Source organism: Xenopus laevis, chromosome 9_10S (assembly GCF_017654675.1).
Source record: "Xenopus laevis strain J_2021 chromosome 9_10S, Xenopus_laevis_v10.1, whole genome shotgun sequence".
NCBI classification, from domain to species: Eukaryota; Metazoa; Chordata; class Amphibia; order Anura; family Pipidae; genus Xenopus; species Xenopus laevis.
In genome coordinates, this window is record NC_054388.1 from 10,398,016 (window position 1) to 10,542,194 (window position 144,179).

General features: G+C 40.4%; 2 protein-coding genes and 1 long non-coding RNA gene across 3 annotated transcripts; 1 reads left to right on the top strand and 2 right to left on the bottom strand.

Annotated features, from left to right (window-relative positions):
- Positions 1 to 1,548: 1,548 nt before the first annotated feature.
- Positions 1,549 to 48,032, bottom strand: LOC108702601 (probable phospholipid-transporting ATPase IIA). The gene is made up of 28 exons (XM_018238180.2): positions 47,830 to 48,032; positions 36,078 to 36,222; positions 33,706 to 33,819; positions 32,345 to 32,453; positions 31,584 to 31,642; positions 31,215 to 31,266; positions 30,675 to 30,769; positions 29,277 to 29,357; positions 28,712 to 28,787; positions 27,742 to 27,818; positions 27,035 to 27,195; positions 26,762 to 26,904; positions 26,409 to 26,521; positions 24,546 to 24,752; positions 19,127 to 19,288; positions 17,450 to 17,542; positions 16,321 to 16,404; positions 15,508 to 15,678; positions 13,735 to 13,833; positions 13,402 to 13,491; positions 12,905 to 13,049; positions 12,652 to 12,716; positions 12,388 to 12,543; positions 7,861 to 7,925; positions 5,644 to 5,752; positions 5,432 to 5,489; positions 4,723 to 4,926; positions 1,549 to 2,943 (listed from the first exon to the last, which is right to left on the bottom strand). Exons 1-28 carry the CDS (start codon positions 47,895 to 47,897, stop codon positions 2,807 to 2,809), a joined length of 3,138 nt encoding a protein of 1,045 aa, XP_018093669.1. The 5' UTR covers positions 47,898 to 48,032; the 3' UTR covers positions 1,549 to 2,806.
- Positions 48,033 to 55,088: 7,056 nt separating this feature from the next.
- Positions 55,089 to 65,673, bottom strand: sall4.S (spalt-like transcription factor 4 S homeolog). The gene is given in 4 exon segments (NM_001172066.1): positions 55,089 to 55,508; positions 55,652 to 55,944; positions 57,510 to 59,924; positions 65,616 to 65,673. Coding segments are annotated over 4 exon segments (3,186 nt in total).
- A 7,282-nt stretch (positions 65,674 to 72,955) lies between these two features.
- On the top strand, positions 72,956 to 102,890 carry LOC121399045. The gene is made up of 3 exons (XR_005964704.1): positions 72,956 to 73,204; positions 99,389 to 99,500; positions 102,310 to 102,890. It is a non-coding gene; the product is annotated as an uncharacterized LOC121399045 (long non-coding RNA).
- The last annotated feature ends 41,289 nt before the right edge of the window (positions 102,891 to 144,179 follow it).

Genomic DNA, 144,179 nt, shown 5'->3' on the forward strand with positions numbered 1-144,179 from the left:
ACCCATTGCAACCAATCAACAAGTAGCATTTCTAGGTAAGCTGTTTGAAGGCAAACTTCTGATTGGTTGCTACAGATTGATTTAATTTTATAAGCCAATATAAATAGTATATTCAAATATCAATATCAAATGCCAGCCTTGATTAATATAAAATTACTTTAAAATATATTAGGGATGCACCGAATCCAAGATTCGGTTTGGGCCTTTCTCAGCAGGATTCGGCCAAATCCTTTTGCCCGGCCGAACCTAATTTGCATATGCAGATTAGGGGTGGGGAGAAAAATTGTGTGACTTTTTGTCTCAAAACAAGGACGTACATTTTTTCCCCTTCCCATCGCTAATATGCATATGCAAATTAGGATTGAGTTCGGTATTCGGCCAAATCTTTAATGAAGGATTCTCGGGTTTGGGCAAATCCAAAATAGTGGATTCGGTGCATCCCTAGAATATATTATTAATATGTTGAAGGCAGTTGCATTCTATGACAACATGAATTTGGTCTTTGCTTTTAAAGGAGAAGGAAAGGCATTTTCTACTTGGGGGTGCCAAAAGTTAGGCACCCCCAAGTAAAAATACCTTTCCTTTCCTTCAAGGCCAAATAGCTTTGTCAGTCTACTGACAAACTCACCGGAATATGGACAGTAAAAACTGGCCAGGACAATGTACACCAACTTACCAGTAGACATGTTGGGTTCGGGTGCCATATCCCAAACTTTAAGCCAAAAGGAGTATCCCAACATAAAGTACTAACATGGACTTGTACTCCAGCTTGTGATTAAGGTGCCCCAGGGCATGAAACACAAATGCCTTATAATGTTAACCGAGTAAAAATGTTTGTACTCCTATCCTACGGCCTGTTCATTGGAGTTCTTGGAGCTTCAGTTGATTTTAGTGCTTTACAGTGCTTCACTCTCCTTGGCTGAAGGCTTAGGGCTTGACACCCAAACCCACAGTTTCTACTGGAGAGTCGTTGTACTTTCATAAGGAGTTTGTTGACAAACTTACATCTGATGAGTTTCCTTTTATAACTGCTGCTATAGGGAGTCAATAATCCCCTGCAGCGCTTGGCTGAAAGGCAAAGTACATCGAGCTGGGAAGCTTGTGGTTCTGGAGAAACAGGTGCTTTACCAGACATTCAGTAACCAGGGCTGGATTTCCAGTTCATGCGTCCTAGGCTGGCTACCCAGCACCATAAGAAGCATAAGAACATCCACTGGTTGTAGAAAACTCACCAAAGTAGATTGGCGGCCCAGGTGTTCCTGCCCCAGGCCCTCAGCTCAAGGAAGCGGACAATACGTACAAGAAGAATAAAAAGGTTTAGCGCACACAAGAAAGCCACATGTAGATCAGACAAAAAGTTGTTAGTTAAAAAGTAGAAAAATCTTTATTCAAACAATCATCTCAAGCCTTACGTATTTCGTGTCCCTCAGACACTTAATCATAGGCCTATGAATAAGTGCGTGAGGGACACGAAACGCGTAAGGCTGGAGATGATTGTTTAAAGATTTTTCTACTGTTTAACTAACAACTTTTTGTCTGATCTACATGTGGCTTTCTAGTGTGTCCTAAACCTTTTATTCTTCTTGTACTAATTACCCACTACCACTCATGACTGACAGTCCACCTGCTCCTGCCATTGCAGATGCGCCTGGGAAGCATGCCACCCCTAATATAATGCTGTTTTAGGTCCAGACATATCTTTAGCTTCCTTCTAACCAACCATGTCAATGCTAAATTATCTAAAGAAGCTCCATATTTATAAAGACTAAAAAAAATCTAGACCCAACACATAAAAAATGACTTTCAGTGTATCATGCAAATCTCCACAGCTTGGGGTGCCTGGGGCAGATTCAAGTATGGATCTACTCAAGTCCCATCAAAATTCCATGGTTGCTAAGTTAAATCAAGCCCTCGATATCCACAAACCTCTACTTATTCTAGCTGCTCATTGGTTGCTATGGGTAACTAGCCCCAGCTAAACAGTTGCCATTATTCTATACAACTACAAACTCTTTAAAGCCAACATGAATGTGTGGATCATTCACATTTCTATAATGATCAATTATTTCTCCAGCCCCTGGCCTGTTATTGCTGAATAACAAGACGACTGCATGGCTGTGCTATCTGCTGCACAGATTTTTAAGTAAAAGCTACTATCCCTTTTACACTTGTGAGATCTATATTGGTTAATCGAGTGGCATATTGTGTTACAATAGATTGCCAAAGTAATAAATTACTGCACATTAATATAATTGATAAAAAAAAGTTATTAGTTGTTGAATAGCATAATGTTCCCTTCCTCGCATTTAAGCTCCGGCAGCCAATGGAAACCCAAGGGAAATGTATCTCTATAAGGCCACCATGTATTTCAATGGATGATGGTCTTTAACTAGTGACATTTCCAAGGGTGTGGGGGGCTGTGAAATGTCAAAAAATTGGTTTAGTGTTCATCTTGTTCTATTTTTCACAAATATTTCCCTTCTCAGACATAAAGGATCACTGGAAGAATCGACACCAGAAACAATATAATGCTTAACAAGTCATGCCTCCAATTGATCAGCCAGAGTCTGAAGGCTTCGTTGAATGAGCTCCAGAAACAAATCCCTGGATCCTCTTCTTTCTTCTGAGAAGGAATGATTGTTTATCACTGACTGACCTTCTGTTCCAATGCCCAATATCCCTTTTGTTCATAAAAGCAGCATTGAATATCGGCTAACAGCACAATCCACACGATGATCCAACTAAGTTGGCAAATTATTCTTGACATATTCACTGTCCAACCGTTACAGTTTCGGCAGGAAAGAGTCTAGGATGTCAGCTTGGAGTAATTTGGAGGAGAGAATTTCCTTCTCAGATACTTGAGGACGTAGAGGGGCAGACAACTTACCAATGTGATGGAGGTCACTTTCCAGAGGAATGACAATGTAGCAATGAAGTAGACATCTATGAGCAACAAAATGAAATGTTCATTTTAGTTTAAGATCTTTTATGTACATTTTGGTCTTTTATGTACATTTTGGTCAATGGAAATCTTAATCTTACAACAAAAAGCTATAACTATATGGAAAGATTGGGGTAACAGTTACCCTGCTATAGTTCCAGGGGTACCCAGGGCACAAATAATCACTCACCCCAAATCTCCCCCTAACTGGCCTTCAGGCTGGGCCCCCTTAGCTCATAACAAGGTTACAGATATATAGAAACATTGGGGTAACAGTCACCCTGCTATAGTTCCAGGGGTACCCAGAGCACAAATAATCACTCACCCCAAATCTCCCCCTAACTGGCCTTCAGGCTGGACCCCCTTAGCTCATAACAAGGTTACAGATATATAGAAACATTGGGGTAAAAATCACCCTACTATAGTTTCAGGGGTACCCAGGTCACAAATAAGCACTCACCCCAAATCTTCCCTTAACTGGCCTTCAGACTGGGCCCCTTTAGCTCATAACAAGGTTACAGATATACAGAAACATTGGGATAACAGTCACCCTACTATAGTTTGAGGGGTACCCAGGGCACAAATAAGCACTCACCTCAAATCTCCACTTAACTGGCCTTCAGACTGGGCCCCTTTAGCTCATAACAAGGTTACAGATATATAGAAACATTGGGGTAACAGTCACCCTACTATAGTTTGAGGGGTACCCAGGGCACAAATAAGCACTCACCCCAAATCTCCGCCTAACTGACCTTCAGTCTGGGCCCCCTTAGCTCATAACAAGGTTACAGATATATAGAAACATTGGGGTAACAGTCACCCTGCTATAGTTCCAGGGGTACCCAGGGCACAAATAAGCACTCACCCCAAATCTCCCCCTAACTGGCCTTCAGACTGGGCCCCCTTAGCTCATAACAAGGTTACAGATATATAGAAACAATGGGGTAACAGTCACCCTGCTATGTAAACACGTAAATATAATGAACTTGTAAATGTCTTAATATAGAATTTACCCCGTTTTTGTCATTGTAGGCAGCACAATAATGAATATATCTGGAAGGTGGAAAGGCCACAAGCTATGAGAAGTACTGGTCAGTATATGTAGGGAGCATGTTCTTTTCCCATTGCCTTTGATGTCAGGAAGAGAAGGAACACCCCCTTTTCCCTAGCAGGATACACAGAATGTATTGTGTTGGGTCCCCCCCCCCTCAGGGCTGAAAACCTATCTATCCTGACAGCCTCTCATACAGTATCAAAGCTCTAGAATGATGTAGGGGTGACAGTTGAATGAACATGAAAAGAAGTTTTTGTACAAAAAATAAATACGGGAGATTTCCTCAATGAAGTGTAGGCATATTTAAAAAATAGTTTAACAAAGAATTATTGAAGAAGTTTAAAGGGGGGTCTATTGTATATTGAATTTATTTAAATCCTTTTTTTTAGATCCTTTGTATTTGTATTAAAGAATGTATTTTCATACAGATAAATTCTCAATTTAGGATGTGTGCCTCCCTGTGCAAGCAGACCATCCATAATATTTGATCCCTATCATGGCAGCACTTCTATATATTAAATATGCATCATTAGCTGGAAGAACGACAGAATGCATATTAAATATACTTATCGACACCCCTTAAGATTTCCGTTGAACCAGAAACCATGAAATTTTAACGTGTTGGAACATTAAATGCACTTACATTTCAATTAAAATTAATTTTTCACCATCCTAAAACAGGTCCCTGGCTGACATCTTGGTTCTGGTGGCCACAACGCCCACTTACCTATGAATTCATGCAAGAAGACCAAAGAGGCCACGTAGCAGGACAGACTGAGGAGCTCGGCTACCATCATTAACCAGTGCCACGTCTGGATGGTCAGGGCCACCATGAGAAGCTCTGTGAGGATTAGAGACGTGAAGGAAATCGCCACAATGTGGACAAACTCTGACTCGAACAGAAGTAACGCCCCATACATGATGATACTTCCTGCGAAGAACATAGTTGCGTTATTGTAAACAGAGAATGGTAAATTATTTTATCAGTCATCATACTTAACACACTATTGTAGAGACACTTCTCCATCTCTACAATAGTGTAGACACTTCTCCATCTCTACACTATTGTAGAGATGGAGAAGTGTCTTAGTATCTATAGCAGGACTGCCCAACTGTGAACCAAACAAAACCCTCCAAGCGATTTATATGGTCCCATGCCTGAAGGCACCATAAGTTTCCCTGTACCATATCAAAATTGTATTATAATATATTCCACTACATGTGGTTTATTTTGGTCCATCACAGTAGATGTTTCTAACAGACGGGAAACATCTGATGCAGTAATGGACTAGGAGCCACCTAGAATATGTGCTACTCAACCATGATGGCTTCACATTCCCTTGAAAAGAAAGTGCTGCTGGTCTACTGGCACCATTGATTAGCATTTGGATCACCAATCCAAGTGCCATAGCGCTTAGACCTAAACGGGTGCTTACCTTGATAGATACTGATCAAAACCCAAATGAGAAACGTTTTATATGACAAAGGTCGGCCCTGGAAAAAAGTTTGGAGAAAGAAATGTCAACTATAGGAATATGAAGGACCTTGAAGGACTATGCATATTAATGAACATAATTTAATATTCACTGTTTATTTACAGCCCTTTAACAAGTTCAGGGGTTGAGAATACTTTGAGGAACGCACTTACTTTGAGCAGGTCCTTATAGAGTTCTGGATACAACATCGCGACTTCTGATTTCACATCTTTATCCAAGACCAGAGAAAAAACTGGGAACATTGTATAGATTGTTGAATATCTGCAGGAATGCAAACAATATAGTCATAAATGTCACACAGTGTAGTGATTTTTTTTTTAAAACCATTTTGGTAATGAAAGACCAGAACGATACTACAAGTCTAAAAGTCAACTGAGCTCAACAGAACCATCTACATGAATAATATCCAATGGTCAAAGAAGTGTCTGCTCTAGGTCCTCACCCCAAAAACTGGGGATACTCACTACTGAGCTTGTTGTAACTTACTATAGAAATGACCTACCATGGTTTACAGATCATGTGTAATCCATTTTGACCGGCACCATGAACTCATTAGGAATAAAGGGCTGCAGTCAGATTATAGACTTGTGTTGACCGTGCAACTGAATACCTTAAAAAATTGTTTTGGGTTTTTACTTTGCCTAATGGGGATAGTCATGGCTATAAACTGTAGACACAGAATGTTGACTCAGTGATAAATCATAACATTGTTGATAAGTCATGCTGGATTTCAGCCCCATCTTTTTTTGTAAAAAAAAAAAAAAAGCAAAATGTATCAGCCTTAATTGTCCCTTTTGTTTGAGTCAACAGCAATGTACTTTACTTTTTTAACCCAAATCTGTCAAGAACCAACACAGTTAAAAGAAAGTTGGGCAAGTCAAGTACAAGATTTAGTAGCTACTCTCTGCTTGATATCCGTTATCCGGAAACCCGTTATCCAGAAAGATCCGAATTATGGAAAGCCTGTCACCCATAGACTCCATTTTACCCAAATAATCACATTTTTTAAAAATGATTTCCGTCTTCTCTGTAAGAACAGAACAGTACAGTAGCTTGTACTTGATCCCAACTAAGATGTAATTAATCCTTATTAGAAGCAAAACCAGCCTGTAACAGAATCTTGGTAGGTAGATCTGAACTCACAGGACACTAATCCCGGTTACCATGTATAGCACATTGAAAATAAAAAATAGTCCCAATTTCAGTCAATAGACTACTTCTTCCTGATTCAGTTCCCACAGTGCAGGAATCGTGCCTCAGACGGAGGAGTTGTTGGCCTCGCACCAATTCTCCACCCGTTTTACATCACACAGAGCCCCAGGAGGCCACCGATTTACAAAACTGTGCTGTAACCGTATTAAGTTGGGTGGCCTTGTTCTGAACTAACTTGTATAAAGGGTCGGCGAGGAAGGGTGGAATAAAGGCATTTGAAAATAGTAAGCAATTAATCTTCTAACTGCTTCCTTATTCCTTCCCTGTATGAAAATAGCAGAATTGGGATATGGGAATCCTTTGCACTTTCCGCAAACTTCTCGCAGGGCCTTCTAAGCAGGAAAAAAGGCCAATGTAATCTTTGCCCTTAAGGATCTTACAAACAGGCCCTGAATCCAGGCTGATTGTGAGAATAAAGATCAAATGTCTGGCCATATTCACCCCATAGGCTGCACCTGCCCCATTTGCCCCATTTCTGAGTACTGAGGAGACACTGACTTATAGGCTTATGGTACATGGTAGCGTCCTGCACGGGTCCATTTTTTGAAACACATACCCGACCCATACCGACAACCCGAACCCACAACCCGAAATTTGACCAGCATATTCCCACTACCCGACCCGCAATAGGCCAACTAACGTTCTGATCCAAGGGAAACGCAGAACCGGAAGGGACGTCACATTTGCTCGGAAGTGACATCACTCCAGTGCCGAATCTTCCCCAAAGAACCACAAGGTTGGGTGGGAGTAATCAAGCCCACACCTTTATTGGGTACCTAGCAGGGTTACCCATGGACTGACTGAACGGCCAAGGAATCAGGCACTTGTTGTCCGAAACCCGACCTCTTTGCAGGTATTCTGAGGGTACCCATCCCAAAGCAGGACTAGTAGATAGGACGACTACTGGTATTTCCCAAAGCCTAATTAACATTGTTATCCCCCCCCCCAAACTACACCCTGCCTAACTGCATCCCTTCCTATTGTGTAAATTAATTAAGACATAAAAGTGATAATACTGGTGTAGAAAAATTGTCACCTGCAAGTTAGGAGTGGCAAGTTAATTTTATATTTTCTTCTATGAGGAACTGGAGGCAGAATCAATCCCACTGGAACTCACAGTGCGTACAAGAGAAACAGTAGAGAATGAAAGTACTCACCCAATAATAAGGAATCCTTGGTACAACGGGACGGAGGCAAAGTAAAATACCGATGAGAAGACGGCCTGAGAAAAAAAAACATATAAGTCGTTATTTCATAAGAGATGTGTGTAGAAATGTCCCAGTCACAGTCCCTTAATACAAGTTGTTTGGCTCTTGGTGTGACACAGTATAATGTTATTCCCTACACTAATGATCTACAGAAGGAGGACAGTTAACATAGGACTGCACAGGCAACGGACTGAGGCACCTCTGGACATTTACAAACCAAGAACAGTTGGATTTAATCTCACAGATTCAATAAACTGGCTACTGAATACATTTAAAATTGTGTGGACTCCTTGATTATCAATCATGAATTATAAGGGATCATGTACCCCCTACTGTAAATGATAAGGATATTAGAAGTCACTGAGGGGTTCTGTGACCATATAAAGGCACAAGGCTGCAGGCTGAGTTATACAGGGAACTCTGAGTATCACTCATGTATTATAAGAGATAATGTACCCCCTACTGTAAGTGATAAGGAGATTAGAAGTCACTGAGGGGTTCTGTGACCATATAAAGGCACAAGGCTGAGTTATACAGGGAACTCTGAGTATCACTCATGTATTATAAGAGATAATGTACCCCCTACTGTAAATGATAAGGAGATTAGAAGTCACTGAAGGGTTCTGTGACCATATAAAGGCACAAGGCTGAGTTATACAGGGAACTCTGAGTATCACTCATGTATTATAAGGGATAATGTACCCCCTACTGTAAATGATAAGGATATTAGAAGTCACTGAGGGGTTCTGTGACCATATAAAGGCACAAGGCTGCAGGCTGAGTTATACAGGGAACTCTGAGTATCACTCATGTATTATAAGGGATAATGTACCCCCTACTGTAAATGATAAGGATATTAGAAGTCACTGAGGGGTCGTTCTGTGACTATATAAAGACACAAGGCTGCAGGCTGAGTTATACAGGGAACTCTGAGTATCACTCGTGTATTATAAGGGATAATGTACCCCCTACTGTAAATGATAAGGATATTAGAAGTCACTGAGGGGTTGTTCTGTGACCATATAAAGGCACAAGGCTGCAGGCTGAGTTATACAGGGAACTCTGAGTATCACTCATGTATTATAAGGGATAATGTACCCCCTACTGTAAATGATAAGGATATTAGAAGTCACTGAGGGGTTGTGCTGTGACTATATAAAGACACAAGGCTGCAGGCTGAGTTATATAGGTGGATCTCTGAGATACAGTACCTTATAATATCCTTAATATTAATCTACTGTAGATAATTTCATATTTTGTGAACACTATTCCTATGGTGTAACCAGTGACTCGTGCCCTTGCAGCCAAATTAAGTTTCTAAATCCATTAACCGTCTATCCTCTTCTTCCAGTCCCAAAAATCCTGACAGAGCAAAAGCTTTTAGGCAGGAAAAGAAGCAGACGGTTGCCTGTGCAATATATGGGACAACGGTGAGTTTATATGAGGTGACGGGGCTCGTTGTAGTAGAACAATGACCCGGGGTTAATGTTGACCCTCCAGAGAGGAAATATAAGATGGAAGTGTAAAGTATTGTATAGTACCAGTAATTCTGGATATCCTGTGTTGAATAATATGCCATAATTCATGGGCTGGAAAACTTCACATTCGGCATTTCAAACAAAACATTAAAAGCTGAGCAGAACAATTGCACAAAATATGAAATGTGTAAGTGTAAAGATGACGGATGGAGCAGCAGTTGTATAATGGAGAAGAGGCCATTAGAAGTATTGGCTACATGTTGCAAGTGACCCATCATTTAAATCTGTAGATCTAATCTGTCTCTCTATCTAGCACAGAAAAATGTAATTCTTTACCACCCGCTTAAAATGGTTGCCCATTCCTATTAAAATTGATTGATGGTGGATGGTGGCCATGAGCCAAATTTGAATGTAAAAAAAATTTGGAGCATGCAAAAAGTTCCTGGGTTGCTAAATAAGTGCTGTGATTGGCTATTTGGTAGCACCTATGTCGACTGGCAGGAGGAGACTCTATTTGACAGTACACCTGGTTTTTATACAACCAAGACCTGCTTCTAAGGCTGGAATTCAAAAATAAGCTCCTGCTTTAAGGCCACTGGGAGCAACATCCAATAGGTTGGTGACCTGTTGCTTGTGAGTCACTGGTTGGGGATCACTGGCCTAGGGGGTCCCCCTGCTTACCAGTGGGAATGGGTCTGAGACAGTTATATCCCTGACCAGGCCCGGACTGGCAATCTGTGGGTTCTGGCAAATGCCAGAAGGGCTGCTATAAGGTCCCATAGAAAGTCAGTATTTAGTGGGCTGATGGGGGCTGTTTGGGCCTCTATGTGGGCTGGTTGGGCCTCTGTGTACCTGAAATGCCAGGGCCTATTTAAATTCTCAGTCCGGACCTGCCCCTCACAGGTAAATTAATGGAAGCAAATCTAATATGATCCAGATAACCAAATGGAAGGAAAGCTGCCCATGATTAGTAAAATGTGATTCACTGATTCTAGATTGTAAACAGGAGACCTTAACAGCATTTAATTTGGAAATTTTTCATTTTTTAAAATAATTAGGATTTAAAGGAGAACTAAAGAAGAACTAAAGGAGAACTAAACCCTAAATATGAATATGGCTAAAAATGCCATATTTTATATAGTGAACTTATTGCACGAGGCTAAAGTTTCAGCTTGTCAATAGCAGCAATGATCCAGGACTTCAAACTTGTCACAGGGGGTCACCAACTTGGAAAGTGTCTGTGACACTCACATGCTCAGTGGGCTCTGATTGGCTGTTGAGAAGCTAAGCTTAGGGCTCGTCACTAATTATCCAGCAGAAAATGAGCTTCCCCTGTAATATAAGCTGATGCTACAGGTTTGCTGATTATTAAATTCTGATGCTAATTGCACTGGTTTCTGTGCTGCCATGTAGTAATTATGTGTATTAATTACTAATCAGCCTTATATTGTGACATTTCTATTCTATGTGTACTGTATATTGTGAGTGGGTCCCTAAGCTCAGTAAGTGACAGTAGCACAGAGCATGTGCAGTGAATCAGCAGAAAAGAAAATGGGGAGCTACTGGGGCATCTTCGGAGACTCAGGTCTTCCCTGCTAAAGGGCTGTGGTTGCCTTGGGCTGGTACAAATATACAACATTTCTTTAGTCAGGCTTCAACTTCTTTAGTCAGGCTTCATTTCTCCTTTAAGAAAACCTACATTTTTAAATATTTTTTATTTTTAGTTAACATAACTTTATGTCAATCAACAATGCTTTGATTCCTAACATCCTAACAATATGAATCCTACTATTTAGCCCTAGGAAGGAAAAAGATATAACGCCATAAGGGATAGAACCGATGAAACTAGATCGCCCTCTACTGGCACTGAATAATCCCTACATGGGTCAAACAGCAGCAAATATAGTTCTGCAGCCTAATTTAGAAACCAGTTACAGCCACTGTTGTGGCCAGGACGTAGCATTTGTTTTTACTTTACTGGTAAATAGTCACAATACCAAAGAAAGGTTTATTTTTAAGGCCCACATATAAGGAATACCCAATTCTAGTTTCGAAAAGGCCACCTTTAAAGTAAACTTTAAACACACTTTAATGTGTTAAATGTGCCGAGCCGGTGGGCTTGTTTAGCTTGTTTGCCATTGTTTGAAGAAGAAAGTTATTTCCTTCTATTAAACTCTCTGAGTCACTGCACAAAGCTTCTGTCACCACTTCAATTGTGCCGTTTCCTTCTGTTTACAAACTTGGCCTTTTGAGAATATTTGCAAATTGCTTACCCCCACAAAATTCACTCATTTCTATTCTTTTTCTTGATCTTGAAATGCCCCACAAGAGAAAAAAAGGCCGATAATGACATAGCTTGGCCCTTAAATCACTAGACTGTGACTCATGGAATGACTGGGTTTCATTACGCATAACACTAAGAGGAGACAGATTGTTGTGTCCCCAGAACATTCCTTCTCTGTATATTTGTATTTATACATATGGGAAGGAGGTGCCATATTGTTTCCCTTAGACAGTACAGTATGAGGGTATAGCTTATTGTGTGCCCAGAACATTCCTTCTCTGTATATTTGTATTTATACATATGGGAAGGAGGTGCCATATTGTTTCCCTTAGACAGTACAGTATGAGGGTATAGCTTATTGTGTGCCCAGAACATTCCTTCTCTGTATATTTGTATTTATACATATGGGAAGGAGGTGCCATATTGTTTCCCTTAGACAGTACAGTATGAGGGTATAGCTTATTGTGTGCCCAGAACATTCCTTCTCTGTATATTTGTATTTATACATATGGGAAGGAGGTGCCATATTGTTTCCCTTAGACAGTACAGTATGAGGGTATAGCTTATTGTGTGCCCAGAACATTCCTTCTCTGTATATTTGTATTTATACATATGGGAAGGAGGTGCCATATTGTTTCCCTTAGACAGTACAATATGAGGGTATAGTTTATTGTGTATTTATATGAATGGGAAAGAGCTGCCATACTGACAAACCTGCATTGTACTGATGCACAGGCTCCTGTGAATGACAAACTGGCTCAGTCCTGCTGATCTCTTGTAGCTGTTGCGTCCGTGCACCATGAGCAGCCTGCCCAAATGCTTAAACTGCGTGACGGAGAAATCGGCAGCTAGAGATGCCTGCTTCCCTTCCTGAAACCCAAAGTAAACGTATTCTGTTGAGATCACTGTTCCCATCGCTTCCTTCATACATAGTCTAATCCAAAAATATGTCGTTTGCGGAGAATAGAAAATTCTCACCTTGCCTTCAACTCCAACTCCACAGTCGGCCTCTTGGATCATGCTCACGTCATTACCTCCATCTCCTGCAATCCAGACAGGATACACCTTTAGTAACTACTTTCCTTTTTCACCTTGTGCTGCTGGGGGTCATTACATTATAGGAGAGGCCTAATTTGGAGCACTCTCTAAAACCAGTTTACCTCTTTTCAGTCTGCCAAGAATAATATACAGTAGGTCTTTCCTATTCATGATTGACAGTTGCCTTTCTTACCAACAGCGCAGGTGAGTTTTCCTGTCCTTTCCTGTAACAGCCGGACAATCTGAGCCTTTTGGGTGGGGGCGCAGCGACAGCACACAACAGCGGGACACTGACACGCAAGCTCCATAAACTCGTACTCGTAATATTTCAGGCATACCTAGCGTAACAGGTAATAAAGATCATGTTACATGTAGAAAGTATTATATAGTATAATATTTTTAACGGTATAGTTAGTATTACTGGGCCTCAAATCAGGATATATTTAGAGTCCCCCAAACACTGCTAAACATAATATGTTGAACAACTGTTAAGGGTCTCTAGGCCTAGAGTGCACAAGAGACATATTAGTAAAAGAGCTATAGATTTCACGAGTCCTCGCAGGTGGAGCCATTTAAAAGATCAGCAGTGACATCATGGAGACTGAAGTGCTAGCCCCACCCCTGCAGAGCTCTGTTGTTGAACTTGTGTATCTTTTTATATTTCATTAATATCCCCGGCCTTTTAAATACCTCTAAGGAGTCACCGGATATAACTAATGCACAGTCGTGCTTTCTCCGAAATGCATTTAGTTCCAGGTGGGCTTCTCCTCGGTTTGTTACCTGTTAAAAAGAACAAAAAATTTGGCACTAGAAAACATTATTAATACACAACCCAGTAATATATTTTATCTTGTATTGTGGAATTTTGGTATTTTTAGCAGCCGTACACATTTGTACTTATATAAATTGGTAAGAGCTGCAGTCTTGATTGCCTTGTCCAAACTGCTTGGATAGTTTGTGCAGTATGGATTTCATATGGCCAAGTGAGCTTTGCTATAGGATATATTATATGCAATTACTCACAGTTCGGAAAACATGAATATCCTGGTTCCTTGTCACCAGATGTGCATTTTTTGCTGTACAAGTAGCAGTCTCTAGTTTGTCTCCCGTTAACATCCAGACCTGATTAGAGACAAAACACAACCACCTTGGTGAAACAAATAAACATGGCAACACAGTTCTAAGAAATACGGTCATTGACAATGGGTCTGTATGGAGAAAGCTTTGCCGCAAAGCAACACTGAACTGTTGAAGTTGAGCTGGTGCAGGGATTTGCAGTCCTGCAACATTTTAAAATATTTAGAGTTGGCGATTAGGTTAGCCGATAGCAATAATCTGTACTCTGATAGGTGGCAAATCTTGGTACTGCCTGCCAAAAATCTATTTGTCATTTTGAAAGGTAAATGTAGAGGAGATGAGGAGGGAATTTACATCAAGGAAGGACCAGGAACAAGGGGAAGAGGACATGGAGATCAGTGAAGAAGTAGGATATAGAAGAAGAAAGCACAGAAAATGGAGAAGGAGCAAGAAAAAAACGGCATGGAGATCAGCAGAACAGTGGGTATGTGAAATGGGCATATAGACCAGGGATGGAAGAGGAGGAAGACAACATGGAGATCAGTGACGAAGCATGGGGAAGGAGAAGTAGGCATGGAGCTCAGGGGAGGATCTGGAAAAATGGGGTGGGGACATGGATATGAAAGAAAGATTGAGAAGAAGTGGAAGAGGGCAGGAAGAAATGGAGGTGAAGAGACAGCGATTTGATATGGAGCAGGAAGGGAGGCTACAAAGATCAGTGAAGGAGCAGAGAGTAGACAAAAAGTCCATGTAGATCAAGGTAGGAGCAGGTGGGACATCAAGATCAGTGGAGGAGAAGAGGAAGGGGAAATGGGCAATCAGGTAAGTAGTAGGAATGAGGGGGACTGGGCATGAAGATCCGTGAAGAAGTGGGGTGGAGGAGAAGAACACTTACAAATTAAGTAAGGAGCAGGCAAGAAAGGGCGTTCCAAAAATTCAGAAGGAGCAGGTATGAGGGGGGAGAGTGAATACAAATAAGAAAAGGCTTATTTTGTGTTAAGGCTAGGTCACATCACAAACTAAAGTATACATGTTTACACATCAACTCAATCCTTTTGGCATGTGATAAAGTCCTGCGCGGGTCCATTTTTTGGGACCCGAACCTGACCCATACCCGCAACCTGCAATCCGCAACCCGGACCTACAACACGCATTCTTACCCGCTTGGACCCACTACCCGACCCTACCCGCAAGTACCTTATCCGCAACCCGGACCATCAAGTATCAGGAAGCGCTGTCATTGGAAACCGGAAGTGACATCATCGGAAGTAGACGTGATCAGAAAAATAGGAGTAAAACAGGAAGGGCTGTCATTGTAAACCGGAAGTGACGTCATCGGAAGTAGACGTGACCAGGAAAAAAGGAGTGAATATCGATATTGAGAAGACCCGCGGCCTGACCCGCAACCCCCAAACCCGCAGAACCGCGGGTATACCCGCACCTGGAACTTCTAAACGCAACCTGCAGGGTACCGCAGGTTTTTGCAGGTAACCCGCGGGTATCCGACCCACTGCAGGACTCTAGCATGTGACACAACTTTCCTGTAACTTGGATTTGTCTTAGCAATACAAGGGTCAATACAAGGAGTACAGGGTCATCACCTCAGCCTGTGGCTAATGGCTGGCTTAGTTATGTCAATGTTCTAACTCAGAAACAGCTGTGGCATCACACGTTGACAATTACAGCTGAAGAGTAGGAGAGGATAGAGGTTTATCATACCTTCATGCCGGCATTCCTTAGTATCTCAAGGGTAGGCCGTACGTCCGCTTGCAATTGGTCTTCCACTCCGGTTAGACACAGTAGCTCCATCTCCATCTCCAAGCTCTCTATCACTGTTGCAACTTTGAGGGAACGGTCATGGACACTCAGCTTTGCCTGAACATACCTAGCCTGGGAAAAGCAAGATGGGACAAAGATATTAACTGGCCATTCTCCAACTTTTATTAATACTATTCTAACAAAAGGTTCAGAACTCAATAATCTAAACATCTTCCGCCACCACTCTTGGATGCCTGTGGTCTTAGTTTATCTCCAAGTGATTATACTGCCCAAACTAGAACTGACTGGCATTTTTAGGATGCCCCCAAACTAGAGGATCCTTATTTTTATCCTTTTCTTTAAAAAAAATCCCTAAAAAAGGCAATACATGGCTCAAGGGACTTGAATTTGTAAGTGCGATTTGCCTATGGGCTCCTTTCAGAATATACAGTAAAATACAGAAATATTATGAATATTAGCTCTTTAACCAACAGTGCTATTTATACCTTAAAATAAATATTGATAACTGGATGCCGGCACAGCACGTATAAAGGTGTACGATGCCTGGGTGCATGAAGCCCAAAAGGGCTGCAGGACAGAAGGAGGCTCGCACGTCTTTGATAAAAAAAAGTTCTTTGATAAAGACTAGAGTGCTAGCCGAAATATTAGCTATTTTTTGATCAATAAACACCTATATATTCCTCGTAAGACCTGCGAGTAAAAGCCTCCTTCCGTCCTGTCCTTAAAATAAATAATATTTGGTGGAAAACTCACCTCAAAATCTTGATATTGCTCCTCGGTCAATGACTTTTTGGCTACAACGAGAACCCTTAACCCTTCTCGAGCCATATTCCCACACTGGAACCCAAAAAAAGGGGGAGAGGGGGTAGTTAATTTGAAGGCCTCAAAGGATCCCTTTAATTGGGTATAAAAGAACTTAAAAGGTCTTAAAACCTCTGCAAACGTTAATATATTTTACTGTATTAAGAATCCAATTTCAAATATTTATTATAATGAAATGGAAAGATGTAGATGTGACCACTGTCTTCCTGTTTAGAAGAAGTGATGTTTTAAGATGGCAGTGGGTGTTAGATTAAACCCACAGCTCCTTCCTTTCAGGCTAATGCAACTGAAAGGTTACAGTGGGTGCGGACATGTTTCTTGTCCCATCAGACTTGCCACTTTAATTCCTCATGCTCTAGTTCCCAAGACGCTAACCTCCAAGGCCTAATTTCACTAATTCACCAGCACTAGTCACTGCCTTAAAGGTGAAAATACAGTGATCCCTTGATGATTGGTCAATATTGGTTGGTCTGCTGGTGGCCAGATCTTCGTCCCTCTTCCCTTGAGGAAAGGAGGGAAGGTTAAAACTAAGTAAGCTTTATCAGAAGGGTCTATAAAAATACACCAGTAAACCCTCAAAGTAATGTTGCTAATCTGAGTCCTCTGTCAAAAGAAACACCACATTTCTTTCCTTCTATTGTGTACTCATGGGCTTCTGTATCAGACTTCCTGTTTTCAGCTTAATCCTCCAGGGCTTGGGCTTGAGCATGCTCAGTTTGCTCCTCTCTCCCCTCCCTTCTCTGCTGTAATCTGAGCTCAGAGCTATGAGTGAGCAGGGAGAGACTCGGACAGAACGTGATGTCACACCAAGCTAATATGGCAGCTGCTATCCTAGACAAACAGAGACAGAGTCAAGAGCTCTTTACTCGGGTATGTAAAAGCCTTCTAAAAAATAAAAATTGCATTCTAGCTTGCACTGTTGTGACTAATCTATTGGCAATATACTGCCTTTGTAGCTTTCCTTCTCCCATCACACTGGTCCTTTAATAAGGGTCCTATAAAAAGGATCCTCTAGTATTTCAGATGTCAGAACTGGGTCAGTACAAAACGCGATACTTACCTCTTCTTCCAGCCAATCATTATACTGTACAATGCCCGCCATCACCACGTCGGCTCCTTTCATGTAGAAGGTAATCTCCCCAGTAGAATCCTCCTGAAGAAATGAGAGAGTGCATGGAAAAAATTCATTTATAGTGTAATGCAATAACGAAAACCTATTACTTTCCCCATCCCAGCTGAGCATAAGATCATAAGATATGAGGAGACTCCATATATACAGTAGAAACAGCTGCTTTGCACCCAAATCTTCTGCATTGTTCCTTAAAGGGGTTGTTCACCTTTAAATTAACTTTTAGTATGCTGTAGAGAGTGGTATTCTGAGCCAATTTGCAATTGGTTGTCATTTTTTTTTTACTTTTGAGTTATTTAGCTTTATATTTAGCAGCTGTCCAGTTTGCAATTTCAGCTGTCTGGTTGCCGTGGTCCAAATTACCCTAGCAACCATGCATTGATTTGAATAAGTGACTGGAATATAAATAGGAGAGGCCTGGATAGAAAGATGAGTAATAAAAAGTAGCAATACTATACAGGTGTAGCCTGCAAATAATTCAAACACTATAAAAAATAAAGAATGAAGACCATTTGAAAAGTTGCTTAGAATTGGCTGTTCTATAACATACTAAAAGTTAACTTAAAGGTGAACCACCCCTTTAATCTAATCACTGGTCAGATGATCAGAGACCGCAGTAAAGCCGATATCCGTGGTCTACAAGAGATTAAACATAGCAGCCATAAAAACATGGGGCTATTGTGCCCTTTAATAAATGAATTGATATAAATGCAATCGACCAAATCCTTTGTTGTGGATATAAAAGGTGTCTGACAGGGCCCAGCGCAGGAAACGGTGAGCAATTTGAGCTTCCCGTGTTATAATATTGGCCTTCGCAACCGCAAGCTCCCGCGTCCAACATAAATACTTCTATTAACGGTCTCTTTGCCTGACTCACTTCCTCCCCTGCGGGTTCAGTGCGAGGTTAAAACTTTCTCATGTTCTGTTGCAGATGGTCCTTATTCACACAAGCTCACTGAAGATGGTTAACCACAGGTGTGCAGAAAAATGCAATACGGGGACTCTCTTTTTTTCTTATAGCTCCCCGGAAGAAAGGAAATGCGTTTAAAGGGAAACTCCACCCGGTTAGTGAAAGAGAATGTTATTCTGAACAACTATCCAATATAAACTCATATAAACAGTATCTGTCTGGCTGATAATATTCTCTGCACTGCTGGTTCTGACTTATGACACAATAAAGCAGAAGCCAGCTTTTTAACAGACCAGGAGCTGAACTACAACTTCTGTTTTTAAAAATCAGAGAACAGAAAAGGACAGACATAATTTTAAACCACTTAAATGAGTAATTAATACATAACTGCAAAGCTGATTATAATGGTATTATTTGGGTGGCGCTCTCCCCCGACATTAGCTAATCTTACTATACACATTATCCCACCCCTACCCAATACCATCTAGCCTTACTATACATATTATCCTACCATTAGAGCACTGACATTGCACTAGCTTGCCTTTCTATACTTGGAATCTTGCATTTAAAATCGCTTCCTATGATGATTATTCTGCCGTACAGTTACAGAGACTTGTGAACACAGGTTCTATTTACTACATGTGCCTGGTAAATAAATTGGTAAATAAAGGGGTAAATAAAGGGTCAGAAAGACTTACTCTCACGATAATGCCCATGCGTTTGCTTTCGTAGGTGAATGGAAAGATCTGCAGGATTGTGAAGTTCAGTATCTGCCCACTAGGTGTCCTCAGCTGCATAGAAGATTGATCTCGACCAACCAATGACAATCCAACACTTTCGGTCCACTGTACCAGGGCCACCTACCATGCAAAAAGGGGGTTAAGGTCACTTCAGCAGTTTCCAGGGTCAAGACATAAGAAATAAATAAGTTATATGCTATCTTAACAAATAGCATTTGTTCCATCTTTCATCAAGAATTATTGGGGTCCGCAGGTTAGCTGTACAAAATCTGCGCCTTGGAACAGGTCTATAGAGTGAAGCACAAGGGAAAAACTATGTTGGCATAGTTTTATGGTTTATTATCTCTTTGTACAGGCTAGGAGCAAACTTACTAGGCTATTCCTGCTGAATTGTGCTTAGCACAGGGGAATACCTATGTTGCCATAGTTTTATGGAATCTCTCTGTACAGACTATGAGCAAACTGAGGGCATGTTCCTGCTGAATTGTGCTTAGTACAAGGGAATACCTATGCTGCCAAAGTTTTATGGGATCTCTCTGTACAGACTATGAGCAAATTTAGGGACTGTTCCTGCTGAATTGTGCTTAGTACAGGGGAATACCTATGCTGCCATAGTTTTATAGGATCTCTCTGTACAGACTACGAGCAAACTTAGGGGCTGTTCCTGCTGAATTGTGCTTAGTACAGGGGAATACCTGAGCTGCCATAGTTTTAGTATATCTCCTTGTACAGACTATGAGCATAATTAGGGACTGTTCCTGCTGAATTGTGCTTAGTACAGGGGAATACCTATGCTGCCATAGTTTTATGGGATCTCTCTGTACAGACTATGAGCAAACTTAGGGGGCTGTTCCTGCTGAATTGTGCTTAGTACAGGGGAATACCTATGCTGACATAGTTTTATGGGATCTCTCTGTACAGACTATGAGCAAACTTAGGGGGCTATTCCAGCAGAATTGAGCCCAGTAAACTGGAAGACAGCAGATTGATACTATGAAACAAATTCACCTAAGGAAGCATGAACAACTTTGAATTTTATGTTAATCCCTATTCTAATTTCCTCCCTAATGTATGGTTTCTAAGCATGAATGGACCAAATGAATGCCACATGGCTTTAGCGAATACATAAAAATGCAGGAAACATTTCCAAAAGCCACAATAAATGTCTCACCTAATTTTTAATACACTCCTCTCCTACATAGCCTATTGGAGGAGAATTCCCATTAAAATATTTGCCTTTCTTTGTATTGAAACTAATGATTAGCCAGTGATTAAAAACACATTTTTGTGGAGTGTGCCCCATTTCCCAAAGATCTATTTTTTTCATTAAAGTAATGATGAGAATTAAAGTTAATGATTCCTGACTTTTGACCTTTCTGAAGAATAGACCCTTATGCCATTAGGGATGTAACTGAACACAAAGGCCACTAGAGAGCATTATTACTTAACCTGTTACCTGTAACTTCAATAAAAAGGTACATTCCTCCTGTGCCATGAAAAATCTGGGAAGGGAGTGTGACTGTGGGATAGCAGGTATAGTAGGGAGAGATGGTGTCTTTAGTAACAGTTGGATAATAGTCTCTGGGAAGGGAGTGTAACTGTGGGATAGCAGGTAAAGTAGGAAGAGATGATGCCTATAGTAACAGTGGATAATAGTCTCTGGGAAGGGAGTGTGACTGTGAGATAGCAGGTATAGTAGGGAGAGATGGTGCCTATAGTAACAGTGGGATAATAGTCTCTGGGAAGGGAGTGTGACTGTGGGATAGCAGGTATAGTAGGGAGAGATGGTGTCTATAGTAACAGTGGATAATAGTCTCTGGGAAGGGAGTGTGACTGTGGGATAGCAGGTATAGTAGGGAGAGATGGTGTCTATAGTAACATTGGATAATAGTCTCTGGGAAGGGAGTGTGACTGTGGGATAGCAGGTATAGTAGGGAGAGATGGTGCCTATAGTAACAGTGGATAATAGTCTCTGGGAAGGGAGTGTGACTGTGGGATAGCAGGTATAGTAGGGAGAGATGGTGCCTATAGTAACAGTGGGATAATAGTCTCTGGGAAGGGAGTGTGACTATGGGATAGCAGGTATAGTAGGAGAGATGGTGTCTATAGTAAACAGTGGATAATAGTCTCTGGGAAGGGAGTGTGACTGTGGGATAGCAGGTATAGTAGGGAGAGATGGTGCCTATAGTAACAGTGGATAATAGTCCTCTGGGAAGGGAGTGTGACTGTGGATAGCAGGTATAGTAGGGAGAGATGGTGCCTATAGTAAACAGTGGATAATAGTCTCTGGGAAGGGAGTGTGACTATGGGATAGCAGGTATAGTAGGGAGAGATGGTGCCTATAGTAACAGTGGATAATAGTCTCTGGGAAGGGAGTGTGACTGTGGGATAGCAGGTATAGTAGGGAGAGATGGTGTCTATAGTAACAGTGGGATAATAGTCTCTGGGAAGGGAGTGTGACTGTGGGATAGCAGGTATAGTAGGGAGAGATGGTGCCTATAGTAACAGTGGATAATAGTCTCTGGGAAGGGAGTGTGACTGTGGGATAGCAGGTATAGTAGGGAGAGATGGTGCCTATAGTAACAGTGGATAATAGTCTCTGGGAAGGGAGTGTGACTGTGGGATAGCAGGTATAGTAGGGAGAGATGGTGCCTATAGTAACAGTGGATAATAGTCTCTGGGAAGGGAGTGTGACTGTGGGATAGCAGGTATAGTAGGGAGAGATGGTGCCTATAGTAACAGTGGATAATAGTCTCTGGAAGGGAGTGTGACTGTGGGATAGCAGGTATAGTAGGGAGAGATGGTGCCTATAGTAACAGTGGATAATAGTCTCTGGGAAGGGAGTGTGACTGTGGGATAGCAGGTATAGTAGGGAGAGATGGTGTCTATAGTAACAGCGGATAATAGTCTCTGGGAAGGGAGTGTGACTGTGGATAACAGGTATAGTAGGGACAGATGGTGCCTATAGTAACAGTGGATAATAGTCTCTGGAAGGGAGTGAGACTGTGGGATAGCAGGTATAGTAGGGAGAGATGGTGTCTATAGTAACAGTGGATAATAGTCTCTGGGAAGGGAGTGTGACTGTAGGATAGCAGGTATAGTAGGGAGAGATGGTGCCTATAGTAAACAGTGGATAATAGTCTCTGGGAAGGCAGTGTGACTGTGGGATAGCAGGTATAGTAGGGAGAGATGGTGCCTATAGTAACAGTGGATAATAGTCTCTGGGAAGGGAGTGTGACTGTGGGATAGCAGGTATAGTAGGGAGAGATGGTGTCTATAGTAACAGTGGGATAATAGTCTCTGGGAAGGGAGTGTGACTGTGGGATAGCAGGTATAGTAGGGAGAGATGGTGTCTATAGTAACAGTGGATAATAGTCTCTGGGAAGGGAGTGTGACTGTGGGATAGCAGGTATAGTAGGGAGAGATGGTGCCTATAGTAACAGTGGATAATAGTCTCTGGGAAGGGAGTGTGACTGTGGGATAGCAGGTATAGTAGGGAGAGATGGTGTCTATAGTAACAGTGGATAATAGTCTCTGGGAAGGGAGTGTGGATGTGGGATAGCAGGTATAGTAGGGAGAGATGGTGCCTATAGTAACAGTGGATAATAGTCTCTGGGAAGGGAGTGTGACTGTGGGATAGCAGGTATAGAAGGGAGAGATGGTGTCTATAGTAACAGTGGATAATAGTCTCTGGGAAGGGAGTGTGACTGTGGGATAGCAGGTATAGTAGGGAGAGATGGTGCCTATAGTAACAGTGGATAATAGTCTCTGGGAAGGGAGTGTGACTGTGGGATAGCAGGTATAGTAGGGAGAGATGGTGTCTATAGTAACAGTGGATAATAGTCTCTGGGAAGGGAGTGTGACTGTGGGATAGCAGGTATAGTAGGGAGAGATGGTGTCTATAGTAACAGTGGGATAATAGTCTCTGGGAAGGGAGTGTGACTGTGGGATAGCAGGTATAGTAGGGAGAGATGGTGCCTATAGTAACAGTGGGATAATAGTCTCTGGGAAGGGAGTGTGGATGTGGGATAGCAGGTATAGTAGGGAGGGATGGTGCCTATACTAATAGTAGTAGCAGCTGAGGTATTTGATAGCTGGAATTCCAGTTATATTTAATAGTTTTTGAAGTATGAATCCTACCCCATTTATCTCCAATCTTTTTGTATCCATTTAATCCACAACCCCTGCTATTTACTGTAGGGCCGGACAGTTCTGGCCTGGGGCTGTAATGGATATCTCAATAAGGAGGCTTCTGAGACGGGACAAATTATTCTCAGGAAACACGTTTAGGAAATCCTGCTTTTTGGATTCAGGAAACAAATACTACACCAACAGGTCAAAATTTGAAAGTAAGAAGAGACAAAATAAATAAAATCTTCCACTTAATTTGTAGTCTTGCCTTCTGGGTTATGGTAATATAGAATTTCTGAACCCCTTTATCGCTACTTACATCTTCAAGGAACTTTGAATAAACTGAGGAAATTGCCTTATTAAGGTAAAAAAGATGCTTTGGTCCTTTTTTTTTTTTTTAAATTCATGTCTGGTTTTAGTATTCTTTCCATAAAGATTAAATTTCTGGATCGGGCACAGATTTGTGATGGTAGTTGTTAGTGTAAAGGTCTGTAACGTGTTGGGGCTGGATGTGTTCAAAAAGCTCCTTAATTACTCTTTGCCTGAATATTCATTTGTGTGAATATCACCCATTATACTCAGGGAATGCCCTTCGTGATTACAAATGCACATCTAAAGCAATATTGGGTCTGTACTAGGGATGCACCGAATCCACTATTTTGGAATAGGAATCCTTTGCCAAAGATTTGACCGAATACCACACCAAATCCTAATTTGCATATTCAAATTAGGGGTGGGAAGGGGAAAACATTTTTTTACTTCCTTGTTTTGTGACAAAAAGTCACGCTATTTCCCTGCCTGCCCCTAATTTGCATATGCAAATGAGGGTCCGGTTCAGCTGGGCAGAAGGATTCGGCCAAATTAGAACCCTGCTGAAAAAGACAGAATCCTGGATTCGGTGCATCCCTGGTCTGTACACAGGTGACATAATGCTGATATTTGACTAATTTTGTCAATAGCCTACACCCTGGATAATAAGTGGGAAACCCTAATAAATAAAAACATTAGCTCCTCTGTTCTCCTTGAGGGCTATGAGGGTGTATGGCAGTTAATCACAAGCACCCAGTGGTTCTTCAAAAAGACAGAGAACCTAGTTATTATGGCAGCAGTTGACCTTGTATGGCACCTCTTCTTCAAAAGAGTCACTGCCCAAGCCCTCTCCTTTGTAAATAAGGGATCCCACCGATTTACCACTGTTTAGTCTGCCCTAAATCCTTCCCTTAAAATCTGGATTTTACCATATTACCTCATCGGGGCTGGAGGCCTGATACACCCTACAGGAATCTTCAAATTGCCTTTCTGCCTCTGCTTGGTCGGTCACTCCATTGGACTCATAAGAAGGCGTCACGTTGTGGCAAAGAGCAATGGCTTTCACTGCCTCGTACACACGACTGCTCATGGTTTTCCGTACTTTGGTGGACATGCCTTTTTGGGAAGGAGGGTCCTGTGCTGGCTGGAGGAGTACAAACAAACATTTCCATTGACAAAAAATACTTTTCCTCCATGAAAAAGATCATATATATTTAATATACTTCTGTTTCATGCTTTGTTAACAGCATATAGTCCAGACTTAGGATGCCGCAATAGTTTGGACACAATACCCTTTGAGTGCGTGACAGAAAGAGAACAAAGAAATGCAAGAGCATGCAAGACAGTACAAGACTAAGGAAGGCCTAGAAACCTTATGAGGATGACACCAAAACAGACTGATAAGTTTAGGTCACATAAAAAATCAAGCACAAGCAGTGTGAAATTGGGTCGCCTAGGAACCATGAGAGAACCAGATACCCCAGGGCCACTCTCACAGCAATAAAATATATATATCTATATCTATATCTATATATATATAAAAAATGGTAAAATAGGTTTTATACAGGGTTGTGATATAAATAAGGATGGGTTGATTGGAATTGTCCTAGGTTGGGGTCCACCAGGAGATCTTCTGGTCCTCTGCTAGGCCTGTCCACCTCTTAGCATGAGAGCAAGAATGTGCAGGTGTTTAAGGAAGCCAAAGAGCAAAATGGTGCCATGGAGTTAAGGACACACCAAAAAAGAAAGGAGGCAATAGGGTGCACCATTAAAGAGTACTAGGAAGAATGAGAATGCAAAACCATGGGAACAAAAGTAAATAAACATACAAACACAAAGGCAGAGTACTAGACAAACGGTACAAACGATGTGAAAGCAAGAAAGATGGAGAAAGAGTGCAACACCATGGGTATAAGAGAAGACGAATCCATAAAATCAAGAAAACAACAGAATGAAAGAGAGAAAGGAACAGCAAGAAAATACAAGCCTACAAAGGAACAAGGATGGTTATTAGCAAGACAATGTAACATAAGTGTGAATGAGTACAAGGGTCTGTAGTTCAATTGGTTGGATACTGTCCTAAATTGGCCAGTGTATGGCTATATAAAGAGAGCGAGAGTAATAGTATGCACACCATAAGTAGAAGACAGAGAGCAACAGACCATTCAATAGAACTAGTGACCCCCAGGGGCCACAGAAAAAGCAATTAAGTTCAGGAGCACAAATACACAACATCAAGCAAGAGAGCAAATCAGAGGTAGAGCAAGGGGAGTCTGTAGAGAGCGTATGGATGAGAGAGACTTTACTTTGCAGTGAGTAACAGAAGCTCAGTTCCATATTCATAAAAAAGAAAATAAGTCAGGTTATGGGTTCCATTAAAAACACATTTTGCTGAACAAAGGCCCAGTGCCCTTCTACTTGGAAATGACTTGCCCTTTATGGATATGATTAATGGAAACTCAAAACAGATGCCGTTTGGGAAACTACACTACAGCTCCCCATGAAATATGATGGGACTATTTTTGGGACCAGCTTCAAACCCCCTTCGGCATAATGAGACAATTAGTTAATTAGGCTGGTCACACAGCGGACACAGGGGTTGTGCTTCCTGCACCGTTAACCTCTGGTGTCAGGGAGAGAAACCCTTTCACTTCCAGGTCAAAAGGGCTCAGAATGGAAATAATAATTGAGGCAATGTCTCAGAACTACAGTTGCCACAAATGCTTCTCATTATACAATAAACAGATCAGGCTCTTGATAGGATTGTCATCACCCAGGTTGTTGGAAAGCGATATTGTACCTGTGTGTATACACTGAAGATGTGACTCTGTACTTCATCCATAGAGTCTGTGCCATAAGCGACTGTACCCAGGTGGAGACGCTTGAACACCATCTCATTCTGAGTAAGGGTCCCTGAAGGACAGAAATAATAAAGAAATACAATCCTTTAGCCTTATCATCTTTTACAATGGAGACCTCTTCTATTTCCAGTAAAAGAACTCTGCATTTGCAGTGCCATTGATACCAGGGAGATGGTTGACCAAAATATATTGAGCTAAAGAGCATTGATGCAAGACATTGATGCACCTCGCCATATTGGCATTGAGTGCTTCTAATGTTTTTAACGAAGAATAAATCATTTTCAAAGCCTACCAGTTTTATCTGTAAGTAAGTAGGAGATGCGCCCCAGCTGCTCTGGAATGGTGCTGGCTCTGACCACGGTGCCTGGAATCTTGGAATCTCTACGGATCAGCCAACTGTAAACGATCTTCCCCATGTCCAGGTTTACTCTCAAACTGCAAGGCATCAGTGTTTTTTAATGTATCTTTTAAAGGAGCAATATATCTATGTTTACCCCACAACATTGCAAAATCATCATCTTTTACTTTAAGTTTGGCTTACCATGAGTTTGAAGCAGCCACTTACCTGATTGGAATAATGCTTGAAAAAAGCAGGAGGAACCGGATGATCTGCAGGTACCAGCGGCCTGCAAAATGCTGGAGTGCCACCATGACAAGCGATACCACAATCAGAGCGCTGAACAGAATTTTGGTGAGACAATTCAACTCCAAATCAAAGAGCCCAATCTGAAAGAAGAAAGTAGAAATGCAGAAACGTACACATATTGCTCCTTTTGCAGTCCTCCCCAGGCATAGGGAAAAGTGATCATTAAAGGGATACTGTCATGGGAAAAAACATTTTTTTCAAAATGAATCAGTTAATACTGCTGCTCCAGCAGAATTCTGCACTGAAATCCATTTCTCAAAAGAGCAAACAGATTTTTTTTATATTCAATTTTGAAATCTGACATGGGGCTAGACATATTGTCAATTTCCCAGCTGCCCCAAGTCATGTGACTTGTGCCTGCACTTTAGGAGAGAAATGCTTTCTGGCAGGCTGCTGTTTTAATTCTAATTTAATTCTAAATTAAAATCTTGATTTAGGATGGATTCCACAGTGATCAATGTTTACATGGATAGAACAGATAAAGAACTCTGGAATGATGATTAATAATAGACTTGAAAATGAAAGGTGAAGTAAACCCTATAAATAAAATTTTGCATAATGAAAGAAACAGGCAGTGTTCCTATGTAGGTGATATCCAAACTGAACATGAGCTCTTGGGTCCATACCTTGCTCCTTGGGTTTGAGGTATTCATGACACTGCGTTGCTCCCGGCCCGTATAAACAACCACGCCTACGACTGTACCTGCAATTTAATCGACCGATTAAGTTAAATATCTTGCGCTTAGTTACGTTTGGTGGTGATTCAATACTCTTCTTTCCAGGATGTGATGCCAAAGGTCACACAACAGAGATTACAATCTAAATTGTATACAAATATACAGAGATGGGAGGTCCACTATACTGGGCTATATTATCTATATAGGAAATCAAGGGCACATTACTAGGGTGTCAGATTATGGGGCCACCCTCAAGAATCAATATAGAAATAGGTGATCACCATACAGTGTCGGACTGGCCCACTGGGATACCAGGAAAACTCCCAGTGGGCCCAGGTGTCAGTGGCCCCTCATGCTGCTAAACATTTGGCCTATTTCATAGCCATTCCCTACTTATATGAGAACAAAGAGGCCAAATAGATGGAATAATAGATTATAGTATGTAAAGAAAAGAGACTAGGAGAATAGAGGTTGAGTGAGGAGAGGAAGAGTTCTTGGTCTAAGGTTTTTTGTTGGGCCCCTAATCTAAGGCTTTTGGATGGGCCCCTGGTGTCCCAGTCCGACACTGTCTATTTTGCCTTTAATTGGTGCTCTTTTAATGTGCATTATGCCAGCACTCAGATGTAACATGATCTTTTGTATTTTTTGCGACAAGGAGAAAGGTAATTAATGAATCACAGGGGACGGCCCGCAGTCATGTTATTTTCTCTAAAACTTCTCATTGTGTATAAATGCCCTAGGAGATGACCGAGTGTCAGATCTGCTCCCTCGCAGTGTCAGCACAATTTGAAAAATGGAAATTTGTTACTAATTTTCTCAATGACAGACTCAATTATTATCAATTACTGATAAATGAAGGATCAAATTGTTAACATACACTTATAAAAGCAGGGGGAAAAAAAAAAAAGGCTGTGGTTACCTGAAGCAATGACAGTGCTCGCCCATAAGGTGTTTTCAATGCTTAAACTTTCATTCGCTGGAGGGTCGCTATCCTCCTAAAGAAAGGGAAAGAAGAATTGTTTTCCCTGAAGTGCTCAGTTCTCTAAAGGCTTCTATATTTTCAAATGTACTTTAAAATATCCTTTGTATTGTGTCTTGTGAATTTGTTGATAACTTGAGTTTCTGTTTCAGTCTTGGCTAAACCTCCATTGTCCTCTACTGGCTGACCAAAGCCTTTACAATCTCATTTCTTTACAGGGATCCAGACTTTGAACATTATCTAGTGGGCCAGAGAGTGTGGTTTGGCATTGCCAGCCAGGAGTAATGGACAAACCGTCAAAATAAATATTGGCGTGTTCCAGGCTTATGTACTCTGGATTGAGCCCATACTCTGCAATTGTAATCACGGTCACCATAGAAAGGGTCATACAATATCTACTAATAAGAGACATAATAGCAGGGGGATATCAGCCATGGAAAACCACAGTAGAGGTTAATTACTAATAAGTAATAATATAAATAAAAATAAATAAAAAGCTACTTACCCGTGTGAAAGTTCCAGCAAAATTATGAATGTCAATATTTGGTTCTTCCGCATAAACGTAAGACCGGATTTGTAAAAGGTCCTGCAAAATAATAAAATTGTCATTCTAATTCAAATTTGAATATCATATTTATTAATCCAATAAGTACATAAGTATGGGGGGGTCACCTTTATTTTTTTTTTCATTCTTTTTAACCCAATTCTTCATATATTAAACTTTGGCTGTGTTTACATGGGTAGAACATTCAGAACTAACAGTGTATTTTCATTAGAGTAAACTTAAAAATTTAAGTTTTAATTAGATTAAACTGTGTGTTTCAGACAGGAAAAAATATGTTAAGAGCGGCACAAAATATCTGAGGGTTATTGTATTTGGTTGACATTATTATCAAGGCCACTTACCCTAAGACAACAGTCACAGATATAAAATGTAAAATCAGTTCTAGTTCTTCTTACATTAATATGACAAACATCTACCCATTGAAAGGAGTCCTGTTCTGTGGTCACCTGTGCTATTTAGACTGTGAAGGCCAATCAATATTTGGACTGTCTTAAACAGTAGATAATGTGAGTCAAGATAGAAACAGTAGAGTAAGATGACAGTGGACTATAGAGCAAAATGGAGAGAGTAAAGGTGGCCATACACGGGCCGATAAAAGCTGCCGACAGACCGTGTCGGCAGCTTATTGGCCCGTGTATGGGGGCCCCCGACGCGGCCGCATCTGTTCGTTGATGCGGTCCCGCGATCCGACCGCCCGTTTGGTGAACGCTAGGATCCGATCGTTGGGCCCTAGGGCCCACGATCGGATCAGCCCGATATTGCCCACCTCAAGGTGGGCATATCGGAGGGAGATCCGCTCGTTTGGCGACATCGCCAAACGAGCGGATCTATCCGTGTATGGCCACCTTAAGGTAAGATGGAAGCAGAAAGACATAAGGTGCCACAAGAAGATGCTGATGATTTAACAAGATAGCAACATGGAAAGAGTTGTGTAAGGTGGTAACTGTATCCCAGGAGTAACTCCAACCACAACCAAGGGAACAGCTCCAGCTCTGTATCCCATAAAACTGCTCCTTAACTCCCCTCCAGGTGCTCAGTCCACAGCGTCCCCACTGTACATATATCACCAAACCAAAAATAATAGACTCTTTAATTAAAAGTGACAGGGGCAGAGAGAGCTGGGAGGATATGAGAAATCTAACGGGCGGACAATGATGAGATGATTGCTGACAGATGTGGTTAAGTTGACTTCAGACAACACTCATTGGTAAACCAAGCATTGAATTAATGGATTAGTACTTAAGAAAACAAATGAAGGAATTCTGAATGATGTACAGCTTTTGGCAACTTCTCTCTATTGACGGATGGAGACAGAGGGAAATCTCAAGCTGAACTTACAGCAGCTGTGGGCAACCTTTGTGTGCAGGCTACAGGTAAACGCAGCTTCCAGTCCGTCTCTCCATCCAGTTGGTCTGTGCGAAGAAAGCAGGACCCTGGAAAGCATCACATCTCATCGTTATCAATGTTGCTAACGTGATACTTTGATGTTTTAAGTCTTTATGGGAATATGACAATATCATGCCAAACACCTCCCTAACTTTTTAAGCCTGAGTACCCTAATCAAAAAATAATTGGCAAGAAAAAAGTTAAAAACAATCTATTGACTTGTAATGCTACAACAACAGTTAGAACTAGTTTGGAGGATCCCAAACCTCTTGCTTCAGACAATAAATCCATGCTAATGATCCTTCTTACTTATTGCATGATCCCCCTTGAGTTTTGCATCATATCCTCTTTTTATTATGTATTCTGCAACTTAATATGGCTTTGTGCAAATTCTCAGCAATTTTTTTTTATCATGAATTATGTAAACTTAATCACCTATAATCCACCCCCTCCAAAACAATTGCTAAGAGGAATTGGAAACAGATGTTTTACCGTTCTTTTCTGATGTCCTCAGGAAGATCATGTCAGCAGGAATTCTCTGATTCTGGATGATAAAGAGATCATTATTAGATACATCCCCTCCAGTCAGACCTACCTACACAGCTCATTCACATCTGTCTGAATGGATTAGCTGCTCATTTAAAAAAAATACTTTCCAATAATTAATAATCATGTGAATATTCTTTAAAGAGGGAATACAAAGAGTAAGTCACCACCAACTCATGTTGCATTGTTTAGAAGTTTATATTGTGATATAAACTTCTTTGTATTTGTATTGTCCCAAAATGGTAAAAATAAATCAGTTTGGCATGAAAAAAAATCTAAATTTATATAAAATGTCCAATAATAAAACAAACTAACCTTTTCCACAATAACGAGATCTCCAACTTGAATATTCGAACTTCTGACTTTTACCGTACCTGTGAACAAATAAAATAAAAAGTATAAAAAAATTGTTTTTAAAAAAAGACAAAAATATATGTATCTGTATAGATACACTGAAAAATGCTTGACAATTTACACATTTTTTTTCTTAAATATGATGATGAAACATGTATGATGATGCAGAGGACTGAAATGAAAAACATTTTAAGGGAAATAGCTTCAACAAACTGCATAGCCTTCATGCAATAAACATTTAAAACATTTTGAAACAATTCCGATAAGACTGGATTTCAGTTTCATTGAATTAAAAGTTTTAATTGGAAAATAATCATTGTGGAGGCTGTAAGTATAGCCAGAGGCAAGTTCTCACCTTGCCTTATGCAATAAAAAAAAAAAAACATGCTTTTAAAAATATCTTCTTTGGTCTTACTTTAAAACCAAATATAAAACATTAGGAGTAAACAATTAGATTGATCTTAAAAAATATGGTCTGGTGACAGAAATCAGTTAACATCATTTCTAGAATAGCATCTATGTAACTTGGTGATATAGAAGGTGACCAGATGTACCTATACAAACAAGATCCCCAATAAGTCCACCTGCTTTAACCAGCATAAAAAAATTCTGCTCCTCTTTCTGTTCTTTTCGGAGCTGTCGGCAGCCCTCACTAATACACCAATCTCCATAGGAAAGCCAGAAGCCTTTTCTTAAAATATATAAAGGGAAAACAGCCTGACCTCTGTTTGTGAGCTTGCTGTAGATTTGTGAGTTTACTTCCTTGTCACGTACAAAACATCGGATCTCCTCCACTGCTTCCCGAATGATAGTGACCAATAAGACAAATCCCTTGGGACGACAGGAGAATGAATTGAGAATAGAATCATAAAGACCATCCAAGCATTATCAAACTTCAGTCAGCATTGGATGTGTTCTACTTCCTAATGTTACCGGCAGCGTTTTTTTATGCCAACCATGTTCCACACATTCGTTTTTGAAGTTGATAAACATATCTATGCTAAAAATTGGAGAATCAGCTATGTGGGGCATTAGCACGAGCACCCATAAAGTATTAGCTTGGCTCTATTGAAACAATAGTCGTAGTGCAGAATGCCTTTCTAATGCCTTTTTTTAAAGGGTACATCAGCATGTAGTATGATGGTGTTTCAACAGTTCCATGAACTATGCCAGTTTGGGAAGTAGGGCAGTCATACTGATTTAACAATGTGATGCAGCCAAGACCAATTATCCCTTAGTTATGTGCCAGAAGATTCTTCTACTTGCTATAACTCTTCAACCTCTATTCTGGAGTGCATTCCTTAAATTGGACCTGTCACCCAGAAACAAAAATCTGTATAATAAAAGTCAGTTTCAAATTAAACATGAAATCCAATTTTTATTTTATATTAAAACATTCTTAGCGGTTGTAAGCTCATTTAAAAAATCTCAGCAGTCAATCAAATATTGTCTGCCATAGGCATAGAGGAGGGGCAAGTAATTACTTTCACTTTCCATTCAGCACTTACTAGATGTCACTGCTCTCCCCACATTCCCCCAATTCTCTTAACCATTTAATTGTGTAGCCAGTGCATAGGGATGGACATCAGATCCCCCATACTGGTGCACAAACAAGATTTTGAGATGAGATGATGCAAGGCTTGTCTTAGTAAAATGGCTCCTGCCTGCTTGCTATAATTATGAGTTCCCAGACTGGAGACTGAAGACTGGAGAGAGATCTGATTGTATAGTGAGGTCTCCAAATGTGCAGAACTGAGCCAGATTGGACCCCTATGTGCAGGGCCAAAATGGTTGATCGAAATGAATTGGGGCCTAGAGAAGTCCATTGGATGAGGACTGCACAAACACGCTGATGAGACACATGAGGAGCACCCGACAAATACCTTTTTATTGCCAAAAATGGGAATCACTTGTAAAATGCTTTAATTGTCCCATTTTGCAAAAATACCTTCTCATGCAATTTTGTGCAATTAAAAGGTTTCCCATTTGTGTCTTAGAAAGATTATTTTTGGGGGTTGTTTACTGCTCGTGCGAGATTTTCGTTTCAAAATGATACACCTATATAAAATTTTCTTTTACTTACCAGTGGGACCCAAAAAGTATAAAGAGGGCCAAGGCGCATTTCTGGTACAAACTGGGTACAGGCCAGAATAAGGAAATATAGGTTGAAAAAGTATTTGAACTGGTTGTAAAGGATCTAAAAAAGAAAAGAAATGTACAAAGTGGAAACATTAGAAGCCAAGTGTGTTCCCTTAATTGATGGGTATGAAGTATCAATAACAAAATAATACCCTGCTGCCAAGATATGTACAATTTTCTTAAGGATCAGTGAAAGCTAAATAGTGCCCGGGATAGGGTTGCCACTTGTTTGGTTTTGAACTGAACAATGCGGTTTTTCCAAGGTCTGTTCGGGGCTCATCTTGCAGTTCCGTTATCAGCCTTGTGAAACCCGAACAATAATCTGGCCAATACACGAAAAACAATTTAAATACAGGTATGGGATACGTTATTCCGGAAACCTGTTATCCAGAAAGCTCTGAATTAAGGAAAGACTCCTTTATAATGAAATAATCCAAATATTTAAAAACTATTTCCATTTTCTCTGTAATAACAAAACAGAACCTTGTACTTGGTCCAAACTAAGGTATAATTAATCATTTTTTTTAGCAGAACCTGCTTTTTGGGTTTATTTAATGTTTACATTGTTTTTACATGTTTTTTTTTTTTTTTTAGCAGACTCACGCCCGGGTTTCCTTATTTGGTGCCCCTATACCACCAGGTCCTAGAACCCATAAGCTTTGGCGCAGGATCACTGGGGAGCCCGTGCTCCCTAAAATGTGGCTGCACGGCTTGCCCCCCCCCCGAACTTTTGCCTCCCTAGGTCTAGGCCTGAGTAGACTTAAGGTATGAAGATCCAAATTACGGAAAGATTGGTTATCCAGAAAACCCCAGGTCCTAAGCATTCTGGATAACAGGTCCCATACCTGTACTAAGGTATTCCCTTCAACATGGCAGTTAATTTCTTATTATTACACAAAAGAAAAGAAAATAAAGAAATCGTTTTTCTTAATCAGGATAGATGTATTTTAGAGTTTTCTGGTAACCGATTTCTCAATAATAGATCCCATACCTATAATTAGAGGATTGGGCTTATTTATCGGGCAGAATATAGAATGCATTTGGACAAAAATCCAGCCAGTTGCGTCTAAGTGATGCAATAACCCATCATAACTCTACCAGCGTTATTGTGCCCTCCCACCCAAATATCACTGCCCTACCCCCCATGCTATCTGCCCCATCCCCATTGTTTAGGTTTTACATACCTCCCAACATTTTGGAAATAATAATAATAAATTTTGGACAAAAAAGTTTTTTTGACCACGTCCCTGTTTGTGGCCACATCCGCCAATTACCATGTTCATTTTACAAAATTTGGCAGGTTATAAAAGTTTGAACATATGTCTGTGGTTTTTACAGTTTTGCTAATGAAGGTGAGTTGCCCTTTTGAGCTGTGAGTCTAACTTTTCCCAAGGGACCTGGTATCTTATATTGTTACAATTACTTATTTCCTTATCTTGAAATTGTTACAAAAGTATCTAATAAGCAGCTGTGGCTGTTCTGGGCTCTCTGTCAAAAGCCAATAAACATTGTTTCTTTTTCTGGCTGTTCAGTGCAGAGAAAAACTGGACTTTCCAGTACATATGAGGGACTGTCCCTCTAAAAACGGGACAGTTAGGAGGTATGGTTAGCTGCAGGCAAAGGTGGCAGCCCTAGCCTGGGATAAAATATCCTCCATGTTCATAATCTTACTAGCAATGCTCGGCTGAACTACCAATTGGAGCATCAACAAAAGCATAGATGTAACTCAATTCTATTCTAATTAAAATGCTTTTAAATAAAAAAAAAAATCAATATGTAAACTGAACCTGTTTTGAAAATACAAAGACATTAAAGGAGAAATGTAATTTATATCTTAAAAAAAGGGCAAGAGGTCAATATTAATTCTAGTTGTGCTTCGTTGGCACACTCCATGCTACAGGCAAAAAGTACTGGCCCAACAAATACACAAGAAATCTATAAGGCCAAATTGTATATAACAGCTGTGTAAATGTGGAATAGCCAGCATGTAACCACAGATGGCTATTTAGCTGCAGGGGATTCATTATTTGACATCGGGAACCTGCTGTGGGGTCAGAGGCAACAGGATAACAGAGGGATAAAGAGTGACCTCCTGTTGTAAGGCAAGTGGAAAGTGGAGAGGTAGAAGCCGCTAGCTACTATTTATGTCCTTTTAATGAGGAGTATTTTGTTATATATTTCAGTGGGAACTGCCAGTTGTTTCCCATATACAGTAGAAGGTAAAGGAAGTGTGGCTGCTTCCTGGTAACAGGAAGTGACATCACATTACCCAGAAGTGAGCCAGTCATTTAGCAGATTGTGAGGAAAGTCCCTTACCCCTGGTAGGAACGTGAAGAAGTTGTATTTTTGGTTGTTGATAACGTTTTTGGGGTATCTCTGTTCCCTTTTCTCTGGGTGCCCAAGCCAGACGGTCCTTGGCCTTGGCTCCCGACGACCGCAGCATCCCACACATGGGCAACATCTGTGGAGAGAAGCCATAAAGATTATACACCGGTTTTCATTGTTTGTTTGATGGCTCTTAAAGGGCACTAATTTTGCCTGGTGTAGGCACTTAACAAGATCACCTATCTAGTGCTACCAATCCCTATTTCTGTAGGGAAATGAGAGCAGAGCAGGCAGTAACCCTTCCAACACATTCCTCTTGTCTCTGTCCTTATATATTAGGCACCTATCTAGTGTTACCAATCCCTATTTCTGTAGGGAAATGAGAGCAGAGCAGGTAATAACCCTTCCAACACTTTCCTCTTGTCTCTGTCCTTATATATTAGATACCTATCTAGTGTTACCAATCCCTATTTCTGTAGGGAAATGAGAGCAGAGCAGACAGTAACCCTTCCAACACTTTCCTCTTGTCTCTGTCCTTATATATTAGGCACCTATCTAGTGTTACCAATCCCTATTTCTGTAGGGAAATGAAAGCAGAGCAGGCAGTAACCCTTCCAACCATTTCCCCTTGTTTCTGTCCTATATTATATTTATTGGTAGCACTTTCTAACCTTTTTCTGTAGGGGAAATGAGACTAGAGCAAATGCCAAATCGTTCCAACACTTGTCTCTGTCCCCATATACACTATGTATCTCTCTCTCCTATGTTTTTTCTGCAGGGGAAATGATAGTAAAAGATCTTTTTAATAGGTTGGGGATTGTTGTTTAAACAGAAAGGTGCCGCAGAGTGGACACACTTGTGTTAATATTTCGATCATGTAACTCAAGCCATGAGCAACTGGAACATAATGGGTTGGGCTTCACAGAATCTTTGTCTTATGTGGCCTTGATTATTTACACTGGGAGTTGGCAGACGACGCGTCCGAATACTAAAATCAACAATGCGTCCGTCCCCAATTCTTTTTGTTTTAAAAAGCTGCTAATTTTGTTCAGAAAGCATAACTTCAGGATAATAAGCAAACAACATCCTTGTTCTTAAAATTACTCTTAGCAGGAATAAAGTCATTTCACAGACGTATATGATAGTTGATATATTGTAGTTGACAATACAGTATGAGGGAATAGCCTGTGTGCTCAGAACATTCCTTCTCTGTAAATTTTCTTTTATACATATGGGAAGGAGGTGCCATATTGTTTCCCTTAAGACAGTACAGTATGAGGGTATAGCTTATTGTGTGCCCAGAACATCCCATCTCTGTATATTTGTATTTATACATATGGGAAGGAGGTGCCATATTGTTTCCCTTAGACAGTACAGTATGAGGGTATAGCTTATTGTGTGCCCAGAACATTCCTTCTCTGTTTATTTGTATTTATACATATGGGAAGGAGGTGCCATATTGTTTCCCTTAGACAGTACAGTATGAAGGTATAGCTTATTGTGTGCCCAGAACATTCCTTCTCTGTATATTTGTATTTATACATATGGGAGGAGGTGCCATTTGTTTCCATTAGACAGTACAGTATGAGGGTATAGCTTATTGTGTGCCCAGAACATTCCTTCTCTGTATATTTGAATTTATACATATGGGAAGGAGCTGCCATATTGTTTACTTTAGACAGTACAGTATGAGGGTATATCTTATTGTGTGCCCAGAACATTCTTTAATTGTCACGGTCTATAGGGGGGTATTGCTCAAAAAGCCAGTGTCCTATATCAACTGCCACTATAGAACGGTCTGTTACAGCCTGAGCATGAAACTTGTGACACGTGTGCTGGTTGTCAGGCCTTTCTGGAACCAGTATGGGGGTTTCAGCAAACACTGTTACCTGAAGGCACAGAGGGCAACAAGAAAATCCAGTTTTCTGTAAACACAGTGTGAGAGTTAACTATACAGTGAAATAGGAAACAATTCAATATCAATATCTCTGTTTTACAGTGGGAACATGATTCAGGCAGGGAGGTTCCATATTCCATAATTGCCTAGGTTACCCATTACAGGTGGTAGTTGTTTTATAGGGTGCCATATTACCACATTTCTGTATTTGAGTTGTTTTATCAAAAAAATAATCATTCACCATTTTTAAAATCTGAATCAAATTTTATAATAAAAGCAGCTTTCCACCCAGGGGTGTAACTTCAGAATAGCCAGACCCTGTGGCTGCAGGGGTTCCAGGAGGTACAGGGGCCCCATGATGCCATAATTAAAGGAGAACTAAAAATGAATTTGGCTAAAAATGCCATATTTTATATAATGACCTTATTGCACGAGGCTAAAGCTTCAGCTTGTCAATAGCAGCAATGATCCAGGACTTCAAACTTGTCACAGGGGGTCACCATCTTGGAAAGTGTCTGTGACTCTCACATGCTCAGTGGGCTCTGATTGGCTGTTGAGAAGCTAAGCTTAGGGCTCGTCACTAATCATCCAGCAGAAAATGAGCTTCCCTTATAATATAAGCTGATGCTACAGGTTTGCTGATTATTAAATTCTGATGCTAATTGCACTGGTTTCTGTGCTGCCATGTAGTAATTATCTGTATTAATTACTAATCAGCCTTATATTGTGACATTTCTATTCTATGTGTACTGTATATTGTGAGTGGGTCCCTAAGCTCAGTAAGTGACAGCAGCACAGAGCATGTGCAGTGAATCAGCAGAAAAGAAGATGGGAAGCTACTGGGGCATCTTTGGAGACACAGATCATTACTGCTAAAGGGTTGTGGTTGCCTTGGGCTCGTACAGAAGCCCAAAACATAATGTACAACTTTAGTTAGGTTTCAGTTCTCCTTTAATGAGTAGTTTAAACAAATATCTGTAAAACAGGTCAACCTCTGGATATGTTGGGGGCCCTAAAATTAATTTGCTGTGGGGCCCAGTAACATGTAGTTACGTCACTGTAATTCCACAATATTTCAGCACCTGCATCGACCTTCAAGACAAGAACGATAAGATAAAGAGTGAGCAGTAGTGAATTGATTCCGTCGCAGCAGTGAGTGAGTCTGTAGAGTTCAGTACTGAGGCTCTATGGAAACATTCTAATGAGGGGGTACATTATTCCTATTGTAGGGCAAACAAATACCCATATAGGTACACCCATTTTTAAAGTTGTGCTAATTAACTTACTGTGCTACTCCTGGGCCTAGTACAAAATTCCTTGTGTGCACACATATGCAATTCACACCGTCAATTCACAACTTCTAGCATTCCTTAACTGCCTGACATATCATACTATTGCCAGAATGCTATTCCCTTAGGGCAGAGACACACGTGAAGATTCGCCTGGCGACTAATCGCCTCTTCTTCGTGGCAACTAATCTCCCTGAAAAGTCTTCCCGCCAGCTAGAATCTAAATAGGAGCGCTTCGTTTTCCGAATCCGCCTGAAGTTTCCTGGTGATGGTCAAAACTGTCAAATTCGACTAGGGAATGATCCAAAGTTTTGTAAAAAATTAGAATTTTGAGATTGATCATACTCTTGCCCTTTTAAAAATTCAAATTCAACTATTTGCCACCTCAAACCTGCCTAATTACTGTTTAAGTCAGTGGGAGAGGTCCAGGGATCAATTTGGAGATGTTTGCAGCCTTCCCGACATTCGAGTTTGAACAATTCGAATCGGGTTGTTTAAATTCATTCGATTTTAAAAATTCAATTTTAATAATACATTTCGGGCAGTTGAATTTCGAATTAATTGGAATTTAAGGGAGTTTAAAAAAAACTCACACGAATTCGAAATTCGACCCTCGATAATATGTGCCTCTTATCGTCTCATAAATACAGGTAATGTAAACAACTCTGCAGTTGGTCTACATATTTTGTTTTAGGGTTTTGGAACTATTTGATTTTCTATACTGCATATTCATTCCAAGACTAGAATATCTGATATAGGTACTAGGGATCTACCTTTTCAAAGTTAGTTCCACTACACCCTAGTGATGTACTACACCCTAGTGATGTAGTCATAAAACTCCACGAGACACATGTATTTACCTACAGGTCGGCTGGGTTCGGCTATAAAATATAGGCCATGCACAGGTTCAGGCTTGTTGTGGACAGAATTTAGTGACCCTTCTCCTTTAGCAGTTTAATTATGGTTGTATCATTGGGTTGGGCGAACCTCTGTCCTTCATCAACAGCATTTAGTCTTATGAAAAATATTGGCTCCTGGCCTAAAGTGGTGATAAATGGTATTGCAGCTCTTCATCTGTTAACCATAATTTTTAGATATTTTTAAATTATTTTAATGACCTGTTCCATCTAGACAGAGTCGGGAGCTGGCTTATGAATGGTGCCAGCCAACAGACTTATATAATGATTTATATCTGGCTGAAAATCAGGCAGGTAATATTTCTATTAGATCGAGGACTACATCTCTGCATTAATACTGCCCTCCATCCGATGACTTGCCCATGACGGCAATGATGACCCGATCGTTAGTCCTAGGGCCAAACAAGTGGCTCTTATAATGTATGGCTTGCCTAAAAGCTATATACATTATATTATAAATTGTTTGAAAAGAGATGATATTTACAGGGGACATAAATCCATATAAAATATATACTGAAAGCAAACTTGTCAATATATTTGGAATATTTTGATTTTAAAATGATTTGTAAATGCAGTTGCTATTGAAAAGCAGTATTTGTCGCTCTGTCTCTTTCGATTCCCCCACACTGCTGATCTTGACTACATACAAGGTCACAGTAGTCAGCTCTATAAGCTTCTGTGACATTACTTCTTTAGAGATCGATTAAAATGCAGACCCTGCAGCAAGGCATTGTGGGAAATGAAGTCTTGGTTGGAGAGAAGGCTGGTCATGTCAGGGCCGGATTTACATAACAGGCGCCCCTAGGCGCATGCGCAAATTTTCAGCATTGGGTTCAGAGTACTGGGGATTGGTGGTGCAATGGAAATTTTAAAAACTATTGTATCTCCTGCGAATCCCCAGTGCTTCCGAACCATTGCAGATGTGGTTGGGCAGCATGCCACCCCCCTAAAATTCTTCTACACTCTTCCAAAGGTACGTGTAGTCAGGATCAGCACTGAAGAGAATACTACTATCATATACAACTTACAACAATACCATTATTAATATATAAATATATTATAATTATGTTTTCTAGATTTCTTTTTCAATGGCATTGTCTGATCACCTTCCACACAAGTGCCATATTCCCAACAGCCAGCCTCGAGGAAATGTAACCAGGCCGGAAAATCAGGCTGTCCCAGTGCTGAGCTCAGATTAGCCAGAGGCAGGCGGAGTCTTTCTGACTCTTTCAGTTAAAACATTCCTAAGGTATGTGGCATCCCATATATATATATATATATATATATATATATATATATATATATATATATATATATATATATATATATATATATATATATATATATATATATATATATATATATATATATATATATATATATATATATATATATATATATATATATATATATATATAGTTATAGTAGCTGAGAATGACAAAGGACTCATGTCCAACAAAAACAGTTATTTATATATTTACTTTAAAAAAAAAAAAAAGGTAGTGGTTGAAAAGACAAAGGGTGGAATTAAAAGACAAATAGTAAAATAAAATAATAATATTGTGAAACTTAAATTTTTTTTACATACCCCGATTTTAAGTTCCCACTTATTTTGCATCATTTGTTTGTGGTCACACTAATAATATATATTATCTCTCTCTATCTCTATATATATATATATATATATATATATTATAATATTGTATTATATATTATAATATCTATATATCTATATATAATAATGCATTTCCCTGATTTACATTTGCACTGATTTTACACCATTATATTGTGGTCTCCTGAAAAAACATAAAATGGGGGTCTTACTAGAATGAAAATCTAATGTTTGAATGCTTCTAAGATCTTTCTGACAGGTATTGATGACCCCAACAGCACAAAATATAGAACAACCAACTGCAAACTGTTAAAATTATCCTTGCTTTCCCCAGCTGATTGTAGTGTGTAGAGTTCCTGTATTCAGGACCGCCATCAGAAATCGCAGGGTCCCATACGACAAAATTTCCTGGGCCCCCTGGGCTGCACACACCGCAACCCCCACCTACAGATCCGCCCTCCCCACCCCCACAGGTCCACCCCCCACCACACAGTAAAAAAACAAAAAAAACAAAAAAAAATATTGGTGGCTAGGGTTCCCACATGTTAATAAAAAATAAAAAGATATTGGTGGTCAGGGTCCCCCATAAAAAAAACTTTTGTGGCCAGGGCCCCCCCGTTAAAAAATATTGGTGGCTAGGACCCCACATGAGAAAAGAAAAATTGGTGGCCAGGCCCCCCCCCACACATTATGAGAAAATTGGTGGCCAGGGCCCCTTAAACGTCCATGATTCCCGAAGTCAGCAGCTCTCAGAAAGATGGGGGGCCCAGCTAATCAAGTAAGTGTGGCGTGGCAGGGCCCCCTTACCCTCGGGCCCCCTACAACTCTCCCCCCTGTCCCCCCCTGATGGCTGCCCTGCCTGTATTTATAGTATATTGTCACACCTTATCCAGCCCAGGGCACCCCCCAACCCACGACAAACACAATGTCTCTAACTCTCCCCACATTAGATACGGGATATCTGACCAACTGAATGAGCTGGTGTAGCCACACCTCAGCTGCAATAAGTCACCTGTGCCTGCAGTAAACACCTTCTGCAAATACCATCAACAGCCAAGTGCAACCAAACCCCACCAATCACATAGTGCCAGTGGCTTAAAGGAGAACTAAACCTTCAAAATTAATATGGCTAAAAATGCCATATTTTATTTACTGAACTTATTGCACGAGGCTAAAGTTTCAGCTTGTCAATAGCAGCAATGATCCAGGACTTCAAACTTGTCACAGGGGGTCACCATCTTGGAAAGGGTCTGTGACACTCACATGCTCAGTGGGCTCTCAGCAGCTGTTGAGAAGCTAAGTTTAGGGGTCGTCACTAATTATCCAGCAGAAAATAAGGTTCCCCTGTAATATAAGCTGATGCTACAGGTTTGCCGATTATTAAATTCTGACACAAATTGCACTGGTTTCTGTGCTGCCATGTAGTAATTATCTGTATTAATTACTAATCAGCCTTATATTGTGACATTTCTATTCTATGTGTACTGTATATTGTGAGTCCCTAAGCTCAGTGAGTGACAGCAGCACAGAGCATGTGCAGTGAATCAGCAGAAAAGAAGATTTGGAGCTACTGGGGCATCTTTGGAGACACAGATCTTTACTGCTAAAGGGCTGTGGTTGCCTTGGGCTGGTACAGAAGCACAAAACATAATGTACAACATTTCTGTCCTACTTTTTTAGTTATGTTTTAGTTTTTCTAAACTTTTCAAAATACCAGGGGCATCACTACACCGTATTATTAGTGATATTCCTAATACTCCAGTAAAATTACATGTTTTGCAAATATATCATGAATATGCACTTATATACACTAGGGCCCCACTTGGTCTCCTACAGTCAGATATTGTTTCCCTTATTATGTCCCTATACAATTCAGTGTATGCTGAATTAAAGAGAAGAGGGGTGCGGACACGTGTGTCATGTGAAGAACCAAATTCTAGCAACCTAAAGCAGCCGATCCTCAGGTGGTATGTACTGGACTGCTATTTGAAAGCAACCATTTGATTGGTTGATATGGGTTACTAGCAGTGACATAACTACATATTACTGGGTACCAAAGCAAATAATTTTTCAGGCTCACAAAATGTCTAGAGGTTGATGTGTTTTACCAATATTTATTAAAATTGTATGTGAATTAGGGCCTTATGGGCCCTTTTCCACCTGCCCCCCCCCTGCAGTCACAGGGTCTGCTACTAGCCCCTGGTTACTAGACTTGGGGCATATTCTGTAACTGGTTGCCACCAGCCTAATTTTGAACTAAACACCCCAATTTAAGTCCAATTCCAGAATAAATGTGTAGGCTTCAAAATCAGACAGATATACAGTATAAAGGCAATCATACTTGCCTGCCTCACAGTTAGACAATACGGCTTCTTTGCCAAATATAGGTATGGGACCCATTATCCAGAATGCTCGGGACATGGAGTTTTCCTTATAAGGGATCTTTCTGTAATTTAGATCTCTGGGACCTGGAGTTTTCCTTACAAGGGATATTTCCATAATTTAGATCTCTGTGCCTTAAATCTACAAAAAAAATCATATAAACATTAAGTAAACGCAATAGGCTGGTTTTGCTTCCAATAAGAATTAATTATATCTTAGTTGGAATCAAGTACAAGTTACTGTTTTATTATTAAAAAATCAATTTTAAAAATTTGAATTAATTGATTATAATGGGGTCGATGGGAGACAGCCTTCCCGTAAGTCTGGATAACAGGTTTCCGGATAACGGATCCCATACCTGTAACGGCAAAACAGAAAAAAACCCTCACAAAATAACCATGTTTTTCACGTGCCATTGTTTCCGAGAATCCCAGAACCCATATCTTGTGTTTTGAAATATATCTTTGATAATTACTATGGGGTAACGGTAATAAAAGTGATACTATTCACATCTAGTTTAATAACACTAAGGGGCAGATTTATCAAGGGTCGAATTTCGAAGTATAAAATACTTCGAAATTCGACCATCGAATAGAATCCTCCGACATCCGAATTTGAAGTTGGAGGATTTTATTTATCGTACTATCGTATTCCGATCGTAGTACGATTGAATAGAATCCTCCGACATCCGAATTTGAAGTTGGAGGATTTTATTTATCGTACTATCGTATTCCGATCGTAGTACGATTGTATGATTTTCCTTCGAAAATCAAAAACTTAGAAATATGCTCTGGCAGGTCCCCATAAGCTAACATAGCACTTCGGCAGGTTTAAGTTGGCGAAGTACTGAAGTCAAATTTTTTTTTAAAGATTATTGAATGGTCGAATAGTCAAACGATCTTTACTTCGAAATCGAAGTAAATTCGAAGTCATAGTATCCTATTCGAATTCACTTCGACCCTTGATAAATCTGCCCCTCAGCAACCAATCAGATATTTGTATTTAAACAGGTCACCATCTTCTTTGCTGCTAATCTTTACTAGACCTGGTCCAAGTTTTGCAACTTTTATTACATTATTTAACCCCAGATATGTTTGGTCATAGTCTATCAACTACCTGTTGGGGACTGAGTTGTTCCCTATTTGATTGTCTGTAACAGAGACCCTTTATTAATTGCAGTTGATCTCCACTAGTGATGAACGTATATGTCGCGTTTCGCTTTGCTGAAAAATTCCCGAAATTTTGTAAAACGCACTGAAGTCATTGGGCGTTTTTACAGGCTACAATTTTTACGCCGGCGTTATAGTCAATGAACGTCCGGAATAGTGTTGACGCGCGGCGATTTTGATGTGAGCGACTTTTCAGATGCGTGTCCAAATTCATTATGAATTCATGCAATGCGAATTTATTCGCTTACCACTATTCTATTTGTGTCACATGCTATAAATGAATCAGTGCATAACAGACCTAGTTATATACACGATACCTCATATAAAAGGATCGTTACAAGCCTCACCCCTCTGTGTATAATGTTCTATTCTGTCCTTAGAAAAGAGAGTGGAGAGAGTGGAGAGAAAATAAACATTTTTATAAAAGTTCCTTTTGTCTCCCACGCTAGTTTCAGGGGGTGGCAGTACATGGGTACTTTTTCAGTAAGCAGTTCACATTGTTCACCCAGTATATACATTCCACACTATAGTAACAACTCCTCTGACATGTTTTATTAACATTTTCAGATTACATTTTATATGGCATCCAATTATCAGCTCACATAGAAGTTCTGTTATACAGGTATGGAATCTGTTATTCGGAAACCTGTTATCCAGAAAGCTCCAAATACTGGAAAGGCCTTCTCCCATAGACTCCATTTTATCCAAATCAAAATTTTTAAAAATGATTTACTTTTTCTCTGTAATGATAAAACAGTACTTTGCACTTGATACAAACTGAGATATAGTTAATCCTTATTGGAAGCAAAATCAGCCTATTGGGTTAAATTGATGATTTTCTAGTTGACTTAAGGTATGAAGATTCAAATTCCGAAAATATCCGGAAGACCCCAGTCCCGAACAGGTCCAACTCTGAGTACCACTCATGTATTATAAGTGATAATGTACCCCCTACTGCAAATGATAAGGATATTAGAAGTCACTGAGGGGTTCTGTGACCATATAAAGGCACACGGCTGCAGGCTGAGTTATACATGGAACTCAGAGTATCACTCATGTATTATAAGGGATAATGTACCCCCTACTGTAAATGATAAGAATATTAGAAGTCACTGAGGGGTTGTTCTGTGACAATATAAAGGCACAAGGCTGCAGTCTGAGTTATATAGGGAACTCCGAGTATCACTCATGTATTATAAGGGATAATGTACCCCCTACTGTAAAAGATAAGGATATTAGAAGTCTCTGAGGGGTTCTGTGACCATATAAAGGCACAAGGCTGCAGGCTGAGTTATACAGGGAACTCTAAGTATCACTCATGTATTATAAGGGATAATGTACCCCCTACTGCAAATGATAAGGATATTAGAAGCCACTAAGGGGTTCTGTGACCATATAAAGGCACAAGGCTGCAGACTGAGTTATACAGGGAACTCTGAGTATCACTCATGTATTATAAGGGATCAGGCCTGGACTGGGAGTCAAAATAGGCCTTGCCATTCCAAGTACACGGAGGCCCAAACAGCCCCCTACCAGCCCACTTTCTATGGAACCATACAGCAGCCCCTCTGGCATTTGCCAGAACCCACAGATTGCCAGTCCGGGGCCTGTTAAAGGGATAATGTAGCCCCTACTCTAAATGATAAGGATATTACAAGTCACTGAGGGGTTCTGTGACCATATAAAGGCACAAGGCTGCAGGCTGAGTTATACAGGGAACTCTGAGTATCACTCATGTATTATAAGGGATAATGTACCCCCTACTGTAAATGATAAGGATATTAGAAGTCACTGAGGGGTTGTTCTGTGACCATATAAAGGCACAAGGCTGCAGGCTGAGTTATACAGGGAACTCCGAGTATCACTCATGTATTATAAGGGGTAACGTACTCCCTACTGTAACCATATAAAGGTGCAATTCTATACAAATATAAAAATATACAGTAAGACCACCCAAGCTATTACCACTCCTCTCGTGCTGTGGGTGATGGGAGTTGCATGTCGACTGAGGGGCTGCTGGTTGGGCAAGCCTGGTATAAAGGTTGCTGCTGCCATCTTGCCCTGCTATATCTGCTCTCCCCCACTCTTCATACTGTTCTCTGTGGTGCCCTGCGTGCGGACTCCAATTTTGGCCCCTAAAGGCAGCACGGCCTATGATAAGTATTATGCTTTAGCCACATTTATCAGCCAGTGAAACAGCTTATGCGTCCATGCACCCCAACCACCCCCATAATTCCTTCTCTCTATAATAGCAATAAGGTTTATGTCATTTGTAAGCGATCAAAGACCCCAAAGATCAGGGTTGGGGATACACAGCATTTTCCTTTATATTCCACCTGCACATTACACACAGCCACTGCCTATGGAGTGAAGATAGAGACAGTTCCTCTGTATTGAATGTACACTGCATTATAATCAGCAGCCCACTCCCATCCAGGGCCCCGCACACATCCCAGGGCCACAACAAACCCGCTTACCCTTTCTTGTGTTTGCTGTCTGCTCGTTTCTTCCGCCTGACAGGCTGTAAAGGGATATTGTCGGTCATCTTGGGAGCTGTAGGGCTGTGGGTGTTGTTGGGAATGTGTGTGTTGCAGGAGGGAGGTGGAGCTTCCCTTTATTTCCCAGGGTAGGCTGTGAGCTCATATAGGATCAGCCAGTCCCACATTCACTTACACACACAGCACAATGGCTGCACCTACATTAACTCTTTCTGCTCTAGCTCTGAGCAGCAGCAAAAAGAACCAGCGCCAGAACCCTAAAATAAACAGCTTGGCAAGCACAAATGCCTGCAAAAAGGTTGTCAGTTATATTATAAATTATATTTGATACATTTTATGTGTTCTTGAAACAATAGGTCGAAATAATGTTTCCTCCATTCACCTCACTTCCTGCTCCGACGTCTGGACTGTACCTCCCAGCTGTCTCGTTTGTAGAGGGACAGTCCCTCTTTTGACAGCTCAAACTGCAGTCCCTTGTTTGTATTGGAAATTCTCGATTTTCTCTGCATTGAACAGGCAGAAAAAGAAACAATGTTTCTAACTTAATTGGCTTTTGGCAGAGAGCCCAGGACAACCACAGCTGCAGATAAGATACTTTTGTAACAATTTTGAGATAAGCAAATAAGTATTGGTAACAATATAAGATAACAGGTCTCTTGGGAGTTAGACTCACAGCTTAAAGGGCAATTCGCCTTCATTAACAAAACTGTAATAACTGGAAAAAAAAACCAGAAATATGTTCAAACTTTCATAACCTGCCAAATTTTCTAAAATGAACGTGGTAATTAGGGGGTGTGATCACAAAAATGGGCGTGATCCAAAAATTTGCCACAACAAGTGGTACCTAGGAAAAATGCCTTCCCCCAAGTGTTTTTTAATCAAATAATAGGACAATATCAGGAGTGATTTAGAAATTGATTCATATGATAAATATGCGCAATGGCACTTGTGTGCTTCGATTTCCGAAGTTGCCTCTCGAGGAAACTTCGGGCAACTTTGGAAATCGAAGCGCCCTAATAGTTTGGACTTTTAAAGGCAATTTGCGGAGTAACGACTGTTCGCCAGAGGGAAAAGTCACCTGATGATAGAGCACGAACGAAACCCATGCGTATTGTCCTCTAAATCTGTTAGTGAACTGGTGATGTCTCTGCGGATTGGATTTCTGGTGAATTGACGCTATTGTTGGCCACTTACCCCTTTAGTGAATCTGCCCCCTTGTGTCACTACACCCCCATTAGGCCTCAGGCCATACCCAAAGTTCTGCCCTATGCTGTCTGTATCTGGGGTAATACTGAGGTAATATTGGAAGCAGGGAGGATTTTTCCTCTAACCCCTCGCACGCAAACTTGCCGGTCACCCAAAATCCTCAGTCTGTCTTTTCAGGGAAACCTGTTCCCACTTCTCTGCTCCCCCAATAATTACAACTCTATTCAGGCCCCTTACAGCCCCTTTCATTTCAGGGTTACCATTAATCCGAGTGCAAATTCTGTGGAGCTGTAAAGTGGACTGTTACTGTGCAACCAAGTGAAAGAATGAGTAAAGTTAAAATGTTAAAGGGGTTGTTCACCTTTAAATTTACTTTATAGTATGATGTAGAGTGATATTCTGAGACAATTTGCAATTGGTTTTCATTTTTTATTATTTGTGGTTTTTGAGTTAGCTTATTATTTAGCAGCTCTCTGGCTTGAAATGCAAGCAATCTGGTTGCTAGGGTCCAAATTGCTCTAGCAACCATGCATTGATTTGAATATGAGACTGGAATATAAATAGGAATGACCTGTATTGAAAGACAAGTAATACAAAGTAGCAATAACAATAAATGTGTAGCCTTATAGAGCATTTGAATTTAGATGGGGTCAGTGACCCCCATTTGAAAGTTGGAGAGCATCAGAAGAAGAAGGCAAATAATTTAAAAAACTATAAAATATAAATAATGAAGACCAATTGAAAAGTTGCTTCGAATTGGCTATTCTAAAACATACACGTTAACTTAAAGGTGAACCACCTCTTTAAGGTCATAATTAGCTAATTGGAGATGTACAGTAATATTTTTGTTCTTTAATAGCTGTGATCAATGAAATGTGTCATATAATCTATCCAGTTCTTAAAGGCTGCTATGTTGTTTCTGAACAATGATTCCCTGACCCATGATAATTTGGAGGGGTTTACCATCACGTGGGCAACAAATGCTCTTAGTTGCCCCGTACACCTGTCACAGCTCCATATTTATCAACCAGGGGGCTTGCTATTTAATATTATAAGGAATAGTGAGACGTGGGCACACATTTTATCTGCCATTAACTACGTTTGCCACTGGATGGTATAGGCAGACCTGTGTGCCACTAAGAAAGAAATAAGGGATCACAGCAGCCTGCATGAGGTCCTGCATGATGCTTAAAGGGGTGGTTCACCTTTATGTTAACTTTTAGTTTGTTATAGAATTGCTAATTCTAAGCAACATTTCAATTGGTCTTCATTTTTTCTTTTTTATAGTTTTTGAATTAGTTGCCTTTTTCTTCTGACTCTTCCTAGTTTTCAAATAGGGAGTCACTGACCCCTTAGGGGAAAAAAATGCTTTGTAAGGCTACAAATGTATTGTATTGTATTTTGTTACTCCTCTTTCTATTCCAGTCCTCTCCTATTTATATTCTGGTAGCTCTAAATCAATGCATGGTTGCTAAGGCAATTTGGGCCATAGCATCCAGACTGCTGAAACTGCAAACTGGAGAGCTGCTGAATAAAAAGCTAAATAACAAAAAACACAAATAATAAAGCATGGAAACCAATTGCAAATTGTCTTAGAATCAGACGCTAATTCACTAAAATGTGAAGTGGTGTCCAGGGTGCTGAACGATGGCAAAGTTTCGCTAGCGTTAATTTGGCAAGCAAAGCGAAGTTGCGCTAGCGTTGGCTAATTTGCATACGGCAGGAAGTTAAATTTCAATGGACGTTTCAATGGATGTATATGTTGCAGCAAATACATTACACTACAAAAGCCCAGGAAACCTTAAAATAAAATAAAGTTGTTATATTGCCCTACACATGTGCCTAGTTTATGTGCCATATGTTAGGAAATGTAGGGGGGAAGCCGGGTAACCTAAAAAAATTTACGATCTTTTTCAGCCTATCACCCTGAAAAACCGAAAAGTCGCTAGTGTTTTTTGGGACTTAGAAAAATATAAAAAAATGTTTTGAGGAAGTCCTATCTACTCTATTGCACTTCGCCTGGTCTGAGGTGGCGAAGGCAAATCCGGCACAAGAGGTAACGTTAATACGCATCTTAGTGAATTTGCGTAGTTACGTCCATTCGCCAGAGCGAGAATTCGCCTGGCGCTAGAGTGTGAAGTAGCGCTACAGTCTGCTTCGCTAGCAAAGTCCCGAAATGATGTCACACTGTCGGCTTTTCACCAGTGTTAATCACTTCACCCTTTAGTAAATTTGCCCCATTGAGTCTGAGTCTTTGGTGCTTGGGATCCTATATCTAGAATGTCAGCCATAAATCAAAGCTGTTGTATTTCTACAAGGAAAAAGAGACGTAACTAAAATACACAGGAGATTTTGTTCAGATTTTATGGGTCCGATTTTATCTAACCTTGCAAATTAACGCCACAAGATGGATCCTAATTTTTGCATCAATCTCAGATACCACAAAATCCAATTTCTCATTCAGAACACCAATAAGCCAATTTTCACCTTAGAATAACTTTTTCATGCACTTTCCTGGGTTTCTCGGATGTAAAGAAAATTGCATATGGGGAAAATGAAAGGTTTCCCTTTATTTATGTAGAATGAGTTTACCGTTTGGCCAACACAACACCTTTACCTAGAATTACAAATACCCAAGGGCACATGGACAATGTACAAAAGAAATATTCGATTTGCATCCCTAAGGGATTAGGTGCTGCCACTGTAACTGTGTCGTTTAATGACGAATGGGTGGCTATTCAAATCAATATGGGCAAAAAAGGGAGCAAGTAAAAGCCATAAAGCATGGAAATTGGTGCAAGTCAACTCAGTTTATAGTAATCAATCTTAAAAACGAAAAACCTGCAGGGGAATGTAGCACCATTCTTCCGGATAGCCCTGTTCTCATTCAGGAGCATGAAAGCGCTAAACACAAAAGGGAATGCAAATTAACATGTTCCATCTGCATTTGACGTTTTCATGCACCTAAATGAGGGCCATCTGGAAGAATGAGCCGTGTGTCATCAGTGCTTTATGGCTGAAAATCACCAGTATAGCTTCTCCCACTATCAACAGTTTCAGCACTTTAGGACCTTGGCTGACGTGATTTGTCACTAGCAATAAAAATGAACAACTGTGGGTGACAAGTCTCCTGAAAATGCTTTTCCTTCAGCAAAAACAGTCTATGGTAACAATGCACCACTTTGTTCTTCTGAAGTTGCCTTTGTAGGAAACTTTGGGCGACTGTGTAGGTTTTACCACCAGCAATTTCAGTTATTGCCAGTGGAGAAGCATTTTCAGGAGATTGTCATCCGCAGTCATGCTTTTTTTTTTTTTAATCGTGGGTGACAAATCTCTCAGTCAGCCACGGCTGGGAGTAGACAAAATACCCTTGATACAAACTTTGGTGGAGTTGGTGAGAATATATGCTTCCTATGGACCAAAAATGAGTCTCTTACTAGCTGCAATTCATGCAATTGTCTGTTAATGACATTACACATCAACACGGAGGGCCATAGACTTGAGCGATCCTTACAGAGTCATCATGTGTAAACTGGTAGTGTAGCCAGATTATTCAGTGTTACACAAACAATTTAGAATCCAAGAACTGTTCTGAATTACAATGAAAATGTTGACAATGTTGCAGTAGTACTAGCCCAACTTGATGACCTCCATCTTCAGGATTATAAACATTTGCCGCAACCTAGAAGTACGGTTTCCACCTATTTCGGGGGGGGGGGGGGGGAGAACCGGCCTTCCTATATTCTTGCCATTTTTCCTATTAAAGTGGACCCGTCACCCAAAATTTTTTTTTCAAATCCTATTTTATCATGTTAGTCAAGCAAAATGAACTTTAATTACACTGTATAAATTATTTGAATCTTGTTTCCATCAGTCTGGGACTCATAATTATAGCAAGTAGGCAGGAGCCATTTTGTGGACACTGTTATTAAGGCAAGCCTTGCATCATCTCAGAATCTTGTTTGTGCACCAGAATGTGGGACATGATGTCCATCCCCATGTCCTGGCTACACAATTAAATGGTTAAGCGAACTGGGGGAATGTAGGGAGAGCAGTGACATCTAGGAAGTGCCTAATGGAAAGTGAAAGTAATTGCTTGCCCCGCCTGTATGCCTAGGCATAGAGGAGGGGCAGGCAATATTTGATTGACAGCTGATATTTTTAAATGAGTTTACAACAGCTATGAACGCTTTAATGAAAAAAAGAAATTGGATTTCATATTTAATTTGAAAAGGACTTTTATTATACAGATTTTTATGTCTGGGTGACGGGTCCACTTTAATAACATAGGCATCAAGCATCATTTTTACCTACCAGGCCGGTAAAATACCTGCCAGGTGGCAACCCTACCTGGAAGATCTATAAAGAAGCAGATCTTTGGTGATTTGGACCAAATCTGATCTAGTTATTTGGCCTCAGGCCAACATCTGCCGGAACACAGGGGCCTATGGAGACCTAAAAAAGGTTCTACCAAGATGATGAATGTTAAAACCAGCTTGAGGGATCTGGCCAGTGACATATCTGGATTGTCCTATTCATAGCACAGCTTGGTGTAGAGTAGCAGAGTCAGCAGCTAATTGGCCAGCTTTAGTTCGTATTTACACAAGCAGTTGCCGAGTTAGATATATTTTTTTTGCTTTCATATTTTTCATCTTGTCCAAAGCCACAACAAAATCTGACCCACACTGAATGTATAAAACAAGCCTTGTCACTATTTCAACCACTAAATTATGCCCTAACTTGCTTATAGCTTACCTAAACTAAAAGGTTTAGGTAAGCTATAAGCTTACCCAAATTGTGTACAAAAACAACTCGTGTCAATACAAATCAATTTACAATGGAATCAGAGGAAAGTAAATTGTGAGAAAGTCATCCCAAAAATTTATTCTCTGAAGCAAAAAAAACTCATCCCCCCCCTCCCAACACTTAATACATTCAGTAGATTCTCAAAAAAAAAAAAAAAAAAAATTTACAGGTTCCTAAAAAAGGCATACATTCACATTGCAGAAACGTGGCATCGGAACGCCGTATTTCTTCCGACATTTTACACTGTAAACAGGAAAAAATTTGTTCAAAGATTCCAATTCCATCAAGAAAGGCACAAAATGGCAACATGAAGCAATTACTTTAGGTGCAACTACAAGATATATACATTTTTTGGTAGATCTGCAATTTGGTTAAGAAATGTGAGGTTTTTTTTGGCCTTTCATAATTTACAACTCATATTTCAAATGCAAAAAAAAAGTACTTTGCCCTGTTTTATATACAAGAAAAGAAATATGTCCCACACAGTAGTCGAAGACTTGTAACTTCATCCAATAAGAAAATAAAAACAGTGCTCTAGTCCTTCCAGTACCAGTTTACAGTAGAATTTTTATGGAAGAGGAAAAAAAAAAAAAAAAAAAGTGTAAGAAAAAGTTATGAGGTAGATAAATTCACTAGGTTTTCCTGAAATGACATTGCCCCGTGTGATTACGGTCAGGTTTGAAAACCAGGATATAACTTAATACTGCTTAGTTTCCAAGTGACAGCGAAGCAACAGTCTTCATTTAACAAATGTCTTAATGCAAAGAACAGCAGAAATGGGGAATAGGCAGAATATGAAAAAAAATAAAATAAATAAGTCACAAAGCCACCATGTTTCTTCAGTTATTCTGACACTGCCAGATAAATACTGAATGTCAGGAGTATAAAATGAGAAATGCGGTGACCAAGGGATAAAAAAAAAAAAAAAAAAAAAAATGTACATTCAAATAGTTCTGACGCAACTGCAGACAGTTTTACGAAGTAAACATTTGACCTTTAGAAACACGATGCCACAATTTTTTCAGCCACATTTGCGATTTTTTTTTAATTTTATTGTCCAGTATGGCCTGTGTCATCACTGAGAATTTTCACGTTTTGTTTTAGAAGTTGCGATTGTTTTCGGAGCAGAAATATATATTAAAAAAACAAGACTGCTGAAAAACAATTCATGACCGCCAACAGCAAAACAATAGTTGTCCATAATGCATTAGCTTTTCTGCTCTATTTTAGTTCACAGCAATATTTTCCTCCATAAAGTGTGGAAACTGGTGTTTTGGTACACTCTCCACTGTGGAATCCCCAATTTCTGTCATAGTTTGGCCAACACCTGCCGGGGAAATGTCGATATTGGCGACGGTAGCCGTGCTGAGAACAGGAGCACCGTCATTGCTAATTGTCAGCGTAGGGACGGCACTGTTCTGTATAACAGAGATCTCATTAGTCTTCAAAGCCAAGCCATTACTAAGCGCTGTGGCGTATTGGTTCCACATGGCGGGGTCAATGCTGACTGAAGAAGGCACAATGAATTTTGGAAAAATCTCAGCTACTTTCTTGGCATCTGTTCCCAATGCAGGAATTTGGCCATCCAAAGATAGTCTTCTTCCTCGACGAGCAGAATTATTCCACATGTGGGTTCCAACATGGACCTTTAAAAAGATAAAGAGCATTAGTTGGTCCACAAGTCTACAAATCTATTTCCATGACCATATCAAGGCACAGGAAACCCATATAAAAAGTCATATTAAGTATTGTTTCTATGGTTTACTGGTCTGACACTGGAAACACTTACCTTAAGGTTCCCCTTTGTGGTGAATGCTCTCCCACAAATTGTACAAGCAAACGGCTTCTCCCCGGTGTGTGTCCTTTCATGGATCTGTAAGGCACTTGCAGAGGAAAAGTTCTTCCCGCACATGGTGCAAATATGCTGCTTTGCAGATCGTCGCTGAGGTACAATAAGAGGGTTCAGTCCTGGAGATAAGTTTGGAGGTCCAAGATACTGGGTTGCACCTGCCATGCGGTCAGAGGATACTTCCATTTTAATGAGTGCTGGTGGGGCACCTACATACAGATTAGGTAACCTGCCTGTGTAAGACATAAAGTTAGAATTGAGGCTAAGTAGTAACCCAGCCAGAGCAAGTAAAGGCACCCAAACTGAGGGGATAGATATATTATGTAACTAGAGCAGGAGTCCCCAACCTGTGAGCCACATTCAAATGTAAAAAAAAAGTTGGAGAGCTAAAAGGTCCCAGGAGTAACAAATATGGCTTGTGATTGGCTATTGGTAGTCTATGTGGACTGGCAGTACACATGGTTTTTATGCAACTAAAGCTTGCCTCCAAGCCAGGAATTCAAAAAGTACCTGCATTGAGGCTACTGGGAGCAACAGCCAAAGTGTGAGAGCAACACATTGCTCACAAGCCACTGGTTGGAGACCACTGAACTAGAGTAACAAGTAGGAGAGCATGTACAGCAGAATAAACTGCTGTTTACACCAAGCCCAATGGTTTGCATCAGGTGTGGTAACCTTCATCAACCATTCAGATGTTTTGTTGACTGGTAAAAGCTACCTGCTGAATTGGTAACCAAACTTGAGGCAAACGCTGCAACCTATTGTGTAACTGTGGCTGTTTGTAAATTAAAAACAGGTTCAGGGAACTGGTTTCCATTTCAAATATATAATCCAACCTCTTAAATGCACCATACTCTCTCTAAACGATATGTTCAGGTGGAGAAACCATACTTGAGTGCTATTGGCTAGCACCATTGAAAGCCAATGAGGATAATGGAATAAAAGGTCTGGTTTGAAGGCAGTAGCTATCTTCACTCAGCATTTACTGGTCAGGCAGTTTCTATGTGTTACTAGGCCTTGACAACCTGCCTTTTTTATTACATCACCCTGGAAATGCCTTATAAAACATACTGCTCCAGAAAACTCTCATTACACTACCTACTCAATTACCTTTACCCACAAATGCTCATGCTCTTCTTCCCATGCAGTTATACCATGCTGCACCTGTATCAAGGCTTACAGTCACAGCTAGCTAAAGTTATTAAGGGTTATTGCCACCACAATGGCTACTAGTTAGTGGAACAGATATTGGCCAAGTCAGAGTATCTGACTCCCCTATTCATTAAGTATTTCCCCCCCCCCTTATAGATCTGACATTCAGACCACCTTATACAATATAGTATGACGCAGACTAATAATCCAATATCACGACAACAGTAGGATTTTTAATAAACTAATTTAAAGCTAAAAATAAAAAAATTATTTTGCTTCCTAAAAAACCTGAAACCAGTACAAGTCTCATTTTTTCTGCCAACTTACATTTATGGCAAAACTATAGGCGATAAATGTCAATCACCTGAAAGCATCTACTGCACTCCAAATGAAGTATTGGCAAGTGAGCATTTTGTCCCTATGCATATCAATCTAAACAATACCTGGGCAACAACGTGCCCAAAAGCACAGTTTGCCAATGCCCTTTAGACTTTGTTTCCATGCCAAGCACCAGGGACTAGTTCCACCCATTATACCCTTTATCTCCTGTGAACACCCAAAGATTCCTTAGCCCTTCTGAGAAGTGAATATATGGGTTGAACTATTTTTGTTCTCATGCAATTAAAAGCAAACATGAGTTATTTACCGAATTCTCCATTCTGATGTAAACCTGGTTCTTCCTTGATCTTCCGGGCAAACCCACCATTCGTCAGATCCAAGGCACCATCCCCATCAGGATTAAGGGAGCCATTCTGAGAATGCTCATCCTTCGACAGCATTCCTAGGTCATCAAGTCCATTATAGGAAGGAGGTGACTTGGACGCATTGCTGTCAGACTGGCTATTGGTTGGTGAAAAAGTCCTGGCCTCAGATTGTGTGGGACTTTTGCCAGTGGGATATTCTTGATCCCATACAGAGGAGGAATCATTAGTCAATCCATCACTTTCCAAAGAGCCATTCTCACTTGATTTCACACTGTTTTGCCTTTGTAAGTTTAATGCCGATGGCAAAGTAACCGGCTTATCCTGGCCTGTTCCAGTAGAGAACTGCATAGCAGGAGATTCTGCTCGGGTCTCACTGTGTGGGGTTGGTGGCTTAGAGCCTGATGCATTTTCTGCCAACTCATCATCTTCCATATCGATATCATCAAGGTTCTCATCAGTGAAACTGTTGTTCAACTCTCCATTCTTCTCATCCATCATAGAGTCAATGTCATCACTGGCTTCTTCTGACACAGGAGTGTTTGGGATCTTCCCTCCCATATGCATTCGGATATGTTGCTGCAGCACTACAGCATTTGTAAACTTCTTCTGGCAAATTGGGCAAGAATGTTGCAATTTCAAAGGTGTGTTGGCCCTGTGAACACCATAGTGGGTTTTGAGGTTACTCTTGGTTGAGAAAGCTCTTCCACAGATCTTGCATTTGAATGGTCTTTCACCGGTATGAGTGCGGTAATGCATTTTTAAGGAACTAGGACAACTTAGCACTCTGTGACATATCAAGCATTCATTGGTTTCGGATCCGTTCTTGTCCAAGTTCTCCACCAGCTGTTGAAGTTTAGTCGTTTCTGACCCTTGCTCACTTGATCTGCTCACAGGGGGAGAATTTAAACTCTGGTCTATACCAGACTCTTGAACAACAGCTCCAGAGGAAACAGACTCTCCTTCACTACCTGGAGATGGCCTGGACTGCATATTGAGTGGAAAAGCACCTAGAACACTTTCTGTAAGGCCCGAGAGGTTGGTCGCGCTGGGAAGGCCTGTCAGACCAGATTTTGTATCCGCAATGAGGTTAGACTCATCAAGTGGAACAGACATACCATATGGAATTCCACTTGTAGTAGGAACATTGTCCAAATGCTCTGGGACAGGGTAAGGATTCATTTTGATGTGTGGATATTTATCTTTATGACGCTGGAAGTGCACCTTCAGGTTTCCTTTTGTTGTAAACCTGTTCCCACATATGTTACATTTGTAGGGTCTTTCCCCTGTATGGGAACGTAGATGGATTTGTAAAGCGCTATCATTGCCGAAGACTTTGCCACAGAACTTACACTTATGCCTGAATAACTGGTCCTCGTTCCCAGGCTTGGCCTCAGGAGTGGTCACGGTTGGGAACTTTACCTTGAGCTTTTTCGAAGGATCCAGAGCATTGATAGGATTCTGGAAAATGATAGTGCCTGGGGAATGAGGTAAGGCAGGGTTGGGAAACCTTCCAACAGCATTTGTGAGCCCCAAGTTAGGCTCTTGCTTTAAGAGAGATGTGGTGAGGGCAAGAGGTACAGTACCAGCAGTAGGCATGGCCACATTGGAATGAGGTAACTTGCTCTGTTTTAAAGACTCAAGTGAAAGACTTTGTGTCCCAGCTTTCTGTCCAATTAAAGCAACAGCTGCAGAAAGTTGCTGAGATAAGTGTGCACCAAGAGCCTTAAGCGGATCTGTGGCAGCAGCAATAGAGGGATGCAAGGAGTTTGGGGCCATCATGGCAATCTGGATACGAATTTGCTCCGTTAGCTGAATCTGTTGCAATTGTTGCTGCTGCAAGCACACTAGTTGTTCAAGGATGATTGGTATGGCATTGGGGTTAGTTGCCGATGTCGCAACCCCATCTGAAGCATGTTGATTAACAGCCACTTTAGTACTATTGATGGTCTGTAAAGTCACATTAGTGTTGGACAGATTCGTTTTTGGCACATAGCCAAGGCCATTAGTCTTAGAATTGGATTGAGGAACAGTTTTATTAGAGTCCACTTTCTCTTCCATCTTTTCAGGAGACACGGAGGATCTCTTTGGCTGAACACTGTCTACAGCTGGCACCTCTGAAGGCTCTGCCGCGGCACCTTCGGGAGACTCCTCTGTGTAGCCATCGTGGGACATCGCTCCTTCGCCGTCATTCATAATGAGGACAGTGGGAGTTTTAGTGCAACTCTTTTTGTGTTCAAGAAGATCAGAAAGCTCAAAGAACTCCGCACAACATTTTTCACAGATGTGGGTCTCTTCCATTCTGCATCTTTTCACAGCCCTTTCTCCATCCACACTGCTTGGGCAATCCTTCTGTTCAGCTGTAAAGAAAAAAAAAAAAAATTGACAAGTTAACTAGATGTTCCCGACTGCTAGAAGATCCTAGAGCTCATTTATGAACATAAATAGCACAAGAACAGTTACCATTATTTGGTCTTAATCCATCGCAGTTTTTAGGATGCTGCATCATATACACTGCCTCAAGTCAGATATTTAGCCAGCCCCCAGTGCCTTCCAGACAAGTCGAGCATAACAAGCGTTAAAGCTCAATAGGAGGCTATAAAATGTATATATTTATAAAATATTTAAGTGATGAAATAGGAATTTACAATGGAATAAAACACACAGGGATGTGGGGAAGACGTTTCTTTTAGATAATGCTAAAAAAATAAAATCCAAAGGCAGGAGAACACTGTACATGGGTGCATCTCCACTTCTGAATGTCAGGAATGTTATCTCACAGAATCTATTTATCCAATAAGTTAGGAGAATGCAGTAATGACAGCAGGGGTTTAGATTAAATCACTAACAAATGGATTTGGGAGGGGGATGCAAGCCTATTGTCACATATGTTAATGGCCTTAAAGTGATTGAGACGCTGCTATGCCAATCGTGAGTAGCCGAGCCCCAACTTTTTGGAAAATAGAAAGAGGGGCAAAAAGATTTGCTGCAAAGAGCGTGGCAATTTTTTTTAACCACACCATTTTATGGCCACTCCCCCTAAATACCACATCCATTTTACAAAATTTGGCAGGTTATGGGAAGTTTGAACACATTTCTGGGAGCTTTGGGGTCAGGTTTTATGTATTATTATAGTTTTGCTAATGAAGGTGAGTTGCCCTTTAGGGCAGAGATGCCTCTTCTTCAGGGTGACTAAACTCCCCGAACTGCCTCCCGTCGGCTATAATTCTAAATCTCCTGTGGGATGGTACTCTAAGCGCTTCGTTTTCCGAAGTTGCCTCGTAAGGCAACTACGGGCGGCTTCGGAAAACGAAGTGCACCGATTGCCATTTACATTTTAGCCAACGGAAGGCATTTCGGGGAGTTAAGTCGCCCCGAACAAGAGGCGATTTGTCGTTGGGTGAGTAATCTCCCCGAATCTGAGCATGTGTTTCTGCCCTTATGCTGCAAGTCACAGTTTCCCCAAGGACATTTCAGTAACCATCCGGGACTGCGGGTTGAGCTGTCAAAATTGGGATGTCCACGAAAAACAGGACAGTTGGGAGGTATGCTAAATGATGGGTATAACTCCCAGCAGCCAGTGCCGAGTTTGCTTTTAGTGAAACACTGATCTTTCAGTCTCTGAAAATGAGAAATATCAGATCGCTTTTACCCAACTCCCTGAGCAGATGCGTGAGGCTATCTATACTCCGCTACAGTCAGTTCATTTTCTGATTCATTCATCCTGTGTAAGATCTTGGCACATGTAGCAGTGAGGGTCCAAAAAAAAAAAAAAAAAATTAACAAAACCCTGATCTTTCCAGCAGCAAAGATCAACATGCCCTGCTGCCCAATGCCATTACACTCACTAAACTGGAATATATTCTATGCAAATCCTTCTCTGAACAGAAGACAGCACTGGAGGTAGGGAAACGCAACAAATGGTATATTTATTAAGAGAAAAAAAAAAAAAAATTGTTCCCATATTCTATTAAAGACCCCACATGGCTCTGCACCACCTGCCCATATCAATTACTCATTTTGCATTGAGTCTCCCCAACAGATCGGAGATGCACAAAATAGTCACCATCAGCCGCATCACAGACAAGACACAATCCCTGCCAAGGTCAGTCCTAACAGTAAACTTGACACTAACCTGCCACCCACACAAATGAGCCAGAGGTTATACCAGCAGGCCCAGCAGCACCTTACATTACACAAAAGGACAACAACAAAAGCCAATTTGGCCTTGCCTAACCCTTCACCTATGACAGATAAGGACTGTGTGGTTAACCTAGTCACCACAAGCCAAATCCCAACGGACGCTTGGCTAAAGAAAAACCCACCAGCTGTTTTCAACCCAAGGAAACCTCCATGTGTAGATGCCCAACCTCCAGCCAACACCCACACAAAATGAAACAAGACAAGAAAGGGTGAATTATAAAATCCCTCAAAAACGAGTGATCTCTTCTTCAATATATATTTATAAAGTTATACACACTTAAAATAATTTGTTTATACTTTTTTAAAAAATACATTTATAAATTTAAACACATTTACCACCACTAATAATGGAGTGTCACTCACATCAAGTTCCTGACTGCTGTTTTGCAGCCATCTGGCCCCCCCCAAGTGCCTTACTGACAGCCCCCGACCCCTGCGGTGATGAATTAGCTTTGTTAACAGCCCTGCCAGGAATTTGTTTTGTTGCAGGCCACTTAATGAAAATAAAAAAAATTGTTTATGCCTCTACTCAGGAGTTGCATTGCAAGTGTGCAGAAGGTCGCAAAAAGGTTTTTTTTTTTATTTTATTGTAAAACTTAAGAAATAAAAAATTTGGAGCAAAATAAGGAGAATAAAATAAGTTTAGTTAATAAAGGACTCGGGGGGAGGGGGAAATAGACGCAGGCCCCATTATTGCAAGCTATGAAGACTATAGACTGTCCAACCATTTATTAAACGACAACCATTCATTAGTAAGAAATCCTTTACTGCTTCCCAAAATCCTACAGCTCTCTCCAGTTTAAATTATGAACCAGCTAGTGTCTTTAAGAGCACAAGGTAGGACAGATGTCGTATTTCAATCTGAACTGCTATGTTTGTAGCCCCACAGCAAATTCATTTTAGCCCCCCCCCCCAACACATCCAGAGGTCGTCCTTTTTTACCAATATATGTTCAAACTGCTAATTAGGGCCTCATGGGGCCCCCTATACTCCTGGGGCCCCCTGCAGCTGCAGGGTCCGATTCCCCTGTTAAGCCCCTCTGCTTGCAAATACCCAACTGTACATAATAAACCTGAAACATGTTAAGTGTAAATCACAATAAGTTTGTATGTTCTTTATGTTCCCAGGTCAGACTCTATAACCAAGCATAGTGGGGAAACAAACATATTTAATGGTCTAGTAACACTAAATGGAAGACTTTGAGAGATTAACCTTGGAGATTAACAGGGGGCAATCCCTGTATCTGATGATAAACAGAGGCACTGGTGACCTCTTTGTTCATATGATAATTTTCAATATGTAGCTTTGTACCTTGCAACTCCCCCACCTGCTGGTTTCCTGGATTGTTAATTAGTCACCAAGTATGTTCCGAGACAACAAAAATAAAATTGCATTGTTAGAAAGGGGAGGGAGTGACACAGAATTTCTAATTAGATTTGTAAATAAGAGCGCAGAGCAAAAGAATTAAAATTTAAAATGTAAAAAAATAAAAATGTATATCTATCTATATATAAAGTTCAAGAGGACCCGCACTCCTTGGTTAGTGAACCAAAAATGTCTTTATTTTTCAAACTTGTGCATCATACATACATACTATAATAACTATAGTTATATCTAATGAGTTTATAAAGGGAAAAAAAATTAAATTAAAAAAATTTCAGTGTATTGTGATAGGACACATTTGTACTTCGCAGTGAGCAGGTCATTCCAGAAGGTGGCGCAAGTGTATAAGGTCACAGCTAAAAATCACACCTACTGTTAATATCAAATTGATCAGTGATGGAAGAGGTGGGTGGGGGAGATATAGCAACACGTTTAAATACAAAGGTTCCAAAAAAAAAGTTGCTACTATAATGCCTTGTGGCCATGAAATCCTGGGGGAGATTAATAGATTCTGCAGGGATGTTTGGAAATAATAGGAATAGTTATGCAAGAACTGACTCCAGAGCTGCTCATATTGTTTGCTAATTACACAAGAGCTTAGAAACAAGTTTTTCAACAGCAGTGTCCCAAAAAAAAAAAAAAAAAAATTTTAAAAAGGGGGACATATATAATTCATGGGGGGTGGTCTGTTCAACTACAAAAAAAAAAAAAAAAAAAAAAAAAAAGCATGCTGTTCAGATTTACATTTGGGAACAGCATCCACCCCCCTCCTAACAGGCCTGCTCCCCCTCCCTTTTCCAAACCACCATATGCACAAAGGAAAACAGTCATGCATTAAACATGGCATTTATAGCCTGCTGGTCAGCGTATTTCTGAAGTTAATAGTAACTGACCCTAAAAAGAAAAAATAGGCTGATTTGAAGTCCAGATAAAAAACATGTGCCTACAGTTAGGGAAACAGCCAATGCCATGTCTTGCCAGCAGTTGGCTGCACCCACAATACAAGTTGTACCTGATTAATATTAAAATGTCCTTTATGATTTAAATGTATTATTTATCCCCACAATATTAAAGTGTAACACGCACCATAAAATACATATACACAAATAAATCTTGTAGGTATATTATACAGATGAATAAGAGTAATAGCAAGGGCAGTGTCCCCTTTGAGATTATAAAATATTACATTATCTAGATTTTATCTCAGGTATAAATTGCATAACCGGAATATACACAGATACGATATAGAAGTGTTCATGTACCCCCTTGTGCCATTTAGATATCCAGAATAAAGAGCAGGTAGAAACAAAGGTCCTAGAGCAGGGGCGTAACTACAGAGGTACCTGGAGGTATAGGGGCCCCGTGATGCCCTAAATCAGAGGTCCCCAACCTTTTTTTACCCATGAGCCACATGTTGAGGAGCAACGTAAGCATGGAAAAGTCCCTAGGGGTGCCAAATAAGGGCTGTGATTGGCTATTTGGTAGCCCCTATGTGGACAAGAGGCTCTACTTGGCAGTCTACTTACTTAGTTTTTATCCAATTCAAAATTGCCTGGAATTCAAAAATAAGCACCTGCTTTGAGGCCACTGGGAGCAACATCCAAGGGGGTTGGAGAGCAACATGTTACTCACGAGCTACTGGTTGGGGATCACTGCCCTAAATAATGAGCAATTTCAACATATATTGGTAAAACAGGACAACCTCTGGTTATGTTGGAGGTAGGGTTGCCATCTGGCCAGTAAAAATGATGGTTGATCCCAATGTTAATAGGGAAAAATTATAAATATACAGGAAGGCAATACCTGGAAAAGTTGGCAACCCTAACCCATAATATTAGAGAATATATGAAGTATTGCCTACCCAGACCCCAAGATCGGACACAGAAGCTGCTGTTGGTGGTGGTTCCCTCTGACCCAGGCGCACAAGGAAGGATATTTTGGGAAGTGGGAAATTAAGATGGGAAATGCCCAAGAAGAAGAGAATGAGGGATGGAAGAGAGGGTGGGGGTTGTGAGAGGGGAGGGGTTGAGGGGTCACCCCCTATTTTCTTCCTTTCACTACTTAATTAGAACACCCAGAAATTAGCAGAGCACCACCAAAGAAGGGTAAAAATAAATAAAATAGATTACAGCCACAGGTGCTGCCAATAAAAACCATAGGTTTGGGCAATATACAACAGAATTGCTTCTATATAATAATAATAATAATAATAATAATAATAATAATAATAATAATAATAATAAAAAGTTGTGTCCCGGTATAGAGGGGAAAGTGCAAGCAAAAGAGGATCTACAGCTGGGGGAGTCCTAGCGCTGCAGGCTGAGAGCGAACACAATACAGCCCTGGACTCTAACACCTTTAGCCGGTGGGTCAGATCGGAAGGGAATCGAGCGCAGCGCAGACCCACGCGCCTCTCAGGTTTAAATGCCTCGAGAAATCGCGCAGAGAAGCAAAGTGCGACTCACCAGACGCGTCCTCTTCGGAGTTGAGGTGCTGGGGGTTCGGCTGCTTTCTCCTCGACATGGTCCGACCATCAGCAGCTCAATAAATGCCAATTATTCCCTTTCTCCACCACCAAAAATAATTCCAAGAGTTGAGGAATTGAAGAAACCCCCTCCCATCCCCTTTCAAGCGTCAATGCGCATGTCCGACTAATTATGATTATCACTAATGCATTGCCATTTATCATGAGACCCTGACAGCTGATTGGACTGAGGCCAAAAAAACTCACAGATTATTCAAATAAGCGCCTATTGATCAGGAGGTGGGGAGGAGTGCGGCGCTCTGATCTCTGGGAAATGTAGTCCCCCTCCTCCTCCTCCTCTCTGCAGCTGTGGCCACTGTGCTGATGAATGTATTAAACGCCCAACAAAAAATGAAGTTTTTGTGAGTCACAGCCCCTGCCCCCCATGGCCAACGAAAAGTGCTTTTTTTTTTTTTTTTATTCCATGTAAACACAATAGGGGGAGATTGTTTGCAAGTGAAAAGAGAGGAAACAAACTGATTTCTATGATTTAACTGAAACAAAATAAACCCCAATTTGGGGTAAGTTCTTACAGTAAAAAAAAAGAAAAGCAATAGCTAAAATGTCACATTTAAATTGTTTTGTAATCAGAGATGTATTTTCAACTTTTAGGGCAGAGACGCACGCTCAGATTAGGGTTGCCACCTTTTTTTTTGGAAAAAAAATACCTGCCTTACTATATATTTATATTTTTTCCCTATTAATAACACTTCCCTATTAATAACATTTTTATATTTTTCCCTATTAATAACATTAGCATAATTTTTACCTGTAAAATACTGGCCAGGTGGCAAACCTCAGATTCGGCAAGATTTAGTCGCCCGGCGATAAATCGCCTCTTCTTTAGGGTGACCAATCTCCCCGAAATGCCTCCCACCGGCTAGAATCGAAATCACCGGCCGGGTGGCATTCGAATCGCTTCATTTTATGCAGTCGCCCGAAGCAGGTCCGGACTGAGAATTAAAATAGGCCCTGGCATTTCAGGTACACAAAGGCCCAATCAGCCCACACCAGCCCACTAAATACTGAATTTCTATGGGGCGACTTCAGAAAACGAAGCGCTCCGAGTGCCATCCCGCCGGTGATTTACATTCTACCTGGCGGGAAGGCAGTTCGGGGAGATTAATCTCTCCGAATCTGAGCGTGTGTCTGTGCCCCCCCGTTTTGATATTATATATATATATATATATATATATATATATATACATATATATAGTAACTATAAATAACTTTTAATACTATTTATTATTGTAACTCATTCAATGGTACAATGTTGTATCTGAAAATAAACTTTTTACATATTTTATGGCACAAAGTAGCTCTTTCCCTATAACGGATCCTGTATCTTATCAAAATCTTTTTCAATTAATATTCAATTTATCTGCCCAGTGTTATTAAAGTTGCTCCCAGGGTGAAGTTAAATCAAAACCACTTTCATATTACCTACATCACAGTAGCAAAAGGGGGAGGAAAAGACACTCCAAAAGGTATTTTTGTGGGGCAAGAAATATCTCTAAAAGTCATTGTTTTCTCTTTAGAAGTCAGCAAACAGAGAGAAGGCATTAATTAGATTATGTTAATTTTGTTGAATGAAACCATTCATTTATTAGGAGGCGGGAAGGTAGTTTGTGGGGAAGGTCAATTTACATGTGGCAAAGTAAATAATGATTATGGGGGAAGTCTAAACTCTGAGAACATTCCTAAACTCAGATTATATATATATATATATATATATATATATATATATATATATATATATATATATATATATATATATAAAATCTTAGTTTAGGAATGTTCTCATTATATATAATATAAAAAATAATAAATAATAAAATAGTGCCTCTCTCTCTCTCTCTCTCTCTCTCTCTCTCTCTCTCTCTCTATATATATATATAGGTATGGGACCTGTTATCCAGAATGCTCGGGACCTGGGGTTTTCCGGATAACAGATATTTCTGTAGTCTGGGTCTTCATACCTTAAGTCTAGTAGAAAATCATGTAAACATTAAATAAACCCAATCATTTGATTCTGCTTTCAACAAGGATTCATGATATTTTAGTTTGGATCAAATACAAGACACTCTTATTTTTTAGAAATTTGGATTATTTGATTATAATGGAGCCTATGGGAGGCAGCCTTTCCATAATTCGGATCTTTCTGGATAATGGGTTTCCGGATAATCGATCGCATACCTGTATTGTATTTATTTATTTATACTGTATGTAAGACTTGTGATCTGATCCACTGATCTACTGATCCACATTAAATAATAAGGGCAGTGGAATCCATTTAAAAAAAAAAAATGATTATGGGGGAAGTCTAAACTTTGGAACATTCCTAAACTCAGACTTTTATTTTTTTGTGATGTCTTGATAAAGTTCCTCTGTGCACAACGAAACATCAGCTTACACCATTAAAGCTTTGCACATAAATTAAGTCCCATGTGTGCTCCATGCTGGCTATAGATATATATATATATATATATATATATATATATATATATATATATATATATATATATATATATATATATATATATATATTGTATTTATACTGTATGTATAGAAGACTTGTTGCTTGTTACTGATCCACATTCAATGAGAAGGCCAGTGGAATCCATTTATAACACAACGTTTGACTAATAAACACTGCATGGAGATGAGTTGACACAAACAGGTTAGGTAAACAAAGATGGTTTGGGGGGATTAATTCATATACACATCATGCTGGGCTGGGTTCATACTGGGAGGTGACTCATGTCCTACAGGTCACGAATTTAGAATTTTTACATATAACAACTGGTGGCTGCCAGGGAACTGGAATAGACAGGTACATGCTAGTCAATACTGCATCAAATTAAAAATATTTACCATTCAGTCCATAAAGCAGCCCGGGGGGAACTAGTTTCATATTCAGTTCTACTTGTTGCAGCTGGAAGTCACTGAGCCCCAGGCCATAATCAATTTTGGGCCCACCTAAAATGTGGCAATAGGACACAATTGTCACAACTCCATGATAATGAACACATTTAGCATTTCACTTTTCATCTGTTCTGCTCAAGATGTAGGTTGCCAAATTGGGTCCCCGAGGCACTGCACAGGGATCTCAAGTCGAAGATCCATACTTTGCTGTTTCAAGAGCATTTTTAGGTTATAAATTGACCAATGACATAGATAATAACTCAGGGTAATCACCCATTTGAAATTCTTATGCCTGCCTGCTTTATATCTGGTCAATCCCCAACCAGATCGTGTTCAGATGGGCTATCATTTTAACTCCCTACACGGGCCAATAACGAATTTCTTTGGTAAAGGTAATTTTTTATGGCACTATACTAAATGGAAAACTGTGGGAGTGATTGACATGATCATCACCTGTCCTCGTGAGCTAAAATATAATTTAGAATATATAACCAACACACCTCTAACATCAAACACAATCCCAATAGTGCTAAGGCTGAGAGAAAAAGACCAAGAGAATGACCCCTGTGAGCTAACACTTTTATTATGGCGATCCCATGGGAATGAGTGTTGAAAGAGTTAGGGATCAGAGGGGGTAACCAACAAAATGTTTCTCTCAACCAGGGTAGCAGACGGATCCACACACTCAACACATTGGGCAAAATTCAACTGAGTGAGAATAAGGTTCATCACGTGAAAAGTCACGGACGAGATTCAATTTGAGCTGCAGTTCAATTCAGAAAAACGTATCTCCCGGGTTTATCGGGTGATAACTCTATTGAATTCTAGAAGAAAAAACTGAGTGTGGAGAAAAGTTTTCTCTCCTCTAATCGAATTTTGTCCATTACTTTTCACGTGATAAACCAGGGTATAACTTTTTCTCACTCAATTGAATCTGGCCCATTATCTCCTAAAAGATTAAATGAGAGTCTCTCAAATCCATATAATTTATGTCCGTCAAGTATATTTGAAACTCTCCTCTCAGTTTGTAGCATAGAGTAATGTAATGGCCCTTTCTTTCTAATATATAATCTGTTACAATGTAGGTAAGTTTAACTGCACAATTATTAATATAGCAGAGACACACGTTCAGATTCGGGGAGATTAGTCACCCAGTGATAAATCTCTTCTTCTCCGGGACGACTAATCTCCCTTAACTGCCTCCCGCCGGCTAGAATGTAAATCGCAGACGGGATGGCAATTGGTGTTCTTCGTTTTCCGAAGTTGCACGAAGTTGCCTCATGAGGAAACTTCGGGTGACTTCGGAAAACGAAGCACTCAGAGTGCCATCCCGCTGGCGATTCTAGCTGGCGGGAGGCAGTTTGGGGAGATTAGTCACCCCGAAGAAGAGGCGATTTTTCACCAGGCGACTAAATCTCCCCGAATCTGAGCATCTCTGCCCTTAAAGGGGGCATTCACCGTCCAAACACTTTTTTCAGCTGAGTTTTTTTTCTTTACCGTTTTTACAAAATCTAAGTTTAAAGTTGAATGTCCCTATCGCTGGTGTTTGTCTGGCAGCTCAGTAATTCGGGTGCAGAATCTGAACTGTTACAATTTTGCAACATTTAGTTGATACATTTTTCACAGCAGCTCTGGAATATTAGCTCAGCAGGGAGAAAGATTAGAAATGTATCAACTAAATGTATCAATTTCGAACAGTTTAGACTTTATTGGGTCAGCGACACCCCCCCCCCCAAAGAGCTGCTTTAGAAAGGTGAAAAATTAGATTTACACTTTAATATCAGAAGAACAATCACTCATAGAAAATAGAAAGTAATTGGAAAAAGTCTGGTGAACTATCTGAAACCAACTGAACTGAAAAAAAGTGTTGTAAGGTAATCAACCCCTTTAATACTCTAATAACTTTAATAACATTTTTATGTTACAATGCAGGGGTGTGGGGAGGCGTTTACATTTCGAAACAAAAATTTAAAACAAATCAAGATGGAAGGTACATAGATTATTCTCTATTTTATTCTCATATTGAGTGGTCCTGGAGGTTTTGTTTGCCTTTCCCTGGAGTTTGGTTGAACATGATGGACTGGTGTGTGGCGATTTCTTTCTCTGGCCATTGCTCTAAACCAAAGGTCCCCCTTTTTACCCGTGAGACACATACAATTGTAAAAAGAGTTGGGGAGCAACACAATCATAAAAAAGTCCCTGGGGATTCCAAATAGGGCCTGTGATTGGCTAATGGGTAGCCCCTATGTTGAATTGCATCCTAAAGAAGACTCTGTTTGGCAATACACATGGATTTTATGCAACCAAAACTTACCTGCAAACTAGGAATCCAAAAATAAGCACCTGCTTTGAGGCCAATAAGACCAACATCCAAGGGGTTGGGGATTACTGCTCCAAACTCATAACTGACACAAAAAAAGTAATAAAAAAAACGAACGATTTTTCGTTCGATCGAACTATTTGCTGTAAATCCTTCGACTTCGATATTCGCCACGCATAGTACAGGGTGTCCAACTAAGCATTTCAATGGGCGCATTCTCAGAGGTTTATTCCAGGAAAACTTTTCAGATTCATTGCAAATATCTGAGTTTATTACAATATCCCATGTGCACATACCATAAAACCACAGGTCCCGAAGTCAACAGTTTTAACGAAAACGGCAGCTGCCTGCACCAAGCTCTATCAGCACGCAGACAGCCGGTCAGGCTCACTTTCATGATTTTTTTTTCCAATGTAGTCTGATTTTTATAAGTGATCAGGGAAAATTGTAAACTGCCTACATTCTATACATGATTCATCCTATTCAGTGTCTTTATAGCTTAGCCCTGCAGGGAAGGAATGTGGCAAAAAAGTGTAAAATGTTATTATGGAAGAGAAACTTTTTTATTATATATGAATTGAACTAGTTTGGTGCCAGATTGTCTGATTTATATTCTGCGCCTCTGTGTCTAGAAATGAACTACTTGGAAATAGTGAGAATGCTAGGAATTGTAGTTTGCTACATCAAAGTGAGGAAGCTATCTGTGATGGGAGAAAAAGCTGTTTTTTTTGTTAGGGTGCACCTATAGTGTCCCCTTTTTTCTTCTGGGTTGAGCCAGAGTTGCTACTAGACCAGTATGAAAGTAGGAAGCCATCATGAAATAATAGGGCAGAAAGTTTGGGCAGGCAGTTTGGCAGAAAACCTACAATATAATAGGAAGATAATGGTTAACTGACCATTTTAGTGGTAGAACAAGGAATATGTGGGCATTTGGGAGCTATGATGGGGTAACTCCACCCCCATCATTAGAGATCCAGATTTTATTTTTGAATTTCAAAAGTTCAGTGGCTATAGTTCATTTTTTAGTAGTAAGATAAATACCTTTATTAGAGTGTCCCTTTAACAGTTCAATCAACTCAACTTGCTTATTTGTGTGAAATGCTCCAGAATAGGTTGGCGCTAATATTAATAAAGGATAATAATAAGGATCCTGTTTTTACTACTGTCCATTGATCCTGGGATTTGTTGAGTAGAGGGAACCCGTTAGCTGCTATTATTGCTCCAGTACTGTAAATCCCAGTGTGATGATTCAGACTGGCACTTGGTTTGAATATATTCAGTTCTGCATTCCTCAAAGCCACCCATTTGTAGAAGGAAATTGTATGAATGACAGGTAACGTTACTATTTTTTGTGTGTCGGCACATTTCACGGATGTTCACTCTGAACAAGGAACCATTTTCTATGTTGTGAGCATTATAAAACTGCTTGCATTTGTCTCTTTGACTCACCATGATCCCTCGTCCATCTCAACAGAAAATAGAAACATTTTATGTATTTTAATTTTGTGCAAATAGGATGTTCATTGTATTAGATCTGTCCGAGCAGAGGCAATAACACAGGAGCCTGGAAGGGAGCGTGTTTAAGTGGAAAAAGTAGGGCAAGATGTAGATATTAGGGCAAGATCAGCGTTGCGCAATATGTTGGCAATTTAAAAATACATGTTATTAATAATAATAATAAAAAGAATGTAACATTGGAACAAGAAGGTGACCATAAAGCAAAATGGAAACAGTAGACAGGGCCAGAACTAGGGGTAGGCAGAAGAGGAAGCTGCCTAGGGCGCAATGATAGGGCAGTGCTGGGCAGCTACCTCTAAAATTGTTTTCTGCCTACCTCTAGTCCGGACCTCCCAGTCTTATTCCCCTTCCTTCCCTATGTCACCCAACCCTCCCTCCTGTCACCCTCCATAACTGTCCCCTACATCCCCTCCATTGCTCTCTGCTCCCTCCCCTCCGTCCCATTCACCTCCCTCCTCTCCCCTCCCTTGCTCACCCCTCCGTCCCTGTCCCCTCCCTCCTCTCCCCTCCATCGATCTAACCTCCCTCCCTCTTCTCCGTTGCTCACCCCTCCCTCTCCTCTTTCTCTGTGTCCCCAGACGTTGTTGGACAACACCTCCTAGTATTCTTTCACTATGAGTCACATTTTAGAGAGAAGTGGGGATCACAAAACACTGGTTGGGGAATGCTACACTAGATGGGAGGCCACAGAGAATCTACCTCAAAGAAACTTCTACTGGTGGCGTAAGGAGGGAACAGCATTCTTCTATGAGATCACTGGGTTGGTGGTAGGTGGATAAGTAGCCTTGTGATTCATATCAGTTTTTACTCCTAAAATATAATTTTTTTAGAGCAGTGACCCCCAACCAGTGGCTCATGAGCAACATGTTGTTTATCAGCCCCTTAAATGTTTCTCCCAGTGTCCACAACCAGGTTCTTATTTTTGAATTCCAGGCTTGGAGGCAAGTTTTGGTTGCAGAAAAACCAGGTGTACTGCCAAACAGAGTCTCCTGTAGGCTGCCAGTCAACATAGAGGGTATCAAATAGCCAATCACAACCTTTATTTGGCACCATCCTGGAACATTTTTCATGCTTGTATCGATCCCAAACTCTTTTTTACATGTTTTTTACATGAATGTTGATCATGGGTAAAAAAAGGTTGGGGACCCCTGGCCTAGAGCATTGACAATATTCAGTAGATGTAGATGGTGAAGAACATAAGAAAGTGGATAGAATTGCCCTCAAGAGAGAAATGAGGTTCTGAGAAAGGAGTATATTAATGGGAGTAACAAATATGAGTAATATGTGTATATGAGAATATGAGAAAAAGTCAACAAACATGACCACTCACATTAAATAAATCTTCTTTCTGGTTGGTGGGGCTAAAAATGGTTGCAGAGCAATAAAGGGAAATAGTTCTACTATTTCAAAATTTGGTATTATTTGCTTAGATTACTTACTTCTACATAATACTAATAATCAGTATTTTTAGGTGAACCTTTGGCACATTTAAAATAATTGAATACTTTCCTTGCAAAAAAATATTTATCTCCCCCCCCCCAACAAGGTTCTTTTAGAAGTGAGTACATACAATCCATCCCAGAGCGGAATACTGTAGAAACATTCTAAATGGATAATGGGCAGCATTGTTGGGAGCTGGGTATAATCTTACCCAAGGAGTCTTTATTGCAGACTGATTAGAATTTCTAATTTATGGGAAAAGTATGCATGCTAATCCACCTCAGAAAGGACTGTGTGGGGGTCTATGCTAATAGCCTATGTCTCTTGTTATGTGCAGTAAGAAAAGTGTACTTGTATGGCTCTCAGGGATGTGTTTAGGAGACGTATAGTATAAAAGGCTGCCCTTGGGTTCCTTAGAGAGCAACAGTTATATGAAGGAATATTGTGGGAAAGCTAAGCTCCACATAGGTTGAGCAGCACCAATGTCAGCAAGGTAATAGCCTTTATAAAGGGGTAGCAGAAATATATAGTAGCAGCTAGGAAGGGGCTTTGGCTGTGGGATACCAAGAATAGTAAGTAGAGATGGTGCCTATAGTAGCAGTGGGATAATAATCTCTGGAAAGGGAGTGTGACTGTGGGATAGCAGGTATAGTAGGGAGAGATGGTGCCTATAGTAACAGTGGGATAATAGTCTCTAGGAAAGGAGTATGACTGTGGGATAGCAGGTACTGTAGGGAGAGATTGTGCTTATAGTAGCAGCAAGATAGTAGTCTCTTGGAAGGGAGTGTGACTGTGGCAAAGCAGTATAGTAGGGAGAGATAGTGCATATAGTAATAGTGGGATAATAGTCTCTGGTAAAAGAGTGTGACTGTGGGATAGCAGGTATAGTAGGGAGAGATGGTGCCTATAGTAACAGTGGATAATAGTCTCTGGGAAGGGAGTGTGGCTGTGGGATAGCAGGTATAGTAGGGAGAGATGGTGTCTTTAGTAACAATGGGATAATAGTCTCTGGGAAGGGAGTGTGACTGTGGGATAGCAGGTATAGTAGGGAGAGATGGTGTCTATAGTAACAGTGGGATAATAGTCTCTGGGAAGGGAGTGTGACTGTGGGATAGCAGGTATAGTAGGGAGAGATGGTAGTGGGATAATAGTCTCTGGGAAGGGACTTTGGATGCCTGTGGGTAATTGGTATAGCAGGATGAGGTGACAACAGAGTACTGAGGTGTTGGCCAACTAGCCCTTCAATTGCTGCATTTGCCTTGGTTCAGTATCAGTTTAAGGAACCTTAGGTTGGGCAGTAAAGTTTTATATTAATAAGGGATACCCATAGCACCCCACTATGGTATCCTTGGTGGCTACAGATTTGACATGTCATTCATAATGATACGTGTGTTGTTTAATGAGAATGTAAAATGTCTTTTTTTTTTTTCTGAAATCCGATGAGAGCCTGAGTAGAATGCCGGGTGCATTTCCACTCTAGATGGAATGTTTTACCATTTTAATGCAAAAAAAAGAAAAAAAAGAAAAGCAGATTGGTTGCCATTAGCATGTGAATACTGGATGGAGGCTTCTATGAATTAAAATTCTTTGAGCTCTTTTGTACAGGAAAACTTTTTTTTCTTTCTTTTATTTTTCTCAATTTCCTGTCTGTGGGCTTCTGTGTTTTTTTTTTTGTGTGAAGGTGCTAAACCCAAGCAAGGAGTGTAATGTACTGCATGTCTTTGTCAAGTTAATTAGGTCAAACCAGAAAAAAGAGATACAACAATGCAGAAAAATCTCAAGGGTTCGGTTTATTTTGGGTCAACTCTAAAGGCACTTTGGTCAACTGAAAATTTCACAAAAAAAATGGGTTTATGTATTTTAATCTCATTAGATATTTATTGCTCTAAATATTATATATATATATATAATAGGTACAGGTATAGGACCTGTTATCCAGAATTCTCAGGACCTGGGACTTTCTGGATCATCTTTTCGTAATTTGGATCTTTATACCTTAAGTCTACTAGAAAATCATGTAAACGTTAAATACACCCAATAGGCTGGTTTTGCCTCCAATAAGGATTAATTATATCTTAGTTGGGATCAAGTACAAGCGACTGTTTTATTATTACACAGAAAAAGGAAATAATGTTTTAAAATATGAATTATTTTATTATAATGGAGTCTATGGGAGGAGGTCTTTCCGTAATGTGGAGCTTTCTGGATAATGGTTTTCCGGATAATGGATCCCATACCGTTATATATATATTAGTGAAACACCAAGAGGTATATTTATCAAAGATTGAAGTTAATAGTGAAGTTCCGCCAATAGAGTGAAATTCCGCCACTCTCCATTCATTTCTATGGGATTTTTATAGGCGTATTTCACTTTCACCCATTGATAAATACGCCTTTCAAAATCCCATAGAAATGAATTGAGAGTTGCGGAATTTCACTCTAGTGGCGGAACTTCACTCTTTGATAAATTTACCCCTATGGGGGTTATTTATCAAAATCCAAATTTATCTCATTATTTTCTGAAATATACTCCGACGAAACCTGCACTGGTTATTTCTCCTTATTTCTCAATAAATTTTCCAGAGTTTTTGGCATTTGGGCTTTAATAAATAACCCCCAACCAAGTCCCATCAGTTCCATCCCAAATTTTTATTTCTCCATTGACCTTCTGTAAATTAGACCAGATATCTATGTCGACAAGTAAAAAGTGCTTCACTATGCTGCCTCTTGGGAGTCAATGTAGGATACAATGTAAAAGGTACATGTTCCCGTATTTCGAATATGCAATAAAAACTCTAAAACACTAAAACAGAATATATCCCTTCAAGGAAAGGAAGCTCTCTCTCTTCAGTCTCTCACCCTACCAAGGGAAATCTTGTAGAGTTTGAAGTCTGTTTCCCCAATTGCAGGAAGTAATGCCAGAGCTGAAAGGGGATTGCGGCACCAAGGTGAATCACAGCCGCAGAACAGAAAGGAAGTGACTAATCATAAAGTGGTTTAATCATTATAACATAAAGCGTTTTTTTGTGTTTTTCTATGAGCTCATCCGTGTCTGCGGGAATCTTCTCATGTTTACAAGATGGATTTATGGATGTGGATTTGTGATTTGCCGTGACTAACATTCCATAATTACTAATCGCTCATTAATGTAGGGAGCAATTAGCCAAGAAATGTTTGGAGATTGATTGTGATTTAAGCATTGATCCATTTATTGCATGGGTAGGGCCAGGGATTGTCATAGTTTTACATGGTAAACTCGGAGTAGTGGGTAAAATGAATTTAAATTTTTATTCTTGCAGCATCTTTGGCTACTCATGGGGGGGGGTTATTTATCAGAATCCGAATTTATCTCATTATTTTCTGAAATATGCTCCAACCAAATCCGCACGGGTTATTTCCTTGTTATTTATCAATACATTTTCCCCGAAAAAATTCCAGTTTGGGGAAAAAACTCGTGAAAATCGTATGACAATTCGGATCCTACTATGTTTTTGGATTTTTGCCTGAAAACGGCGAAATCTTCGGATTTTTGCACAAAACCCAGGGCAGATCAGGATATCTTTGGAACTTCTCCCACTGACATATACAACCAGGGCCAACATCAGGGGGGCACAGGGGGTACAACTGTACTGGGCCCGGGCCTGAAGGGGGGCCCAGCTGTGCTGCAGTTTTTGAAATAGCCGGGCCCCCCTTGGCAGTGCAGTGCCTTGGCAGTAAAAAAGCCGTAGTCCTGAAGTGATGAAAAGAGCCGATCTGCTGAGGTCCAGAAGCCGCGAAAAGACCCAAAGTGCCGAAAACAGCCGAACTCGAAGTCCTGAAGCCGAGAATAGACCCAAAGTCACTAAAGGAGCCGAACTTGAAGCCCTGAAGCCGCAATAAGACCCGAAGTTATGAAAGGAGCCGATCTTGACGTCCCGAAGCTGCGAAAATCCCCAAAGTGACGAAAAGAGCCGAACTTGAAGTCCTGAAGCCACGTGTTCAGTTCTACTGAACACCAATGTGTGTTTTTTATTATTTTTTTAAACCCTAGACACCAATGTATTATTTAAATACTTTACAGGCCCCTGCCACCAATTTTTTTTTTAAATATTCTCTGGGGCCCCAATGTTTTTTTTAACTTGTAATGGGGGCCCTGGCGCCAATATTTTTTTTTAACTTATGGGGGGCTCTGACCACCAATGATTTTTAAAAAAACTTTTATGGAGTCTCTGGAGCCAATTTTTAAAAAAAAATCTTTTATGGGGGGCCCTGGGACCACAGTTTTTCTTTCATTTATAGGAGGCCCTGACCATCAATGACTTTTTATAACTTGTGTGTGGGGGGTTTACCATTTTTTAACGCTGATGTCTATGTGGTCTTTGGGTGGGATCTGGGGTGGAGCTTGGGGGCTGGGGCCCAGGGGGCCTCGTGATTTCTAATAGCGGCCCTGAATACAACCTTGGCAGGCCTGAAATCCTGGATTTTCAGATTCTGACTTTTTCCATCCTCAGGGTATAATATATCCCAAAATAATTGAGTTTTTTCGTTCATTAAAAATTGGATTTTATAGAAAAAAAAACTCGATTTTTTTCAGTTTTTGGCATTCGGACTTTATTAAATAACCCCCTTACTGACCTCGGAAATACCCGTGCCGATACTTTTAATTGGCCAGTGTACCTCTTCTCCAAACTCTCTCCTGTCATTCTTTTTTCTGCAAAATAAAACATTATTGTACTTACAGTTTATTATTGAAACCTATTCTTATGTACCTGCAGGTGTATTTTTGCCATTTTGCTTCGCGTCTTGGGGGGAACTACATGCCCATGCGAGGGTGTCTGTATCACTCTAAGGGTCGGAGACACACATTCAGATTCGGGGAAATTAGTTGCCCGGCGACAAATCTCCTCTTCTTCAGGACGACCAATTTCCCTGAACTGCCTTCCCGCCAGCAAGAATGAAAATCATTGGCGGGATGCAATCGGAGCACTTCGTTTTCCGAAGCCGCCCAAAGTTCAAAAAAGTCTTCGGAAAACGAAGCGACCCGAGTGCCATCACGCCGGTGATTTTCAATCTAGCTGGCGGGAAGGCAGTTCGGGGAGAAGAAGAGATTTATCGTCGGGCAACTAATCTCCCTGAATCTGATCTAAATTATGATTGACTCGCAGCTTAGCCTGAACCTGACACACTGGTCCATTAGTATCGATAGAATTCACAGCCACAATTCCCTGCTTTTGAAGTTGCTCTATGTTCCTATGTCTCCAATGTTCAGGAAATGAAAACATACTCGGTATCAATTTGTACATCATCATTCAAAATAACTTCGATTTTTATTAAAATCAGCTTTTCCCCATGAGCAGAGGGGCACCAGAAAATGATCATTTCTTCCCTAATGAGAGAGATCCTGCCCCGGAGGCCGGTAACTGAGAAAGGATGTGGAAACTGCTTCACTAAACTGAACTTTTTATGACATCGCTACCAGATTCGTCTGGAAAATGAATTCCTTAAAGGGGAAACAAAGTTATAAGAGATGCGGCTGCTGAAAGGAATAACATGTGGCCATACTGGCAGATATTTTCCATGTGTTCATTATATATTTTGCATGCAATGTTCCTCTCAGCAAGTGGGGAAAGCTATTTCCCTTGCCTTACTGATCCTCCCAATATTATCACTTCCAGGAAGTAAGTTTCCCACAGGTTCCTCCGTCTTCTAGAAGCTGCGTAGCTCTGAATATTACAAGCTCTTTATATGTAATAGAAGCAACTTTGTGTTCTGTACATAAACATTTTTATGGTTCTCTATACTTTATGCTTCCCTTCCTGACAGTATCAGGTGTGCCAGCCCACAATGGAGTCTTGTACAAGACAGAAACTGCCAGCAGAGTCCAGGGAAACTAAACAAAGAAGTATATAAATATACAATGACCCCTTTATTGGTAATAAATAAACAAAATGGTCCAGTAGAGAACAAGGAGAGGAAACTACCCCCCATAAACAAACAGGGCAGATGGAATTTACACCCACCTCCATGAAAGCAGAAAGGAATGTGTCTGGATGTATAAGAGCCCATAGATAAGCACTTGATCACTTTGGCTTTTTAAAGAGGGGTCTGTTTGTCACTGTGCATCAGATTTATTCACTCACGTGCCCTATGTCTGGATGGGGCTGGGTCACACGTGTCAGTAGGGTTGCCACCTTTTCCGGAAAAGAATACCAGCCTTCCTATATATTTATAATTTTTCCCTATTAATAACATTGGGATCAGCCATCATTTTTACTGGCCAGGCCGGTAAAAAAAATCCAGCCAAGTGGCAACCCTACATGTCAGATATGAATCTGGCCTCTTCTGGAATAGTTATAGGGACAATTTTAGAGTCCATTTGACTATTCAAACCAGACAGTTGTTGAACACATATCACATATAGGGGCCCATTTACTTAGCTCAAGTGAAGGAATAGAAGAAATATATACTTCGAATTTCGAATGGTCGAATATGGCTTCTTCGACCATCGAATGGGCTACTTCGACCTTCGACTATGACTTCGACTTCGAATCGAACGATTCGAACGTAAAATCGTTTGACTATTCGACCATTCGATAGTCGAAGTACTGTCTCTTTAAAAAATACTTCGACCCCCTAGTTCGCCACCTAAAACCTACCGAGGCCAATGTTAGCCTACGGGGAAGGTCCCCATAGGCTTCCTAAGCATTTTCTGATCGAAGGAAAATCATTGGATCGATGGATTAAAATCGTTCGATCGTAGGATTAGCGCTAAATCCTTCGACTTCGATATTCGAAGTCGAAGGATTTACATTCGGTAGTCGAATATTGAGGGTTAATTAACCCTCGATATTCGACCCTATGTAAATCTGCCCCATAGTATTCTGCTGCTGATAAACTGTGCACCCATATTTTGCCTTACTACACACACTCGCTAATAGTTACAGTCTCTTCCTAGCCCCATCACATTCACTACGGTCAGTTTTATCAGGAACCTGTCTGTATCGTCTGTAGGGAAACCGGAGTACCCCCGCATAGACCAAAAACAAATTCTTAACAGATATTGCCCTGGCTGGAATCAAACCTAAATCCCCAGTCCTGCAAGGCAGCAATGCTATCACTGAAACACCAAGGAGGTTATTTATTAAAGTCTGAATGCCAAAAACCTGAAAAGTTTGTGTTTTTTTTTTACTATAAAATCTGAATTTATAGTGGGGAAAAAAAACCTCAAATTTTTCTGGATTTATTATACCTTAGAATGGAAAAAGTCAGAATCCAAAAACCAGAACTGCCGAGGTTGTATATCAATTGTAAGTCAATGGAAGAAGTCCCGAAGATATCCAGATCTGTGCTGGGTTTTGTGCAATAATCTGAAGATCTGAACAGTCTGAGTTTTTGTGCAGAAATCCGAAAAATTCATACGATCCAAAATTTTCAGGTTTTTTCCCGCACAGGAAATTTTCGGGAAAATCTATTCATAAATAAGGGGAAAAAACCTATGCGAATTTGGTTGGAGTACTTTTCATAAAATAATCAGATAAAGTCAGACTTTGATAAATGGGCCTCCCCATGTCATCTCACAGTTACAGATCTTACCGCTGACATCTGATATTATACACACTATAAAGGCAGAGACACTCAGATTTGGGGCTATTTAGTAGGGATGGCAATTGGAGCGCTTTGTTTTCCAAAGTTGCTCCCGAAGTTTTCTCGTGAGGCAACTTCGGAAAACAAAGTTCTCCAAGTGCCATCCCGTCTGCGATTTACATTCTAGCCAGCGGGAAGGCAGGGGAAGACAGTTCGGGGAGATTAGTCTACTCTCGCTGAATCTTCGTGTGTTTCTCTGTCCTAAGCAGAGACGTAACTAGAGGGGGGCGGGAACTGGCGCGGGACATGCAGCCGGGTCCGCCCCCCTCCATACGGCCGCATTTCCCATTTACGAGTGGAGTGCAAGCTGCCGGGGGGCCCCGAGGGGGTGCGGGCCCTGGCCCAATCGCACCCCCTGCTCCACCGGTAGTTACGCCACTGGTCCTAAGGGTCATTTACTGACTGCCAAGCAGGTAGGAAAGTACAAAAAAACATGCACTATGTACTCCTTTTCGTTTCAGAGTACAGAGACCTGCATGCATTTCATGAATACATTGCTGCCTGCATTTGCCAGGGCTGTATTCAGGGGCGGAAAGGGGAGCCGGGTCCTCCTTCTGCCACCTAATTTCTTTCTCCTTTAGATGTGCAAGTTAGGGAGCGCTGGTGGATGAAGGCTGCAACGGACCCTGTACTTACCATCTGTCCTATAGCGGGAATTTAAGACAGAAGACACTGTTTTTTTTAACCACCTTGAAGTGCAGCAAGCACCCTGACCTCTAATGACCCCTAAATAAGCACTAAGTGGGTGCACTTTTATCCCCCCTTAGTGCACTCACACGTCTGTTCTGAGTCCATGTGCACCTAAAAAAAAGATTAAAAGTGCGAGGCACAATGGGGCTCATTTATCAACACTGGGCAAATTTGCCCATGGGCAGTAACCCATAGCAACTAATCAGTGCTTGGCTTTTTTCAGGCAGCTGCAGGTAGAAGAATGAATGCAACAATCCAATTGGTTGCTAAGGGTAATTGCCCTTTACTTTCAGGGGATGCTGGGAGTTGTAGTTTACAAAAAACTGTCAGGCTTGAAATCCTTGATTCATATTCTTTTTAATTTTTGGGCCCCATTGGTCCCAGGACCCCTTTTGTTATTACTCTTACTCTGGCGATGTATATTTAGAAACATAACATTTATATCCCAAGCTTTGGCTGAAAATCTTCCCTATCGCATAAAACTGAAGTCTCATCCAATTTTCCATTGTCTGTCAGTGGTATTTGGCTGAAGGTTGGTCATTTTTTTTGTTTTTTTGAAGTAACATAATTCCTCATAAAAACGAACATGCCCTAAATTATCCACTTTTCCTGGATCTATCCAAACATTTGGAAACATTTAAGGTAGTGTTTATCGACTCTCTTGTGCGGTCTGCGAGACATGTCATGTTAAAATATAGGTTCAGCTTCACAAATTCCATATTAAGGGAAAAGGAAAAAAAATGAAAAATCAGCATTTTTTTCCAAAGAAAAAGTCACTAAGATGTATTAAATAAATCCAAAAAAGTTATAAAAATAATATAGAATTTCATAAATGGGATGTTTTTTTTGAATATCTTTAATTTTAATAATTCATATTTATTGTAATCTTTTCTAAAACTATAAAATCATCTTAACTGTAATAATGAAATTACATCAGATGTATCTTGGTCTCCCCCAGGGCATAAAATTAGCACTCACCCCAAATCTCCCCTAATTAGCCTTTAGGCTGGGTCCTCATAACAAGGTTACAGATATATAGAAACATTGGGGTAACAGTCACCCTGCTATAGTTCCAGGGGTACACAGGGAACAAATAAGCACTCACCCCAAATCTCCCCTAATTAGCCTTTAGGCTGGGTCCTCTTGGGTAACAGTCACCCTGCTATAGTTCCAGGGGTACACAGGGAACAAATAAGCACTCACCCCAAATCTCCCCCTAACTGACCTTCAGACTGGGTCTCCTTAGCTCATAACAAGGTTACAGATATATAGAAACATTGGGGTAACAGTCACCCTGCTATAGTTCCAGAGATACCCAGGGTGCAAATAAGCACTCACCCCAAATCTCCCCCTAACTGGCCTTCAGACTGGGCCCCCTTAGCTCATAAAGTTACAGATATATAGAAATATTGGGGTAACAGTCACCCTGCTATAGTTCCAGGGGTACCCAGGGCACAAATAATCACTCACCCCAAATCTCCCCCTAACTGGCCTTCAGGCTGGGCCCCCTTAGCTCATAACAAGGTTACAGATATATAGAAACATTGGGGTAACAGTCACCCTGCTATAGTTCCAGGGGTACCCAGGGCACAAATAAGCACTCACCCCAAATCTCCCCCTAACTGGCCTTTAGGCTGGGCCCCCTTAGCTCATAACAAGGTTACAGATATATAGAAACATTGGGGTAACAGTCACCCTGCTATAGTTCCAGGGGTACCCAGGGAACAAATAAGCACTCACCCCAAATCTCCCCCTAACTGGATTTCAGGCTGGGCCCCCTTAGCTCATAACAATGTTACAGATATACAGAAACATTGGGGTAACAGTCACCATGCTATAGTTCCAGGGGTACCCAGGGCACAAATAAACACTCACCCCAAATCTCCCCCTAACTGACCTTCAGGCTGGGCCCCCTTAGCTCATAACAAGGTTACATATATATAGAAACATTGGGGTAACAGTCACCCTGCTATAGTTCCAGGCAGGGCCGCCATTAGAAATCACGGGGCCCTGTACAACAAAATTTTTGGGGCCCCCTGGGCCCCGCCCACACTGACCACCAAGCTCCGCCCCATATCCCGCCCACTCCACATCGCAGTTAAAAGACCACACAGACATCAGCACTAAAAAAGTAACCCCCCCCCACACAAGTTGTAAAAAGCTATTGATGGTCAGGGCCCCCTTATAAAAAATTGGGGCCCCAAAAAAAAAAAAATAGTGGCAGGGGCCCCCTTACAAGTTAAAAAAATTTGGGGCCACCAAAAAGAAAATTAATTTTTTTTTTTTAAAAAAAAAACAAAAAAAAAAAACAATGGTGGCAAGGGGCCCCTTACGAGTTAAAAAAAAAATTGGGGCCCCAAAAAAAAAGTTTTAAAAAAAAGATTGGTGGCAGGAGCCTATAGAATATTAAAATAATACATTGGTGGCCAGGGGATTAAAAAAAAAAAAAAAACACAAACTGGTGTTCAGTAGGATTGAACTCATGGCTTCAGTACTTCAACTTCGCCTCCTTTCGTGACTTTGGGTCTTTTCACCGCTTCAGGACTTCAATTTCGGCTGTTTTCGTGACTTCGGGTCTTTGCGCTGCTTCAGGACTTCGGCTGTTTTCGTGACTTCGGGTCTTTTCGGCGCATCGGCTTCGGCTTTTCGGCACTTCCGCATTCGGCACGCAAGAGGCAAGACGTACGGCTCGGGCGCTCGGAAGGGGGGCCCGGTTCTTCAAAAAATGCAGCGCTGCCGGGCCCCCCTTCATGCCCGGGCCCGGTACGCTTGTCCCCCCTGTCCCCCCCTGATGGCGGCCCTGGTTCCAGGGGTACCCAGGGCACAAATAAGCAGTCACCCCAAATCTCCCCCTAACTGGCCTTCAGACTGGGCCCCCTTAGCTCATAACAAGGTTACAGATATATAGAGACATTGGAGTATAGCGATAACCCATTTGTTACAAGTAGTAACAGTTCTGTAAGTAGTAAGAGTTCTGAAAGTCACCCTGACTTGTAGAAAATCAAACAAACATTCAATTCATTCTATCTGCTTTCATTCTGTCTGTGTGTGTGTACAAGCAGGCAATGATATATTGATTTTTTTATTAGATTTAGGCAGACTGTAAAGAGAAAAAACAAAGATAACAATAATGCGGCTGATATTCATACTGAACCTTTAAACCAGAGATTCAGTTATCAATTCACCAAAAAGAAAATGATCCATGAAGTTAATGGAATATCAAGTTGGTTGTATAAGAAATCATGCAGTGAGATATAGGCCCATAGAGAGACTGGCAGACTGTCATAGAAAAATAATAATAATCTTAGGGTAAGGCCACACTGGGCGTTTTGGGGAGATTTGGTCGCCTGGCGACTAATCACCTCGTTTTTGTGATGACCAATCAACCCAAACGCCTTCCCTCACTCTGCGCCGGCTTAAAATGAAAAAACGCTGGCACTAATCACACGTGGTGGTTCGTTTCCGAAGTTGCCTCACGAGGAAACTTTGGGCTACTTCGGAAAACGAATCGCCGCGTGTGATTAGAGCTTGCGTTTCTTTATTTTAGCCAGCGCAGAGTGAGGGAAGGCGTTTGGGGAGATTGGTCGCCGGAAAAACGAGGCGATTAGTCCCCAGGCGACTGAATCTCCCCAAAACGCACAATGTTGCCTCACCCTTAAAGTCACAGTAAAACCATCTGTAAAGACTTACATTTGTAGTTTGAGCAACTGTTGCCTGCTTTAACTGGATCAGTGAAGGCAAATGAACTAAAGTAATGTAACAATTACGATCGTTCCTGCTACCACTGGTTCATTTTCAATACAGACTTTTAAATTTCAAATTTCGAGCTATTTTTAGGGGCCGATTCACTAACTTTGAGTGAAGGATTCGAAGTTAAAAAACTTCGAATTTCGAAGTTTTTTTTGGGCTACTTCGACCATCGAATGGGCTACTTCGACCTTCGACTACGACTATCGAAGGATTCAAAGTAAAAATCGTTCGACTATTCGACCATTCGATAGTCGAAGTACTGTCTCTTTAAAAAAACTTCAACCCCCTAGTTCGCCATCTAAAAGCTACCGAAGTCAATGTTAGCCTATGGGGAAGGTCCCCATAGGCTTGCCTAACTTTTTTCGATCAAAGGATATTCCTTCGATCGTTGGATTAAAATCCTTCGAATCGTTCGATTCAAAGGATTTTATCGTTCGATCGAATGAATTATCCTTCGATCGTTCGATCGAACTATCTGCACTAAATCCTTCGATATTCGAAGTCGAAGGATTTTAATTCCTAGTCGAATATCGAGGGTTAATTAACCCTCGATATTCGACCCATAGTGAAATGGCCCCTTAGTGTAGTTCGGCTAGGGAATAGTCCAATTTGAATCGAATTTGAACAAAAATGTAAAATTTTGAATATCGAAATTCATCATGTTCTTTCTCTTTAAAAACTACTATTCGCCATCTCAGACCTGCCGAATTGCTGTTTTTAGCCTATGGGGGACTTCGTAGAACCTATTTGGAGTCATCTGGTGATCTTTGAAAAATCCAAGTTTTTTTTTTTGAAAATACTTCGATTTGATCGAATATGATTCTAATTCTAATTGAACGATCGAATACAGCCTATTCACTCGAAGTTAAAAAATTTAATTTTTTTAATAAATTTCAGTTAGTATTTTTTTATTTGAATTTCGAGGTGATGGGAGTTTAAAAAATCCCATCACCTCTAAATTCGATCCTTGATAAATCTGCCACTTAAAGGCACATTTATCAAGAGTCGAATTTCAAATTCAAGTTTTTTTAAACTCCCATGAACTTGAAATTCAACATATCGAAATTCATTATTAAAATCACATTTTTTAAACTTGGGTGAATAGGATAGACCCGAAAACTGGAATCCAATTGGAATCAAGTTTTTTTCTCCAAACAAAAACTCGAATGTCAGGAAGGTTGCAAATAACACAGAATTGATCCCTGGACGTCTCCCATTGGTTAAAACAGCAATTCGGCAGGTCAGGTTTTAGGTGTCGAATAGTGGAATTCCAGTTCTTAAAGGGCTAAATCTCGAAAATCCAATTTGAATGTTTGAAAAAATTCAAAATGAATTTTAACAATTCCCTAGTGGAACCTAACAGTTTTTGACTGTCGCTCAGGCGAACCATCGCTACTCCGCAAATTCACTAAAGTATGAATTTTTCCGTTTTTTTTACCGCTTTTGCCAGAGTTTTCTTCTCCACCTTAGACCTGATGAACTGATAAGATGAAGCTACATCCTCCTCAATCTTATATCAGTGACATCATATCCTGTATGCCGAAAACCATTTGCACCAACATCTCTAATAAAGACATATATATGACCTATATGTAGTGATGGGCGAATAAATTCGTCTGGCACGGATTCGCAGCAAATTTCCACGTTTTTACGTGAAAACATTCGATTTGCTCGATTTTTTAGTGAAACCGTTCGAATTGCTCGATTTTTTAGTGAAATCGTTGAATGGCTCAATTTTAGTGAAGACATTCGAATTGCTAGATTTTTAATTAAAAACGTTCGAATTGCACGATTTTTTCATCAAAATTTTCAATTTCACAATTTTTTTTGCGTGAAAACGTTCGAATTTCACAATTTTTTCGTGAACTTTCCGATTTCATGATTTTTCACAAATTTTTCGCGTTTTGCAAAGCAAAACGGGTGAAATTCACCCATCACTACCTATATGTACCCCCCCTATTCAAATTGAACTTAGCGCACGTGTGTTAACTAAGTTTTGCTAGGCAGAAACGAACGTTAGGGAAAGATCGCTATGATCACTAGGGATGTAGCGAACTGTTCTGCGGCGAACTAGTTCGCGCGAACTTCGACCGTTCGCGTCCGCCGAATGTTCGCGAACGTTTGGGAACGTTCGCATTTTGAGTTCGCGTTCGATTCGAATACAAATCGTTCAACCATTCGACCATTCGAATTCCTTAGACCGCTAAAAATCGAACGATTTCCATTCGTTCGAATGATTGTAAGCATTCGATCGAATGAAAAGCATTCGATCGAATGGCTTCGATCGTTCGATTCGAATGAAAATCCTTCGATCGAACGATTAAAATCCTTCGATCGTTCGAATCGAACAATTTTAGCGGGTGTTCGAAGTTCGCGAACTGTCCGCGAACGTTCGCATTTTTTGCCGGTGTTCGCGAACGGCGTTCGCGAACACCAAATCGGCAGTTCGCTACATCCCTAATGATCACGCTGATGAATTTACGTTAGGGAAACTTGGCCTGCAGAAGTTTTAAGTAAATTAGCGTAGTGGTAGCGAATTAGCAGCTGGTGGAGTCACACGAAGTGTGGCAAAGCCTTTGCCTTCGCAGGGGAAAATTCGCCCTTTAGTGAATTTGCCCGAATGTATCCCCCATGTTGGTGACACTTGTCCACCAAGCTTCCATGCCAACATCCCAGGTGGGGCAGATTTATCAAGGGTCGAATTTTGAATAAAAAAACCTCCAAAATTGAAATAAAAAAAGACCAACCAAAATATATTAAAAAATAATCAATAGGCTGTTTTCAATCGAATAGTACGAATCAAAGTAATATCGTATTCAATTGAATTCGATTCTAAGTTGTTTTAAAAAAAAAACCTCCTATTTTTCAAAGACTCCAAATAGGTTCTAGGAGGTCCCCCATAGGCTAAAACAGAAAATTGGCAGGTTGGCGAATGGTCAAATTTGAATTTGTTGAAGTTGAATTTGAAGACAGTACATTTTTTCAAATTCAAATCAAATTTGGACTATTCCCTAGTTGAACTACACAAAAAAATAGCTTGAAATTAGAATTTTTACATCGACCCTTGACATATCTGCCCCTTACTATCCTTTTCCTCCAGATATTGGTGACATTACAGTAACCTGGTAGGATGTTAACTCTTTAAGTAACTCAACAACGGCACCTCTATAGATACTTGTAGCTCTAATTTACCATCTCCACTGTGTCATAGTGATATCATGGATGATGTCATTGTGATGTCACAACCATAGCAAATTCTCAATCAGACTAAAGCTGTAGGACAGACAGAGCAACCATGATCTCTGGAGAAACATTCGTTAATTTTAAAATGTTCTTGGAAAAGAATGGGAATTTCTAGCCCTGACCATTCCCTTCACATATCTCAGTCCACTTAAGAGGTTAAACCCTTCCTCTGTCGCACACTGAACATGAAAACCATTGTCTGCCTCAGTAACCCAATCACTTACAATAATTACCATTTTCAGGAAGCTTTTGATGACTAAACAAAAAAAATGCAAACTTATTTGCCTGGGGCTTAGGAAAAATCTCCATTCCACCTACCGTGCACGCTGAAGGGCCACATTCATGGGAGATAATAGAAGTGAAGTGATGGAACTTTTTGCATTTTATTACAGGTATTATTTGTCTCTTTAAAGGGATACTGTTTCTTTTGTTAATCACATCTTAAAGGTCATGCGCTATCATGGCGAGACTGTATGTAATATTATTATTACATCAATGTTCTTATTAAATAGATTGTAATGCAATAATATTAGTGTTACATGTAGGGGGTTATTTATTAAACTCCGAATGTAGATTTTCACAAAAAATTCAGGTTTTTTTTCACAAAAAAAATCAGAATTTTCGCGGTTTATTATACACCGAGGCTGAAAAAAATCAGAATCCGAAAATCCGCCACCTCCAAGGTTCTGTTGAAGTCAATGGAAAAGGTCCAATTTCAAATCCCGTCTGCACAGATTTTTGGGCAAAAATCTAAAAATATGTGCGTTTCAGGCGAAAAAACTAAGAAATTAAATTTTTTGGAACAAAAACCTTAAAAATTTTAGTTTTTTGCTGGAAGTACATAAACTGGTTCAAATCCAAGTCATTTCCTTGCTGGGCCAAATTGGGCTAATCGAATCTTTAGATCATCCATTGGGGCCAATGGAGGCGGGATTTTAAAACCTGGCAATTGATATCTGGCTGATTTCAGGCCAGATATCATTCAGGCAGGACCGTTGATAGCCACTATACATCGGCTAATAAGCTGCCTCCTTTACTTGCACAAGAACAATTTATATAAATGAGCTCCAGCAATAATATCCTTATCTGTCTCCCCTGGCACTTTAAGGGCTTGGGGGAAATTTACGCCCTCGGAAAGGCTTCGCCACACTTTGCGCAACTTCATCAGTCTTTAATTATTCATCAAAATGCGAAGTTTCGCCAGCCAAAATTCATCAGTGCATGCATTTCAAAGCAAACATTCACTAGTGTTACTTTCTTCCTAGCGAAACTTTGTTAACACACATTGGGGGTTATTTACTAAACGCTGAATGCAAAAATCATGAAAAATTCTGGATTTTTTTTTTATAAAATCACAAATTTTACGGAATTTATTAAACCCTGAGGATGGAAGAGTCCAAATCAGAAAATCCGTTTGATTGATAACCCCCTTACACTTCAATTTGAATAGGGTGGGTACATAGAGGTCAGATATACGTCTTTATTAGAGATGTTGCCACTTATTATTACATATGTCCAAGGAAGCAAAATTATGACAAAAGAGATCCTCTAATGTTCTAGACATGAGCCCACCCTAAATCAAATGGGCATGAAATGGTTAAAAAATAAAAAATAAATCAAAAATAAATATATATTTAACAATTACTTTTAAAAATAATCACACTTTAAAGTATAAAACAAAACGCCAGTGTTTTGTCTTTTTTATGACTTTTTGGCACACAGGATATGATGTCACTGACATGAGATTGAGGAGGATGTAGCTTCGTCTTATCAGACTCTGGCGAAAAGTTTAACGTAGTGTAAAGTTCGCATTTTGATGAATTTGCCTGAGGGAAAATTCACCTGGCAAAAGGGTGTAAAACTCATTTGCGCTGAGCTCTGTCGCTAGTGAATTGTCCTCTACGCCTTTTAGTAAACTGGTGATGTCCCTGTGGATTATCATTTTGGATAATTTTTGCTAGCGACGGCCACTTCGCCCTTTAGTAAATCTGCCCCCATGAGTCGGAGTTGAGAGTCTGCCTGACTTTATTCTGCTGTAAGTAGGGTTGCCGCCTTTTCTGGAAAAAAAAATACCGGCCTTCCTATATATTTATCTTTTTTCCCTATTAATAACATTGGGATCAGCCATAATTTTTTCTAGCCAGGCCGGTAAAATACCAGCCAGGTGGCAAACCTAGAAGCCTCCATCTGTGAATGCGAGCTGACACATACAGCCTCTATACAGGTCACCAAATGAGCGGATCACTTCCCTATATGCCCATCTTGAGGATCAATAAACCAATGCCCAATCGACATCTGGATAATTTTCAGCCAGATATCGGTCGGGAAAGTCCATCGGAGGGCCCGATACACTGGCCAATAAACTGCTGACTTGGTATGTTGGTAGCTTATATCGGCCCGTGTATGGCCTCCTGTAGAACTGACACTTAGGGGCCGATTCACCACGGGTCGAATATCGAGGGTTAATTAACCCTCGATATTCGACTGGGAATTAAATACTAAATATCGAAGTCGAAGGATTTTAGTGCAAATAGTGCGATCGAACGATCGGAGGAATAATCCTTCGATCGAACGATTAAATACTTCGAACGATTCGAAGGATTTAAATCCAAAAAAACTTAGTAAAGCCTATGGGGACCTACCCCATAGGCTAACATTGAGTTCGGTAGCTTTTAGATGGCGAACTAGGGGGTCGAAGTTTTTTCTTAAAGAGACAGTACTTCGATTATCAAATAGTCGAACGATTTTTAGTTCGAATACTTCGATTCGAAGTCGTAGTCGAAGGTCGAAGTAGCCCATTCGATGGTCAAAGTAGTCCAAAAAACACTTAGCAATTCAAAGTTTTTTTACTTCGAATCCTTCACTTTAAGTTAGGGAATCGGCCCCTTAAAGCTTGCCTGCCTTTTTTTTTGCTGTAGGGGGTTATTTATTAAAGTACGAATGCCAAAAACGAAATATAAAACTATAAAATCCGAATTTTAATGGAAAAAAACGTAGAATTTTTAGATTTATTAAACCCAGAGGATGGAAAAAGTTTGAATCTGAAAATCCGGCATCTCAGACCTACCCCCTTTCCTATTTGGAAGTTTCTGTGCAGGAATTAGCCTGAAAATCAGGCTATTTTGGACTTTTTTGGGCAAATTTTTCCCGAATTTGGGAAAAAGGCTGAAAAAAATCATGCAATTTGGGAAAAAACTTGTACGATTCGTATTTTCGCTCGATTTTTTCCGTGTTTGTCCCTGATCCGATTACATTGTGCTTTCTTATTAATAAATAAGTTCTAATCGTAGATTCTAGTTTGGTCTGACTTTTTTTATATTGAACTAGTCTGAAAAACTTGGATTTTGATAAATAAAGCCCATAAATTGAAAATGGATTTTTATTGTAAGACACATTTTTCTAATAACGAATAAGAGACCTCCCTGTTGGTACCAATAAATGCAGCCCCCTCCATGCAAATAAAAAGACACGTTATTACGTTTTTTAGCAGGACTTTACACAACATTAAAGATTGTTTGCCATTTTAATGACAGTATCTCTTTCACTCCAACCTTGTGTAAACACCCGTCCTGTGTATCCAAGGGGCAGCACTAAAGCTAAATAGTCCATCAATTAACATAACCTTGAGTGCCATTTTCAGCTGTAATCTGAGCACATGAATTCTACAGGATCCAGAAACAGGAGCGAGCCGTCAAACAAAAAGCCTTCTGGAATGGAGATCAGTCAAAACCTTGATATATTTTACCATACAATGGGCAAGTTCTAAAGGCTCCCCCACAGCCCTGCTTGCTTTTCATTTACTTGGAAATGACGACATGTTATCAGCCCATCAGGAGATAGGGAAAAAGGTAGAAAAAAACAAAAAAAAAACGTTCTCCAAATTGAGGAGACTCTTAAAATTCCTTTTAAAAGATTTGATCCACCAGAACTGCACAAATTCATATTTTTTTTTTCCTTATTTGTTGAATTGTTTAAATAACTAACCAAATCTCACTATGACCACCTACCATATGTGTCCCCTTAACACAAAGGTATAATTCACTTGATAAATTTGAACAATGTGTTCCGTCAGATAGATATTACTTATATTATCATTAAGCAAAGAGTAATTTGTTCATCTAGACATGAATTTTCAAATTTCAAGTTATTTTTTGTGCACTTCGACTAGGGAATAGTCCAAATTCGATTTGAATTTGAAAAATATTTGAAAATTCGAATATTGAAATTTATCATGTACTGTCTCTTTAAAAATTCGACTTTGACCATTCGCCATCTAAAACCTGCCGAATTGCTGTTTTAGCCTATGAGGGACCTCCTAGAACCCATTTGGACTTCAAAAAAAATCAACTTTTTTGGGAAAAACTTCCATCGAATGTGATATTCCTTCGATTCGTACGATCCGAATACGGACCTATTCGATCAAAAACGGACCTATCTGACCAAAAAATACCTTCGACTTAATTTCGGTTGGTCTTTTGGAATTTGAATTTCGAAGCTTTTTCAATTCGAAATTCAACCCTTGACAAATACGCCCCTTTATTTAGAGGTAAACATATAAACAACCAAATAACCATTGTTTATTTACAATACTGATTCATATAATAAGTAGGAACAGAATATAAATATATATATATATATATATATATATATATATATATATATATATATATATATATATATATATATATATACACACAGACATGGGACCTGAATTCCAGAATACTCAGGACCTGGGGTTTTCTGGATAACAGATCTTTCCATAATTTGGATCTCCATACCTTAAGTCTATTAGAAAATCATGTAAACATGAAATAAACCCAATAGGCTGGTTTTGCTTCCAATAAAGATTAATTATATCTTAGTTGGGATCAAGTACAAGCTACTGTTTTATCATTACAGAGAAATAGGAAATCACTTTTAAACATTTGATGAGTCTATGGGAGACGGCCTTTCTGTAATTCAGACCTTTCTGGATAATGGGTTTCTGGATAATGGATGCCATACTTGTAACGGTAAAAAAAGCTTTTTTGTTTCCCAGATTCCCTTGACCCATATCTTTTGTTTAGAAATATTTATTTTAATAATTATTATGGGTTAAGGTAATAATACGTATAATATATACGTGTGTGTGTGTAGATGCATAGATATTATATCTTTGAAGCTGTCTGTCTATCTTATCTATCTATTTAGATATAAATAAAAAGAGAAAGCACAGAAGAGATACAGGTATAATAGATAGACAGATTCACATAAATAAATTGCATGCTATCTGTCACCCATAGCATTCTGGGTAAGTGCAAAGATGTAAGAGGAGATGGGATCATGTAGCAGACCCCAAGATGAATGTTTATGGCCCACCTCACTCAGATACAAATAAATCAGACCTTTTGTAAATGCAGTAAAACTATTGTTTAGTCTGATTGTTTCATACCTCAGAGCTGGGATTTTCTGTGTTTCAGGCTTATTGCAGCAATAAACTGTCTAGACAGCAATTAACAAAAGTGTTTTCTTTTTAGCTGTTTGATGTCTTATGGAAGGGGGGAGATTGGCTATTTGCCTATTCACTTCTGTACACACAGATACACAAATATACATGAATGCACCCTGTGTAGTCACATACACTCACATACTGATTGTTAGAAAGCAAGTACTGTATGTTTTAGCAATAGAACTATGTCTGGCAAATATAGGTGGTGCTAGGCAAGTAATATGCATGACATAAGAATAATGGCATTGCCCTGCCATGTATATAAATGCAAATATACAGAGAAGGAATGTTCTGGGCACACAATAAGCTATACCCTCATACTGTACCGTCTAAGGCAGTGATCCCCAACCAGTAGCTCGTGAGCAACATGTTGCTCTCCAACCCCTTGGATGTTGCTCCCAGTGGCCTCAAAGCAGGGGCTTATTTTTGAATTCCTGGCTTGGAGGCAAGTTTTGGTTGCATAAAACCAGTTGTACTGCCAAACCAAGCCTCAATATAGGTTGACAATACACATGGGGCTACCAAATGGCCAATCACAGCACTTATTTGGCACCCCAAGAACATTTTTCATGCTAGTGTTGCTCCCCAACTCCTTTTAATTCTGAATGTTGCTCACGGGTTCAAAAGGTTGGGGATCCCTGGTCTAAGGGAATCAATATGGCACCTCCTTCCCATATGTATAAATACAAATATACAGAGAAGGAATGTTCTGGGCACACAATAAGCTATACCCTCATACTGTACTGTCTAAGGGAAACAACATGGCACTTCCTTCCCATATGAATAAATACAAATGTACAGAGAAGGAATGTTCTGGGCTCACAATAAGCTTTACCCTCATACTGTACTGTCTAAGTGAAACAATATGTCACCTCCTTCCCATATGTATAAATACAAATATACAGAGAAGGAATGTTCTGGGCACACAATAAGCTGTACCCTCATACTGTACTGTCTAAGGGAAACAACATGGCTCCTCCTTCCCATATGAATAAATACAAATGTACAGAGAAGGAATGTTCTGGGCACACAATAAGCTATACCCTTATACTGTACTGTCTAAGGGAAACAATACGACACCTCCTTCCCATATGGATAAATACAAATATACAGAGAAGGAATGTTCTGGGCACACAAATACCTATACCCTCATATTTTACATATGGCACCTCAATCCCATATGTATAAATACAAATATACAGAGAAGGAATGTTCTGGGCACACAATAAGCTATACCCTCATACTGTACTGTCTAAGGAATCAATATGGCACCTCCTTCCCATATGTATAAATACAAATATACAGAGAAGGAATGTTCTGGGCTCACAATAAACTTTAGCCTCATACTGTACTGTCTAAGGGAAACAACATGGCACCTCCATCCCATATGTATAAATACAAATATACAGAGAAGGAATGTTCTGGGCACACAATAAGCTATACCCTCATACTGTACTGTCTAAGGAATCAATATGGCACCTCCTTCCCATATGTATAAATACAAATATACAGAGAAGGAATGTTCTGGGCACACAATAAGCTATACCCTCATACTGTACTGTCTAAGGGAATCAATATGGCACCTCCTTCCCATATGTATAAATACAAATATACAGAGAAGGAATGTCCTGGGCACACAATAAGCTATACCCTCATACTGTACTGTCCAAGGGAAATAATATGGCAACTCCAAGCCATACATAATTAGAAATATACAGCAAAGGAATGTTCTGGGCACACAGTAAGCACAATAATAGACATACAGTTTTTGATGGAACAACATGACCCCCTGTGCAAATGTCCCTGTAAAAGAATAGGTCTGTCCAGCTGAAAGCTTTCATGGTATGATGGGAAGCAGCTCTGATTCCTAATCCTTTATGGGTGCACTTTAACCAGCATCACAACATAAACCTTAAGCACACACAGAGCTGTTTCAGTTCCCATGTGCTTGAATCTCAGCCCCATGTTAGTTGTTTATTCCAAGCCATAGTTCTGCCCCCCTCCCTTCCGCCTATGAATCCTTCTCACCACATTAAAGAATCCAGGCCTTGATGATGTTGCAGCTTTTCCAGTTGTCCCGGTGACAGGGCACTGGAAGTCCATTCACACATAGAACTAAGGACAAAAACCATAAAAAGGCCTGTATTGTACTTTCAAAGTTTACTCCTACCCATCTGTGCTGAACTGTTCACTTGCCTTGCACAATTTCCATACAGAAGGGGAGATATTAATTCCCAGTAAAAAGAAGAAACAGAAAAATACTTAATGGGCCCAAGTAAAAAACAAAAAAAAAACAAAAACAAAAAAAAATATATATATTTATATTTAAAATTTTATTTCAGCAATTGTAAAAATGATAAAAAAATGTAATAGGAAAACAATTACATTTGAATATGAGAGTTAAATCAAAAAACTTTGTAGTTATAATTTATTTAATTTACAATTAGAAAGGCAATGTATGTAAGAGAAAATATAATTTGGTTTATTAGAAAATTAAAAATAATTACCAGACAATATCACAGTATCAGAATGTATACATCTGTACATTATACTATATTAGAATAGAATACATCTATACATTAGAATAAACGTATAGTACCCCAGATTTGTACATTTGAACAGATATACTGTCGTTACATACTATATGGATATTGATGGGGCTGGTAGGCAGCCATACACTCACAGATGAAAGTTTCATGTAATTTTATCTGTGCGTGAGTAATGGTATGGGACCTGTAATCCAGAATGCTCGGGACCTGGGGTTTATGAATAACGTATCTTTCCGTAATTTGGATCTTCATTCATGAATATCACGGAAACATAAAATAAACCCTATAAGCTGGTTTTACTTCCAATAAAGATGAATTATATCTCGCAAATTTACCTTTTTATTATTAGATAGAAAAAAGGAAATCATTTTTAAAATTTTGGATTATTTGGATAAAAATGGAGTCTATGGGAGATGGCCTTTCTATGACTGGATAACGGGTGTCAATGGATCTCATACCTGTACAGCAGACCAGCTCCACAGTGGAGCAGAAATACAGTAGTTAAGATATACAGCTTTACAGAAGAAGAGATATATAATAATGAAGCTATAGATTAGACCGCCACATGTACCATTAGCCTTATACAGTAACAAAGCTATACAGTATAACAGATGTACAGCAAAGCAGATATACAGTAGTTAAGGCATACAGTAATACAACTGTACAGATAAACAGATATACAGTAGAAAAGCTATACAGTATAGCTATATAGCAGAACAGCAGTGCAGTAGAGCAGCTATACAGTCGCTAAGACTCCCCAACCTTTTTTACCTGTGAGCCACATTCAAATGTAAAAAAAGAGTTGGGGAGCAACACAAACATGAAAAAGTCCCTTGGGGTGCCAAATAAGGGCTGTGATTGGCTATTTGGTAACCCCTATGTGGACTGGCATCCTACAGGAGGATCTACTATACCTAGTTTTTATGCAATTAAAACTTGCTTTCAAGCTTGGAATTCAAAAATAGCACCTGCTTTGAGGACTCTGAGAGCAACATCGAAAGGGTTGAAGAGCAACATGTTGCTCATGAACTACTCTCTGGGAAGGGAGTGTGACTGTGGGATAGCAGGTATAGTAGGGAGAGATGGTGCCTATAGTAACAGTGGGGTAATAGTCTCTGGGAAGGGAGTGTGACTGTGGGATAGCAGGTATAGTAGGGAGAGATGGTGCCTATAGTAACAGTGGATAATAGTCTCTGGGAAGGGAGTGTGACTGTGGGATAGCAGGTATAGTAGGGAGAGATGGTGTCTATAGTAACAGTGGATAATAGTCTCTAGGAAGGGAGTGTGACTGTGGGATAGCAGGTATAGTAGGGAGAGATGGTGTCTATAGTAACAGTGGATAATAGTCTCTGGGAAGGGAGTGTGACTGTAGGATAGCAGGTATAGTAGGGAGAGATGGTGCCTATAGTAACAGTGGGATAATAGTCTCTGGGAAGGGAGTGTGACTGTGGGATAGCAGGTATAGTAGGGAGAGATGGTGCCTATAGTAACAGTGGATAATAGTCTCTGGGAAGGGAGTGTGACTGTGGGATAGCAGGTATAGTAGGGAGAGATGGTGCCTATAGTAACAGTGGGGAAATAGTCTCTGGGAAGGGAGTGTGACTGTGGGACAGAAAGAGGCACAAAGCATGGCTTGCCCTTGACCTCTCCATTACTAAAAAGATCTTCACTCCCATGTTAAGGTAATAACAATATACAATTCATTTCTTGGGGTTCTTGTGTTATCATGGCCTTTGCACCATAGGAAGTGATTACTTTACCAACATTTTCTTTTTCCATCTTCCCATCCCACAATTGTCACAGGAAATATGCCTTTATCCTGTTATATCATGAAAGCCACAGAGCAGATTAAACTCGGATTAGGAATTGCATGGAAAATGCTTTTCTAAGGCTCCATTGGAGTTTTATGACTTTGGAAACTTGACCTGTGACCCCAGTTTCTATGATGACACAAAACTCTTTAGAAAACTGTGACAGATAGTATTATACCCTCTCGCAAGTATCCCTAATCCTATATATCACCCTGTTATGGTGCAAAGAGGCACCGCAAGCTTTTCATTGAAAAATCTGCAACATTGAATATGCAATTAGTGGACTTGACTACCCAATGACTAAATGAATTAATCAGAATTTTCACTATAAGTTTTGATCTTTTTTTTTCATTTTAGACAATATTAAAAGGCTAATGTACCGCAAGTCTGAGGAACTAGTTGCAGACAGAGGGTATAGCGCAACTACACACCCCTTTCCATAAATCCAGTTGAGCAAGGACTTTATTTGGTAAGTATTGTATAGGGTCACTAACCAACTTGCTAAACCCCTTTTATGATCAATGCAATACGACTGTATACATGTGTTTCCACTTTGCAAGGGACTGCTGTTTACAATGGGGATCAGATAGGATCTGTGCAGCCACTGGGTCAGAATGTTCTGTTATACAGATAGCTAGAATCTCAGCTGCCATAAAGCAGGACAGGACTGCTGCTTACAATGGGGATCAGATAGGATCTGTGCAACCACTGGGACAGAATGTTCTGTTATACAGATAGCTAGAATCTCAGCCATAAAGCAGGACACGACTGCTGCTTACAATGGGGATCAGATAGGATCTGTGCAACCACTGGGACAGAATGTTCTGTTATACAGATAGCTAGAATATCAGCTGCCATAAAGCAGGGCAGGACTGCTGCTTACAATGGGGATCAGATAAGATCTGTGCAGCCACTGGGACAGAATGCTCTGTTATACAGATAGCTAGAATCTCAGCCATAAAGCAGGGCAGGACTGCTGCTTACAATGGGGATCAAATAGGATCTGTGCAGTCACTGGGACAGAATGCTCTCGCTCTGTTATATAAATAGCTAAAATCTCAGCCATAAAGCAAGGCAGGACTGCTGCTTACAATAGGGATGAGATAGGATCTGTGCAGCCACTGGGACAGAATGCTCTGTTATACAGATAGCTAGAACCTCAGCCATAAAGCAGGACAGGACTGCTGCTTACAATGGGGATCAGATAGGAATTGTGCCACTATGACAGAATGCTCTGTGGATAGTTAGAATTGCAGCCATAAAGCAAGGCAGGACTGATGCTCACAGTGGATGGCTCAAAACAAGTACGTGTTTATTTATTTTTTCGACAGCAGTTTCCCTTTAATTACAAGTATAATAATGTAAATACGATAATTTGGTGTAGCATGGAAGGACACTGGTAGCTTAGTGGTATTGTTTATGAACCAATTAAATACAGTAGGGTTAAACTGGGAATGGCCCTTGCTTTCATGACTGCTGAGCCTTAACATATGGGCAGCTATGTGCCACAGAATTCACTTTATAGCTCTTCCTTTGGGGAGTTTACAAGCAATCGTCTTGAAGTTTTAATGGTTGCTTTGGTGATTAATCCGCTCTTGAGAGTCAGTGCTATTTGGAAGGAATCAGTTCCCTGGCCCTTTGCTGTCTTTTATTATAAAAACCTTTAATCTTCCTTACAAGATTGCCCCCATCTACCATAAATAACCTCATTATATGGCCACACAAAGAAAATTGTAAGAGTTCTCATGTACGCCTCTGCCTTCAAATAACACTTTTATGGGCCGTTCCATAGTTTACAGCTGGACTATGTAAAATAGCACGTCATTTTTTACTTAAAAAAGATTATATGTGTTCATCCTAAAACATATATTTATATATCTTTTTTTGGGGGGGAGAAAAATCAAGAAACACCAAACACTTCATGACTGTTATCAGTAAACTATATTATACCTAATCACCGCGTAATAAACCTCCTTTGGTGACAGATATAAAAGACACTTTATGGGTCATTTTCATCAAAAATAAAGGCTGTTGTGTAAAATTTAAATTGAGTATTTAACTGTCACAGTAGCACAGATCCTATCTGATCCCCATTGCAAGCAGCAGTCCCTCCCTGCTTTCTGGCTGAGATTTTAGCTATCTGTATAACAGAGCATTCTGTCCCAGTGGCTGCACAGATCCTATCTGATCCCCATTGTAAGCAGCAGTCCTGTCCTGCTTTATGGCTGAGATTCTAGCTATCTGTATAACAGAACATTCTGTCCCAGTAGCACTTATCCTATCTCATCTGCATTGTAAGCAGCAGTCCTTCCCTGCTTTATGGCTGAGATTCTAGTTATTTGTATAACGGACCATTTTGTCCCAGTGGCTGCACAGATCCTATCTGATCCCCATTGCAAGCAGCAGTCCCTCCCTGCTTTATGGCTGAGATTCTAGCTATCTGTATAACAGAACATTCTGTCCCAGTGGCTGCACAGATCCTATCTGATCCCCATTGTAAGCAGCAGTCCTGTCCTGCTTTATGGCTGAGATTCTAGCTATCTGTATAACAGAACATTCTGTCCCAGTGGCTGCACAGATCCTATCTGATCCCCATTGTAAACAGCAGTCCTGTCCTACTTTATGGCTGAGATTCTAGCTATATGTATAACAGAGCATTTTGTCCCAGTGGCTGCTCAAATCCTATCTGATCACCATTGTAAGCAGCAGTCCCTCCTTGCTTTATGGCTGAGATTCTAGCTATCTGTATAACAGAACATTCTGTCCCAGTAGCACTTATCCTATCTCATCTGCATTGTAAGCAGCAGTCCTTCCCTGCTTTATGGCTGAGATTCTAGTTATTTGTATAACAGAGCATTCTGTCCCAGTGGCTGCACAGATCCTGTCTGATCCTCATTGTAAGCAGCAGTCCTGCCCTGCTTTATGGCAGCTGAGATTCTAGCTATCTGTATAATTGAGCATTGTGTCCCAGTAGCATTAGTTAACAAAACTCACTGGCATGCAGCATTAGACTGGGGCCCCCACATTTACCGTATACTTCTCCACTACAGCGGTGATTGAGGGGAGCAAGATTAGTTTTCAGTGGAGAGCAGGTCTAGTTTGGCGGTGTCCACAGGTTTTTTTCCCATTGACCCAGTTCAACGCTGATGACATACAGTATATCAGGTATATGGGGAATACTAATGTCTTCTGTGCAATCATTTGCAGTATATGTTTATCTAATAGAAATATCACATGGCAAAATCATATTTATTACCCTTTTCTTTGTTCCCCTTTAGCTTCTATAAAGATATTACTGGCTCAGCTGGCTCCTGAGACATTGAACCCCATTCATATAAAGATCAACAGGTAGAATCCTACATAGAAGTACACATGACTGAAAAAGGGAGATATTTATGTACAAATATAATGATCCTGGTGGTTGAATGCACAGGGCAACGGGGAAATGAGAATTAATGCACTTTTCTGCTGTGTTTTAAAGCTAAGATTTATTATTTCGGTGGCAGGAAATTTAAATAAATATGTCATATTGTGTTTTCTCCGCACAATCGGCTGCAGTAATTAGCACAAATAGCTCGTGTTCAGCAATAAGTGAGGAAATGCTTAAATTGTCCGATCAATAGAACATTCTCACAGCCGCGTACTTGGGGAAATACCAGCAAAAACTAATTATCTTCATATGCAGTAACAAAACAGAAAACCTCACAATCCTCCCTCATTAGTGACACTGATTGGAACAGAGAGCAGGCTCAGCCCAAGGCAAGGGGGTAATGCATAAAACTAACGAGGAGGAAATCACCCAGAGCATTAGGGCTAGTCCACACGGGGAGATAGCCACGCGTTTGCGGTCGCGGCAACAAAGCCAGTCGCCGCGACCGGCGCAGGCGACAGTTTTGTATGGGCGCCTATGTAAAAACGCCTGTGCTAACCACACGAGGCGATGCGCTTTTCAACAGTCGCCTGAAAATGCCTGGCGAGGCTTTGTCGCCGCGACCGCAAACGCGTGGCTATCTCCCTGTGTGGAATAGCCCTTACAGGCAACTTACAGTGTAGTGGTGATTTGCAGCCTTCTTTGTATTTAAATCGTATACTGTATATCTCCTATCATTCTCTGTATATTTGTATTTAAATATCTGGGAATTTCCATATTATTTCCTTTAGACAGTACAGTATGAGGTTATAGCTTATTGTGTGCCCAGAACATTCCTTCTCTGTATATTTGTATTCATACATATGGGAAGGAGGTGCGATATTGTTTCCTTTAGACAGTACAGTATGAGGGTATAGCTTATTGTGTGCCCAGAACATTCCTTCTCTGTATATTTGTATTTATACATATGGGAAGGAGGTGCCATATTGTTTCCCTTAGACAGTACAGTATGAGGGTATAGCTTATTGTGTGCCCAGAACATTCCTTCTCTGTATATTTGTATTTATATATATGGGAAGGAGGTGCCATATTATTTCCCTTAGACAGTACAGTATGAGGGTATAGCTTATTATGTGCCCAGAACATTCCTTCTCTGTATATTTGTATTTATACATATGGGAAGGAGGTGCCATATTGATTCCCTTAGACAGTACAATATGAGGGTATAGCTTATTATGTGCCCAGAACAGTCCTTCTCTGTATATTTGTATTTATACATATGGGAAGGAGGTGCCATATTGTTTCCCTTAGACAGTACAGTATGAGGGTATAGCTTATTGTGTGCCCAGAACATTCCTTCTCTGTATATTTGTATTTATACATATGGGAAGGAGGTGCCATATTGTTTCCCTTAGACATACAGGATTCCTTCTGGAGTCCCACCAGTCTAGTTCGACCTGCAAATACAAGTAGAAGTTGCCATACTGTTTATATTGTATTAAACATAGTGGAGAAAGCTTCAATAAAATCACAGATCCTATGATGCCAATGTCACTCCCAAATATCACTCAATTAATGGTTAGACTGACTTGTTTAATTGACTTTAATAATAAATTATTAATAATAAACTATAATAGTTTAATAGTTTATTATTTTTTAATTTTTTTTACCATGAAACAATGTATATTTCAAGTAACCATTTACTCCAGTTAACACTTAAAAAATAAATAAATCATGAAAAAATTTTTCAGAGGTTTTAAACGAAGAGATTTGGTCAATCTAATAAATGTGTTAATGACAGGTCAAACAAACATTGGAGAAATGTTCTGCTCAGCAGCAATCACACTCATTCTCCCTGCTGTAATTATTAACTTTAATATTTTCTGATTGGCTGAATTAATTGTTAACTATATCCGCCTCTAATCAACCCATGGTGGGGTCACACGTGAGTTACCTGGGAACGAGTTCGGCTTCCACCGATTTATAAAATTCTCCTTATTCCATTGGGGCAACAGGGTACGGATTAAATATTAAGTTTGAGGAAAATCAGAGCACAACCTGGAGTCCTGTTTCCATTGATTTGGGAATGCAAGAAAGATTAAAAGATTAGTACGGGGCTTGCTCCAGTAATCGGACACAAACAGATCAGATTTCACTGTATTTCCCCCCACTATGGGAAATGTACATATTAAGGCTTGTGTTCTATATGCCCCTATAAGGCCAGAGTGGGTAGAATCTATACACAGTTCCAGCCATAAAATCACAGTCATATGAATCTGTGTTTGCCCAAAATGTAAACAAAGGTAGAACATTTGTATTTAATGGCTCTATATATATATATATATATATATATATATATATATATATATATATATATATATATATATATATATATTTATAACTGATCCCTGAAAATGGAAGTATCTGTTTAATTTGGTCCTGTTCTGCTGGTTTTCCTACCTTGACCATTTTAAAGAATTCTGTTTAAATAACATTTTTCCAGTTAAAAGGTCAGGATCTAAACTTTACAGGTATCAAGAGGATGATGGAAGGAGATATCATCAGCATTGTTTTCTGTAAGGACAGTCAGGTTATAGAGATTTCTACTATAGAAGGTGAGAATTAAGGTGACCAAACGAGCGGATCTTTTCCCGATATACCATTAACGAGCATGGCTATATCGGGGGTAATCTGATTGTTCGGCCTTATGGCCGAACGATCCGATTATGATGTGTAATGGGCTCCGGCGGGATCGGGTCAAAATCAAACCTGACCGATCAACCAAACGACCGATCTCCGCCGGACGAAAGCTGTCGGCACTTTCCACACACGATCCAAAAATCGTACGAATCCTCGATTTGTTAGATAGGATCTGTGTGTCTATGGCCAGCTTTAGTGATTTGCTGCCCTGGATTGGATGATTTTCTAGTGTGTACAGATCAATAGCACTTTCACTATTCATTAACTATATATATTAACTTTAATTATCTAAAAAGTGCTCCCACACCCCAACCTTTATTTTTCTAGCAACAAGGGGCATATTATATTATCTATTGTTAAAGGGGAATGAAAGCTACCAAAGTAGTTTATTACCAATAGATTAGCCACTACAGTACAAGCTATAACATTACTTTTATTCTGCAGAATGCTTGACCATACCTGAGTAAACAGTTCTAGAAGCTTGCCATGTTTCTTTAGGATAGCAGCTGCCATACTAGCTTATTGTGATTAGGGATGCACCGAATCCAGGATTCGGTTCGGCCAGGATTTGGGCTTTTTCAGCAGGATTGGATTTGGCCGAATCCTTCTGCCCGGCCGAACCGAATCCTAATTTTCATATGCAAATTAGGGGCGAGGAGGGAAATTACATGACTTTGTGTCAGAAAACAAGGAAGTAAAAATGTTTTCCCCTTCCCACCCCTAATTTGTATATGCAAATTAGGATTCGGATTTGGTTCGGTATTCGTCCGAATCTTTCGTGAAGGATTAGGGGGTTCGGCTGAATCCAAAATAGTGGATTAGGTGCATCCCTAATTGTGACATCACTTCCTGCCTGAGTCTCTCCCTGCTCTGGGCTGAGATTACAGCAGGGAGGAGGGAGGGAGAGAGGAACAAACTGAGCATGCTCAAGCCCAAGCCCTGGAGGTTTAAGCTGAAAACAGGAAGTCTGATACAGAAGCCCATGAGTACACAATAGAAGGAAAGAAAAGCTGTGTTTCCTTTGGCAGATGACTATTATTAGCAGCATTACTTTGAGGGTTTACTGTGTATTTATATAGACCTTTCTTATAAAGCTTATTGAATTCTAAAAAATTTGCTGGGGCAACGATAATTTACTAAAATGCGAAGTTTTGTCCTGACCGATGGATGCTGGTGAATTTTTGCTATCGTTACTTCTGCAATGCGAGCAAATCAAAGTGAAGATGCGCTAGCGTTCAATTCTGCTGAGCGCAAATTCGTTAAAGGTCTTGGGCTCAGGCTAATTTGCATACGGCGGGAAATTTAAAGTTCAATGGACGTCTTTATGTTACAAGTTGCATCAAATACATTACATCTGCCCCCAATGTCCCGATCTCTCGTCCAGATTCTCATACCACGGCGATCGGCCTTTTAGTCGATGGGACAGGTTCGAAGATTTTTGTCGGCTAATGACAATTATTTCTTCTTCTCACTCAACACAAAATACCTTTCAACTTCACACTTCTAATGGATAAGTAGCAAATGGTGAAGGCGAGAAATTTACTGACTAGGTGACACCTATATGAAACCATATGTTGTGACTCTCTCTGTCTTTAATAAACCAACTAGCGATATATTGTCTGTTTGTATAGGAAGTGACTTTGGGGAAGCTCAGACCTTAAAACAACACAGGCTGGCTCCGAGGGTGGTACCTTCATCCCAGTGAAAAGCGATGTGTGAGATGGGAGTTTTGTCTGTGTAAATATATGAAAATGGGAAAAAAAATATCTGAGTAACAGCTGCCTGTTTGTTGAGCATATTCCATAATTATCTACACGATCAAATGAGGACTAGTCTGATTTGCATCAACTGAACAATGTGCACATTAATATTCAACTTCATTAGACCTAAGCAAACTCATTTGAATGCTTAGTATTAGTACAAGTGGCCATGCTTTATATTAATATCACATCAGAATTGTGTCTGTTGGCTCATTTACACTGGAAGAAAGGGTCTTCTGTAGTTATACAGTACCACTTATTGATAATAAGGGATAATGTACCCCCTACTGTAAATGATAAGGATATTAGAAGTCACTGAGGGGTTCTGTGACCATATAAAGGCACAAGGCTGCAGGCTGAGTTATACAGGGAACTCTGAGTATCACTCATGTATTATAAGTGATAATGTACCCCCTACTGTAAATGATAAGGATATTAGAAGTCACTGAGGGGTTGTTCTGTGACCATATAAAGACACAAGGCTGCAGGCTGAGTTATACAGGGAACTCTGAGTATCACTCATGTATTATAAGGGATAATGTACCCCCTACTGTAAATGATAAGGATATTAGAAGTCATTGAGGAGTTGTTCTGTGACCATATAAAGGCACAAGGCTGCAGGCTGAGTTATACAGGGAACTCTGAGTATCACTCATGTATTATAAGGGATAATGTACCCCCTACTGTAAATGATAATGATATTAGAAGTCACTGAGGGGTTGTTCTATGACCATATAAAGGCACAAGGCTGCAGGCTGAGTTATACAGGGAACTCTGAGTATCACTCATGTATTTTAAGGGATAATGTACCCCCTACTGTAAATGATAAGGATATTAGAAGTCACTGAGGGGTTCTGTGACCATATAAAGGCACAAGGCTGCAGGCTGAGTTATACAGGGAACTCTGAGTATCACTCATGTATTATAAGGGATAATGTACCCCCTACTGTAAATGATAAGGATATTAGAAGTCACTGAGGGGTTCTGTGACCATATAAAGGCACAAGGCTGCAGGCTGAGTTATACAGGGAACTCTGAGTATCACTCATGTATTATAAGGGATAATGTACCCCCTACTGTAAATGATAAGGATATTAGAAGTCACTGAGGGGTTGTTCTGTGACCATATAAAGGCACAAGGCTGCAGGCTGAGTTATACAGGGAACTCTGAGTATCACTCATGTATTATAAGGGATAATGTATCCCATACTGTAAATGATAAGGATATTAGAAGTCACTGAGGGGTTGTTCTGTGACCATACAAAGGCACAAGGCTGCAGACTGAGTTATACAGGGAACTCTGAGTATCACTCATGTATTAATAGGGATAATGTACCCCCTACTGTTAATGATAAGGATATTAGAAGTCACTGAGGGGTTCTGTGATCATATAAAGGCACAAGGCTGCAGGCTGAGTTATATCTTATTAGTGTAACTGTATAGAATAGTATGGTTTTATAAAACCAAAATATTAATATACTTTTATCGCAACCTAATCAAAAATACATTTACATAATAACAAAGATGTCAGACTAATGACTGATACAGAATAACACAAAAGCAGACTAAGCATAAACATGCTGATCAAACAGGCTGTTGTTGCATGGATACAATATGGAAATAAATGCTTCTATTTCTTCTTTCTCTTTAAAGACATGCCCTTACTCACAATGGTTTAACTCTATGGCAAAATGCCCTGATGGTGCATCCACAAGTGCCCCTTTAATTCACTTAGCTGCTGTAATGAATCACTGGTTCGACTTTATGATTGGGTAATCAGCCATGTTCAGCCATTACATCAGGTAGAAAGGAATGCAAAGCCATTGAAAGAAAGAATATTAATAGAATAGAATCTGTGAGCCCCCCCGGCCAGATAAATCAGGAGACAATCTGTTGGTTGATAGCACTCGTCGTCCCTAATGAAAAAAGTGTAATACTGTTGTATTAAACTCCCTTTCTGTTAATGTTTTCAAACTTTGGACTTGTGTTCATTCAGCGTGTCATAATCTGTGGCCTAGATCTGGACTAATTTAATGTTTTTAGTTTAACGAATTTAAGAAAACTGAATCTTCTTTGCAAGCAAAAAAACATTCACAATACAGTATATATATATATATATATATATATATATATATATATATATATATATATATATCTTTTTCAACTTGAAAAATATTCTATAATAACAATGATCCCCATTTTAAAATATTTACTTTGTTTGTATTATGTACTTTAATTTCATGATCAGTTTTCTGTTATCAGGCTAGGACCCCATAGCTCATAACAAGGTTACAGATGTACATAAACATTGGGGTAACAGTCACCCTGCTATAGTTCCAGGGGTACCCAGGGCACAAATAAGCACTCACCCCCAATCTCCCCCTAACTGGCCTTCAGACTGGGCCCCCTTAACTCATAACAATGTTAAAGATATAAAGAAACATTGGGGTAACAGTCACCCTGCTATAGTTCCAGGGGTACCCAGGGCACAAATAAGCACTCACCCCAAATCTCCCCGTAACTGGCCTTCAGGCTGGGCCCCCTTAGCTCATAACAAGATTACAGATGTACAGAAACATTGGGGTAACAGTCACCCTGCTATAGTTCCAGGGGTACCCAGGGCACAAATAAGTACTCACCCCAAATCTCCCCCTAACTGGCCTTCAGACTGGGCCCCCTTAGCTCATAACAAGGTTACAGATATATAGAAACATTGGGGTAACAGTCACCCTGCTATAGTTCCAGGGGTACCCAGGGTACAAATAAGCACTCACCCCAAATCTCCCCCCTAACTGGTCTCTCTTCGTGGTGGTGGCTCCACAGTTTGGGAACCTCTAGTACAGAATCAATATCTGTTCAATATCTGATCATTGGTAGAAGAAGAAGAGGGACATATTTCCTTGGGCTCTGAATAACTTCTGGCTGTGGCAGTGTTTGCTGGAATGAGGATTTAGGATTTTGTAAACAAACCTTTCAGCAGCTTGTCCCAGTCTGTCAAAACACAAGAAGAACTTCATTCATTAGAACTACAACACAAAAATCATTTCCCTGTCAATTACTCCTGTTGTCTTTTCTCTATTGTTGTTTATACAGTGTATCATATCTATTAGAACATATTCCCTTTGTATTCATGGTCAATGTTGCTGCCTTTCCTGGGAAAAAGGAAATAAAATATGATTGCCATGGCAATATTTCACTTATTCTCATATTTCACTTATTGACAGATTTTAAAAGGGATTTCCATACTGAATTTCTGAGGCCAGCAAATACATTAACTAAACACCGGATATAAAGGTAATTTCTTTGCTTTTATGTCAACTAAAGGATAAGGAAAAGATGTATAAGGTTTTGTGTTATTTTCCAGTGTCCTAGTACTGGTGCACAATACAGAAGGTACAGTATCGCTGTTATACTCGTAAAGGCTGATTTATGCAGCTAAAATAAATGCCATTGTTGCGCGTGTTGACACTATTCATTAAAGGTACTTCTGTCCAAAAATTTACAACTTTATTTAGACTGCTGCAGCTGTGGGCTCATACAACAGCCATGTGATTAATACTATAGATAGCAATAGCAGAACTAGCGGAGCAATGGGCCTTCACCCATTGTAAAAATCACGGGCCCCGTACAACAACATTTTCTGCACCCTGCCCACCCCCCAAGCCCCACCCAGATCCACCCCACACCACAGTAAAAGGCCAAAGCTGCATTTTAGACATCAGCGCTAAAAATACTTCAGGTCTTCAACTTCGGCTCATTTAGTGACTTAGGGCCATTTTGCTGCTTCAGGACTTCAACTTCGGCTTCTTTTGTGACTTTGAGTCTTTTCACAGCTTTAGAACTTCAACTGCGGCTCCTTTTGGGACTTTGGGTCTTTTTCTGCTTGAGAACTTCAACTTTTGGGGCTTCGGATCTTTTCAGGGCCTAAGAACTTTAACCTCGGCTCCTTTCAGGTCTTTTCATTGCTTCAGGACTTCGACTTTGGCTCCTTTCGGAGCTTTTCACTGCTACAGAACTTCATCTTTGCCTCCTTTAGGGGCTTCGGGTATTTTTGCTGCTTCAGGACTTCAACTTCAGTTCCTTTCAGGCCTTTGGGTCTTTGTGCTGCTTCAGAACTTCAACTTCAGCTCCTTTTGGGGCTTTGGATCTTTTCGCTGCTTCAGGATGTCAAGCTACTTTCAGGGCTTTTCCAAACTTCAGGACTTCAACTTCGGCTCCTTTCGGGGCTTCAGGTCTTTTCGCTGCTTCAAGGACTTCCACTTGACTCCCTTCGGGGTTTTGGGTCTTTTCGCTGCTTCAGAACTTCAACTTAGGCTCCTTTCGGGGCTTTGGGTCTTTTCCCTGCTTCAGGACGTCAATTGGCTCTTGGGGACTTTGGCTCTTGGGGACTTCAGCTCTTCGGGGGCTTCAGCACTTGGAGACTTTGGTTCTTCGGGGCTTTGGCTCTTCAGGGACTTCAACTGTTGGGGTCTTTGGCTCTTGGGAGCTTCAGCTCTTCGGGGATTCTGGCTCTTCGGGACTTCATCGCTGTCGGGGGGGCGGCTGTGCTCCACTTTCCAAAATAGCTGGGCCCCCCTTGACAGCCTGGGCCCTGTGTGAAGATGCCACAATATTCTCTTCTGGAGGGGGGTGGGGGGACCTTGCTGCATGGCCTGCACCTGAGCCCCATGTCAGATGACAGCTAATTTACTTAAAGGGGTTGTTCACCTTTGCGTTAAGTTGTAGTGAGTGATATTCTGAGACAATTTGCAATTGGTCTTAATTTTTTATCATTTGCATTTTTTCAGATATTTCTTTATTTATTCCGCAGCTCTCCAGTTTGTAATTTCAGCAATCTGGTTACTAGGGTCCAAATTACCATAGCAACCATGGACTCACTTCTTTAAGAGACTGGTATATGAATAGGAGAGGCCTGTATAGAAAAATAAATATTAAAAAGAACCAATAAGAATACATTTGTTGCCTTCCGGAGCGTATGTGTTTAGATGGGGTCTGTGACCCCCATTTGAAAGCTGCAAAGAGTCAGAATAAGAAGGGAAAGAATTCAAAAGCGATTAAACGATTAAAAATAGATAAATAATGAAGACAAATTGAAAAGTTGCTTAGAATTGATCATCCTATCACATACTAAAAGTTAACTTAAAGGTGAAACACTCATTTACCAAAGTGCCGCCCTTTTTTACCCACAATGCATATTCCCTTCAGGGATTAAGACACAGAGAGCTCTATCACTGGGGTTACCCAACCATGCATAAGCCAATGCGAAATTCTACTTTCCCATAAAGAGCAGCATTTATGTAGCCCTCCAACACTATACCCACCCCCTCCCATTAGAAATGGGCCTGGTACAACATATTCTGCCACATAAAAGCATGTTGTATTGTTATCAGACAAAAGTTGTGTTTTCCTGCCCATGAAAAGATACAATTGGTCTCATTTCAATAAAAGCATTTTGGAACAATGACACAATGTATCTGAAACATCAGCAACATAAACAGAGCAGAAAAAAATGTTTCCCAGCTCAGCAGAAAAATAGAACAGACCATTTCATATCTGTATCATGGGCTTGTTATGTTCTCGAAGCCTGTGTTTGATTGTGTGACAATGTGTGTGTGTGAGAAGGTGTGTCAGTGTTTCTGCATGTGCCTTATAGCTATAAAAATAAGCTATTTTGTAAAATGAACATCATTTATTCTGTGTATTATTTATTGGGGCTTTCATTTCCCCTGCAAAAAAAAGGGATTGATAGCACTAGATAGGTGCCTAATATATAAGGACAGAGACAAAAGGAAAGTGTTGGAAGGGTTACTGTCTGCTCTGCTCTCATTTCCCTACAGAAATAGGGATTGGTAGCACTAGATAGGTACCTAATATATAAGGATAGAGACAAGAGGAAAGTGTTGGAAGGGTTACTGTCTGCTCTGCTCTCATTTCCGTACAGAAATAGGGATTGGTAGCACTAGATAGGTGCCTAATACATAAGGACAGAGACAAGGGGAAAGTGTTGGAATGGTTACTGTCTGCTCTGCTCTCATTTCCCTACAGAAATAGGGATTGGTAGCACTAGATAGGTGTCTAATATATAAGGACAGAGACAAGAGGAAAGTGTTGGAAGGGTTACTGTCTGCTCTGCTCTCATTTCCCTACAGACATAGGGATTGGTAGCACTAGATAGGTACCTAATATATAAGGACAGAGACAAGAGGAAAGTGTTGGAAGGGTTACTGTCTGCTCTGCTCTCATTTCCCTACAGACATAGGGATTGGTAGCACTAGATAGGTGCCTAATATATAAGGACAGAGACAAGAGGAAAGTGTTGGAAGGGTTACAATCTGCTCTGCTCTCATTTCCCTGCAGAAATAGGGATTGGTAACACTAGATAGGTGCCTTTTATATAGGGACAGAGACTAGAGGCAAATTTTCACTACAGTTTCGAAAAAATTTGCACATGGCGAAATTTGGAATTTCGCCGCAAATCCATGGCTGCCGAATAAATTCGGTCATCATTAGCCATGAAGTAAGAAGTAAGACAGCAGTGCATTGCGATGTACCAGGTATTATGAAAAGTCCTGGGCTGGCGCATTTTTATAAACCAGTCTGTGGAACAATGGAGATACAGATGAAAATACTACTTTCATTCAATAGTTAAAGGGGTTGTTCACACTTTTTTTCAGTTCAGTTGACTTTTTTCAATTACTTTCCATTATTTATTTTTTTACCGTTTTTTCAAAATCTAAGTTTAAAGGTTCTCTGGGGTCTGGCAGCTCAGTAATTCAGGCGCTGAATCGAAACTGTTACAATTTTGCAACAGTCATTTGATACATTTTTCAGCAACATCTCTGAAATATTAGCCATTAACTATTGTATCAATTCCAACAGCTGCCTGTAATTACATGCAGGGAACGTTTACAGGGTCGGCGACCCCCACAATCCCAGAGCTGCTTTAGAAGGTGAAAAAATACTTTCCTGAACTTTACGTTCTCCCTCCCACCTTCGAAATCCTTTAGGAAATTCATCTTTCCAGATCTCCATAAGATTTTACCCAAACTGAGATGACTTTATGGCTCAATAAAAGCAATTTATTCCCCCAGCCTTTTCCCTTGTCACCTGAAGATTTATCACCTGTGCGAGAGAGGCCTTGGCTTTGAAATCAACACCAGTGTTTATCCCCTGATGGAGTTTGGAATACTAGAACACAAATAACATCTAAACTCTGCATTATTAATTAAAGACATCCAACCCCTGGGTGCAAAAGGGCTCTCAGCTTTATTGTTGCCCATTATATTTTTAGTTTCGTTTATGGAATAATTAGAATGAGCAAAGCACGAGAACATATTTATATATATATTTATTTATATAGCATAATTATAGCACTAGGATGCAGTAATAGTACAAGCAGAGGGGCAAACATTACTATAAATAACTAACAAATATACAAAGCAATAAGGAGTACATGATAGATGCAGGAGGAAGGGGGTCCCTGTTATCTAGAGCTTACAATAAACCCGGAGTCATATCTGGAGAGTGCCATGGGGCAATTCGGGCCCCTAAGCCATCCTGAGGCAGGTCCTTGCATTTAGCTGCCCAAATACACTGCGTTTGAAGAAGATACTGTATACTGTCTATTGATGCAGGCAGAGCAGCAGCAGAGGAACAGCATGGGAAACGTATCCTCGGCCTCTGTTTCAAATGCTCAAATCTCGCCATATGCAAATTACGCAATGCTAGTGCAACTTCGCTTGGTGCAGTAACGCTAGCACAACTTCGCCAGTGTTCTGGACGCAACTGTGGATTATAGTGAATTAGCGTTGTCCTGGCACAGTGTTGTGCTGTGATCGAAGCCGTTGCTGGCGAATTTTCGGAGGTTAGTAAATTTGCCCCCTGGTTTAAACTAATAACAAAGACCAAATCCAAACTTTACTACGGTTGTATTTTCCTCCAAATGTCTGCACTGTGACTCCGCGCCAACCAGAAATCTCAATCAAGAAATGTCATCATTTGTTATATGCATGGAAATGAATTAAGCCAGAGTTATTTTTTTAAGACTTATTCCCTTTAAGTCTAGGTGCAATGTTAAGCCAGTGCTATGATTTTGCTCTAAATACAAAGGGATTTTTCATGTTCTTAAAATAATAGGATTATAGAGTACAGATATGTATACAGAATGTATTACATTCCTATTTCCCTTAAAATAGGAATAGGTATTCCCCTGTACTAAGCACAATTCAGCAAGAACAGCCTCATAAGTTTGCTCATTGCCTGTACAGAGAGATATCATAATACTATGGCAGCATAGGTATTCCCTGTACTAAGCACAATTCAGCAGGAACAGCCCCATAAGTTTGCTCATTGCCTGTACAGAGAGATATCATAATACTATGGCAGCATAGGTATTCCCCTGTACTAAGCACAATTCAGCAGGAACAGTCCCCTAAGTTTGCTCATAGTCTGTACAGAGAAATATAAAACTATGGCAGCATAGGTATTCCCCTGTACTAAGCACAATTCAGCAACAATGCTGACAGAATTATCCATTGTGATTTCAAACTCCTTTACAAATCTGAAAGTTTATTTGGACAACATTGGGATTCTGGCACGGTGGCATGTCTTTTTTATCACACCATTACTTCCAATTAGAGATGGATGAATTTTTCCGCAGAGTTGCGCAGCGGAAATTACGCCCATAGACTCCAATGGAAGAAAAAAAATGACCAGCTTCAAAAAAAAATTTGCAGCGCGTCAAAAAAATGTGTCGCCCATTTTGCCGAATTTTTGCCGGCGGTGAATTTATGGTGAAACAAAACTTGTCAGATTCGCCCATCCCTACTTCCAATACATTGAAGGGAGCCAATAAGCAAGGAGCTGTATCTGCAGGTCTGACAATAACAATAGTAAAAAAAACAGTCTCGTCTCTCGCCTTTCTTTTGATATAATCCTGAAGTCACTGCCAATGTCTCCTTTTTATGAATCAGCCATGTGAGAATCCTTCAGGGATACGGAAAAAAAATCTTTCATCTGAATCCAAAACAATGAAACAATGTTTTTTTTTGGCCCAAGGAGATTCTTCTGACTTCTGATTTAATGCAGAAGAAAGGAAATGTATCCACGATTAACATTCAGGTAAATGATTTAAAGAGCACAGATAAGCGCTGAGTCAGCAGGATAAAAATGTAGATGCATTCTGCTTTGCTGAGCAAACATGCCGCAGTGGCGGAAGATTTACAAACAAAACTGTATCCATTAAATCGATTCTGACTTCAACTGTGTGGCTCAGGAATTGTAAGAATATGTCACAATGCAAAGTTATTTTACTTTAATTAGGGACAGATTCATGAAATGTATTCTGCATAGAATCTCGACTATATAAAAAAAAAGTTTTTTTCTTGCACAAGTTTTTCTCGCCAACTGGGATGCTGTGATCAGCTTTCCTGCATATCCTGGTGCTTTAGAAATAATGAATAATTTGTGATGAGTGAAACTGCCCCAAAACCGAGTAAAGAAATTCATGAAACAAATTGAAAATTTTTTAAATTTCAACAATTTTATTCATGTGTTTTTTCATTTTCGCCATTGGGTATTTTTTCCTACACAAAAAAAAATGAAAAAAAAAGATTTTCCTGGTGGAAAAAAAACAAAAAACATGGGGACAGATTTAGTAAAGGGCGAAGTGGCCGTCGCTAGCGAAAATTCACTAGAAATCCAATCCACAGGGACATCGCCAAGGTGTAGCGCACAATTTGCTAAATTTCGCGCACTTTCATCAGGTGCATTTTCGCTCAGGCAAATTCACTAAAGTGCAAATTACGTTATCTATTTTGCTTCCTTCGCCAGTTTAGACCTGGTGAACTGATAAGATGAAGCGACATCCTCCTCAATTTTAGGTCAGTGAAATCATATCCTGTATGCCGAAAATTCATAATTTTTTTTAAAAAAAAAAACACTGGCGTTTTTTCATATTTAAAAGCGGGATTGTCTTTAAAAGCTGTAACTATTAAAGATCTTTGTTTTGACATTTTTCCCAAGCATTTGAGGGGCATGCCATTTGGTTTAGGGTGGGCTCATGTCTAGGACATTAGAGGATCACTTTTGTCTTTATTTTGCTTTTTTGAACATTTGTAATAATAAGTGGCCACTTTGCATTTGCACCAACATCTCTAATAAAGACATATATGTGATCTACAGTATATGTACCCGCCCTATTCAAATTGACCCAAGCGGAACGGTACTAACAAAGTTTCGCTAGGCAGAAACAAGTGAGAAAGTTTGAGATGAAAGGCGCGCACTTACAAACTGACACTAGCGAAACGTCGCCATCATTCGGCTGCAGAGACGCAACTTCACATTTTTGTGAACTAGCGTAGTTGTGGCGAATTTGCATCTACCGAAGTGGAGTGAAGTGTGGCGAAGCCTTCGCGGCTGAAAAGTCCCGCTTTAGTGAATTTGCCCCACTGTGAGTATCTAATGCTGATTCTTTGAATTTTTGGTGACTCGTGGAGATGCAAATTTCGGCACAAATCTGTATCAGGTTGAAACTGGACAGCTTGAGCAACAGATAACTGCACTTCTACTTAAGATGGCCATACACGGGCCGATAAAAGCTGCCGACAGACCGAGTTGGCAGTTTATTTGCCCGTGTATGGGGGCCCCCGACGGGCTTCCCCGATCGAGATCTGGCTGAAAGTCGGCCAGATCTCGATTGCATGGGACTAAAAATCCCGTCGGATCGTGGCCGCATCTGTTCGTTGATGCGGTTCCGCGATCCGACCGCCCGTTCGTGTTCGCTAGGATCCGATCATTGGGCCCTAGGGCCAAACGAGCGGATCTCTCCATGTATGGCCACCTTTAGTTTTGGGGGTCCTACAATCTTTATTTCCTTCAAAGTCTTTAAACATTCTTTCTGGGTTTCCAAAACTCACATTAGCAGGTTAATTGGCTTTTGTTGACCAGAAGGGAAATCATATTGTAAGTTCCATGGGTGCAGAGATTGTTGTAAGTAATAAAACATACTCTCTATGTAACATACCCTCCATAAATTTTCTTAAAAGACCTCTGCCTACATCCAACTATTTTTTATAAGTGCCAGTCGCTAAGCCTTTTACGGGAATTTACGAGCCGAGCATGACTATATTGGCGATTGCCCCATTTCTATTAAAATAAAGAGAAAAGCGCGTGACTACAAAGTTTTAACAAAAAGGAATAAATAATCTTGCCGGGGTGCATTTCCTTTTTTCAAATCATTTGATCATAATATAGAATTCCATAACAAGGTCGTAAAACCCTTTTATTCAGTGGCATTCCTTCCCAGAAGCCCACAATAACCGATGCCTTCCCGTAAGTGACTAGTAAGCAGGGCTGGGGGGCTGGGAGAGCAGCAGTGTTGATGATAAGAGGTTAGGAAAGATTAGTCAGACAAGGTTTGCTCTGTTTATTTACGTGCTCGGGTTTCACTGTATGCATCTGACATTTGAAAGCACTCATTCTTTAAGAGGGAACAGGAGGACAGAATTCACCTACCACATTTTTTTTGGATTAACTGAGTGCCCTTGATGTACCTTATATTACGCCTTACAGATTGTATGGCTTTTATGGGAGATCTTATAGCGGCTGGTTATATAAACTGACCCAAGAAATGATCACATAAGAGCACAGGTCTATTAAATATATGTATGTTTGTTTAACCTTAAGGACCATTGGGACAAACAGTTATTTTTTTTCCAGTATTTATAGGAATGTTAAAGCTGGCCTTAGAAGCACTTCTGCTAGTCAGTGTATGGCCAACCAAGCCTGCCAGTAGGTACTCATGTGTGGGATGATTCCCATCAGCCTTTTCTTATTTCCACCATAAGCCTAAATAACCTCTATACCAGTGGTCCCAAACCAGTGGCAGGTCTCTGCTTTTGAATTCTTGACTTGGAGAGAAATTTGGGTTGGAAAAAAACAGGTATACTGCCAAAAAGAGCCTCCTATATGCTACCAGTCCACAAAGGGGCTACCAAATAGCCAATCACAGGAACATTTTCATGCTCGTGTTTCTCCCCAAACTCTTTTTACATTTGATTGTGGCTCATGGGTAAAATAAGTTGGGGACCCCCTGCTCTACAGCATTTGGCACTGCCTGAATCTAATTGTTGAGCCCTGGATTTCAGATTTTCTGGTGGGCCACAGGAGGCCCAATCCAACACTGTGGCCTCCAGTTTATCCAGACCATTTTGTCAACTCCTTGGCCCTTTCCAGGATTAAAACCTGGTCTTCTGATGCCTTTCCTTTATGCATGATCATTAGTAGATCAAGAAGTAAGAGAAGCCATGGGTTCTTCCCTTTTTCTCACTGGGCTTTCAGCCAAACATATGGATTAGTATTATATGGTTGGATAACTGCAAAGCCAATTCATGTATAGCTACTTTAACTTGGAGGAAAAGTATTTTTTTTTTTTTACTGTAATCAATTTAATTATCTCCAGCTCTGACGAGAGGTCTGTGTTGCATAGACTGTGTCCACTTCCATGGCTGAAGGGCAGTAGCATAGACAGTTATAAACAATATAAATTCACAGTCGGATCAAGTTGGTTGATGGGATATGGTAGCTTCAGTATATCAATCAGTAGTCTTTTACAATTCCCAATATGCTACTCCTAGCTCAAGCAGTTATAAACAAAGGTCCCTTTAGGAGGCAACCAGTTACCTTGAAACTGATGGTATCACACTTATTATTATCTTTAGCATGAAGTGTGTCTTTTAGACTCAAAATTGCTCATTACATCAAAAAATGGCTTCCTGTGCATTTAGAATTGGTGAAAAAGGCATACCGGCCTATTGTTTAAATTGGAAGCCTAAATATCCTTTTGTGCTCAGGCAAAGAGATGTGGGGGTTTGTGTAAACAGAACTGAGGTCAAATACCATTCATTTCTATGTACACAGCCATGAGACAACCACCAATACAAAATAAACGAGTAGATCTGATGAATGAACTCTGTAAAGGTGGCCGTAGACTCAGAGATCTGCTCGTTTGACCATGTCGCTAAACGAGCGGATCTCTCCCAGATATGTCCACATTGAATCCAAAATGGGCAGTCGGATTGCGGGACGCATAAACGCACAGATGCAGCCGCGATCCTTCGGGGGTTTTTAACCTGCCCAATCGAGATTGAAAGTCGGCCAGATAGCAATCGGCGAAGCCCGTCGGATGGCCCCACACACGGGCCAATAAACTGCCGACTGGGTCTGACACCAGCTTTTATCAGCCTGTGTATGGGGGCCTTAACAGACCCTTTAAAGCCAAGGGCACAACGGTTGTTTTGTGTCACCTGTTGTAAGTCCCATGTTACATAATCTGCTGCTCTTGTTTGCTAAAGTAATGGAGTAGCAATGACATCCCTAGACTCAATTTCATACAGCACATAGGACAAATATTTTATACATGGAATTGGCACTGCATTTATCCTGCCATGTGTTGTGAGGTTTTATAAATAGAATAGGCACTATATTTAACTTGCCCTGTACCCTGGAGGTATTATATATGGAATTGGCTCTGTATTTATCCTGGCATGTATTCTGGGGGTATTATGCATGAAATTGGTCCTGGGATACTATGAATGAATTTGTTTAGGAAAAGTCTTCTTCAAACACAAATGTCACCCTCTACCCATGCCCTGCCCCTGATCTGAGGGCTGTAGGGGGAGCAGAGCCTTGACTTGGAAGGATCGGATCCTTACTGGAGGGACTTAAAATGGAACTATCGTGAAAATTAAAATTGATTATAAGCTTCATCATACTGAAATAGGAAACTTTCTAAATACAATCAATTATAAATGATTTACCGTTTCTGAAATAATCAAGTTTTTATTCACTATCCCTCTCTCAGCATCTGTTTCTCTTCATTCTGTCTCCATGCAGCAGTTGGGTGTCAAATATTCACTGACAGTTACATTCAATATATCTGATAGTGGGGCTCCTTTTGCCTAGAAGATGTATTAGAGCTCACTCTAACAACTGATTCCAGTATAAACAAAATCTAACAAAATAACTGCCTTTTGCACAAATCCTGCATGTAGAGAGACATGATGTCTGGTGATTTTAATAGAGTGAGCTCTAATACATCTTCTAGGCAAAATGAGCCTCTCTATAAGATATATTGGATCTAACTGTCAATGGATATCTGACACCCAACTTCTGCATGAAGACAGAATGAAGAGAAACAGATGCTGAGAGAGGAATAGTGAAGCTAAACTTGATTATTTCAGAAACGGTACAGAATTTTTAATTGATTGTTTTTGGAAAGTTTCTTATTTCAGTATGTTGAAGCTTATATTAAATTTTCATTTTCACAATAGTTCCTCTTTAAGGTGGCCATACACAGGTCAATAAAGATGGAGTCAGCAGCATATTGGCCTGTGTATGGTGCCACCCAATGCCCCTTCCCACACATTATCATGGCTGAAAATTGGCCAGATATAAACTTGGCAGGTTTGGTTTACATTTTGGTTTGAGTACCAAGGGCCCAAGAGCCAAACGATCGAATCAGCCTATTACCCTTTTCAAGGTGGGAATATCAGTGAAATATCCCCTCATTGGGCAAGCTCACCAAACAAGCTGATCTTTACAGATATGGTATACATAACCCTAAAAGCTAAATTGGGTAGGAAACCTATTTGTTATCCTGCATGCTTTCTTAATGACTTAGGGGCCGATTCACTAACTTCGAGTGAAGGATTCGAAGTAAAAAAACTTAGAATTTCGAGTAGTTTTTTGTGCTCCTCGACTATCGAATTGGTGTAAATTCGCCTGAGTAGAATGATTCGAATAGATTGAGTGCAAAAACGCTGCGACTATTCGCCATTCGTTAGTCGAAGTACTGGATCGAGCGCAAAAACGCTGCGACTATTTGCCCATTCGATAGTCGAAGCACTGTCTCTTTTAAAAATACTTCGACTGCCTACTTCGCCACCTAAAACCTACCGAATTGCTTTAAAAGCCTATGGGAAAGTCCCATAGGCTTGTTTTCCAAGTTTTTGACCAAATAAAAAGGCATTTGATCGAATGAAAATCCTTCGAGCGAATATTTGATCGAGCGCCTATTCGCCTGGCGAATATTCGATCGAGCGCCTATTCGCCTGGCGAATATTCGCCAATTCGACTATTCGCCATTGCGTAAATTCGCCCGAATTGTCTATTCGATTCTATTTGGTTCTATTCCCCAGTCGAATTTCGAGGGATTTAACCTCTCGAAATTTGACCCTTGATGAATTTGCCCCTTAATATCTACAATCAAACCTGTCACCCTTACTGTATCCCTTGCTAGTCGGGCCCTCTCTACTATTGTTGCCTAACAATAAGCAACTGTAACTGTAATTCTGGTCAATGTTAATAACCTTGTTATAAGCGAGTAAACAAATGAGTCTGAAAACCACTGCCCCATAGACAGACCCACCTGTGCTCCTCAGGGACTTGCCATTCTTGCACCTAAGGGACTTGTCATAAGTTTCGTAACTAAATGTTAGATATTGTCGGCCCATGCAAATACATCACATTTCTTATACGTATATAGAAAAAAGTCTGTAGCTGGCTATTTCCTTGTATTAGAGAAACCACAGTTGTGGCCTTCACAGAAACAGTGCCTAACCCAAGCAGGCTTCATATGCGTGTGGTGTAGTATATATTGTTTGTTCTGCATAAGCCCAGCCTTATTATATAGATGTGGTTCCCCAAATTTACCCAATCTGTTTTAACAGCTGCCAATAAAGAAGATTCACCCTTAGGTTTATTACACACGGAGAGACATTTCACATAACAAACATGGTCTCGCCATGCTAAATCTTGAAGAACTCGATTGATAAACATCCCCCTGTATAAAATAACACATACAACCGTTACATTTTGTCTATGTACTTCGGCCATTGGCTGTACAAGTGGTCGGCCAAAATGCGTGCGCTCCTCTGGTTTAGCCGATGGATGGAACCGGCAATATCTGGCCACCTTTTCTGCCACCATGACTGCTCTGTAAATAGACTGAATGAATGTTCAGCTCTTTTTAACACCTTCATCACATAAACCAAAAATGGATATAAATTATGAAGGACCTCTAACCCCAGTTAAAAGCTTTTAATCAGCCTTTTCGCACTTGATAGCCGTGAGAATTGAATAGCTGTCATATCTGTACGCAGGTAATGAAGAATGGGTTTTGCTGAGGGCTAAAGGAATTATGTATTGAAATATATTTATATAAGAGTGCTGTGGTGTCACATGCCAGTAAAACCACACATATCAGCAGGCTTTGTTATGCCTCATGTAATGAAATAGCTAAGATAGCATATGTCATGGTGTCTCCCTGTACAGCAGGGGTCCCCAACCTTTTTTACCCAAGAGCAACACTCAAGTATAAAATAATATTGGAGGGCAACACAAGCATGCAAGCATGTTCTTGTGGGTTACAAATAAGGGCTGTAATTGGATATTGGTAGCCCCTATGTGGAGACTCCCCAACAGGAGACTCTGTTTAGCAGTGTACATTAATGTAACTAAAGCTTGCCTCCAAGCCAGGAATTAAAAAATAAGTACCTGCTTGGAGGCCACTGGGAGCAACATCCAAGGAGTTGAAGAGCAACATGTTACTCACGAGCTACTGGTTGGAGATCACTGCTGTACAGGCAAATGTAAGGGGCTGTTCCTGCTGAATTGTACTTAGAATAGGGTTTTACCAGTATTGGCCTGAGCCCCTGATGATGCTAAACCTAACCTGCCCATGTCATTTTAAACCACCCTCCCTTGACCATTGCTCTCCTGCTGGCATCTGGTAAAGCTAATAATATACAAGTAGATCTGACTGTTTGGGGGGAAATTGGTTGTATCCAATTTAGGGATGCACCGAATCCACTATTTTGGATTCGGCTGAAGCCCCGAATCCTGTGCGAAAGATTTGGTTGAATACCGAACCGAATACCGAAACGAATGCAAATTAGGGGTGGGGAGGGGAAAACATTTTTTACTTCCTTGTTTTCTGACAAAAAGTCACGCGATTTCCCTCCCCACCCCTAATTTGCATATGCAAATTAAGGTTCAGATTCGAATCCGAATCCTGCTGAAAAAGCCCAAATCCTGGCCGAATCCCAAACCGAATCCTGGATTCGGTGCATCCCTAATCCGATTGTCTGACCCATGGTCCAGTGATCACATCACAATAAGATTCTATGCGATGCTCAACAGATGATGATTACTAGTGATGAGCGAATCTGTCCCATTTCGCTTAAGCAACATGGGCATTTCTACGAGTGACAATTTTTAACGCACTCAACAATTCTTCTCGCTCCAAATGCATTTTTTCTTATGGCGACTTTTTTGCCTTATGCATTAATGTCAATGGGTGTTATTTCTTATGGCGACTATTTTGCCTAATGCATTAAAGTCAATGAGCATTTTTTCTTATGGCGACTTTTTTGCCAATGCATTAATGTCAATGGGCATTTTTTCTTATGGCGACTTTTTTCTCCAAATGCATTAGGGTAGGGGCACACGGGGAGATTAGTCGCCCTCAATTTTTAAAAAGGAAAATCGCGGGCGACTAATCTCACTGTGTGCCCCTACCATTAAAGTGAATGGGCGTTTTTTCTTATGGCGACTTTTTTTGTCCTAATGCATTAAAGTCAATGGGCGCTTTTTCTTATGGGTGTTTTTTCGCGCTGAAGTTTCCTCAGCAAATTTTTGCAACAGTTTTGTAATTCAGGAATTCATGGCTGCCAATAAATTTGATACATCACTAGTGATTAACCCAACTTGGCAGGCCATTGTCTTGTGCCCATACATGTGCCACTAAGCTGCTGACCCTGCCTGGAGTGGAAATATCAGTCTGTCTATGGCTAATTAGGCAATGGCATCTTAGCAAGACTGATAGATGACAATAACACCTACAAAGAAATTGGGGTATTCTGTAATTATGGGTTGGTTTGTTTGACCTTGATCCCAAAGGTCTGATCCATATATAAGGTTTATAAGCAATCCATGTGACTATATTTTATTGAAGGATAATGGGCACATTCATTGGAGGATAATGGGCATCATTCTATCTTTAATCTCCTTAGCCTGATGTTATGACTTAAATTGGCATCAAACATTACTTGTACTGGCCAGACTTGCAAAGCATTGGTCAAATGGCAACAGTTTAAAAAAAAAATAATTTTTATGATGGAAATAATAAAGAGCTGCATAGGCCTGGGCACCCAAAAAGAAGCCCTTTTTCATGGTAAGATATGTAAAATAATATATGGAATTTAACCAGTGTATCATGGCTCTGACATTGCAGTATAAATTTGCCCCTAAATGTGTGACCAGATCAATTTGCTGCTGTGCTTCTTTCAATATATTTACTTTCTCCCAGCCACTGTATTCCAGCACTCATGTAAATAAATGATGATAATAATTAGATGAAGTACATGCCATACACAGAGAGCTTTTTAAAGATACACTTAGAAGTGGAGTGCTTTTATTACTATCTGAGTTATAGGCAAACAGGAAAAAAAAATAAAATAAATAAAAATAAATAAATAAATAAATATATATATATATATATATATATATATATATATATATACTGCATTAGGAGTGAGTCCATACTTGAGAAGGTGAGGGTTTTGCTCTACAGATGAACCTTGCAATGTATGCTTCATTTGATTGGCTGCTAACCATGCAACTAATTGCTTCCTGCTACAATGTGGCCTCTCGGGTCTCAGTAATACACTATACAGATTGGATTGACCAGGTGTTATTGGAAGTATGAAGTATATAATAAGAACAAAATAGTATATATAACAGCAAAAATATATACAGATATGAGATCTGTTATCCACAATGTGAGGGACTTGGGGCTCTCCGGATAACGGATTTTTCCATAATTTGGATCTTCATACCTTAAGTCTACTAGAAAATCATGTAAACATTAAGGGGCCCATTCACTAAGCTCGAGTGAAGGAATAGAGGAAAATAGAGGGAAAAAATTAAATTTTCGAATGTTTTTTTTGGCTACTTCAACTATTGAATTGGCTACTTCGACCTCCGACTACGACCTTCGAATCGAACGATTCGAACTAAAAATCGTTCAAATATTCGACCATTCGATAATCGAAGTACTGTCTCTTTAAAAATTTCTTCGACCCCCTAGTTCGCCACCTAAAACCTACTGAGGCCAATGTTAGCCTATGGGGAAGGTCCCCATAGGCTTTCCAAGATTTTTCTGATCCAAGGATAATCCTTCGATCGATGGATTAGAATCCTTCGAATCGTTCGATTGTGCAAAATCCTTCGACTTCGATATTCGAAGTCGAAGGATTTTAATTCGGCAGTCGAATATCGAGGGTTAATTAACCCTCGATATTCGACCCTTGATACATCTGCCCCTAACTGAACCCAATAGGCTGGTTTTGCTTCCAATAAGGATTAATTATATCTTAGTTGGGACCAAGTACAAGGCACTTAGAGAGGAAAAGGAAATCATGTTGATTTTTTTAAAATAAAATGGAGTCTATGGGAGATGGCCCTTCCGTAATTTGAATCTTTCCAGATTATGGATCCCAAACCTGTATGTTGTTTTACACAGTGCAAACAATCAGCAATTCATTTGGATCATGAAAAAATGAAAGTGAAGGTCGGATTGGTTGTTGTGGATAAATAGAGTGATGCAATTAGCCCCATTGGGTTAGAGGTAAATGTATAGCTCTGGTAACCCATAGCAACCAAGAAGGTAGCCTATATTGGTCAACTGAAACATCTACTTGGGCAGAAAAGTGGATAATCTGTGTGTTGCGGGTGCAAATACGAGTGCAGGTTGACAGTGTCAGTGGATTATGGGTCAGGTTACTTTTGTTAAAGTAAAGGTGGTGGCACAGGGGGAGATTAAGTCGCTTGTGATAAATCTTCGCTACTGTGTGCGACTAATCTCCCTGAATTGCCTTCCTGCTGGCAAGAATGTGAATCGTATGTGGGACGGCATAAGAGTCGTTTCGGTTTTGCCACACAAGGAAATGTAACACCTATTTGGGCTGCATAGCACACAAATAGTTAAACTGTCCAGCTAGCAGTAGAAGCATGGGTTACACGCGACTTCACACAACAGGGTCAGGGCCTTCGCCATGTGGAAGTGTTCCCTCTATGGTGTAGTGCAACTACATCCCCCCAGGCTACTGTGCATACAACAAAAGATGGGCGCCAGGAGGTTCTTGCAGTAAAACAGAAAACGGTTTATTTAACTATGCACGAGGCAAGTGACCACAGGTTTAGTACTCACACAGGAGCTGAGGCAATAGCACATTTCTCACACAGAGCTGCAGGCATTAGGCATTTCTCACAGAGGAAAGGTCTCCATTAGGCATTTGCAGTATTCACACACATCCCCTCCTGGAAGTTGTCAGGAAAGCAGCTTCTACCCTACAGTCCCTCTTCACTGAGGTCCCTGACTGGAGGCAACACATAAAGCCTCTGGGAAGCTACTCCCTTACTGCAAATCCTTGTTGGAGCTTCAGCTGCTCTTTCTCTCTCACCTCTCTGCCTTTCTCTCCTAGAGAGACTATAACAAGTCTGCCCTAGTGCAACTATTCCTCATTCACGGGGTTACCTGGTCCCCGACTTCTTCTTCCAAAGCACATGGGCCTTTCTGGGCCTAGCTGTGCCCAGGCTCCCCTGAGCACACCCAGCTGGATCACCATCCCCAGGCCAAAGAGGAAGTGGCCACTCCCTACACACACTATATAGCAGTGTAGCAGGGGAGTGTCATTCTCTCTGGCAGATCACTCTAAGAAAAAGGTGGGGGCCTTAAAGCTGCAGGGCAGATTACCCAGTAGGGGTCCCTACATACACCCGGGGGAAAAACCCATTTCGTCCCGACAATGGTTTAAACATCCCCAACATATATCAACTTACAGTACCATCACATCCACTTCTGGTATCCTCTCCTAAGGCATACCTGGTAACAATGGTCACTGTAAAGGAAACACAGCATGCACAATACTGTATCAAACATTCTCAATTGCATAATAAACATTGCAGTTGGTCAACTTTATTACACATCTGCAAAAATACTTCTCCCCCTCCCAAGGGTCCACACAGGCCAGTCCTTGGGTGCAGAAACACTACTCAGCGAGTAGGTGAAGGCAGAAGAAATGGTGGTGGGGATCAATAGTCTTTTGTTAGAACCCACTTAGTCCACAGTCCTTCAAGCCACAAATAGCAGCTGTACTCTAGGCATCTCAAACTCTGAAGTGAGTCCGTAGAGAAGCTGTAGAAATCAGAAGAATCCATCCTCCAGGTCCTTCTCTCACATCAGGGGGTCACAAATGAACAGGGAGTGGTCCCAGCAGAGACATCCATCTTCCTCCCATCCATTCCAACTGACATCCGCAGGCCTTCGTGAAATTCGGGGCGAACCTCCAAGCCCGAACCCACGGCCAAATACTTTAAAGGAAATTCGTACAATTCGAAGAATACGTACGTTCCGTTTATCCACTTCGAAAAATTCGTACGATCCATTCGTACACTCTGACAAATTCGTACATCCATTCGTACGATTCGAACAAAACAATGCACAGCCTGGTTTTAGGGAATCGAGCCCCACGTTGGGCGCCAAATGTAACACCTATTTGGGCTGCATAGCACACAAATAGTTAAACTGTCCAGCTAGCAGTAGAAGCATGGGTTACACGCGACTTCACACAACAGGGTCAGGGCCTTCGCCATGTGGAAGTGTTCCCTCTATGGTGTAGTGCAACTACATCCCCCCAGGCTACTGTGCATACAACAAAAGATGGGCGCCAGGAGGTTCTTGCAGTAAAACAGAAAACGGTTTATTTAACTATGCACGAGGCAAGTGACCACAGGTTTAGTACTCACACAGGAGCTGAGGCAATAGCACATTTCTCACACAGAGCTGCAGGCATTAGGCATTTCTCACAGAGGAAAGGTCTCCATTAGGCATTTGCAGTATTCACACACATCCCCTCCTGGAAGTTGTCAGGAAAGCAGCTTCTACCCTACAGTCCCTCTTCACTGAGGTCCCTGACTGGAGGCAACACATAAAGCCTCTGGGAAGCTACTCCCTTACTGCAAATCCTTGTTGGAGCTTCAGCTGCTCTTTCTCTCTCACCTCTCTGCCTTTCTCTCCTAGAGAGACTATAACAAGTCTGCCCTAGTGCAACTATTCCTCATTCACGGGGTTACCTGGTCCCCGACTTCTTCTTCCAAAGCACATGGGCCTTTCTGGGCCTAGCTGTGCCCAGGCTCCCCTGAGCACACCCAGCTGGATCACCATCCACAGGCCAAAGAGGAAGTGGCCACTCCCTACACACACTATATAGCAGTGTAGCAGGGGAGTGTCATTCTATCTGGCAGATCACTCTAAGAAAAAGGTGGGGGCCTTAAAGCTGCAGGGCAGATTACCCAGTAGGGGTCCCTACAGAAACTACGGACGATTTAGGAAAAACGAAGTGACAAGTATTCCATCCCACCAGCGATTCACATGCTGAATCCAAATGAATGGAGAGAGGCGGAATTTCACTCTAGAGGACTGTGGCGATCTGTAACTTCACTCTTTGATAAATATACCCCTACATCTTCTATTTATTTCTTACCTCTCTGTCTTCTTTTGGTTTGCGGCAAAGGCACTTATTGTTTGGTGGTGAGCAGCAGCAGGTAGTGGGTGGTTGATAAGTCAGTTGCAGGACAGAAGTTGCCTATTTCACTCTACTGCGCATGCGTCTGCCCCCGGGAAATTTGAAGAGAGAAGAAGAAGGAAGCCGATCACTCTGTGGTACTCGCTGGAATAACCCCAGACCAGTGCAGTTTTCTCCTGATTGCTAACTATATACAATCACTTGGGGGTGCCTAACTTTTGGCACCCCCAAGTAAATATGCCTTTCCTTCTCCTTTAGGGTCAGGGCACACGCTCAGAATCGGGGAGATCAGTCGCCCAGTGACAAATCTCCTCTTCTTTGGGGTGACTAATCTCCCCCTGAACTGCCTCCCGCCCGCTAGAATGGAAATCGCGGGCGGGTTGGCATTCGGAGCACTTCATTTTCTGAAGTCGCCCGAAGTGCGGGCTAGAATGTAAATTGCCGAGACACACAGAGACACGTGCTCAGATTCTGGGAGATTATTCGCCCTGCGACAAATCTCCTCTTCTTTTGGGCGACTAATCTCCCCGAACTGCCTCCCGCTGGCTAGGATGTAAATCGCCAGAGGGATGGCACTAGGAACACTTCGTTTTCCGAAGTCGCCCGACGTGCCGGCTAGAATGTAAATCACCGAGACACACGCTCAGATTCGAGGAGATTATTTGCCCAGCGACAAATCTCCTCTTCTTTGGGGCGACAAATCTCCCGAACTGCCTCCCGCCGGCTAGAATGTAAATCGCCAGCGGGATGGCACTAGGAACGCTTCGTTTTCCAAAGTCGCCTGAAGTTTCCTCGAGGCAACTTCGGCCGACTTTGGAAAACAAAGCGCTCCGAGTGCCATCCCGCCGGCGATTTACATTCTAGCCGGCGGGAGGCAGTTCGGGGAGATTAAACATCTCTCACTGAAACTGAAGGTTTTTATTATCAGGTCGTAACAAATGAACAAATGACATCTGTCAATACAAAAAGACTCTTTGGTTGGGGGGGCAGGTCAATAGAGGAAATAACTTGTATAATACGGAGTGGGGGTCTTAAAGTGACAAACTGCCTATTTATGAAAGTGTCGGCTGTATGTGACGCTCCCCCTTCTCATTTATTTTATTATATTCAATTTGCTCTTTCAATCTGCAGCACAATTACCCCTGTAAAACTGCTCCTTCAAAAGTCGTTTCTTTCCCTCTGGCTCAGAATGAAAACAAATACAATTGCCCTTTCCCCAAACTTAACTGCCCTTCAGAAAACCTGGGACTACTACAAGCCCCTATGTTTATCCAGTTATTGTTTTGTTTTTTTGGGCAGGAAATTTCCCTCCTGACAATCCAGCCCTGTGTTTATATTAACTCTCAGCCCATTACGGCTTCTCCTGCTTGGGTTATAAAATATTTCAGTGCATCGGTAAATGGCTTCGGTGTTTATGGCTTTCAGGAAATGTACAGTGTGAGCATTACAGCACAAATACCATTATTGCTATTATTAAAGGCTGCCTTCCATAGACTCAATTTTAATCAATAATCAAATAATTAAAATTTTTAAAAATGATTTCCTTTTTCTGTGTAATAATAAAACAGTAGCTTGTACTTGATCCCAACTAAGATATAATTAATCCTTATTGAAAGCAAAACCAGCCTATTGGCTTTATTTCATGTTTACATGATTTTCTAGTAGACTTAAGGTCAGGCACGTTTCAGGGGCTGCTGCCGCCTGAGGCAGCAGCCCCAATGCCGCCCCTCCTCCTGCTCCGCTCTTCTAACTACCAGCGTCGGAGCGGGTGGAGGAGGGGCCGCATCGCTAGTGCAGTGAGCGCTATTGCGCTCGCTGCGCTAGAAGAGCCGAATTTCTGTTTTAAAAAACGGAAATTCGGCTCTTAAAGTTACCAGAGGTGGCTTTTTGCCGCCCCTGGTAACTGGCCGCTCCGTGCCGCCTGAGGCAAGATTCTCACCTTGCCTCATGGCCGGAGCGGCCCTGCTTAAGGTATGGAGATCCTGTATCCAGAAAAACCCCAGGTCCCGAGCATTCTGGATAACAGGTTCCATACTATACAGGGATACAGATGAAGAGCGGAAGACACTGGGATGAAACCAGCAAGCTCAGCAAGTGAGCTCAATCCCTCAGCCAACAGGCTTCCAGGTGATGGGTTGAGATTAGAAGGGATGAGTCAAGAGAGATCTGTTTCTAATAAACGTAATACATGTAATTTCGATTATTCATTTACATTAAAGACAAGAGTCTCTTTTATTTCACCAAACACGCAATGGCTCATCTCTGTGGTCAGAAATGTAAAGCAGTGGAACTATAAAAAAGAATACAGATTCCATCTGTGTCCCTCTTGTACATTTCATAGCACCATAAAAATATCTTCTGGAACTACATAAACAATTAGACAATTAAATGGGTTTTCCATGACATCACTGCGAGAGTTTTAAGCAGTGATTTCACTGACAATTTTCTCATCATGTGCCTTTTTTTTATTTGTTCGGGTGGGGGCAAAGGGTAAGAAGAAATCTGTAAAACGAAAGGCAATAATCTGTGATGTATGGAGTGAATTCCATATAATCCTGGTGTAATAGGCTCATATGATCTCTCAAATTGTAAGATACCTTTTTTGCAAGGTATAGCAAGTGAATAGGGATTGATATTCAATTTGTTGGAAAAGATAATCTCATATATGAGGCTGCAAAGAAAATCATATTCACTAACCAGAGACATAAATATAGACATAGAACTTCTGTGTTGAGTGACTGGACAAATTAACATTTCCAAAGGATTATAGAATGGATGGATAGAGATAGATAGATAGATAGATAGATAGATAGATAGATAGATGATAGATAGATAGATAGATAGATAGATAGATAGATAGATAGATAGATAGATAGATAGTAAGATAGATAGACAGACAGACAGACAGACAGACAGATAGATAGATAGATAGATATAGATAGTAAGATAGATACTAGATAGTAAGATAGACAGACAGACAGACAGACAGATAGATAGATAGATAGATACTAGATAGTAAGATAGATAGATAGACAGACAGACAGACAGACAGATAGATAGATAGATACTAGATAGATAGATAGACAGACAGACAGACAGACAGACAGACAGATAGATAGATAGATACTAGATAGATAGACAGACAGACAGACAGATAGATAGATAGATAGATAGATAGACAGACAGACAGACAGACAGATAGATAGATAGATACTAGATAGATAGACAGACAGACAGACAGACAGACAGACAGATAGATAGATAGATAGATAGATAGATAGATAGATAGATAGATACTAGATAGTAAGATAGATAGTGATGATAGATAGATAGATAGATAGATGATAGATAGATGGATAGATAGATAGATAGATAGATAGATAGACAGACAGACAGACAGACAGACAGACAGACAGACAGATAGATAGATAGATAGATAGATAGATACTAGATAGTAAGATAGATAGTGATAGATAGATAGATAGATAGATAGATAGATAGATAGATAGATAGATAGATAGATAGATAGAGATAGATGATTGACAGATAGACAGACAGACAGACAGACAGACAGACAGATAGATAGATAGATAGATAGATAGTGAGATACAGACAGACAGACAGACAGACAGACAGACAGACAGATGTACACAAACAGACAGACAGACACTCCAGATAAATGAACAGCATTTATGGTCTCAATAAATTAACTGCAAAATTGTAAATTGTAAAGTGTAAGAGTACAACCAGCAGGCCTGTCTGTAAGTTTTTAGGGGGGCCAATAACTTGAATCAGTATCGAGGGGATCAGATTTGTTATAAGAGAGAAGAAAGGGAGTATGGGAAGGGTGGGTCCAAACAATTGAGAAGAATAGAAAAAGAGAAGGTAAGAAATGCAAAAGAAGTATAATAGAGGGAGAAGTGAAGGACAGATGAAGAGAGAAGAAAGGAGAATGTAAAATAACAATACTAGAAATGAAGTGATAATGGAGAATGGATAGTAGGCTCCATTTTCAGCTGGGCCCCTGCCACATAAGCCCATCACTAGTCAAAGACTCACCAAACAGGCTAATAGGCTAAATATAAGAATGATAATCATCTGCTGTCAGATCCCGTGTTGTTTTATACTGAACAGTCCTGTAATCTCTCCTTCTCTTTCCTCCAAGTCTGTTTTTTTCTTAAACTTCATTTTTATTTTTGTCAATAGTGACATCCAAGCACAATATATTACCTCCCTTTGTGTGCGCCCGGAGCCCCCCGCTCATTTATTACGTCTCGTGAAAGCATCAAGTTGTTATTGAAAAGCCTTAATGTATTATGAAAACAGGATCCTTTTGTAACCGCCACAAAACGCTGTCTTCTCAGAGCTTTTTCTCTCTCCTTACAATCACATAAGCTGTGTGGACAAGGCAGCATTTTTCCCTTTTTTTCACCCCAGAACCATAATGAAATTTCTAATTGAAATTGCGAGATTGCCTGAAACAGACGTAAAAATACAAGAGTTCAATTATTGTTGATATGAAATTAGAGAGGGGGAAGAAAGGCAGAGACATGATGATCTGTAGCTGTAAATAGGCATTGAAAGCTGGCAGCACAATAAGAATAGCACCACTTCTACTGGGCATTAATACCTAATTCTTTCCTTTAGTAACAGTATTAAAATATACTGTGTTAGTATTAGAGTGTCAATGGAAGACGTATTTTCCATTATTTAATCTAAATATTTCCCCTTTTTATGCACTTTAAAGTGACTTTAATTATTATCAACCTGTATATATAAAGTGTCAACATATTTTTCAGCCCTGTACAACAGATACTGTATGTACCGTGTATACATCAAACATGCAAATTACATGCAGAAACTGATACAATAGATAAAGAAGGCCCTGCTCAATGGAGCTTATCATCGATATTAAAATCTCTATATTTGCCATGCAATGCTTGTTATTCATGTTTTAAAGGTTATAGTTATTTTTGTACTTAAATTGGTTGTGTTTCTCTCCTTCTCTCATAAAACAGCAGTCCTGTCCTACTTTATGGCAGTTGAGATTCTAGCTATCTGTATAACAGAGCATTCTGTCCCAGTGGCTGCACAGATCCTATCTGATCCCCATTGTAAGCAGCAGTCCTGTCCTGCTTTATGGCAGCTGAGATTCTAGCTATCTGTATAACAGAACATTCTGTCCCAGTGGCTGCACAGATCCTATCTGATCCCCATTGTAAGCAGCAGTCCTGTCCTGCTTTATGGCTGAGATTCTAGCTATCTGTATAACAGAGCATTCTGTCCCAGTGGCTGCACAGATCCTATCTGATCCTCATTGTAAGCAGCAGTCTTGCCCTGCTTTATGGCAGCTGAGATTCTAGCTATCTGTATAACAGAGCATTCTGTCCCAGTGGCTGCACAGATCCTATCTGATCCCTATTGTAAGCAACAGTCCTGTCCTGCTTTATGGCTGAGATTCTAGCTATCGGTATAACAGAACATTCTGTCCCAGTGGCTGCACAGATCCTATCTGATCCTCATTGTAAGCAGCAGTCTTGCCCTGCTTTATGGCAGCTGAGATTCTAGCTATCTGTATAACAGAGCATTCTGTCCCAGTGGCTGCACAGATCCTATCTGATCCCTATTGTAAGCAACAGTCCTGTCCTGCTTTATGGCTGAGATTCTAGCTATCGGTATAACAGAACATTCTGTCCCAGTGGCTGCACAGATCCTATCTGATCCCTATTGTAAGCAGCAGTCCTGTCCTGCTTTATGGCTGAGATTCTATCTATCGGTATAACAGAACATTCTGTCCCAGTGGCTGCACAGATCCGATCTGATCCCCATTGTAAGCAGCAGTCCTGTCCTGCTTTATGGCAGCTGAGATTCTAGCTATCTGTATAACAGAACATTCTGTCCCAGTGGCTGCACAGATCCTATCTGATCCCCATTGTAAGCAGCAGTCCTGTCCTGCTTTATGGCAGCTGAGATTCTAGCTATCTGTATAACAGAGCATTCTGTCCCAGTGGCTGTCTCGTGAAAGCATCAAGATATTATTGAAAACCCTTAATGTATTATGAAAACAGGATCCTTTCGTAACCGTAACAAAACGCTGGCTTTTCAGGGCTTTTTCTAGCTATAACAGAGCATTCTGTCACAGTGGGCCAGGCTCCTTCTCTTCTTATTTCTTGTGACAAATCTGTACAATTCTGTAAAAGTATTTTACAATGTACATGTCAAATGTCATTAACTTTGATTTACCTAATTTTACAAAAAAAATAGAGGTGATGGCATTATGGGCCTCATTTACTAACAACAGGCAAAGTGCTATTATCAAAAATCAACACAAATTGCAACATCACGAATGGACAAATTTAACCTGTGACTAAAAGTAGGTGTTAACTTAAGGGTTCACCATGTTCCTATATTATAAGAGTTTTGCACCATGGGGAACTGATAAATGAGACCCCGTGTGTTCAATACATTACTGATTTGTTTAGCAGGATAACTATAACAGCATGGCATAGTGATCTAATCAATAATTCCCTATTTATTTGTTTTCCCCTAAAAGATTGCAAAACATGAAAAGGAAAGCTAAACCCTCAGGACAAGTGGAAGAAAAACCACAAACAGATGTATTAAAATGTATTTAAAGCACCATTCCCTTTTGTGCCGATGACTATTGCATATCAGTTGACAGCAGGTAGCAGAAGATAATTAGAATTTCAGAATCTTGTAATATTGCCTTTCATGTTACACATATATGTTGATGATGTGCTGCCTTTTCTTACCAAAGCACCAGTTAGTAAAAGCAATGGCCTCTTATAGGACTCAGGGGCGAGTACATTTGGTTAAAGGAAACAGAAATCATAAATTAAGAATGAAGGATCCTGCACTAGAATCAGCGGAAGATATTTTTTATATCTAGTGCAGGATTATGTCTTATTTTGGGAACTTTAACCCCAAAAAAGGTTGGGGTTAAAGTTCCCAAAAAAAAATCTGGATTCCTGAAACTGTCAGTCATCCAGCCATGAGGTTAAAGTACCCACTCACACTTATGAGACAATAATGCAAGAAATTGCAGCAGGACTTTAAGAGACACACGGGAAGATTCGGGGAGATTTAGTCACCTGGCGACTAATCACCTCTTCTTCAGACAACTAATCTTCCGGCTGTCTAGAATCTAAATTACCAGCGGGATGGCACTGGGAGAGATTCCTTTTTCCGAAGTCGCCCGAACTTTCCTCATCAGGCAACTTCGGAGGACTTCAGAAAATGAAGCGATCCGAGTGCCGTCCCACCGGCGATTTCGATTCTAGCTGGTGGAAAGGCTTTTCAGGGAGATTTAGTTGCCCAAAGAAGAGGGCGACTAAATCTCCCTGAATCTTCCCGTGTGTCTCTGCCCTTAAAAGGACAAAAACCATTACGTGAAATCCTTTTGGATACTTTATAACAAAAGAATCTTTATGAGTATCCAGGAAATCGTGGCTACATTTTCTAATTAATTTTTTAAGAGCGATATTTTCTTTTTCTTCCAATATCCAAAAATAGCGCCGCAATAAATGTATTTCTTTTTGATTGCAAAATAACTGACTGTTTTCTTTGAGTTTGGATGATGTTTTCTGAAGGTTGTCTTGTAATTGGAACGGCAACTAAAATCAATTTTTGAGAAGCAAAATAAACAGACAGAAGATAACATGCAATCTGGGGAGACAGCAAAGAGCCATCTGATATTTTTGCTTGTATTTCTGGATGTCATATTATGGTTATGGGAGTTATAATCTGAGAGTTAAAGTGGATTTAAAGTGATAGAAATTATTGTAGATACCACTCTGCGACGATGCGAGCAGTCCAATCCTCCCCCGAGGAGCCTTATATGCCTCTTTGATGGACAGGGCTGCCATTAGAAATCAAGGGGCCCATACAACAACATTTTCTGGGCCCCACGGGCCCCAGCCACCCCAAACCCCCAAGCCCCACCCCAGATCCTGCCCACACCACAGTAAAAAGACCACACAGACAACAGCACTAAAAATGCTAAACCCCCCCCCACACACACACACAAGTTATAAAAAGCTATTGATGGTCAGGGCCCCCTTTAAAAAAAAACATTGGCGCTAGTGCCCCCCATAAAAGTTTTTAAAAAACCATTGGTGGTCAGGGCCCCCCTACAAGTTAAAATAAAACATTGGCCCCAGGGCCCCCATAAAAGTTTTAAAAAAAAACATTGGTGGCCATGGTTCGGGATTTGGCCAGGATTTGGCCTTTTTTTAGCAGGATTCGGCTGAACCGAATCCAAATCCTAATTTGCATATGCAACTATGAAAATTAGGGGCAGGGATGGAAATCCCATGACTTTTTGTCACAAAACAAGGAAGTACAAAATGTTTTCCCCTTCCCACCCCTAATTTGCATGTGCACATTAGCATATGCAAATTAGAATTCAGTTCAGTTTGGCCGAATCTTTTGCGAAGGATTCAGGAGTTCAGCCGAATCCAAAATAGTGGATTCGGTGCATCCCTAAAAGAAACATCGGGGCCCCAAAGAATATTTAAAAAAAAAAAAAACATTGGTTGTCAGGGGCCTATAGAGTATTTAAATAATACATTGGTGGCCAGGGGTTTAATAAAAAAAAACAAAAAAAAAAACACGTGGCTGTTCAGTAGAAATGAACTCGTGGCTTCGGGACTTAAACTTCGGCTCCTTTAGTGGCTTCCGGTCTTTTCGCGGCTTTGGCTCGGTTTGCGGCTTTGAGTCTTCAGCACTTTGGGACTTCGGCTCTTCGTGACTTCGGCTATTCGTGACTTAGGCTCTTCGGGACTTTGACTCTTCGGGACTTTGACTCTTCGGGACTTCGACTCTTTGGGACTTCAGCACGACTTATGTGCTGTAAAGGAGGGCCCAGCTATTTGGATGAATGGATCAGCAGAGTGACCAAATGTAGGGCTAGTTTACGAGCTAAATTCTATACCACGACCAAGCCCACTAGTTTCAGTTACATCTAGAACTAACTATCCTACCAATATGTCCTTAGACTGTAACCAGAGCACCCAAAGAACATTTACCCAATGACAAAGAGAACATACAGACAGAGCCTGGCTCAATAAGAAAGATAAGAACAACATGCAATAAATAAGCAAATATCTTTCTTTCATTATTTTAGCCCTTTTTAATTGCTTCTGAAGCCAATTGAAAATAAAAACACAATCAAGGAAAAGGAAGAGCTTGAACTTTTTCTTCTCATCATATTTAAAAGCCTCAATGGCTCGGCTAGATTGTATTCGGTGGTTGTCAGAAACAGCTTTGGAGATTCCCATAGACCTGTTTTTTTCTTTTGAAGCCTGGCGAGTATATAAATACATGAGAAACGACTGTTAATAAGCAGTTCCTCTGTCCTTTGAAATGGACATCTGGATGGGCTGCGTTATCTAAAACTTCCTGAAGCTATTGATAAGAAAGCAACAAGAAAGCAACCCATCATTTCCACTATAAAAACCATTACAGGGTTTAAAGTGATACATGGCCAGGAGGCATTTATATGATTCTGACCTTTGCAGAAATTAGCTGAAACCTGATATAAAAAAACTTAGAGGAGCTAATCTTCTGCTCTCGTCAGAGAAATAGGGCAAAAGGGAAAAATGTCCAGCAAGAGGTAAAACATAGGACATAGGAGTTAATTATATAGAAAATAATGTGAATAATATAAATATTAGAAGTTGCCAAGGAGTTTTGTGATCATATAAAGGCACAAGGCTGCAGGCTGAGTTATACAGGGAACTGTGAGTATCACTCATGTATTATAAGGGATAATGTACCCCCTACTGTAAATGATAAGGATATTAGAAGTCACTGAGAGGTTGTTCTGTGACCATATAAAGGCACAAGGCTGCAGGCTGAGATATACAGGGAACTTTGAGTATTACTCATGTATTATAAGGGATAATGTACCCCCTACTGTAAATGATAAGGATATTAGAAGTCACTGAGGGGTTGTTCTGTGACCATATAAAGACACAAGGCTGCAGGCTGAGTTATACAGGGAACTCTGAGTATCACTCATGTATTATAAGGGATAATGTACCTCCTACTGTAAATGATATAGTGAATAAAGTACCCCCTCTTGTAAAATATAAGGATATTATAAGTTACCAAGGAGTTTCATGACCATATAAAAACACGAGGCCATAGGCCGAGTGTTTTTATACAGGTCATGGAACTCCGAGGTAACTTCTAATATCCTCATATTTTGCAACTGGGGGTACTTTATTTATTATAATACACAAGTTTCAGTGAGTCATGTGACAGAAATGACATCAGAACTCACCGTTTATAACTGATGACATCAGAACTCACCGTTTATAAGGATATAATTTACAAGATATTCATGGCTTTCATGTATTATAAGGATATTAGAAGTCACTGAGGAGTTGTTCTGTGACCATATAAAGGCACAAGGCTGCAGGCTGAGTTATACAGGGAACTCTGAGTATCACTTATGTATTATAAGGGATAATGTACCTCGTCCAGCGACAAATCACCTCTTCGGGCGACTAATCTCCCCTAAATGCCTTCCTGCAGAAGTCGCCCAAAGTTGCCTCACGAGGAAACTTCGGGCGACTTTCAGAAAGCCGAAGTTATCCGAGTCGCTGGGGGACTAATCTCCCCGAGTAGGCACGTCTGCCACCACCCTAAAGACACAAGGTTGTTCTAATCTGTCCATTAGTTAACAGAAAATTCTGCGCCCCCTGCTGCTACCCAACACACAAATGAAAGTGAAACAAGGAGTTTCTATTCATTAATGGTTTTTGAGGCAGACAAAAGAAAATCAGGTCATAAACATCTGAAGAGATTGCAGCAGATAAGTGGAAATGAGCTCACCAATGCTGCTTATTAATGTGGAAACAGTAGCATTGTAACAACGTTATTTTTCGATAGCTGAGATCAGATCTTAACTGTTGCATGTGTGGGTTTCCATTGGTTTCACAGACAGAGAAAGATAAAAATCAGAGCCCACCTGCGCTAGGTGTCATATGGCTGCAACGCTGCCATATGACAGTTAAAACACTTGAATTGTATAGATTAAGATACATCTGTTTAAATTAATGGAAAATGTATACCCAATTTATCAGCAAACAATTCTTTTTTTTTTCTAAGCTAGATAGTAAAAGATGATGGGGTTGCATTTTATTTGTCCAGAACATTCCTTCTCTGTGTATTTGTATTTAACAAACGGGAAGGAGCTGCCATATTGTTTCCCTTAGACAGTACAGTATGAGGGTATAGCTTATTGTGTGCCCAGAACATTCCTTCTCTGTATATTTGTATTTATACATATGGGAGGAGGTGCCATATTGTTTCCCTTAGACAGTACAGTATGAGGGTATAGCTTATTGTGTGCCCAGAACATTCCTTCTCTGTATATTTGTATTTATACATATGGGAAGGAGGTGCCATGTTGATTCCCTTAGACAGTACAGTATGAGGGTATAGCTTATTGTGTGCCCAGAACATTCCTTCTCTGTATATTTGTATTTATACATATGGGAAGGAGGTGCCATGTTGATTCCCTTAGACAGTACAGTATGAGGCTATCGCTTATTGTGTGCCCAGAACATTCCTTCTCTGTATATTTGTATTTATACATATGGGAAGGAGGTGCCATATTGTTTCCCTTAGACAGTACAGTATGAGGGTATAGCTTATTGTGTGCCCAGAACATTCCTTCTCTGTATATTTGTATTTATACATATGGGAGGGAGGTGCCGTATTGTTTCCCTTAGACAGTACAAAATAAGTGTATAGCTTATGGTGTGTAACACAAGAAATTGTAATCCCTGACACTGTAAAGAACAGAGAGAAGACTGCCTGCAGGTATAAGGATCAGTCCTATGCTGAATTAACAGACCCTCCTTTTAAACAAACCTAGGTATTGCTCTGCAGTTGCCTTTGAGGTCTCTATATCACTTTATCCCCCCTCTGTTCTCTGTACCCTATGAATCCTCGCTCATCAATTCATAATTTGTCGTATTAAACTTGGAAAGGGAAATAATGTTCCGGAGCAAGCACACAATGTTGTATATTCCTGTGCAGTCCCTGTGCTTGTTTTCATTTTTGCCCTATTTTTCTCTATGTTTCCCTGTAATCATGAGCAGAATAAACAGCATTTTAAGGGCCTATTATATAAAAGAAGCACCGATCTGCCCGGTGAGGGTGAATATCTGAAGTGGCTTTCTTCATCCCTGCACCTGCATGTAATAATTGCCCACAACAAAGCTCCTTATAAATACACCATCCGAAAGAGAGAGAGGGTGGACAGAGACCCATTCATGTTATCCCATTTATATTCTCCCTCCATGGCAACATATCATTTGTCAATAGGAAACATCATTTTTCCCCTATTCAGATATTCTCCAGCAACATCCATTGCTTTTATGGCATAACCACATTATCTGCTCTGTATCGTCCAATCATATTAATATTTAATCCCCTTTGTTTATGCTTAATGCAGCCCTTGATTTAATCAGATTTTTGTTGCTGTTCTGGATCCCCAACAAATTACAAATCACGACGAGTCTTGCTGAATATAGTCCTGTGCCTACAATATAGAACATTCTTACAGAAATGGTTTTAATGTATCCTATGTTGCCACTTAAAGTGTTCATCTTTGAGTTAAATTTTAGTATGATGTAAAAATTATATTCTGCCACAATTTGCAATTGGTCTTTATTTTTTTTTTATTTTTTTATTATTTGTGGCTTTTGACTTATTTAGCTTTTTATTCAGCGGCTCTCCAGTTTGCAATTTCAGCAGTCTGGTTGCTAGGTGCCAAATTACCCTAGTGACCGTGCATTGAATTCAAGGAGAGACTGGAATATGAATAGGAGAGGGCCTGAATAGAAAGATGAGTAATAAAAAGTAGCAATAACAATACATTTGTAGCCTTCAAAACAGTCAGAAGGAGAAGGAAAATAATTAGAAAACTGTAAATAAATAATGAAGACCAATTGAAATGTTGCTTAGAATTAGCCATTCTATAACATACTAACATCTGCATTTCTACTTTACCATAGCATTTACTATCTGAGATTAGTACAGGGGAATACCTATGCTGCCATAATTGTATGGTATCTCTCTGTACAGGCTATGAGCAAACTTAGGGGGCTGTTCCTGCTGAATTGTGCTTAGTACAGGGGAATACCTATGCTGCCATAGTTTTATGGGATCTCTCTGTACAGGCTATGAGCAAACTTAGGGGGCTGTTCCTGCTGAATTGTGCTTAGTACAGGGGAATACCTATGCTGCCATAGTTTTATGGGATCTCTCTGTACAGACTATGAGCAAACTTAGGGGACTGTTCCTGCTGAATTGTGCTTAGTACAGGGGAATACCTATGCTGCCATAGTTTTATGGGATCTCTCTGTACAGACTATGAGCAAACTTAGGGGCTGTTCCTGCTGAATTGTGCTTAGTACAGGGGAATACCTATGCTGCCATAGTTTTATGGGATCTCTCTGTACAGACTATGAGCAAACTTAGGGGACTGTTCCTGCTGAATTGTGCTTAGTACAGAGGAATACCTATGCTGCCATAATTTTATGGGATCTCCCTGTACAGACTATGAGCAAACTTAGGGGGCTGTTCCTGCTGAATTGTGCTTAGTACAGGGAATACCTATGCTGCCATAGTTTTATGGGATCTCTCTGTACAGACTATGAGCAAACTTAGGGGACTGTTCCTGCTGAATTGTGTTCAGTACAGGGAATACCTATGCTGCTATAGTTTTATGGTATCTCTCTCTGTACAGACTATGAGCAAACTTAGGGGACTGTTCCTGCTGAATTGTGCTTAGTACAGGGGAATACCTATGCTGCCATAATTTTATGGAATCTCTCTGTACAGGCTTTGAGCAAACTAAAGATGGCCATAGACGCAAAGATCCGATCGTACGAATCAACGTACGATCGGACTTTCCCATCTCCCGACCCTCCACTAACCATTCAGATCAAAGTCTTTACCATTCCGATCAAATAAGAACAGATCACCCAATGTTCTGCCCCTGACAGCAATCGTACGATACTTATGTCTGACAACACTAGTGACAGTCTCCCACTGAAAATCGTACGATCGGCAATACACGCAGAGATATTATCGGCAGCCGACAGAAATTTTCTAACCTGTCCGATCGACCAAACGACCGATCTCCGACGGACGAAAAATGTCGGGACTCTCCATACATGGTCCGAAAATCGTACGAATCCACGATTCGTACGATCGGATCTTTGCGTCTATGGCCAGCTTTAGGGGCTGTTCCTGCTGAATTTTGCTTAATACAGGGAATACCTATGCTGCCATAGTTTTATGGTGTCTCTCTGTACAGACCATGAGCAAACTTAGGGGGCCGTTCCTGCTGAATTGTGCTTAGTACAGGGGAATACCTACGCTGCCATAGTTTTATGGTTTGTTTCTGTACTGACTATGAGCAAACTTAGGGGCTGTTCCTGCTGAATTGTGCTTAGTACAGGGGAATACCTATGCTGCCATAGTTTTATGGGATCTCTCTGTACAGGCTATGAGAGCAAACTTAGGGGCTGTTGCTGCTGAAATGTACCTATGTAAATTGCTGCACAAATGCAGAGTGGGATAGATAAAGTCAGAACTCATTATAGACTATCAATTTGATTCTGGATATT

Coding starts and splice junctions, on each gene's coding strand:
- LOC108702601 (XM_018238180.2), bottom strand. CDS start 47,897: ATGACCGACAATATCCCTTTACAGCCTGTCAGGCGGAAGAAACGAGCA. Junction 16,405..17,449: donor ATGATTGGCTGGAAGAAGAG/GTAAGTATCGCG, acceptor TTTGGGTTCCAG/TGTGGGAATATGGCTCGAGA. Junction 7,926..12,387: donor TGTGCATCAGTACAATGCAG/GTTTGTCAGTAT, acceptor TTTTTTTCTCAG/GCCGTCTTCTCATCGGTATT.